Source organism: Haliotis asinina, chromosome 2 (assembly GCF_037392515.1).
Source record: "Haliotis asinina isolate JCU_RB_2024 chromosome 2, JCU_Hal_asi_v2, whole genome shotgun sequence".
NCBI classification, from domain to species: domain Eukaryota; kingdom Metazoa; phylum Mollusca; class Gastropoda; order Lepetellida; family Haliotidae; genus Haliotis; species Haliotis asinina.
This window is the reverse complement of record NC_090281.1, coordinates 60,060,587-60,172,488: the sequence shown is the minus strand read 5'-3', so window position 1 is coordinate 60,172,488 and position 111,902 is coordinate 60,060,587. Positions and strand designations below refer to the sequence as shown.

Sequence of the window (111,902 nt, the reverse complement as noted above, 5' to 3'; positions counted from 1 at the left end):
TGAAGGACTATGACCCAGTGAAGATTCCAGGTACCTCTTCAGAAAGTGATCTCAGTGTTACTGCTCTTGTAAGCATAAGGTAAAGGGTTTCAATCTGAAGCTGTGTGGAACAGAGCAGAATTGATCTCCAGAACTTGTGCTGGACCTTGATGATGATGCCCAGTGCCTTTTCCTACTATGTTCCTTCACATATGTTCACCTTGTTTTAGTGTCTTCTCAGACAGGAAACATGGACATCATCACATGAAAATATTTTTTATTCAAACGTTCTGTTGCACAGCAAATTCATTGGCGGCATTGTGTGAATAATCAAGTTGGCAGTTACATAAATCAAGTGGCCTCTGCCCACTACAGTCATGGAGACCTGAAGGTGAGTCTTGAACCCCTGTGTCAGGATCACTTAAACATAGACAAAGATGCACAAAGACATTCAGACACATCTAGAGAAACAGACATTCAGACACACATATAGACAGAAACAGACATTCAAACACATGCTAGCAGACAGACATTCAGACACACATACAGACAGAAACAAGAAGAGACAGAGACATTCAGACACATGCAAGCAGAAACAGACATCGAGACAGATATATAGACAGAAATATGTGCAAGCAGAAACAGACATTCAGACACATACATAGACAGAAACATACACTGAGATACATGATAGCAGAAACAGAGACATTCAGATGCATATATAGACAGAAACAGACATTTTCAGCTACATGCAAGCAGGAGTAGAGATATTCTGACAGAAAACAGACGTTCAGACCAGTGTTTGAAATAATTTTTCAGTATCACTCGCAAAAAAGGCTGGGAAGTTTCAAAAGCTACTAGTTACAGACGGACAGAAACAGATATTCAAACACATACTGGGACATTTAGCCATATCTACAGGCAGAAACACAATGAAAGAGGACGAGGATGATTCAGGTTTTTTAAACAACCTGAAGTTCAGTTCTTTCATACTTATGCAACATCTTATGAGCAATAGCTCTTTCTAGAATTTGTCAAGTGGATTATTAAATAAATATTATATTTACAATGATCATTATTAAAATCATCAGCAAAGAAAATTGCATCAGGGCTAGACATAGATGTTAACCTTTTCAGCCCCCGACTAGTGAATATCAAGTCAGACTAGTTGTTTTTCTCAAAAAAACATTTCCGTAACAGCTACTCCAAAATGATCTGTGGACTAATCGAGTATTACAAGTATGTCTACCTCTGTTACATTGAACATCAGATAAAATAAGTTGTACAAAATACAAACAACAATATCATAATTTTTCAAAAATAAATTATTGACATAAATAACTTTCATAAAAATTAGCAAATGTACTTTATGTAGTTTTCATTCAAAAACTAATTTCATGTGATATCTCCACATTTTCATACAGAAACTAATTTTCATCTGATATCTCCGCATTTCAGGTGTTACATGGAGTGCATGCTTAACATCCTCAAGACATAGCATGCACAAGATTGAAACTAGTGGGTAGGGAAACTGATAACATTACACGGAAGTAAAACACTGTATGAGTCTATTGTTAGTCTTCTGTGTCATGTGTAATCACTGAACATGCATTTTGGGATTGTAACAGTCAGCACACAGGGGTTGGATGAATTTCCACTGAACATCCTGAATGTCATTCATTTGGCACTGTACAGGCTGTACGAAACAAAATAACTGTATGGCAGTCAACAGTGTTACACAGGTTACAATATTTAGATAGAAATCAACACAGACACTGCATTTTTTGTTACTTGTTATACTTCACATATACTACCAGTCAAAAGTTTAGACTCGCCTGTGTAAAATGTAGCCACTTACTTCAGTCGACTGTTCCAAACTAGATTTTGCAACATATTCCATTCTGTATAAAATATCGTTACACATGAACTGATGTATTGTAACACAAACTTGTAACAATGAAAGGATTACAGTCACAAGTTCAGTAAATGATGAAAATCATTGAAAATTGGTAAATTCTTACACCAAAACACATGTATTTTAGCAATTTGATACGTGATCCTCTTGCAATTCATCTGCATAAAATTTGTAGTTGGTTGCTCAAGCTAGTGGAGAAATCATTTCCGATGTAAACATATGTAAGTGAGGCTATACTTTGGGTGGGTAGTATAACTGACTGCACAATGAATGACCATATGTGAATCAGCTGCCATACATGAAGATGAATGTAACATACATTGACAGAAAGCTATTTTTTCAATACGGATAAGTATTTATGAGTTATGAATTTGTTATGATCAATTTGTTACATATGAATGTATGATACAAAATGAATTGCTCTTGAGTTTCTACATATTGTGGGGCAGTAAGGGTAGTTTAGTGGTTAAAGCATTCACTCTTCATGCCTGAGACCCAGGTTTGATTCGCCACTTGGGTACAGTGTGTGAAGTCCATTTCCAGTGTCCCTCACTGTGACATTGCTAGAATATAGCTATCAGCAATGAAAAAACAAACTCACTATGTAGGGTGTTTATGTCAATAGTGCATATATCTTCATGGAAATTTCAATTTTGACTTGAGTTGACTGTAAAAAATGTTAGCTTTTCAAATCCAAAAACTCTTTCATAAGTTGTGGTAGAGGAAGACATTTGATTGCATCTGGAATTGTTTCACATGACACTGCAGCTAGTTGTCTACGGACTGCACAACGACACAGATGTTGTAGAGTAGGCGTGGCACTATTCTGTGCTAAAGCTGTCAGTTTCGGGTGCAGGTAGTAAGTGAGATCATTGTCATTATCTCCCAACACTCCAGAGGAGACTTGCAGATGAATGTGATGGACAGATCGTTGAAACAGTTCCAATATTTTGTGGCATCTCTCGCCATCGGCCATCAGATTGTCAGAGTAATGGTACTTATCCAACCAGGAAGAAGATCGAATCGATGTGAAACTGTTAAGGCATGTGACAATATACTGAATTGGATTGACTGATAATGAATCGCAGTCTGGATCCATAGCAACTGTTGGATCCGCACCATATCTTAGTAACATCAAAACAAGCTCAGGCTCTTTTCTCATGGTTGCAGCCATTAAGGGCGACAAGGTTTGATCTTCTCCCATGGGTTGGGTTAGGAAAGATCTTGTTTTGTTGTGCGACGTGTTCCTTTCCCGTATATCCTTCTCGAGATTAACACTGTTTTGAACATAATATGTCAATGCTGGAATGACAATGTCACTGAAGTTGCTAGAAGTTGCTCTCGGGTACAATGTGAACGAGTGGATATTCAATGACCCACTTCTTGGGAATCCCATGGTCACGTGACTTTCGTTGATGATGCTAAAAATAGCATGAAGATTTCCTTCGCACAGAAAAATTTCTCGAATAAGCTCACTCACAACCTTTTGAGATCTCAAGTCTAGTTCATAGCAAAGTCTTAATGCAATGTACAAGGAGTTGTGGGTATAGTTAGTGCAAGTTACTCCGTTGGCTCGAACGAGCTCTGTTTTGTGAGACTTGATCAAGCTGTTTACGAAGGCCGACAGGGCAAGCTTTGACTTGACCGTGAAAGTCTCATGATTGTCAGATTTTCGATTCTTTTTGATCGATTTAGTCCATTTCATGAAATTGTTAATTGTAAGATCAAACGGTTGGGTCTTTTTACCTATTCTGTGCTCCATTGTGTGCTTCAGTTGTGTCAGTCTTTCAGCTGCGGTCACGTCGTCTGTTTTCCTCCTTCACAGTCTGACATCAACACAGGAACTGGGAAGTTGGAAACCCATTTAGCGAAGTTATTTCACTAAAATCCTGCCCTGTCACAAATGAAACGCTTTTGTTTCCAAGCAGCGGCATGGCCGATCTCTATAAAGGCTTGCGTTTACGATCGATCCAGACTTCCATATTGGTTTTGCCTCTGTGTTCAGTGCACAGCAGACAACCGGTTATAACACGTACGCGAGTTATCGTTCTTTAATGTGGTGATTGTCATGCCGCTTCGAACATTTTCACGTTACAACTGCACTGTACGTTCGTGTTCATTTCAGCGGCACGAGCAACAACGAGTCTCTAAAATTAACATATTTTACTGAAACAAGCTCATAGTCAAAAGATTTAAATAAAATGAAAAGGAGACTGACTTCATTTTCAGAAGCAGTGGAAATTAAGACTTGCCACATTTTCTAGACTTGCGTGGGTTTTCATAGCTATATTTGCTTCAGGGTCTGTATAATTGACTATTTAGCGACACACATCACAATTAAAACTGCATGTGAAAAGCCTGTAAATTTTCCTCTCGACCAAGCAAACCGGTGATTGATACCATGAAGACGTCCCACGCCGTCGGGGTATCATGACATAACCAAACAGACTGATCCGGGGTATTGTTTATGACTATGAATATTGCTTGTTGGGGACGTGTCTTTGCCCTGAGTGCATGCAACACATTAAATAAAGACTTTAGTTCTACACTGTAACCCGGAAATACTTGTGTCTATTATGTAGATGAAAGCACAAGGAACACCTCAGCGCATAACGAATGGGTGTGTCACAGTTACATCGACTTTTCAACAATGGACTGTCAGTGGATATTATCAGCCGAATGTAGTTCAGATTAGCAGGGGCAATTTCAATGTTTTTGTCTTATATAATCAAAGGCAAACAAAGAAAACGCATCACAAAACATTTTAAAACAAGCTGGAAGTTGCGCCTGGGTTTAGAATCTATAAGTTAATATGGCGCACACGCTAGACAAGCTCTGGTTTGGTTGGTAGCGAGAGCTGTCGTTCATACCTTCAGTCACTGTTTTTAACAGCTCAGACTAATTATTTAAAGGCATCGTCATTTTGCGGCGTAAACAAACAGCAAGAAACAAAAAAGTTCAACAGATGCTCTAGAAGCTCTCCTAAAATGTCCCACACCATCAAGTTCTGCACAGGGGAACTCTCGCCGTGGAGAGTGTGAACGGGTGAGTGCGTTTAGTACTCAGCAATACTCCAGTATATGGGGTCTTTAAATACTTGACAATGTAAGTAATCGAGTCTGGACCAGACAATCCAATGATCAACAGCATGAGCAGCGACCTGCGCCGTGGAGAGTGAAGTTCGGGGATATGGGTTGAATCCGAGTGCGCAATGCTTTCTCTCAAAACGCGCGTTGTAGGGGGTGCTGCACGAGTACAGGAACACTCGGACACATAGTATAGCGGATACACCAGCTGGTTACAAGCACAACAGGTGTTGAATTGTAATGTGCATATCTGCTACACAACATTGGTAATTGACATTTCTTTGCCCTGGAAGATCGTTCATCGATATATCTGCAAGAAAATGTGACTGTAATTGTACTTGTAAAGCGTTATCGCCGATTAAAAACCGTTGATACACTTGGTGTCAATCTCGAGGGCGCGTTGTATTATAAATCTCAACTCCCTGGGGTGCATACAACTCATGCAGCCATTAGGCGCACCGAGTTATTGCGACTTTCCCATCCTAACGAGGAGCCTGTTCCCAGCTGGGTGGAATGGGACTCATGGTGACAGTACTTTGTCCTTTATTTACTCCACGTTGCTGTACCCGCAACACGTTGTTTGCACGCATTCTAGTGGCCACCATCTGCTCAAATACCAACTGCATGGGTTTCTTTTAAGAGTACAGTTCAATGTACCATCCACGAGGGGTTGTAACAAAACTGAAAGAGACTGCACTCAAAAATGACACCAAGGTTTTTTCACACCAAGTCACAGGTGGACTCGATCTCGACACCTCGATCTCGCTAGATCACTACCCTAGTGCCTTAGACAGCTCGTCTACCATGCCCCAATATTGTCACATATATCTCCTGTCCATGTAAACAGAGTTACAGTACGGATCACTGACGGTCATGAAACACCGATGAAGAATCACACTCTTACCAACTCTTGCCGACTTGTCCATGGTCGAGTGCCCACATACAGGTGCTTTGTGTGTAGTGATGTTATAGTTGTTATATACCATATTGTTGATGATATTGTACAACATTGATATTCAACCACCATGGTTGAGTTACTGTGGCTGCATGGTAATAAAGGAGCAACATCTTGTTTTACCGCCTGACTTAACAAGTCGTATGTTTGATATACTTACGGAATGTATAGCCAGACCGGGGGGATCTTACCAGCAGCTATGACAATGTAATAGTATAGTCCTTTCAACAATGGGTTTCAAGACGGACAGATAACTGAGTCAACTGAAGAAGTTGGATAATGATGATAGCTGGCAAGAGATAACAAAACACACATGATGAGCAATGGGCACGTGTGTTGAAGCTGATATAAATTGAAGGTTCAATTTCCGAAGCTGCCTGAATGAGTTTAGTGTCATACCGCACTCAGTATTCCAGCTATATGGCGGTACTCTGTAAACAACCGAGTATGGGCCAGACAATCCAGTAATCAACAGCAATGAACATCAATCAACGAAATTGGGATACGATGACGTGTGTCAACCAAGTGTGCGAACCTGACCACCCAATCCCGTTAGTCGCCTCTCATGACAAGCATGGGTTGATGAAGATCAGTTTTAACTCGGATCTTCACGGGTTCTGCGGGATCTGCATGTGACACGTCACAATTTAATTCTGGACTCACAAAAGTCCAGAAACTGTCCGCATTGCTGCCACTTTCAGACAGGGACTGGACAAAATTAAACAAGTGGTTGTTATGAATATATGCTAAGGACGCAAAAATGAAAGAAAAACATTTCGAAAACTCAGAATTTAAACTTGCTTTCCCATGGACAGGCCCATGATCCATGTTTTACAACGTCTTGGAGGTTGTAAATGAATGAAAATACGTTTATAAGAATCATGATGCAAAATTTAAATCTTTTGAATAAATTCAGCTTATTTAGATCTTTGTATGAAATATCATGGCTGTGGGCGAAAATATTAACTTTTACTCAAACCACGGTTATAAATGTCAGTCCGAAATTGGGCGGAACAGTTTGACCCACTTGCAAGCTAACTTAATTTCAATTTTATTGTGCTTTGCTTTGCAAAACAACATACGTCAATGTCTGTGTAAGGAACATGACATTTGACAAAATTCGTTCTACGAAAACACAATGCGAAATGATTCAGTTTATCTTTATTATCAAAGTTCGTTGAAAAATACAATTAAAAAATCACTGATGAAAACAGTTTGAGTGTGACTTTATTAATATTTATTGTCACGTCAGCTTTACAGTTAAACATCGATAAGGAATCGATTGACAAATAGAATCTCACCCTCGTGTCTACTGATATCAAATAAATCAACATGAGTTGATAAAGTAACAAATATCCGATGCTTGCCGAGGACATTTTTACCGTTATCAACGAGTGTTGATAAAATTGATATCAGTAGACACGAGGGTGAGATTCTATTTATCATCGAAAACTGTTTTATGCAGTCACGTGATGCGTTGGCACCACATACGTCTTTCCCCGAGGAACACACCGTATGCCCAGGAACAGAATGACACGCTGACGAGACACCAGTTAACATTACGCGAGAAAGAGCATAATGGACACAATGCAATACACCACACCTAGTTGAGTGGACCTATACTTGCACAAATACATGTAACTGACCACCCGAAGTCTTGGAAACTGTACTGAAAGTGTTTTGCCTAAGTGCTTGTTCTTTGTGCGATAACTAGGGAGCAGCTGCACTAGCAACAGTCTTTAATCTTTCACGTGTAAACTCATTCTCTGCATATCATCACTATTTCCAGACAGTAATGTAGATTGTCTCGTTATCTGGGCCATGTATCGTTTTTCACCTGCACGCCCACCTTAGCCTAGATAAACTTGCGGGGCTGATGGAATTACTGCATTTGGTTAGTGTCATGTATATGAGACCTGTCCAATGTGTGAACGTTCAGCTACAGTTATCGTTGTTGGATCTTTGTTTTTATATTCACTTGAAATCTACATATCAGAGCCATCTCAGAGGCCCTCTCTTGCCCACATTAGATGGACATCCTGTGTTTTTAACGGGCACATGCCAGTAAATGGATCGCAGACTGCACACGCAGATGATGGACCGTCTTAGTGATTACAAAATGTTGATCTTTATTAACTATATAGATGCTATCTATGCTTGACAAGTACATTTTCTCGTAATTTCATGCTATTTTTTTAAATGTGCGAGATGTTATTACTGTATCACAGTTGAATGAGCTTGAAATAAATTAAATTATGTTTCAGTATACTTCCATGTATTTTAACCATATATTTGCAATAAAAAATGCCACCAAATGGAAATATTTTCGTCCACAGGCGAGATTCCACATTGCTTTCATTTCTTTGTCATAATACATACTTTCATTCATTTACAGCCTCAAAACAATAAAAACACTATGTATTTCGCCCATGGGCGAATTTGTTTTAAAAGTCGCCCTAAATTAGCAGAATTAAGTCAAAATGAGTCGAATGTTGCGTCATGACACTCATAAATATACCTTCATTCCTTTACAACTTCCAAAACATGGTAAAGCGTGTATTTTGAGTAAAAGAAATATCCTTGCCTATGGGTCAAAATTCACCCATGGGCTAGCAAGTTTAAATTTTGAGTTTTCAAAATGTTTTTCATTTTTCCATCCTTGGTGCATATTCATAACAACTGCATGTGTAATTCTGTCAAATCCATTGTCAGAGAGTTGCCACAGTGCGGAGAATTTCCGGACTTTAGTGAGTCCAGAATTACATTTCAACGTGTCCTGTGCGTGTACAATAACTGAATACCGTCCAATCAGCGAGTAATTTTTGCCAGATATTCTCCTCGCCGCCACCTCACCAACTATGAATCTTAGCCAAAAGTTTGGTTCGTCAATAAACATGGTCTTTACGCCAACACCCCTGGTGTGCCTACCCCAATCTTTGCTGTCTTTGTGATCGGCAACATCATAGGTATCCAGGCTAAAACCCGGTCTGGACAGAACCTGTTTTAACGATAACCTCGATAATCACCTATCTGTAATTGTATGGAATTCCCTTTTGATAACAGTGAGTGAGTGACTGAGTGAGTGAATTTGTTTGTTTTACGACGCGCTCAGCCATCTTCCATCTATATGGCGGCGGTCTATCCGGTGATCAACAGCATGTACAACGATCTGCGCAACTGGGAACCGATGACATGTGTCAACCAAGTCAGCGACACTGACCACCCGATCCCTGCAATCGCCTCTTACATTACGACAAGCATAGTCGCTTTGCATGGCAAGCACGGACTGCTGAATTCCTATTCCACCCTGGACCTTCACGGGTCGATAACTGAGGCTGAGTTGAATCTGCGCAATGCAATTAAAGAAATGAGACAATTATGTAAATGTCTATTTATAGGCCTGCCACTTCACATTGTCAACCAGCACCCTTGAATTTGCCAAACATTCGACAACACCTCAATATCAGCTAAGTGTTATTTGCAAGCAGGACTCTTCACTGTTGAGATATAAAGACGAATTGTGAAAAAACAATATACTACTTGCATGTTTTCTTGCACGACCCTGCAGATTGGTGTGTGTGTAGTTTGTGTGTGGCTGTCTCAGTGATGGAGAGTGTCCTCTTGAAATCAATAACAAAGGCTGATACATGAAAGCTGATTACATCCTCGCGACAGATCTATATCAACTGTGTTTAACTGGATGCTACTTTCAGGTGTGTTCATACTTGATTAGAAGTTGTAATATGACGTGCATGACGTCACCATGAGCGTGCACCATGCCGCCAGGCATGAGACTGAGGGGAGGTCGTTGGGTACTTCTGCGCCCCTCCATGCAGCTAACACAGATCACGTTGTGACCCGAATCAGTTTATTGGTTTGTTTGTTTAACGCCTCACTCAGCAACATCCCAGCTATATCATGGCTGTCGACCTGATAAGACAATAAAGTGACTGACATAATGAGTATCAGTCTACGTGATTTGGATATAATGACATGCATTAAAAAGATCAGCGACCCTAACAGCCCGATTCGATTAGTCGAATTAGGCATGGGAACTTCTCACCCCGACTGGGTGAGAAACTTAACCAAAAAGGAACATGGTGGCTTCACAATAAAGACATAGAGATTGATTGGCACATCATACACATCTGCCCCGATGGTTTGCTTGATGGTGTTCACGGTGGTGCTTTCCATGGTGTTCCCGATGGTGCTTCCCATGGTGCTCCCAATGGTGTTTCAAATGGTGGTCCCGATGTTGTCACCGATGCTGTTTCCAGTACTGGTCCCGATGGTTTTCTTGATGATGTTCCCGGTGGTGTCTCCCATGGTGCTCCCGATGGTGTTTCAAATGGTGGTCCCGATGTTGTTCCCGGTGGTGCTTCACATGGTGCTCCCGATGGTGTTTCAAATGGTGGTCCCGATGTTGTTCCCGGTGACGTCTCCCATGGTGCTCCCGATGGTGTTTCAAATGGTGGTCCCGATCCTGTTCCCGATGGTGCTTCCCATGGTGTTCCCGATGGTGTTTCAAATGGTGGTCCCGATGATGTTCCCGGTGGTGTCTCCCATGGTGCTCCCGATGGTGTTTCAAATGGTGGTCCCGATCCTGTTCCCGATGGTGCTTCCCATGGTGTTCCCGATGGTGTTTCAAATGGTGGTCCCGTTCCTGTTCCCGATGGTGCTTCCCATGGTGTTCCCGATGGTGTTTCAAATGGTGGTCCCGATGCTGTTCCCGGTGGTGCTTCCCATGGTGCTCCCGATGGTGTTTCAAATGGTGGTCCCGTTCCTGTTCCCGATGGTGCTTCCCATGGTGTTCCCGATGGTGTTTCAAATGGTGGTCCCGATGATGTTCCCGGTGGTGTCTCCCATGGTGTTCCCGATGGTGTTTCAAATGGTGGTCCCGATGTTGTTCCCGGTGGTGCTTCACATGGTGCTCCCGATGGTGTTTCAAATGGTGGTCCCGATCCTGTTCCCGATGGTGCTTCCCATGGTGTTCCCGATGGTGTTTCAAATGGTGGTCCCGTTCCTGTTCCCGATGGTGCTTCCCATGGTGTTCCCGATGGTGTTTCAAATGGTGGTCCCGATGCTGTTCCCGATGGTGCTTCCCATGGTGTTCCCGATGGTGTTTCAAATGGTGGTCCCGTTCCTGTTCCCGATGGTGCTTCCCATGGTGTTCCCAATGGTGTTTCAAATGGTGGTCCCGATGTTGTTCCCGATGGTGCTTCCCATGGTGTTCCCGATGGTGTTTCCAAATGGTGGTCCCGATGCTGTTCCCGATGGTGCTTCCCATGGTGTTCCCGATGGTGTTTCAAATGGTGGTCCCGATGATGTTCCCGGTGGTGTCTCCCATGGTGTTCCCGATGGTGTTTCAAATGGTGGTCCCGATGCTGTTCCCGATGGTGCTTCCCATGGTGTTCCCGATGGTGTTTCAAATGGTGGTCCCGATGCTGTTCCCGATGGTGCTTCCCATGGTGTTCCCGATGGTGTTTCAAATGGTGGTCCCGATGTTGTTCCCGATGGTGCTTCCCATGGTGTTCCCGATGGTGTTTCCAAATGGTGGTCCCGATGCTGTTCCCGATGGTGCTTCCCATGGTGTTCCCGATGGTGTTTCAAATGGTGGTCCCGATGATGTTCCCGGTGGTGTCTCCCATGGTGTTCCCGATGGTGTTTCAAATGGTGGTCCCGATGCTGTTCCCGATGGTGCTTCCCATGGTGTTCCCGATGGTGTTTCAAATGGTGGTCCCGATGCTGTTCCCGATGGTGCTTCCCATGGTGTTCCCGATGGTGTTTCAAATGGTGGTCCCGATGCTGTTCCCGATGGTGCTTCCCATGGTGTTCCCGATGGTGTTTCAAATGGTGGTCCCGATGCTGTTCCCGATGGTGCTTCCCATGGTGTTCCCGATGGTGTTTCCAAATGGTGGTCCCGATGTTGTTCCCGATGGTGCTTCCCATGGTGTTCCCGATGGTGTTTCAAATGGTGGTCCCGATGCTGTTCCCGATGGTGCTTCCCATGGTGTTCCCGATGGTGTTTCCAAATGGTGGTCCCGATGCTGTTCCCGATGGTGCTTCCCATGGTGCTCCCGATGGTGTTTCAAATGGTGGTCCCGTTCCTGTTCCCGATGGTGCTTCCCATGGTGCTCCCGATGGTGTTTCAAATGGTGGTCCCGATGCTGTTCCCGATGGTGCTTCCGATATTATTTTCAGTTGTGTTTCCAGTGGTGCTTCCAATAGTGCCCCTGATGGTGCTCCGATGCTACCCCCACTGGTGCTTCCGTACTTATGCCTACTGCTGACAATTTTGTATTATAAATTTAAAATTACTGTCTTTTCTTAATCAGAAATAATGGTTGCTTCGAATTTTTCGACGTTTATGACTTGAAGTGGCGAGAAAATACTCGACATTTATTTGAAACCGGGAAACAATGAAAGCAATGAGAAAATAAGCAAAGAAACCAAAACAATTCTCTGAGAAAAGTTCATTTATGCTACAAAAGTGGCGACATAAGGCTTTCGTACTGTCGGATTGATGTTCAAGTCTGTTTGCCTGGTTCTGGAGCAGAGACGTTCGGTTAACATTCCTTATGTGACGCACTAGCTAAATGTGTTCCATGCTTGGGTAATGTGATAAGGATAATACCCATCCACATAGGATCAGTGCCAAAGCAGTCATCGTGCGTTCCTCGGCTTCAAAACAATGTATCTGACTGAAACAGAAGACTGACATGATTCAACAGGTCACCAACACTTCAGCAACCATATTTCCATTTAGACTTTTTCAGTTGCTCAGGAAATTACGATGAGCCAAACGCATATCGGCGACGCCTTACCACCAGCGTCACGACATCCTCCTGCCACTGTTAAGTCATCCCTGCAACTCACAGAACCCTGGCTGACCAGGCGGTTCCGTCTTGCCAATATTCCTGCAAACAAGTCATTTCCTGTTGCCAACGTTGCCGTCATTAGCGTCGTCGTGGATGCAGTTATATGACATCCCAATGTTTTTTGTTAGGTAAGACTGAAGTGGATGTCCTACAATGCGTCGTTTCGTAATACTCACTCACTCTACCCCGTGGATAGTGGATGAGTCACCCTTTTGGCTGAAGGAGACAGCTGCCCTCGCCACTCATCTACCCAACGGTAATGCAAGGAGAAAGTTGCCCCAGTCGTACAGTTATCCTAGCCAAGGGGCATGAAATCACTCATGCGTCCAAGCGCAGGCTGATGTTGACCCTTAAAGGGGGTGTCTGATTACATGTGGCTGATACGTTGTGGTAATGGGTAATACTTCCTACATTCAATTTCACGCTGGACTGGGTTTTCAAACAGCATAGCATCAAATGCGGTTTGTTCAGATGTAGAACGTCATCTTGTTCCAAGATCTTCTGGTGGCATACCAAACCTACACAATTAGGCCCCAGGGTGGAACCTTCAGTCTGTGGGGGCGTCAATAGCAATTACACAATCTTTCAACAGTTATTAAAAGAACTTGTGTTTAAAAGAAACTCGACACCTGTGTCTCCGAGAAACAAGTGCATGTGATGACCTTGATCTAGATCTATCATATGACAATGGAATTGGGACCTTCAACCTTTTGCACTTTTACATATATTCCATCCACACGTGGTATTCAACACCAATAACGTATTGCTTTTCACACAGTGTATATATTGCGGATGACTTATTGTATTATGTTGCTGACATACCGTATGTATGTATGTAGTTCAGCAGACATATCAAATATTACATTTCTCACATCAAACAATTTGTTCAACCTACATGGTATAGGTACCCCATGCATCATGCGTATAAGTGGTTGCCACCCATTAGACATGATTCATCTGGCCATTACACGTGGTATAACCCATTAGCATTCATACATACTGCCCCTTGGATTATGAACACACTGTATACCATTCTCTCTGAACATATAAGTTTGAAAATGCAAACAACATTCCGTCTTAACGATACTGGCATTGACGAGATACAGCAATTTTCCTGATATATGACTGTGGTTTGTAAATATTGAATTGCAGACCAGACAAAGACGATCTTTTCTGTGAGAAGATCAGGAAGATTGAGTAGCATGTACTTTATGGTGTGCCCGCACAGTCACTGGTGAGTGTTCTCGTGACTTACATAGTCTCATTATATAGTCTATCAGTTATGATTTCAGGTTGTATAATTAGGTATGAATAAGATGCAGTAAGAATGTTTAACACTAGCATACGTTAATCATCCACCGTACAGGCAGATGAAGAAAAAAGGTTGGTGTTTCAATGACGTAACGTGGTCACATTGTCGTTCACGTTCAAGGTCACCTGTTGCCCACAGGTCCGGCAGTTCATGACACCGTGATTAACTAACTAACACCCAGACCTCCCTGACACAGTTTCCATATTTCTTCATTTAATTAAACCCAGATAAGATCATTTTACAATTTTGCAAAAAGGCAAGCAAGGTCATTCAAATCTCCATTTTCCTTTTCTCCATACTGTAGCTAAATTTAACACACATTATGTTGCTATGCGCTGATACGGGGCTAATGTCTGCAGTCATTCAACGCCAAACGAGCATAATTGATAACAGATTCCCCTGAAACACCCCTATGTGCAAGAGTATGCTTATGATGTAGGAGAAGCAGAGGAGACAAAATTCTTCCTACATCTCCGGTTTACTTGTCGTTCGGCCATATTTCAAGACTGGGAAATAATGCGTCGGTACCCCCTGTCCGGATGGAATGATAACCAGATAACGACATGACAGTTAGAGAAGCTCGGTAAACATCCAATTATCCCCAGAAACTGATCCCCGTTACCGCCGTGTCAGTTCACCTTGTGAAGATGCCGGGGTTAAGGGGGAGACAATGGAGTTAGTTCCTTCACTGTCAGGCACCGTCTGCATCCATGTTTCTTCACGCGTGCAGGTGGAACATTATACCTGTCGAGATGAGGTGAGGATAATGGTTACCCACCATGGGATCTAGATCCAAGCTGGTCCTTTCAGGTCTATTTTTGTTTGAAAACATAATCACAAGTGACAAAACTTTTTCTAAACTCTCCTTATTCTGCTGTTATGAATTTCAAGTCCGCCAGTTTGAAGATCTGATGACGATACGGAAGAGACCGTTTTTAAAGCAACTTTGAACAGCATCTCTAACCCTGACAGTGTTTCGGTTACTTAGCTGCGTGTCAACATGGAGGCCCCAGGTGAGGCTAGTCACAAAGAATCACGCTCGTGCCAGATCTGTGATCAGAACCCATGTACCATTATAAAAAACCCGGACTGACACATGATTGTTGCTAAAACGGTTGGACAAGCCCTCAGTACTATCTAAATATGATGCTTTTTCAACCCATCGGGTTTATACAAAAAACAAAATGGCTTGCCACGCGCCTGATTCTGGCACGCAAGAAACCGCAAACCCAGGGTGGGGCAATGATGCGGAAGATACGGACTTAGTCACGTATAGTGAGTACATATCCTTTAGGCGGATCTGCAACCTAGCTGAACAGATTGTATAGTATGCTTGATGCACAGCAAAATGGCGGTCACACACACACTTACAAACTTGATGATTTCGACCGGTATGCAGTCCGTCAATTTGTACAAAGTTTATATGGCGTAAACAAACAACTACCCACTCTGGATACGATGTATGATATGGCAAAGTGCCAGTTGAACTACAAGGGATCTAAGGAAAGTTTTCGAAAAAATCTCAAAGACATGGGGTTTAGGTGGCGAAAAACGCAGTCAAACCGTAAACCGTTAATGGAACGTAAAGACATTGTTTCCAAGCGTTTGCAATTCTTGCGTGCAATAAAGAAATACAGAGAAGAAAATCGAACACTCATCTTTATCGATGAAACATGGTTGCATGTACACCACATTGTCCCAAAGTGTTGGCAACTTGAGGGTGAAGTCGTAATAAATGGGGTTCAACATCCGTCTGGCACCGGACCTCGGCTTATTGTGGTTCATGCAGGGGGTGAAAACGGTTTTGTTCCAAATACTTTGCTTGTTTTTTATTCCAAATTCAAATCAGCAGACTATCATGACGAGATGAACTTTGATAATTTTTCCAAATAGCTCCAGGAAAAGTTGATCCCAAACCTTCCACTGCACTCTGTCATCGTTACGGATAATGCACCATATCATAGCAAGCAAGTGGACAAATGTCCGACAACCGCCAACAGAAAAGATGACATAAAAGCGTGGCTACAAAGGCACAATATCTCATTTGATGAGAAAATGCTTAAAGCCGAACTATTGTTTCTTGCAAAATTCAACAAATCGGGCCCTGTCTACAGAGAGTAGACACGATGTTGAAGCAACATGGTCATGATGTACTACGTCTCCCTCCATACCACGCAGAACTAAACCCGATTGAGTTAATTTGGGCAAATGTGAAAAATTATGTCGCTTCACAAAACTTGCAGTTCACAAAAAGTTCCTTAAGAGTTACCATAAATGAAAGGATGTCTGCAGTCGGTGCAAAAGAATGGTCGGAATGTTGTAAACATGTTAAAACAATTGAAGATGGTTACTGGCAACGCGAAATCGCAGTAGAAAGGGAAATTTACAGACTAGTGATTGACTTAGGACTTGTAAGTGATTCAGACACAGAGACTGATTCAGAGAGTGATAATTAAAGCATAAATCAGTAAGTCCGCCTAATTTTCCAGCATTGTTGTGTCTTGTATAATAATTGACACATACTATATCAGGTTTTTACTGTTCCCATACTTTGTCATAAACAAGAGTAATCTTTGGTGAGTTGTCTGTATTTTATATTTTTTTAGTCACTGATAAATCTACTGAGTCTGGTACTGAGTAATCCCCAAACCGACAAATTTGTGTACAAAGATATTTCTCACTGACTTATCAATGTCAAAAGGTATTTTCAGTTTTCTGTACACAATTTTGGTGACCATAATAAAAATATGACAGAAATTTGGAAATATTGTTTGAATACTAACCACCTCTCTGGAACCAGTTATATAAATTTCCAAGACATGTAGTCCCGGTCGATCACCAGCGGAATTATGGACGAAAATCAGCCCATACAGAGAAATAGGAACAAAATTATGGGATAAAAATATTTCCCCCTTGCTACTCTGATTTAGCTACCACCATTCAGTAACAGAAAACTTTTAACATAATAAATAGTTAAATGAAACACGATTAACTATATGTAGTTATTATCTGTTTAATATTTAGCAGACGAAAAGTCAACTTTACCAATTAAAACAACACCGCATATTCCTTCGAATTATAAGACTGCAATTTCAGGCATAAGATACTGATATTCCACGCTAACCTTTAGTTAAGACGAAGACAAATAGATGATTGGGGCATTGACAAGCATTTTAGATATTCAACAATTTTGTTAAAAAAAAACAAACAGGAAAATGTCATTTGCTTCGTGAAATGGATCGGTGATCCTAAATATATTTGCTCAGTATATTGTGTTGATTCAATTCGTTGGGATTGTACCTGTTCCCAAATCGAGTGTGCTATAACAATTCATGCGTGAAACGCATGGGGAAAATGAACTTCTCGATATTTATCAGACAACCTGTCTCCCTCTTGTTTCAAGTGGATCGTTCTGTGGGGCGTTCCCAAGTATGCCAATTGGGGTCATTTGTCAGGTCGTGGAGCATCTTATATAGTATTCCCAGAAATTATTGAGAATCATGTTGCGTCATGTAACTCATTACGTTTATTAACCTCTGGCGTTTTACTTACATAAACATGTTAAAACATCATCCTTTTACAGTCTCAGTCTTGTTTTAGTACTTTGTTAGACCTCCTCGCTCAGCAATGCATGCCTGAATACGCCTAGGCACACTACCCATCAAAGTTTGTAGGTAATCGTGTGACAGGGTATCCCAATATTGGACCACCTCGGTCTTCATATCTTCAATATTTCTCAGTCCCTTTTGGTTTATTCTGTCCTTCATGACTCCCCACACATTCTCAATTGGGTTTAGGTCTGGGCTGTAACTGGGCCAGTCTAAAACTTGAACATTTTCGCCCGACAACCACTGTTTTGTGTAGCGCGCAGTGTGTTTTGGGTCATTATCATGCTGGAAAATCCAATCATCTTCATACAATGTTTGTGCTGTCGGAAGAAGGTGACCATTTAGAATGTCAACGTATCTTTCTTTTGTCAAGTTTCCCGTGAAAACACACAATGGCGTCACTCCGCGAGCCGATATGCCACCCCACATGTGAAACTTCGGGATATGTTTTGGTTGCTGGTAGATAGGTTTGACAGTATTTTTGGTCCAAATTTTCACACAATTAGGGAAAAGCCAAACAGAACTTTCATCCGAAAAGAAAACATTATCCCAGTCTTGATTTTCTTGAGCCCGACACCAGTTTAAATGTTTTTCCTTTTGTGCATCTTTCATCAACGGCGAGGGAATGCCACGTTTTTTCACCCAATTAAGTCTCTGTAATTCCTGCCTAACTGTTTCATTGCATACCTGAGGACTTCCTCTGCTAATCATTTCATTTCTGATGTTCTCAACACTTTTCAGTTTGCCCCTACTCACAATCTGCCCAAGTCTTCGGCGATCCACAACACTGAATATCCTAGGCCGACCTGCCCCTGCTTTGTGCTCTATCCCGGTTCCTGTTTGAGTATTCTTCAAAGTTCTGTATACTGTAGACAGAGGAATACCATGTCTACAAGCTAGCACTTTAGCATCAGCCTCACCCCTTTCGAAATCATCTAGAATGAGCTTTCTTTTCTCTCTTGCTGTAAATTCTGCCATGTCATCACAGGAAGCCGTCTGCTCAAACAACGGGGATAACTCTTGACGTAATGAGCTGCCTTCTAAGCCTTCAAGAGTTGTCTCCCTTATTTAGTATGCTTAGTGCATGGTGAAAGCCCTTTTTCCAATCTTAGCATCATTAGAAAAAAACAAAGATTTTCTCAATAATTTCTGGGAACACTGTATATGAGTTTACCAGTAGGCACGCACTCACACTCGGTCAGTAAGGCGTAATATTTACATTGAGATACTGGCACTGCTACATCGCCGACATTGTCCAAACTTAATACCCAGAGACGTTCCGAATAATATATTTGAGATGAATCATTAGAATTATTACATGGGTCTTAAATAATTCTGACTTCTGGATTCAGGGGGAAAAAAACATGCCCTTGTCACCACAGTGCACCCCGACGCCATAAAATATACAATCTCGATCCACGGCATTAATTGAGTGAGTGAGTGGGTTTGGTTTTACGCCGCTTTTAGCCAGTGTTACGGCAATATCATGACGGATGGACACCAGTAACAGGCAGCTACATTGTACCCATGCGGGAAATCGAACAGCGACTTCACCAAGACAAGCAAGTTACGTTTTAGCCTCTATTCAAACCTCAACCGAAAACATTAGTAAAGGGGTTGTATTATAACAGCCAGTTTTTTTCTCGGTTTCACTTTCTTGGGGACACATGTATTCCATGCCTTGTCGAATAAAATATTAAGCTATGTTTGGGGGTTTTGTGGAGTTTGGCCTTGTCATTTTCTGCATTGAGAAGTACTGTGTAGGTCTGTGCTGATTTGTATTGATTTAGTCCAGTTTGAAAAAGTTTGCAGTTTCGTTTTCGAAGTCCCAATGACTATATGGTTAATTCTAGTGATGTTTTAAAGTAGACTTCCACTTCCACTGAGCTGTGGTGTGGTGTTAGTTATGTTAAGGTTTTAGGGCAACATTGGCCAATCCAATATAAGCTGTTTATTTGCGCACATCCGCCGATTGGGTGAGGTCAAAGAATTATCTCCCGTTCTAACTTTTATTATTTTTTCCGCGTGTTATCTTAAAATTGCTGTCTCTCGTGAAAGGATATGTGATTTGCGATCATAGTAGACTTTGAAGTCAAAATTGCGTTGGAGCTCGCAAAATTCTGTCCATGTGATCGAAAACGTAACTTTGAACAACACTATATTGTGAACGAGGCTCGGCACCGGAAGTTGAGAGCGATTGCATGTTTCCAAAACAAAGTTGTTGGACTGGGAAATTCGAAGAGAGCGTGAATAGCTGTGAATAACAGGTTTTGTGGGATCATGTATAAACATCCATAGTCATGTGCAAACCAAACAACATATATCTTACAAGTGAACGGAAGAGCTTAAATTTGTATTAATCCACCCGTAATATAGCGAATCACGTTCTTATTGTTTCTGCCCCTGAAGATATTTAAAGATACAGTCGCGTATGTTTTACCGCTCTTTGAACCTTTTTTCCAGTAGACTGCTGCTCTTACGCTAACTTGTATGCTTCTCAAAGGTCAGTCTCATTATCTGAAGCATTCATGCATGCCTTGATTCTGTCGTCGTCGATCAATTTCACAGTAACACAACGCATCAACAAACAATAAACACTTTGAGAACCTGGGAAAAAAGTTATGAATGGACTAGGGCTGGGAAGGTCCATATTTTCTACCCGGGTAACCCACCCCCAAGTACCCTACCCGGATACCTGTTATGTTAAGTACTGTAATCAAATGTGTAAGCAATGGCAATATAGTCTTCAGCTCTGAAGCTGCAATATCTTGTCATATCTTAACCTTGTGTTATGTTCCAAACAGGTGACTGCAGGTACTGTATCCTTTTGGCTGATGCCTTGATAACATTCTGATTAGGCTAATAAGCTCAGCTAACCAAAGTCCAAGAATTATGTGTAATTTAAAAATGATACTGAGAAGCCACATTCAGTAATACAGTATTACTGTTTGACTCAGACTTCATGTTTAAGGATACTTTGAAACGCATCCATAGAAAATGAAGATATGCCTTTCTGCTGAATGCTAAAATATTTTAACTAAATAGATTAAATTAGGAGCTAAATATGCTCATAATCATGACTGATAGTCCACTTACTTGAACAGAAAATACGCTTTCCCCATAATCTTCAAGATGCTCTTATCTTGGAGCCATTGTGTGAGCAGATGGTTGCTGAAAGTATGTTTGTATGACAGTTTATCCCATCGTCTGCACCTAAACCTGTCCTTGACACACAACATATTATCTGCTATACTTGTTGTCACTGACTACAGGATGAGGAAATGTTTGATATGAGTTTTGATATGACACGAATTAAGGGTTAGTGTTGTGAGGTTTGCCTTTTATAGTAATTCAGGAATGATTTTAGACCTGATCAGACCCTCAGATATTCCCAATTCATTTGTAAATATATATAAATATTATGACTGTTGCGATTCGCTTGCCTATTCAGTGAATAAAGCCCCTCATGAATTCACTTTGTTGTTCCTGGTCACCAGAACCGAATATTAACTAATATGTAAGATTTTGTTAAGGGAGTGTGTTTTTCTTGTACCCATTATGTCCTTTTTCAAAGTGGGATATGCATGAATGGAATATGCAGCATGACATGTCATGCTAGTTTTTAAAAGGCAGCACATGGTAATGTCAACCATAGCTATTACATACCAACTATGAGTGTCATGAGATCATTGGTTATTACTGTAACAAATTAACACTGTCAACATAGGCATTTCATACTGTGCATCAATCTGTTAACTATAATGTTGTATTTATGAATAATTCTTTGTTTTCACTACCCAATATTCATAGTGCATAGCATATTCGCTACAAAGTGCGTTCCTAATAGCCCCGATAAATGTGTACTTTTATGGTTTTCAGTTTAACATAAAAATCCATAATGAATCAATAGCTTCGCACAAAGTCAAACTAAATTGTTCTAATATTCTGAGTACAAACAATATCAGAATATGGTGATGGTTGGACACAGTAATTCTAATAACTGTACTGATGCATGACATCAGTTGAAATAAACAAACTGTTATTCATCCAGATTCCATGTCAGATTCTCTCATAAAAATGTGACACTGATAAATGGCTGAATTACTTCTGGTTGACCAATCAGTGACCATGTTCTGACATGGACGTCATCCACTGAGATACCTGAGCATGGTTGACATGTAACAGTGTGGGGTTTTCCTCTTTTGCCTGATGCTTTTAGATGAAAATTCACTGATGAGCAATAATTCCTTTAACAATAAGGGGGGTGGCAATGGGGTAGCCTAATGGTTAAAGCATTGGCTTGTCATGCTGAAGATCAGGGTTTGATTCCCCACATTGGTACAATGTGTGAAGCCTATTTCTGGTGTCTCCCACCGTGATGTTGCTGGAATTTTGCTAAAAGCGGCATAACACTTTAAACATTTTTGGCATATTTTTTCTTCATAATAAAATTCATCAGTACACAGTTCGTACATTTTCAGAAAATTAGAAAATGGTGTATGAATTTTTTCCTTAATAATTATGCATAAATATGGTCTTCAACATGGCAAGAAAGGTGTCAGCATGAAGATGAACTTATCTTGATGATGGTTGTGCATGTTGCTGAGAACATCACTGATGGTGCTGGTGGTTGCAGGACAACCTGTCTTACTACATTTCCAATGAACTCAGTCCTTTTTTGTGCTCCTAACCCTAAAGTAGTGGACAGTTACTTTTAATCTGTTATCATCACATCAGCTGTCCAGCAAAGTGGTGTATCACCAACAGTGTCTATACTGGGGATGAACAATAATGGATTAGTCGCAGCTATGTAACTAATTTCAAACAATTGATCAACAATTAGTAATTAGCCTTGGATGATTCCATGTTTCAATTGTAACTGTTCAGCATATATCATACATGGCATCAGTCTCTAAATGGGTCTTCCAGAATTAATTATTTAAAGGTTGTTCTCATATTGCTGGAATATATAGCCTTAAACAAGATTGCCATTGAGAGTATACAAACCATATTTATCTTGGTGATACTGTGCATGTATTAGAATCAAAAGATAGGTGTATTTGAATGAAATTAAGTTTACACAGATCATCATAGTACTACATGTTTATTGTAATCATAGGTGTTGTTGGTCAAGTTCTCAAGGTCATCACAATTCATGAAGCAGAGTTGTGTCCCTTGTGGTTACCTGTATCCTCCAATGATGACTAACACATCCCTGACTGAGCCTAGGACTTTTGGCATCACATTCAAGTTGTAAAGGCCATGTTCTGTAACCAAGGTTACTGTGAACTTTTCTCGCACATATAGATCTAAATGTTGCTGACACTCTCATGCCCTATATCTTTTCTTTGTATTTGTACAGATGAGACCATCAACATACAGACTGAATGCTTGGTGATACCGAACAACAAAGGACCAAGTGATTTCTGAAAACACTGAAGACTGAAAGCAATGGAAAACAGATCTAACATAGATGACAATGCAGCAGTTGTTGATGAATTTGCTGGAGCTGCAATCACAGGGGATGGGCTTTCAATAACAGGGTAAGTTACAATTCTATATCTGGAAACCTCCTGTCTGTTATTAAAAATTATATACATTTGGCTGTCCTTACTTTCTCAAACACAAATGAACTGAGTGGGTAGAAGCTTCTATCAATATTCCAATCATATTTTCTTTCACTGACAGATTAATTGGTTTGTTATCACTCTTGACAATTGTGACCTATTTGGATAAATTGGTTTCTTGTCTTAGAAGTGGTATTTGCTGTTTTACCAATGATGTGTGTCACATGACAGGGATGAACCGAGTAGCACACAAGCTGACACAGCAACACAAACACAGCTCATTGTTCAGTAATAATGTGTCTCTACTTTGTCGAACTGAGTCTTTCTGTGAGACTGAAACACATGATTCTGGCACATTCTGTCTAAATGACAAACTGATGGGGTAATTATCACAACCAGATTCCAGCTCATGTATATGATAACCACGGATGTCCAGCATGGGCATTGTGAATGATAGCAAGTTCTCGTAGTGGAGATCCAGGCTCCTGGACAATATCATATCATCAGCAGTATTCAAAATTAACTTTTTTAGCAAGTAGCAAGTACTTGCTACCTGGTTTAAAAATAGGTAGCAAAATCCCTTACCTAGTAGCAGCATTCTTTCATATTGCTGGTAATCCCTCCCATGCACCCATTTTCAGATACATGCATGCCAGATATCCATCATAAGTTCAAACAGAAAACTGGGCTGTTTTATCCTTACTGAAATCACGACAAACAGAACAGCATTTTTTCTTCACAAAGGAATCATTTTCATCACCCTTAAGATCTAAGTATTTGCCATTTTTCTTAAAATAAGATTTCTGACTGTGTACTGTACCGACAGGCAACCCCCGCAAGATACTCAGAATAAATAAAACTGTAGCTTTTGCATGAGTAAAATACATCATATAATTAGTTGATAGCATGTTAAGTACTTCTGCATACACATATTTATCAAGTTATGCAAAAGTAATACCTTTACTTACACTTCGAGAGATGACGAATGTCCAGTATCATACATCGGAAGTATAATGTAATATTTATACACATGCATGAGTTATGTGTGTTTTGCAGTTTGTTAGTGACCAATGAAAGTTCCAGTGATCATTTGTTTTGGAAATTAAAATACCAGTATTGGTAAGTTTGTGAGTGCAAATGCACAACTGGACATCCATCCTTGGAAAATGACATCTAACTGATGAATGTCAGTGGTTTCACTAAAAATACCAGGTAGCAAATTGTTGCAGTGTGTTTTTTTTCATGTAGTAAACTAGGATTTAGAACAGCAAATTGCTACCTCAAAGCGTTAATTTCAAACCCTGCATCAGTGGTACACAATGTGATCTGGTGCTCATGATGGACCGATGGATTACCGCTTAAGCTTTATTTCTACACTGTATTGATGGTCGGGTCTATGATCTGTGTAAAACAGGAATGTGACCTTTGACTGCAGTCATTTTTCATAGTGTCTTTTGGGGAGAGCCATCGTCCAAATATGTGGAAAAGCCGTGTGATAGTTATTTGAAATTATTTATTTGTGGCCAGTCTGCATTCCTGTTCCTTATCACTACCGCAGTGTATGTATATTGTATTGTCAGCCACCCTGTTCCACTTTGTCACTTTCATTAATTGCGTTATATGACATTTTTAGCTTTAATTGGTCATCCCCTTTGACTGTGTCTGTCAGCACATCAACTGTACAAGGAAGTGCTGTTGTTTCTCTATCTGTCCATTGTGGAGTTTTCACCTGTCCAATTGGTAGTCAACAACTTTACACATGTATATGTTCAAATCAATAATGTTAAGCATTCTTGTATTCATACTGTTTCTTACTAGTCTTAGGGATGACTGCGAGCAGGATCATGCTGCTCGTAGGAAAGACCCTATGGTTGACCTAGACGTTTGATTGCTCACCTCATTCATGTATACTTGTTTGTCGTGTCTTGTGTAGGCAACTAAAGAAGTTTGAATTCAACTGTGCCTTCTGCTGTAATCTTATTCATCAGTCAATATCGTTAGGTTGGTGTTTCCTCAAAATGTGAAAATATGACATACGGAAATGAGTGAGATATTCCAGTATGTCCAAACTTAGTATACCGGTAAATGATGACTGCCATTTGAAGACGTTAGGCACACCCTAATCTGTCATGTATACTGCTTGATTGTTGTTTTAAATGTTAGGACCATTAAGGTGTACATCAAGGTTGTCGGGCCTGTTACAGATATGGTGTTGTAATGTTTCATCACTTATCTCTGCCATCATCATCACTGATCTCTATCATCATCATCATCATCATCATCATCATCATCATCAACATCATCATCATCATCATTGTCACTTATCTCTGTTGTCATCATAACTTATCTCTGTTGTTGTCATCACTAACATCTGTTGTTGTCATCGCTTACCTCAGGTGCTACACTAAAAATAATCCAGAGGTGCTCACAGCTTGCATTTACAAAGAAACGTTTGAACTTTAAATGAATTCATGGGACACGTGTTGGACGAGTGATGTTGGAATGAAGCTCTATAACTAAAAGGCTTTCATTAGAGAGATTTTCCCAAGTAAACAAAGCTTTAAATAAGTCTTTGTAATTGCTCATCACCTTTTGTGGCAACCCTGACCTCTTTCCTAGGCTCTTCTGTCTTTGTCTAAAAAATCCATAAACACTATCCTCCAGTGGGTTCTGTTGGAATGGTGTGATAACTGATAAGCCAGAGGCACCATCTGAAGCTGTGTAATCATAGGTCTTCCATCATGCATGAGCAGTTGTCTCTTACATTTTTTTAACTAAATACTGGAGAACAATTTAATGTGAGTATATTGGTAGTTATACACTACTTTTAGCTGTTTTCCAGCAATATCACAGTTTGTGACATGAGCATACATTGTACCCATGTTGGGAATCAAACCACCTTGTCTACAGTGTGACAACGCTTTACCCGCAAGGTTACCTTATTGTGATAAGAGGTGACTTACTAGTATGTGATCAGGTGATCCAGCTCACTGACTTGGTTGACAATGTCATCATATCCCAATTGCATATATCGGTGCTCGTGCTCTTGATGACAAGATGCTGAAGGTGGTTTTCCATAAGGACATGTAATTACTCTTGCTATAGCATTGTCATCTAGCTAATGCTGAGGGGAATATTTCACAAGGACATGTCATTAGTCTTGTACAGTCTGGTCATCTACCTAATGCTGAGGGGAATATTTCACAAGGACATGTCATTAGTCTTGTCCAGTCTGGTCATCTACCTAATGCTGAGGGGAATATTTCACAAGGAGTCATGTCATTAGTCTTGTACAGTCTGGTCATCTACCTAATGCTGAAGGGAGTATTTCACAAGGATATGTCATTAGTCTTGTACAGTCTGGTCATCTACCTAATGCTGAAGGGAGTATTTCACAAGGACATGTCATTAGTCTTGTACAGTCTGGTCATCTGCCTAACGCTAGGGGTAGTTTTCAAGGGGTGATTTGTATCAGAAACTGACAATCCTGGACGAGCATACTTGTGTTAATTATGAAAGAGTGGCTTTCCATTGGCACCCTACTAAAGCTCACATTCAGTAAAACAAGCAGTGAATGCTTTGGATCCAAATACGGAGATGGCTGATCAAGGCGCATGTGGGTGAGTTTCAATTTCCCATTTGAGAGTGTCAGTTTCCTTAGTTCTGGACATTGTATCTCTACAAGCTAGCTTTGTTGAATGTGTATTTTGTTTCCACCAAGATTCCTGTGTATGAACTGGTAGTAGCCAGACTTGTGTTTTACTACTCTTCTAATCCCCAGGTGTTTGGTTTCCCCATGCAAGTAAGTAATGCTATTGTGTTATCATGGCTGCTTCACTGAGGTGAAGTTCTCAGGTGCAGCTCTGTACAGAGGGACTAATCCAGGCTTTCACGATAGTTCACGTTTGTTTCACTAACCAAAAGGTGTTCAGACATCTCAGAGATGTGATATAACTGGTATATCACCTGTCTTGACAAGGGGAATTTTGTTGATATTCCAAAATGTACACCTTGGTACCTGACCTGTGGTGATACTTGACATTACTGTCACTCCAAGTGAAGTTAGTCTTAGTATTATTTGTTAACCTCCTACTGAGTCCATCAGGCCAAACAGTAAGAGGTCACGTCAGGTAACCTTTGAGATTGACCAAACAGAACACAGCTTGCACATACCTTTTGAACTTTTATCTTGAGAAGGTTTGTAATCGAAAGATTCTGAATGCTTATTTTCCACATTATCGCTACCGAGTGATGCACATGGAGAACACCACAACAGTGAGTAGGCGGTGGTTGACAATAGCGTATTGGCAATATTCAAGGATGACAGCTTGTGGAAATATTAGCTGATGGAAGCCATGTTAACAGAAACCGACAGTGTATATGCTGCAGGTCAAATATCTGTGTTTTATGCATATTTTCGTTTGTCGATAGATCAGTGTCAGTAATTGGGGAAATTTGTAAGTCCCGCCGAATCCTTAATAGTAGTTGTGTTGTGATTGGTTAAATCCATTTGGCCATCTCGCATTTCACTGGACAGTCACCGATGGTTATCTGACGTGAATTTCTACAAGGGTTTGTTAGACAGAGTGTAGGAGTGTAACAAATAATACTGGGAAGCTGTTTGAAAGAGTTGTATACAAACATATTTGCAATTACAAATTACGTGGGTTCTGGAGAGGCCACTCTACTGTACAACAACTTGTTGAAATTTACAACCAAATCTGTACATCGCTTGATAACAAAGAACACTATTGTATGGTCTTTTGCGATGTATCTAAGGCCTTTGATAGAGTTTGGCACAGAGGGCTTATGCTTAAATTAGAGAGATATGGAGTATGTGGAAAGTTATTTGATTGGTTTGACAGTTATGTAAGTGATAACAGTCAATCAGTTTTTGTTGATAACTTGTTATCTAAGTCTTTTGTTTTAAAAGCATGAGTTCCACAGGGATCAGTTTTAGGTCGCTTTCTTTTCATTGTGTATGTAAATGAGATAGCAGATAAACTACATTGTATAACACGACTTTTTCGATGACAACACGTCACTGGGAGCTTTGTCAAAAGAAAAGCAGTTAATGGAAAGAATAATGAATGAAAATTTAGAAATATTATGTAATCAAGCAAAGGACAGGTTAATTTCTTTTAATCTGGACTGAACGGAAGCTATGCTATTTACGATGAAAGATGGCCAAACAGACATTAATTTGAAATTTGACAATTGTCATGTAAAAACTGTTGACTATCATAAACATTTGGGACTAAGCTTTTCATGTAATGGGGGTTGGCACCATCATATTTAAACTTATGAAAGTATTGTTTGAAAGACTTCTAAAATGATTGGAGTATTTTGAAAGTTCAAGTTTCTCCTGAACAGAACAACATTGTCAAACATTTATACTGTATTCATAAGACCACTTTTCAAGAATGCATATGAAGTATGGAACGGGTGTTCTATGGAAGAATCTCACCTGTGAAGGTCCCGGGATAGAATAGGTCTTCAGCAACCCATGCATGCCATAAAAGGTGACTATACTTGTTGTAAGAGGCAACTAAAGGGATTGGGTGGCCATCTCGGTGACTTGATTGACACATGTCATCGGTTCCCAATTGCGCAGATCGATGTTCATGTTGTTGATCACTGGATTGTCTGGTCCAGACTTGATTATTTACAGACCGCCGCCATATAGCTGGAATATTGCTGAGTGCGGCATAAAACTAAACTCACTCACTAACTCTCTCACTCTATTGAAGAATCTAATAGAGTAGAAAGGTTACAACTTGAAGCAGCTTGTATAGTTACTAGCCTGTCAAGATATGCTTCTTCTAGATCATTATACTCTAAATCAGGATGGGAATTACTATCTGAGAGAAAAATGTGTGAAAGAAAGTATCGTTATTTTATAAGATGCGTACAGGTCATACTTCAAGTTTTCTTGATGATTTACTCCCTCCTGTAGTAGGTAGTCGAGCCAACTATGAATTAAGAAGTGGTTACACTCAACCCTGTACAAGACTTCGATATTTGACTTTATCCTTTCTTCCATCTATAATTAAGATGTGGAATAACATCCCCTTAGCTATCAGAAATTATAACTCTGTTGTGTCTTTTAAAACTGCAGTTCATGTGAGACAAAAATGTACGCCCATGTACTTCTCATATGGGAAAAGGACGCTAAATTTTTTTCATACAAGATTACGATATATGACAAGTACACTTAATTATGATTTATTCAGAATTAATGTTAGAAATGATGCACTTTGTCAGTGTGGCCATAATTGTGAAAATACTTTTCATTATTTTCTTGAATGTACATTATATATAATTCAAGAGAACAAATGTTAACTTCTTTAGAAAATATTGTGAATGATAGAATGCATTGATATTTATCTCATCCTGAATGGCAATGCAGTTCACTCGCTTTGTGCAAATCAGAATGTTTTTAAATCTGGACACACCTACATCCATAACAATATTAACACTAAACGATTGAAATAACTCTGTACATATCTTTACCGTTTGTCTGTCTCGGGCTTATTTAAGTTGGATAACTTGTGCCCAGTCCGTTTCTTAATTTACTTAGACTGCATTGCTCTGTTCCACCATTGACAGACAAAACAAGATTTAGTGACCCCAGCCAGTTGCTTGTACAATCATTTCTTCCAGTTGACACAGGGCAGTAAATACTATCAGTGGAAGCACAATCACTACAACAGAAGAGACCTTGAACTTGTGAGGTTTCCAGTGACGTGCAAGGTCATGGTCACAGAAACAGTTTGAAGAATGAGTCAGTTTACCAAGTTTACTTGATTCATAGTCGATGTTATATTTCCATTTTTCCGCCTTGTCACCTTCTGCAACTACATGTTCTATATCTGACAGGTGTTTTAAACAGTCCAGCACAATACATCCAATAGTTTTGCACGCACCACACACACTTAGTGCCACACACATACACTGGTGGTCATTCTTGATGTCTCCCTGAAGATCAGTAAATCTCTGTGGACCAGTATTTCTGACCTTGTATTGATTTGTTTTATCATAGCCTACACATCATAGCATGCACAACACCCATAGAATGCCTTGAACCCAGATCTTTCTAGCTCCTACTGACCATGTGAGGAGACATGACAGGGAGACCTATTCTTCAGTATCATTGGCGATTAACCAGGTCAGCTGACCTTGGCCAGCCGAAGGAGGAGGCCTCCTTTAAACGTCATTGACAGACATAGTTTGCCTCATGAATGTATGTTTGACAAAACTTTAACATCTTCTGTCTTACCCCTTTCAAATACGAGGGGATGTCAATAAGTTTTGAGCCTTGAGCATTATTCATACCCAAGTGTCACAGCCTATGGTACGACACTGAACCTTGGGGTGTAGCTGATGTGATATATAAGTTTTGGTATCCTACTCTCAGTTATTGAACAGCTCACATTGACAGAAAGAGACCCCCCTCACGGCAGTGAAAATGAATAAAATTGAGTAGAGAGGAATTAAGTTTTTAGTTCTTGAAGGAAACTCGTCGAAGAACATTGAAGAAAGGCTTTCAGAAGTTTATGGGAAGTCTTCCCTTCATCTGCTACCATCAAACAATGGGTCAATGAATTTAAGCATGGTAGAGAGAATCTTGAAGATGACCCCCTGTCCAGGTCACCCAACACCAAGCACTAGTCAGGAAAACATTGACAGAGTGCATAGACTTGTGCTGGAGACCACAGGCATTTCACACGGATCCATCGAGACAATTCTTCAAGAACATCTTGTCATGTCTAAGGTGTGCGCAAGATGGGTGCCAAGAATGCTTACAGATGAAATGAAGCAAACAAGGGTCACCATAAGCAACCAGATACAACAAGAATCCAGAAGATTTTCACTTTAGGCTAGTAACCTGTGTTGAAACCTGGATCCACCACTATGATCCTGAGAGCAAACAAGAATCCATGGAATGGAAACACGTCACTTCTCCCGGGACCAAAAAGTTCAAAGCCTCCAGATCAGTGCAGAAGGTAATGGCGACAGTCTTCTGGGATAGCAAAGGCATCATCCACATAGATTACTTACCAAAACTTATTGACATCCCCTCGTACATTATTACATTGGCATTGAAGTTTATGGATGAGAACTTCTTATTAATGGCATCAAGCAATGTTTTTGATGTAGATTCAAATGTCATTATCAAGCTACAGTGACATCAACCAAATGATGAGAAGTACTTGTACATATTTTTTGACAAACAGAAGATTTATAAATTGTGTTGTGAACATAGAGAATTTTCTGGATTTCATCTTCTTTTTGTTCTTTGAATACGTTTGAATGCTTGTTCTGGCCCCATCATCAAGTAAAACAGAAACTGTTAACACTGCCTGTTGTGTAAGTAGGTTCCATGTATCTCTTTGGTGCTTTATAGATGATGTTGTGAGTAAGGGTAGTTTCATCCTTGGAATCTCCACAGTACACGTTTCAATATGTCTCCACTATGCCCTGGATGCATCTACGGGTATAGCCTTTGCTGGCTTTTTATCCAGTCAGGTGTCTATGCTTGGAAGTTGAGCAAACCAGTCACAACTCACTTTCCATCGTAAATTATCTAACCGATTAAACTTAGCAACACAAACCATGCAGAGGCTGCTCTGAAAGAGATAGAAGGAGTTCTTGCATATGTTTAAGTTTCGGACCTGTCAGTTTGTCTGTATGATTTGCCCCAAATCTGAGTTGTACTGCAACAAACCTTCACAGATGCAACCGCTATCTTTGTTGACTCTGGCAAGCCAATGGTTGTAATGGCGACCAGTAGCTACTGTGAGAATGTGCAGTCAGCAAATGGTGGTAATAAAGTCCACAGATGCATCCACGGTATAGTGGAGATTTATTGAAACTTATACTCTGGAGATATCAAGGATTGGGTAGTTTGTGACATGGTGAGACAACCTGGCCAGCCTGACAGGGGTTTCAGTCCAGTATTCAATAATGTGTCTGGAGAGAAAGTAATTATTAAATTCCTTCACAGAAAACAATTTACATAGAATTAGATTGACACACATGTTCTTGATGAAAGAGTCGTATGTTGGCCTGAGTGAGATGTGTTGACCTGAGATTCTCTATCCACCTTTTCTTATGGAAAGGTCTGTCCTACTGGGATATGCGGCTTTTTCAGACTAGATGTCCTGCTCAAAGTACACAATGTGATAATTTTTTACGCTGGATAACCCAAGCTGCCTGTTAGTCACTAGGCGGTTAAATGTCTCCCAACTTATTTCACCAGGTGCCCCTTTTCTGCTAGGTGAACAGAGACTATGCTATGCTATGCACAGGACCACATGCCATCACCACATAACACAGTCAACATGAAGGTGGACAGGGATCTGCACAGAGCTGTTTCATAACACACAGTCAGCAGGAAGGCATCTTCACAGAACTGTTCTTAATGGGACAGGGATCTTTGTGGAGCTGTTACATTCCATGAGGCCACACCATTCATGGTGAATATTACAGGTTTGACTGACCTTAGCTTAGGGTTACATGCAGAAAAAAATGAAGAAGTCTGAAAACACACTTGTTTCCCTCACTGCTTTTAGTGATCAAAGGGTATAATACACAAAAAGCTGTAAATTTGGACGTTACACTTAAGAGACCTAACATCTGTGATAGTCAACAGTGTTGCAGTTAAGAGTAAAGACTATCTGATGGAGAGGCAGTGGGGTAGCCTGGTGGTTAAAAAAACACCCACGCACGCACCCACTCGCTCACTCTGATGGTCTGTCCCACATTTGACCAACCTTGTATGTATTCAATTACTTATGCTTTATGCGTATTTCTATAGTTTCTTAAAATTGTTAATTGGGCCTTTAAAAGGGCTGCATGATAATCTGTGTGAGCCTTGAACTAAACTGAAGTAAGAATAAAACTATAAAAACTGCAAGCAAAGCAACTACAAATAATGTGCTGTGTCCTCCCTTTAGTTTCCCAATAAAAAACTGACTTTATACCTGAATAAACTAGACCTGCTTTGTTGCACAAATGTTTTTATATATGGACATATACAACATTTGCCAAGCTAATTTGTCCGTAAATGTGTGCAGATGCTGAAATCTTTTGGCATTACCTCTCTATGGATTATATTTCCTAGTTCCTATGCAGTCTTTCACTCCATACGTAGGTGCAAAAAGTGTCTGCTTTTTAATTTTTTGAGGCGTACCACTTTTTAGTTCATTTCATTGTGTGTGTGTGTTTTAACAAGGTGTTATCCTAATAAGTACTGTTTAAAACATAATGCGTTTTAATAACATAGATCATACATATGGTGTCACATGGATGGAAAATGTATAAACTCTCACATACCCGTTTGTTACATAACCTACAAGCTGCAGGTTATGGTGCCTGTGGGGCGGCCACCTCCTTACTGTACAGCCCACTACCCGTGGTTCACATATGTCGTGATAGACACCCTTCAGTGATGCTGCTCACATTCTACATACATTCAATTGTTCTACCCCAGCCCAAGGCCACCCCAGCAGCCAGTGTGCGTCGTATAATCTCACTTACACCTGTAATGGAAATGGTGAGGTATTTGAATAACAAAGGCTGCGTTTCCAAGCTGTGAGTGACAGTGCTTGCCATCAGCTGATAGGCTAACTGTGTACAGCTACCCTGCCATTGAGGGAACACTGTAGTCGGCTGGCTCACTGGAACCACCTGTACACACAGCTACATCACTTTGTTACATTGGAGCTTAGCATCATCAAACTGCAGTCATGCCAAAGTAAGTCACCATAATTTTGTACCATTATGTTAGTATTGTATCTAGTATAAGTATTTGTACATTTGTGTAAATTAAAAATGTAAAAGTAATTAATTAGATATTTAACTTTTGAACATGTGTGACAGGTGTTTGAAACAACAAAAATACATTCATATGTTATTGTGATGATAGTTTTACTCCACTTGAATATACCAGAGGTAAGCCTAAATGTTTGTATTGAGTTTGATCAGGTGAATTGAGTGAGTTTAGTTTTACGCCGCACTCAGCAATATTCCAGCTGTTTGGCGGTGATCAGGTGAAGTTTAGCAGATGGAATGAAAATGTGTCTCTCCTAAAGTGTGTTAATTAGTTCAAGTGGGGACTGGGGACACCATCATGGTCATCTGTGTACACATGGTCCTCAGCTGCTGTAACTGATAACCGATTTACCTCCACTGGCACAGTCCAACAGCAGCAGCTGCAGTCCACTAACCACTGACTATCCCATCAATCACATTTAGGAACCGACTTTAGCTCAGGCTACCATATTTTCACATACCCCTCCAGGGAAGGCAGTATTTTTTAGTATTCTTTTGCTCCAGTTATTACTTATTGTACAAAATGACATCTTGACCCTTCAAGCAACATCAGTGAACAGCCAGCTGGAAAATGCGGTTAATGAAAAATGGATATTTTGAGAAAAATACCGGTATGCATGATGATTCACCTTAAAATTAATATACTTTCATAAAATTCATTATTATGATATGAACTAAAAGAAATAACAGCAGCTGTTCACGGATTATGATTTATTAGTGTTTGTTGTAATTCCAGCATTCTGATTTGCTGAATTGTCATATTGATGTGTTACATTCATGAATGCAAAAAAACTTATGCCACTTCAACTGAAACAGATTTATTTGCACCACGTATCCTTGTGTAGTGGGTTCTCAGATGTCTGCAAAACATTTATTGTTTTCTGGCTCATATGACAATTACAAAACATTTTACTTAGTTATATATGGTAGCCTGAAAATATACAGTGAGTCTGTGATGCCACACCTCTCATATTGTCATAATAGTGCACCCCTGCAATCCCCCATCTCTTTCTCTCTCTTTTTCCCTCTCTCTCACTTTCTCTTTCTCTTTCACTCTCTTACTCTTTCTCTCACTGTCCTCTTTCATTCTCTCACTCTTTCTCTCTCTCACTTTCTTCTTCTCCCTCTTTCCCTTCTCTCTCTCTCCCCTTTGAACTTACATGTATGAATCTGGCAGTTACTTACCAAGTCATTCGAAACAGCCGCCATCTCCCTGATATACCACATATGTTTTAGTTCATAAAAGTCTTTTATCTCTAGTCATGATCAACTGGTCCTAAGATCATTACTTGCACTGTCACTTTTCTAGTCACTGATCTGTGCCACAGTATGTACTCCTATTCCAGGAATGCAGATGAATTATCATCATTTTTGTCAGCCTTGTTTGAACTGTTTCATTTTAAGTTCATTTTGAATTTATGTTTTTCAGTTCATTGAGGTATGAACAAAAAACAATCCACAGGCTTTTGTATGTACTAATCATTGAAAATCCACAGCTAATCCTTCAATGAATGATTTTGTGAACCAACAAAAGAGCATGCTAGCACCTTAACCATACCTATGTACATTCAGAGCTAGACAGGTTAAAGTTGTGGCTTGTCACAATAAATAACTACAAACTTTATTGCTTTCATGCACTTTGGAATATTTAACTACTATCACTGAAGGGACAACGAAATGGTGATATTGAACAAGCAAACCCCTTATCCACTGGACTAACTCACCACCTTGTTAAATGCTGTCTCAGGATTTTATTACAGTTCAAGTCAAGTGCCACCCTTCCGAGGTAGTTGTAAATGCATGCACACAGAAACACATGCACACAAGCACTCACGTCTAAGCCATGTCTACGTACGTGCAACATGCACATGATAATCTCATCACTGTGGAAGTGCATTAATCTTGAACATGAATCCCCTCAGACCTCACCTACATGAATGTAGGGGCGTAAAGTCAGTGCTAATGGGTACACATGTACCCAAATCTCAGCACTGAAGGACTTTGTTACACAAACCCTTGGGCTGTCAACTTTCGCAATCATAAATTGTATGTTATAGATCACTGATAGTTCTAAGACTGGCTGCTGGTTTGTACTTATTAGCTTTCCACATGTCACAGACAGGGCACTTGAAGAGGAAACATCAAACAGTTGTTGACGTAAATGCATTATGGAAATATGACTGGAAAAATACAACAGCTGTTTTGACATTGTAAATGTCTAAGTCACCTCTTCATACTTCCTGATCCAAGTCACCTGACATGATCATCCTGGACTCTGCTCCCTCACTAACTTGTTGCTGCCATGCTTGTATCAACCAGGGTTAACAGATGGCAAGGGAGATTACTCTAAACACATTTTTATGACTAGACTATGATATGATTTGTGTACAATGTTGCACAGAAAATATTGTTTGTTACGAGCATTCTCAGTGAACAAGTATGGTTGGTGTTTGTATTTTATGTTCCCAGAAGAGTAGTATTTGTGGACATAAAGTTTGCTTTTCCTGATATGTTGCCATTTCTGAAGGGTAACCGTGCACTCAGAAACACCCCCAGAACATGTTAGGTTTTCCTGAGGTTTACAATGATTCCCAAGCTGAATGGTTTACCTGTTTTCATGTTCTGTAGTCAGAGACATGTATTAAGCCTCTCAGTTAAACTCAAGACCCAAAGGTAACCAAATGACCACACAGTTTACTGTTTAGAGCTACCTGGACCCTTAGACATGTATACTCCTATGTGCTTGCGAGTTTGATTCCCAGTTATGTCTGATTGTGTTTTGAGGTTGCTGGCACCCTACCCATTTTGATTGGTTTCACCTAGGTGCTTGGTGAGCTTCCTCCCATAGACTTAATTGATTAAACTTAAAGAAGCTTCAAGTCTGTCAAACTGGCGGTGTTCCCATCTGCAGGGTGATTATGTTCTGTTGAAATAGGAGTCACAGACAGTGGAATTTTTTGTGACCGTCAGTTATTTTTCCAGCATGGTTGGATATAACCAGTAATTTGTTTACTGACCCAAGGCATCCGAAATCAATGATATTGCTAACAGGAACATAAAGAATGACTCACTCACTCAGTCACTCACATGACAGTGGTTTGTAAATAATCAAACCTTGAACAGACAATCAATCCACTAATCAACAGCATGAGTATTAATCTGTGCAATTGGGAACAAATGACATGCATCAACCAAGTCAGCGAGTCTGACCACCAGATCCCATTAGTCACCTTTTAGGACTAGCATTCACTACTGAAGATTAACCTGGATCTTCAGTTGAGAGTTGGTCAATAATTTACAATTATTACTTTAATTTAGAAATTACAATCAAGAGACAAATTAGAGTGTGTAGTGAGATCTTTTGGAATGTTAACTGTGTGGATTAAACAGTTTCCATGACAGTGAGGTTTCAATGTACACCTCAGTAGTCTGGAGTTTGTCTTGCTGTTGTTGACAGGTGCTCTCTGAAATAACAAACAAATAGTTGTACATCGGTAACCGTCTCTGTATGTCATTATCTCGCAGCCAGGGATATAGCAAAGAAAGAACTTGCTGACCTAATCCTTGGAAGTGTATGATTATATGGGTGTTTTTAAGTAACTTTTGTCTGAATCTGTCAAGGATGGATTACCAGGTCACACTAACATGAGTCAGTCATACACACTACGTCATCACTTTATCATATACAGAATAACTGCAGGCTCTAACAGGTCTCAACCTGATATGCAAAGATTGTCATGAAAGCCAACTAATAGAGAATCACAATGGAGCAGTAACGTAGCTTACCATGCGTTGATGTGTCCATGTTTAATTTGTTTATCTCCCAGAATGAGTAGTTTCCACAGGATGTGAATTAGCCACGATATTGATGATTGCAGCATAAAACAATATGCATTGTCCTATTGAATATTCCAGCAGTATGACTGGGGAACACCATAAATGGGTTTTACACATTGCACCCATGTTGGGAACCAGTTAACCAGAGCATGATGAGCAAACACTTGAACTACTAGGCTACACCACCACCCCTGCAGTGCTCAAGGGTTCCACAGGGGGGCACCTGGTACAGTTATTGAATCAAAGGATGCACAATGTCAGTGATTTTCAACATTCTGATTATCATGTGGTTTTAGGTCTTGGTTGTCATTTTTCATGTTTGGGACACTGCTGTTCACAATTACTCCTAAGCACTTTATAATAGACCAGGATAAAGTTCCCAACAAGTTCATTTCTTGACAGGTTTCTCTGAAGTATCAATAAATCACCTGTTTATGATGCTTTGGGCTGATGGAGGAGTCAGGCTCTGTCCAGAAATGGCTGCCTCCTGATCCTACCCGGGGAGTCAGAGCTGTGGTACCTGTGTCAGTCAACCAGGGTGGAGCCCACAATGTAGTCCTATGGTTGGATGGTTTGTTTATGTTGTTTGTTAAACAATGCTATGTGTTGACCTCTCATTGACAACTGGTAATTGAAGGATGTACTGCATGTGAAGGGGTCATAGGGGTCACTGGCCAGGGTATGATGGAACTGGTAGGGTGGGGTATATACTGATGAGCATAGGGTGTAGGGTAAATACCAGGTTTCTGGTTGAAATGCTAGAGTGGGATGAAAGTAGGGGTTGAAGGCATGGTGACTGGTAGAGGGTAGAGATGAACAAAGAGGGGTGTAGTTGGGTAGGGTGGCAGGTAGTATGGTTGGACTGGTTGAGGCTTATCTGACATGTTGGTATGAGAGATCAATCAGGTCAGTCAGTACTGGAAATATAGCTTGCAGCCAAGCAGCAGCCAAATTCACATGAGGTGCTGCAGGTATGAAACAGGGGCCTCCAGGCTGCAACCTGAGGTGGTGATGCAGTCATGCGTGCTGCGCTGCTGGTTGCTGGTTCATGGGTAACAGTATCATGCAGTGTTTTGTAAGTTATGTCATGCTATGGCAACCAAGTCCATAGACGACATATGATGATATTATGCACTGAGCCAGCTGTGTAAACAGAACACATGTGATCATGACTGTCAGAGGTGAGAGGGGATGTGAAAGGCTGAAAGAAGTGAGAAGGGATGTGATAGGCTGATGGAGGTGAGAAGGGATGTAGTAGACTAATAGATATGAGAAGGGATGTGGTAGACTGATATAGGTGAGAAGCTATGTGGTAGGCTGATAGGGGTGTGATAGGATGTGTAAAGGATGATAGAGGTGAGAAGTGATGTATAATACAGGCTGATAGAGGTGAGAAGGGATGTAATAGGCTGATAGAAGTGAGAAGGGATGTGATAGGCTGATGGAGGTGAGAAGGGATGTAGTAGACTGATAGATATGAGAAGGGATGTGGTAGACTGATCAAGGTGAGAAGGGATGTGGTAGGCTGATAGAGGTGAGAAGAGATGTGGTAGGCTGATAGGGGTGTGATAGGATTTGTAAAGGATGATAGAGGTGAGAAGTGGTGTATAATAAAGACTGATAGAGGTGAGAAGGGATGTAATAGGCTGATAGAAGTGAGAAGGGATGTGATAGGCTGATGGAGGTGAGAAGGGATGTAGTAGACTGATAGACATGAGAAGGGATGTGGTAGACTGATCAAGGTGAGAAGGGATGTGGTAGGCTGATAGAGGTGAGAAGGGATGTGGTAGGCTGATAGGGTGTGATAGGATTTGTAAAGGATGATAGAGGTGAGAAGTGGTGTATAATAAAGGCTGATAGAGGTGAGATAGGATGTGATAGGCTGATAGAGGTGAGAAGGGATGTAATAGGCTGAAAGAAGTGAGAAGGGATGTGATAGGCTGATGGAGGTGAGAAGGGATGTAGTAGACTGATAGATATGAGAAGGGATGTGGTAGGCTGATATAGGTGAGAAGGGATGTGGTAGACTGATAGAAGTGAGAAGGGATATGGTAGACTGATAGAGGTGAGAAGGGATGTGGTAGACTGATAGATATGAGAAGGGATGTGGTAGACTGATGGAGGTGAGAAGGGATGGGGTAGGCTGATGTAGGTGAGAAGGGATGTGATAGGCTGATAGAAGTGAGAAGGGATGTGGTAGACTGATAGAGGTGAGAAGGGATGTGGTAGGCTGATAGAGGTGAGAAGGGATGTGATAGGCTGATAGAAGTGAGAAGGGATGTGATAGGCTGATGGAGGTGAGAAGGGATGTGGTAGACTGATAGAGGTGAGAAGCTATGTGGCAGGCTGTTGGGGGTGAGATAGGATGTGTAAAGGATGATAGAGGTGAGAAGTGATGTGTAGAGGCTGATAGAGGTGAGATAGGATGTGAAAATAATGATACAGGTGAGAAGGGATGTGTCAAAGCTGATATAGGTGAGAAGGGACATGTTAGATTGGTAGAAGTGAGAAGGGATGTGTAAAGAATGATAGAGAGGGTAAGGGATGTGTAAAGGATGATAGAGGTGGGAAAAGATGTGCAAAGGATGATAAAAGCATTATTATTGTCCTTCATGTTTCTATCCACTTTAACTGTCACAGTTGATCCGCTGGTCTGTGATAGTCGCGGAGTCACTGGTCTGTGAGAGTCATAGATTCTCTGCATGTCAAACTGAACTCCAGTACGTGTTCAAGTCACTCATGTTTTTTTCCGGAATGTAAGTGAAGTAATGTGCTGTCCCTGGAAGAGGAGCTTGTGTCAAAGCCTCCTGAGAAGTCCTGTGAATAGAGAGATGCACTGACAGGTAATTCAAATCGCTTGAGTAGCTACAGCTTGTCATTGGAGAAACACTATGTGGATGCTTTCACTCACACAATAATAGTGTAACATATAAAAAAAAAAGAAAGAATGTAAGAAAAATTTCGAAAATTAGGTGCAGTTTATGTTTTGTGGTTGAGAAAGTTTGAGATGGCTTAATGTGAAACCTTGTGTGATTTCTTCTTCAGTGATTGTGCTGTAGAACATTGATTGGTGAACAAGTGCCGCATTGGTAGCAATTGTATTAGGATGTCTATGAGGTGAGTTAGTCTCCACACAATCTAGGCCTGCTGGTGATGCTGGCATGGGACATGGACAACAGCAGTATATATAGGAAATAATACATGTACCATGAGTCTTCAATCACAGCAGTAATAAACCTGCTGTAGGATTTCTATAGGGTGAGCTGAATGGTGAACCAGACCTAATGCTTGGGACATGGTTAATAGTTTGTGTTTAAGAGATAATACATGTACTGTGGGTCTACTATCACCGTAGTGATAGACCAGCTATAGGATGTCTATAGGATGAGTTGAATGTGAACCAGACACTGGGGATATGGTGAATAGCTTGTATATAGGAGATGATACATGAACCACGGTTTTACATAGCTCCTCAAAACTGAGAGTCAAGGGGACTCATGGCATATTTTGGGGGGAATCCATTTCCAAATTTGGGAGTCCATCAAACTCAGATATACATGAAATCAGTGATCATGGATGCTTCCCATTTGATAATGATTTAGTTATAACATAGTTACTTTCAGTGTTATTAGAACAATGACTGGAAACAGACTATATTCAGATGACACCACATCACCTTTTGGTACAGCATGTTTATTGCCCGTTTTATTCAGATTGATTAAATATGAATGATGTTGAACTACAATGTAATAAGACAAGAGCAACTGGCAATACTTTAACCCATTCAACACTGTAGGCTAGAAAACTTGTCAAGACGTCATGAGTCCTCTGATACCGTAGGCCTGACCTGACAGTAGTTGCATCAAAATGATATGTAATTTTTATAACCTAACTGACATATGATTCTTGTATCAAATCTGTCACTTTTCACAATGTCTGGAAACACTTATTAAATTTCAAATGACTATATTAACAGGATTAGAATTATAAACCATTTTTCGCAATGTTATTGAAAAAATAATTCTCAGACATGTGCTTAGACAACGGGTCCACATCAAAGTTGTTAAGGAGCAAAGTAACGATGTTTCGAGAAAACAGTTAAACAAAGTGAATAAACTGAAAAATAAAATCAACACCAGTACTCATAAAAGTTGTCAAATGTCCATAATAACCTACTATTTCCATCTTTTTTGAGCGATCGTGTAATGTAATTTGACATCTTGGCTTTCATCCCCCCTTTACAGAAGCGATGCTTAATACTTCTATATGACATGTGACATGCATAACCAAGCATGCTATGTTCACTAAGTTCCATAATATGTGTACAGTAGGTTATGGTTTCTATAACACTTTCAGAATAGTGAGATTTTACCCTAAACTTTCCTCTGAAAGTAACGTTTTCATTTATGAACATGATATCCATTGCTGCAACATGATTGCCTGCCATAGGTCACATGCACCATTTTGACCAAAATAGCAGACTGCGTGAAATAAGCGTTGTCAGAAATCAATTCTTATCCAATAAAATTACTTCTTACAACAGCAAAAATACTCTTGGCATGGATACAATAATATTGTTGATGTTTAGAGCGAACGAACGATACCCGCCATCAAACAAATTGCGTCTCATGTTATTCATAGAAAGCCTCAAAAACTGAGGTATTTCCCTCTGTTTCACCACATTAGCGAGCGGAAAGCCACTGATATTTGGAAATAGAAAACCATATATCATTTTTGAGAAATCTTTCATAAAATAGTTTTCAAATATTGCGTCCATAATGACGCACTGAATTTTAGTTTCGGGTCCTTCGTCAACTTTCTGCGTCCAGTACACATTAATCCTGCATCCTGTGAAACCCTGTATGTACCATGGGTCTACTATGACAGCAGTTCTAGATCAGCTGTAGGAAGTCTGTAGGGTGAGTTATCTGGTAAACCAGACTTAACACTTGAGAAATGGTCAATAGTAGATGATACAGGTACTGTGAGTCTGTGATCTGACCGAGGTATCAAATATGTGCTGAATAGGTGCCAGGGCTGCTGAGCAAGTGTCAAGGTTGCTGAATATGTGCCAGGGTTGCTGAATGTGTGCCAGGGTTGCTGAACAAGTGTCAAGGTTGCTGAATATGTGCCAGGGTTGCTGAATATGTGCCAGGTTTGCAGAATATATGACAGGGTTGCTGAACAAGTGTCATGGTTGCTGAACATGTGCCAGGGTTGCTGTACAGGTGTCAGGGTTGCTTGATAAGTACCAAGGTTATTGGATGTGGGTCACGGTTGCCGAATATATGTTATAGTTGCAGAATAAGTGTCATGGTTGCCGCATATATGCTATGATTGCTGTCAGTATGTGCTAGGGTTGCTGAATAATATTAATGGTTGCTGAAGAAATGTCATGGTTGCTGAATGTGTGTCATACTTGAGTAAGTGTCATTGTTGCTGAATATGTTTTAGGGTTGCTGAATAAGTGCCAGGATTGCTGACTGTGTTAAACTATGTTGAACAAGTGTTGGGGTTACTGATTATGTGCAAGGGTTGCTCAAAAAAGTGTCAGGGTTGGTGAATATGTGCAAAGGGTTGCTGGACAAGTGTCAGGGTTGTTGAATATGTGCCAGGTTTGCTGAACAAGTGGCAAGGTTGCTGAACAAGAATCAGGGTTGGTGAATGTGTGCCAGGGTTGCTGAATATGTGGCAAGGTTGCTGAACAAGAATCAGGGTTGGTGAATATGTGCCATATTGTGATGTTGAATAGCTATACCTTGTCAATGTTGTTGATATTTATACCTTGTGTCAGTGTTGGATAGTTGTACCTTGTGTCAGTGTTTCTACATGTGTTGAATTAGAATCCATGCTGTGAGGATTTCACTCCTGCTAATTTCTGTTTGAAACTTCCTGCTGTCTTGCTCAGTTTCAAGATGTCAGACACCTCCCTGTACTCATATGATTTTAAGGGCTCTTCCATGACTATTGTCCTGTCAGAACAAAAGCTGCATAAGATGAAGAAGGACTGTGTGCATATGTTTTTCTTTTTCTATTGGCTGAGGCTTTAACATAGATCTTAACAGAAACATTAAATTATAGAATATTGAGAAAAACTCAAACCTTCAATATTCTATACTTCAATTTCATGAAAAATGTTGGTAAACTTTCAATGACGAAAAGACTGAAGCTATTACCCTTTTAGTGTACAATGACTCAGATATCATTTCACCCATATGGTGAATTGAACCTAGGTCTTCAGTGTGATGTACAAACCCTGTAACCACTAAAGGGTCTGTCTTGGATGTGCTGACAGTTCTAACATGTCTGTTAACACCTTGCTTTCACACTAGAAAGAGTCTCACATCATGAACTAAGTTTTCAATCCACAGTCAATCAGGAACACGTTCCAAGTTGTGCTAACATCTAATCAAATTGTTTTCGTCATTTCAAAGTAAACATGACCATTTGCCTCAATGTTTGATTTCCAAAATAATTCCAAAGTTCTTAGTATTGACTTAGAATCATCACTTGCGTGTGAAGTGATGCATCTAAATAACATTCTGGATGGTGATCAGTTGGTATTATATCCAGTAACACATACAGTTATATTGTAATGTTTCAAGTAATTAAGTGCACTGTCAATGCTTTTCTGAACATAGGTCCTTGGGTAGAATAGGCCTTCAGCAACCCATGCTTGCCATAAAAGGTGACTATGCTTGTCGTAAGAGGCAACTAACGGGAACGGGTGGTCAGGCTCGCTGACATGGTGACACATGTCATCGGTTCCCAATTGCGCAGATCGATGCTCATGTTGTTGATCACTGTCTGGTCCAGACTCGATTATTTACAGACCGCTGCCATATAGCTGGAATATTGCTGAGTGCAGCGTAAAACTAAACTCACTCACTATTCTGAACATGAGTGTTTCATCAAAAGGTAAACTAAATATTCATCAGATTAACAACTACAGTTAAATCTACCTGGATAGCTGACTCCGTATTGAAGACACTGTATGTTTATCTGGTTTAGACCATTTCACAGTTGACCATGAACATTTTTGTATGCTATCTCAGTTGAAAGTGCCAATTCTATGCGATGCCCTGGAAGATGTTAAAAGTGTTTGAGAATAGGGAATTATGTTTTTGGGGTTTTGTCTTCAATCATATGTCAGATGTACCTAAATATATTAAGATGAACTGTTTGGTATGTTAAATACAGAGTTATAATATAGTGATCATCATCTGTCTGTTATCATATCATCACTTGTCTGGATCAATTCTCTAAAATAAATAGCTATGCCATCACTAAACCTCCACAAAGTTCAGGCAGTAACTGCCTCCTGTTCCTGTTCACAAACTTTTAGGATTGTTAGTTTTCCACTGTTTCCTCAGCAACAAGTACAACTCTTACTCCATTCCTATTGATGTCCTTATCTAGGCCATATCTCCGGAATGACTTTGTAGTTTGTTCATGAAACTCAGCATACACCGATTAGGCTGTCTGTAGATGGTTTTGTTATGACAAGGTTTTATTTTATTCATAACAACAAGTTGAATATTTTTATTCAGTTTTAAAATGGTAGAGAAAGGAATACTTTTCTATTAAAGTTCTGTGGTGGTTCTATCAGTGGTTGTAGTTTGCATTTGAAACCTCTACCTGAATAATCAGAATGTATTAAACGCAGTAGGTGCAAACTGGTATGATTATCAGGTTGTATGTTGCAGCTCAGGTAGAGCAAATCATGACTTGTAAGACACAACGTCTCGTGTTTGCTGTTCAGAGAGTGAGGGAGTGAGTTTAGTTTTACGCATCACTCAGCAATATTTCCAGCTATTTTGGTAGTGGTCTGTAAATAAGTGTCTGGACAGACACTTCAGTTATCAACAGCATGAGCTTCAATCTTCACATTTGGGAACAGATGACCTGGTCAACCCAAGTCTGACCACCTGATCCAGTTAGTTGCCTCTTGCAACAAACATAGTTACCTTTTGTGCAAGCATGGGTTGCTGAAGACCTATTCTACTACCTTGGATCTTCACAGGTCTTTTGCTGTTCAGCTGGTAAAGAAAATAATGAAGAATGCTTGGAGCAGTGACTGAGAACTGTACAGACTTTTATGAAATAGATGAAATGTTATGAGACACAGAAGTACTCAAACATGTACAATTTTATACAGAGCAGCTAGTGCAACCTGTTTTTGTCTGGTGCAAGAAGGTTACGTACATTGCCAAAGGTTGTACTCAGTGCAAAGTTTTATTTCCTTAAATGGAGCCTGGATGTATGTGACTACAGCCCAGTGACTGACAGAAACGATAGACTGTTGCCTTCATCTTTATTCTCTACTCTCTAGTATGGACTCATTAGTTGGGTTAGCCATAAAGACCGGACATCGTGACTCTGTGTGCCACAAATACCTCCTCACCTCTTGGTCGTTGTATAGGTTCAGGTGTAAGACAATAGTCATAACCTCTGTATATGATACACAGGTGTTAGACAGTGACAATGACTTCTAATCACGGCACTGACAATCAGAGTGACACAACATCCTGGTTATCCCAGGCTAATGGTGTTGGTGGTGTTGACATGTATGTGACTGTGACATAATTAACCAGATCAGTTTAACAGCAAAAGAGGAGTATTTCCTGCATTCCAACAACATTGTAAATCTGTGAAAGAGGTAAATATAGACTACAAAACCTTTCATATAATCGTAGCAAACAGTCCATGGTACAATTATGACTGCATTATTGACATGTATTTATGAATCACTATCAAGCAATGATGGTGGAGTGAGCAAGCTTTACACAGCACTTAGCCATATTCCAAATATATAGTGGCGAACTGTAAATAATCAAGTCTGGACCAGACAGTCTTGTGATTGTAGAAGTGAGTGATTGTAGAAGGTGTTCATGGCATGATGAATACCTCTCCAGCTTGTTGCAGCTGTCACAAACACATGTCAAGGCTAGTCAATTGATGACGTGTAAAATATGTGGCCATGTGACTTGATGCAGGAATAGTGGAAATACCTAACACAAGTCAACCATAAAAGTTTGAAAGTTTCAGTAATTCTTTGAATGTTGTTCTCTACGACCAACAAGCTTAGAGCAAGAGTGACATAGGAAGCCACAGACTGTCTGTTCCATAAGAGTAACACTGACTCATTCATTGATAGGGTCATGTTTTGTATAACAGTTTTTTTAACTTTTGAATTCTCAAGGTAAGATGTGATACTGAATCTGGCTTCACATAATGTACCAATTTAGCCAGGCTGAGGATGTTAGAACAGCTGTTAACGTTGTATCTGATTCCCTATGTCAATCCAGGAACCAGGCGAGGATGTCAGTGGAAGTACCTACTTTGATGACCTTATGTATTGATTTAAGTGTCAGACCCCTCTTATGAGTGTTACATGATAGGAAAGTCTTGACGTATGTTGGTCAACTTTCATAGAAAGCTCACCATTTTGTCTGATATTCATCAGTTATCATTCCAAGTGAATATACTATTTCTTAGACTGTAAAATTATGATTTAGTCCATAACATAGTAGCCAGTATAATGCATGACGATCATAGAGTGCATTTTCAAGAAATGTTTGGCAGGTTAACAATTGATAGACTTTGTTGGTAACAGGAGAGTGGAACTTTCACAGTTTGGGTAATTAGGGTAATGAGACTGTAGATGTGAATGGCTCGTTATCTCTGTGGGTTGAGTTACGGAGTGTTACCATATCATAGTACATAGTCTTAGCAAGCACCAACCAGGAACTAACTCACAGTGATATTCCACAAGTAAGTACACATTGTTAAACAATGCTGAACTCTAGAGTGACTTTCAGTCATTTTCAAATTTCAGTCAGTGGCTATGTGATGAGCATGACAGAGATTTGTTGACTTCCCTGTAATTTCATGGAATAATTAAATTGTACGTTCCTTCGTATAGAAGTATATTTTGGGGTGATCACATGGATAACATGAACGTCATTATGTCTGGGGTGGATGTCGATGGGTGGTGAATGTATTCACTTATCAGGCTGAAGACCGGGGTTCAGTACCCCACATGGATGCAATGTGTGAAGCCCATTTATGGTGTCCCCCATCGTGATATTGCTGGGATATTGCTAAAAGTAGCATAAAACCATTCTCACTCACTCAATCAGTCATTCACTCTCAGCCTCCCTAATTATGTTGTATGTTCAGACTAGTTGTTGTTTGAAAATCATATTCTAGCCTAGGAAATCCAGCTAAGGCTCATTATGGAAGATTGAGTACAGTACCTGATAATTAGCATCATTGCAGTTTTGATATTACCACTGGGGTTGTATTTTATGCTTCCATTGTAATTGTACCACCAGTGATTTTATGAAACCTACTCTATTTTGTACTGCCATGACCTTTGTAGTCCACTTTACTTCATTAGCTGTGTTACATTTCTTTGTTATTTATGTCATTTCACACTGAATTCTTTAGTGTACAGGCAGGGGCGTAGCTGCCATCATGAAAAACAGCCTGGGCTTACTGTGACATGACTTTACAAATGAAAGTTGAGCAATGCCTCAATACTATCTAAATACATGTATAAAGCTTTGCAACCTATCGGGCTTGCACGAAAACATGGCTCGCTACGCACTTGGTAGGTTTAAAAATGTAGTTATTGTTTCAGTCAGGTGTTCCAAAGTATCAGGACATTGGGTCCTGTCAGTTACAGATGTCTGTCTGACCCACTGAAAATTCACAGGACCCATAAAATAAAAACTGAACACACATTTCAGATTTAACATTTCTTGTAATTGACATTAAAATTATTAACAAAGGTGAAATTTAAATGAACAGTGAACAAGTGTGACACTGATGAGCCAATGTGACTGAAACTGAAAAAACAAGTGTAAGGTTATTACAATGCATTACAGTAAAATCATTGCTACAAGTAGAAATGTGAACATTGTTCTGTATGAGTTATTTTGCAAAAGCTTTCAGGAAAATGGAGAATACATTACCATTCAAAGCTGATTTTATTGATTCACCATCTATTTTCTGACCACCAAACCTCACAGCATCTCTCTTGTAATACCCGGAAATCATCCCTGGGTGATCAGTGCAATGTTATCAGTCTGTCCTTGTAATCCCATGGCGACCAGCTTCCTTCTGTTCTTAACATCCAGATGAAGCAGATGTTTGTAAGGTCTCATCACTCTGTATGACAGTCTCCATTCCTCTCCTTATACCCACCCATGAAATCCCTTCAAATGCATGTATCACCAGAGCATGGCAAGCTATCTGAAACCATGTACATAGACTGATCTGGCATGACCAGCTATGTAGCATGACAGTCTGTGTGAAAACCTGTATATTGACAACTTTCTTTCATTCATAACCAGTGTTCATGTATATTAATGTTTCATGTGGATGAATGTGTCACAGCCACTGAAAAGTACTGTATTTGGCCAATGTTCAAGCATGACAAGTCATGTAAAACCGTGTATAGAACCATAATTCTAGCATGACATGACATGCAATGTAAATGCAATGCCCGGTATATCAAGTCTTGATGCGTGACAGTTAATGTGAAATCCAGTATAACAAGCGTTTGTAACATGACAATTTGTGTGAAAACCTGGATATTGACAACTTTGTTTCCTTTATAACCATTGTACATGTATATTAAATATTCATGTTGAGGAATGTGTCACAGGCCCAAGTATATGTATGGGTGTATATTCCACTAAAAAGTGCCATATAAGGCGACCAAGTTAGAGGCGACTAACGGGATCGGGTGGTCAGGCTTACTGACTTGGTTGACACATGTCATCGGTTCCCAATTGGGCAGATCGATGTTCATGTTATTGGCCACTGGATTGTCTGGTCCAGACTTGATTATTTACAGATTGCCGCCATATAGCTGGAATATTGCTGCATGTGGCGTAAAACTAAACTCTCACACACTCACTCACTCACTCACTCACTCACTCACTCACTCACTCCACTAAAAATGTGCTTCTTTTGTTTTCTTTTCAGGCAGTTTTTGGTATGGTATTTTTGATTTGTCATCTGTATTCCACATGATAGTAGACAACCTTCCCACACTCACTGAATCACTCACTGTTTTAGACGGGCCGGCAACATGGACGTGACCTCTGACAGTCTCGAAAGTGGGATGGTGCAGCTACAAGCAGCCAGCTTCCACAACTACGACAGCAATGGTGAGTTCGTGAACCCCTCATTTGTAGTGGAGACCAGCAACGGCCCTCCTCCTCCATACAATGGCAACCCTGTGACAGACCAGACCAATGGCAGTGTACAGTGTCTGCCCAACCCTGATGGCAGCACCAAGGTTCGAATGAGGATGGCCTCGGGAGGTTCATCAAATAGCAACATCAACAAAAAAGCATCTGTCGCAAGTCAACGCAGCTCAGTGAGCAACTACGAAGACTCCTTCACAGGTAGGAAAAAACACCTTTCCTTTATCAGACAAATCGGTTTTTCATGAACAGAAAAGCCCCCCAGTTAAAATCCCAAGCCAAAATATGGAACAAATAGCTGCCCCCATATGAAGTTCAGGTGGTTTAAATATTTCATTGGTTTGTGTCAACTGGTTCAGTGGTTTATGACAACTAGCTCTGTGATTTGTGTCAACTAGTTCTGTTGTTCATGTCAACAGGCTCAGTGGTTTGTGTCAGCTAGTTTAGGGGGTATCAACTAGTTCATTGGTTTGTGTCAGCTAGCTCAATGTTTTGTGTCAACCAGTGCTTTGTGTCGTATAGGAGAAAACACTTCTCGATTTTGGTAGACAATGTAACACCGGATGGGGAGGGAAATCCCGAGGGATGGAGCCCCGAGGGATTTCCTCTCCCCGATGGTTTTACATTGTCTACCAAAACTGAGGAGAAGTGTTTTCTCTAACCTACACACCATCAGTGATGGGTAATTACAATGTAGATGATTATTTAATGAAGCTACATAACAATACCTGAAGCACACGTAAAATCAATTTAATGACAGTAACTATAGATAATTTAACCCCACAACCTTTGTCAGCCCAGTGGCCGTGCAGTAAAGCTTCTGCCTATGAATGTGAGATTTACGGTTCTAATCCCCCTTGCGTTGGGAAAACATGAAAACAACATGAGTTCAATCTTGACCGATAGTTTTCAGTTGATTTCAAACACTCATGTATAATTTGAATGTTGATGTTCATATAAATTTAGGACAAGTAAAACCTCGGAAGCGGTCTTTCTAGCAAAAAGTAAAACCTGTCCCTCCAAAACAAAAACCTCAAATGCTGATATTCTGAGAAAACAAGAGATGAGCTAATATATAGTAAGAAGCACACTTTAGGTTTATATAACTGGTTCAGGGTTTGTGTCAACTAGTTTAGTGGTTTGTGTCAGCTACTTCAGGGGCTGATAAATAGTTCAGTGTTTTGTGTCAGCTAGTTCAGTTGTATGTGTTAATTAGCTCAGTGGTTTATGTCACCTAGATCTGTGGTTTGTGTCAGCTGGTTCAATGGTTTGTGTCAGCTAGTTCAGTTGTTTGTGTCAGTTAGCTCAGATGTGCATGTCAGCTATCTCAGTGGTTTGTGTCAACTAGTTTCAGCTGGTTCATTCTTTTGTATCCACTAGTTCAGCGGGTGTCACTTAGCTCAGATACGTGTATCAGGTAGTTCAGGGGAATGTCAGCCAGTGTTTCGTTAATGTGATCATAAGTATGAAACCTATTTGTCATGGTCAACATGATTATGCAGTGAGAGTTGCATTCCTTACAGTTTTCAGGATCCAGTGATATTCCCACATTTCCTGATTATGATCTTTGGGGTTAGCAGTTTGTTCTTCTGTGCTTCATTCCGTAGTCTACACATGAAGGCCCAGGTAAGATCTGGTCTTCAGTATCCCATGCTTGTTGTGAGAGGCAATTAAAGGAATCAGGTGGTCAGGATCAATGTCTTGGTTGACACATTTCATGTGTTCCCAATTGTGTAGATTGATGCTCATGCCGTTGATCTCAGGATTGGATGGTCCAGACTCACTTGTTTACAGATTGTTGCCACATAGCTGGAATATTGCAGAGTGTGCTTTAAAACTAAACTCACTCATTCTGTATTCCACTCAAGGATAATAATTGATCTGCATTCTGCAATGTTCTACTTGTGCAATTTTCATGACAACGATCCTTAGTTACAACGTTAAGTGATGATACAATCATGTGCTCTTCATAAACACTATTTTGAGCTGAAGTGCTGATATTTGTACAGATGTCCATGCCAGACTTGAGGTACTGACGTTTTTCCAGTCTGTTGACCTTGAGTGTTTGGCAACTGGTCCATTAGACAAATCCTTGTCAACATCACTATGAAGGACCAATACTTCCTGCGTTAGAGATGTCAAGCTGATGAGTGAAAAAGAGTAAATCTCACAAACTTTAAATTGTTTCATGTTTGGAAGCAGAAGAAAGTTCTAGAAATATAGATATATATTAGTGTGAAAACAGTTGTAATTGTCAGTGGACAGCCTGTGTGATGTTTGGCTCTAGCGGCAGCCCCAACATTAATCAGGGTCAATATTGAGAAGTCTGAGGTGGTCAGACTGCTGACACAGTCAATCAGGGATAGTATTGGGGAAGGTGAGGTGGTGAGAGTGATGAGAAAATTATAATTAGGGCCAGTATTGAGAAAGGTGTGAGTGCCGAGACAGTTGATCAGGACCAGTATTGAGAAAGGTGAAGTAGTGAGACATTTGATTAGGGCCAGTATAGAGGAGGGTGAGGTAGTTAATCAGAGCCACTATTGAGAAAGGTGAGAGTGGTGAGACAGTTAATCAGGGCCAGTATGGAGGATGGTGAGGTGGTGAAATAGTTAATCAGAGTTTTGAGTATTGAGAAAGGTGAGAGTGGTGAGACAGTTAATCAGGACCAGTATTGAGAAAGGTGGGAGTAGTGAGACAGTTAATCAGGACCAGTATTGAGAAAGGTGAAGTAGTGAGACATTTGATTAGGGCCAGTATAGAGGAGGGTGAGGTGGTGAGGTAGTTAATCAGAGCCACTATTGAGAAAGGTGAGAGTGGTGAGACAGTTAATCAGGGCCAGTATGGAGGATGGTGAGGTGGTGAAATAGTTAATCAGAGTTTTGAGTATTGAGAAAGGTGAGAGTGGTGAGACAGTTAATCAGGACCAGTATTGAGAAAGGTGGGAGTAGTGAGACAGTTAATCAGGACCAGTATTGAGAAAGGTGAGGTGGTGAGTGTGGCGAGACAGTTGATCAGGGCCAGTATGGAGGATGGTGAGGTGGTGAAATAGTTAATCAAAGTTTTGAGTATTGAGAAAGGTGAGAGTGGTGAGACAGTTAATCAGGACCAGCATTGGGGAAGGTGCGGAAGATTTCTGAGTCTAATTCTTATATGTATGACCAAGTTTATTTTTTTGACCATTTTGGCTCTTTGCATGATTTTCAGTATATTATAATGTTTAGTTGATTTTTGGTGATAAGAGTGGTTGGACCTGTAGCTTAAGCTATTGGATTTATGTTTCTTGAGGCGATGCCAATCTGGCAAATCCTGGACACCTGGAAGCTTGTGCCTCACACATCAGCACAGACAGCAAAACCCAGTTCTCATTGCTTCCAGCAGACAGAGATCCCAGCATATGTTCACAGACATTACCAATCACTAGTGAACATTTGCAGTAAGTGTACACATTAGCAAAAGGAGATGACTCCAGTGTTGTTTCTGTGTTTGTAATGGTCTGCTAGATATAGAGTGAACTGAGGGAAGAGTTGGAACTTTGATGAGTGTAATCAGTTTGTAAATAGGTTTCCACTGATTATCTGCATTATCACGGAACGGAGCTCAGCCGGCAATGTGTCTGTGAGGTGATGATATCCTTCTTGTGAAAAATTTGTTTTTCCTTTTGAAATACATGAAATTTAGAAACAATATAACTGTAGTATGTTATCATATTCTTCACATCTGTGTGATACGTGAGCACAATGCGTTACTTCACTATATGACTCTTCACATCTAATATTTACTTCAGTGTTTCTTAGGGATGGTGAGTAGTCTAATGGTTAAAGTATCAGCTTTACACTGAAGACCTGGGTTCAGTTCCTCTATGTATACATTTCTAGTGTCCCCATATGTGATATAACAGGAAAATTGCTCACAGCAGCCAGAAACCTCACTCACACACTTGTTACTTCTCAGTGTGGCATTTGACCATGTGGTACTGCACATTATTACCGTTAAAAGAGATGTCACATTCTGATTGGTCAATAACCAAAGCATACAAAACTTGAGCCCACCTCACACATAAATGTTGTTTTCTGATTGGCTAACTTCTCTGGGCTCTTTTATTATTTTCAATGTACCCCTTAGCGAGGTACATAGCAGTGTACCCGGCTGCCAATGGCAACTCATTCAGTACTTTGTGGTACATTATACTCGAACATTGAAGCACACATAATGCACAGAAATTACTGATATTTTGCAAATGAAGATTGACAGAAGGGAGATAACTCTGAATTTGCTTTTCTTGCATCGTCTGCAAGATCTAGCGATGGCTCCGAATAGATATGCCTCACATTCCAATTAATAAAGATGCAAGATTTGAATCATATGATTTACACATGTTGGCTGAAGTGTATGATCCTGTACCCTGAGTTATTTCTCTTTATGACTTCAGGAAAAATGATGGCAAAATGTTTTGTGTCTCATTCTACCTAAGATTGAATGTTGTAAAGTAGTAAGGAACATTAGGGTAATAAATTCTTGACACTGTTTTTTGCAAGGGTGTACCGGATTGTTTTGTGCCAGGTAATTGTCACTACATAACACTTTTCCTTTTGTTACTCTGCAATGTAATTTCTCCATGTGATTTTTCTGATGTAACAGAAATACCGGTTGGTAATAGCATGTCCAAACAATAGTCTCATAGGCCTGATTTAGCATGGTTAAGTCACATGGCTCAAGAAGCCTGTGAAAATGTGCCATTCATATTCTTTGTGTGAAGAGGACAGAATACTGATGAAAGCAACAGCTAAGTGTATTCACTCACCCTTCTTAGATTTGCCATTGATTGATGATTTAAAGTATCTGCCTTTGTGTTTCTGAGCAATGCACTTTGTTACTTCTGCAGGAAAATAGACACAGTAGTAGTTCAGTCATAAGGTTTGAATAGTTCGAAGTCTTTCTCTGATAATTGCGAATGTTTGGCCGTGATGTACAGGCTGCACAGAAATGCTTCTGTCATTTCCAGACAGTGATACTATCAGCCTATCTAGTGTTGTTGTAATGGAGATTTACCTGAGATGCTCCTTCCACCTGCCATCATCCACCCATACCTTCCTGGCTGCTAATTGCCGCCACTGGTTGATAGGTGTTGACGCGTTGGACCTAATAGGCTGTGTAATGGATCACTGTTTGCAAGACAGTTTTGTTACAGGTTCTGAGATCCTCTCACCTCAGTGTACCTGTACACTGGAATGTAAGCCACTCAGAGAGTATGCATCACCATATACCAGATTACAAGATCACAACAGGCTGCTGTCTCTGCCTTCTGATCCCCAAGTTCTGTTATCTTGTCATAAGTGCTGGATGTTGCAGTTACAAGGGAAGGACTTGTAGTACTGACAATACTTACTTCAACAAAACACTAGCATATCTCGCATCTCAAACTGCCTATCCCAGATTTAATAAACCAATTTAATGTCTAACTTTAGTGTAAAACTACGTTACCAAACAGAAGTTACAGGGTAAGGTCATTTCCACATCTACTGATCTGAGGGACGTGTCAAGTTTCCAAATCTGCAGGTGTTAGGAGGGTGTTCTGTTTCAACAACTGTCAATGTTAGGAGGTTGTTATGTTTCCACATCTACTGGGGTTACTTGGGTGTTAAGTTTCCACACCTGCTGATGTTAAGAAGGTGTCATGTTTCCACATCTACCAATGTTTGGGAGGATGTTCTGATCTTAAGAGGGTGTTATGCTTCTACTTCTGATTACTTGGGTGTTAAGTTTCCACACTTGCTGATGGTAAGAAGGTGTGATGTTTCCACATCTGCCAATGTTTGGGAGGATGTTCTGATGTTAAGAGGGTGTTATGCTTCTACTTCTGATTTTAAGAAGGTGGTATGTGTCCACTTCTGATGTTAAGGTGTTATGTTTCTACTTCTGATGTTAAGAAGGTGTTATGTTTCCACATCTGCCAATGTTTGGGAGGATGTTCTGATGTTAAGAGGGTGTTATGCTTCTACTTCTGATTTTAAGAAGGTGGTATGTGTCCACTTCTGATGTTAAGGTGTTATGTTTCTACTTCTGATGTTAAGAAGGTGTTATGTTTCCACATCTGCCAATGTTTGGGAGGATGTTCTGATGTTAAGAGGGTGTTATGCTTCTACTTCTGATTTTAAGAAGGTGGTATGTGTCCACTTCTGATGTTAAGGTGTTATGTTTCTACTTCTGATGTTAAGAAGTTGTCATGTTTCCACATCTGCCAATGTTTGGGAGGATGTTCTGATGTTAAGAGGGTGTTATGCTTCTACTTCTGATTACTTGGGTGTTAAGTTTCCACACTTGCTGATGGTAAGAAGGTGTGATGTTTCCACATCTGCCAATGTTTGGGAGGATGTTCTGATGTTAAGAGGGTGTTATGCTTCTACTTCTGATTTTAAGAAGGTGGTATGTGTCCACTTCTGATGTTAAGGTGTTATGTTTCTACTTCTGATGTTAAGAAGGTGTTATGTTTCCACATCTGCTGATGTAAAGGTGTTCTGTTTCCACATCTGCTGATGTTAAGAAGGTGTGATGTTTCCACATCTGATATTAGGAAGGTGTTCTGTTCCCATTTCTGATGTTAAGAAGGTGTTATTGCTGACATGTTGTTAAGGTGGTGTTATGTTTCTACATCTGCTGTTGTTAAGAACTTATTCTGTTTCCACTTCTGATGTTAAGAAGGTGTTATGTTTCCACATCATCTGATGTTAGGAGGATGTTGTTTCCACATCTGTTTCCACATCAAAAGGAGAATTCTGTTACTTTGACTGTGAATTTATCTATCAATAAATGTTAATACTTTCAACAGAGTAACCCTTGAAGATCTCAATTGGAATTGGCCTTCAGTTACCTATGCTTGTTGAGAGAGGCGACTAACAGAATCGAATGGTCAGGTTCGCTTACTTGATTGACACATGTCATTGTAACACACGTTGCGTAGAATGATGGTCATGATGTTGATCATTGGATTGTCTGGCCCAGACTCTATTATTTCCACACCAGTGCTGTATAGCTGGAATATTGCTGAGTGTGGCAACAACAACAAACCAGTGTTAAACAACAAACCAATCAACTTTAAATAATGTATATACACATTTTCGTCAATTAAGTTAGTATACTTGAGACAGAAATATTGGTTTTGATTGAATAAGTGTTCAGCAGGTGAGTGACATCTGCTTGCTCTACAGTATCAGGTGATGTGGGTTCATACAACAGTGTTCTAATAGATGAAGCCAATCACAACATGTGATCTCAATGTTTGTTTGGTGCCAGGTAATTGTATGACGTGTGAGAAGTTGGTTAGCATCCGTGTGCAGCATCTCTGACGTCCCACGCTGCAGGTGTGATGCTGGAATCTCAGTCTCCATCAAGATAACAGTGACAGAGATTACTTCAACACACAAACCCTGTGGCAGATCATTGACAGGCTGCTTGCTGCTTTTGTTTCTAAATAATGTGTGTGACGTTATAAAGTTTCCTCACTGGGATGGGCTTTAAAGGGAGGTGGTTGTGTGTTATTAACTTGTGTGGAGGAATTCCTCATTACATGCTGGGGTTCGTCAGAAAATGACTTTCTGCACGATGGGCTTGGGAAAAACAGGTGCGTTTCTTATGTTGCTTAGCAATGATATGCCTGAATTAAACTACTTATTGTAATATTTTGTTTATTACAGGATGAATGTCTTAAAATAATAGTTAGTTTTTCACAGGTGCTGTTATTTTGCAAGGTGTGGAGAACATGTTTTATTTATGATACGGCAACCTGTTAGTCATGGCCAGTTAAGAAATTTTTCAAATTGTGAATATTCTACTTTAATTTGTTCTGGAAGATAGCAGCTAAATGTTGGAACTAGTCTTGCTTTATGTTTTTTCTTAGTTATAAGTTGAGTGGAAAGTAGTCTTCTGGAATAGAGTAGTATCATTTGTATAGCAGCCTGACCATGTACAGGACCTGCCAACTCTTCGGTCAGCCAGGTGAATATGGCGGATACTCTATTAATCAACATAAACCATCAGTGACCTAAGTGGTATCAGGATAATCCTTGTTTCTGCATGTTTGTTTCTGTTTTGAGTAATTGTTGTTTTTTCACTGATTATCATAGCGTAGACTCTGACATTCTGTTCTGTTTCAGACGAGTCTGGTCTCAGCCTCATCTACTCCCGACATGAGGTAAGTGCCTCATTTACCATCCTATCTGATGATGGAACTTGCATTTGTTGGATTTGGTAGCTTTGAAACAGTTAGATATAAGTAGGTTATTTTTATTCATATATACGTGTGAGACAGTATCTTTGAAGGAACATGAAGTATGTAGGTACAGAGGCTGCATATTGATTCCAGTAGCATTGTTGGAAGTGATGAAATACTGTAATGCATTTAGTAGTGTATGGTCTTTGTGAAGGTATTACACCCACTATCCAAAGTACTTCATTACTAATAACGTATTAAATACATTTTTATACAAATGTTCTTTTACAACCTATATGACTAAATTGGTTTTCTAAAAATTTGTAAACCATAAAATGGAAATGGTGTAACATGAACTTAGCACTGTTAAGTTTCTAAGTTGTTTGGGGTAAATGTTTTTTAGTTGTTGTTTAGTTACTTATTGTTGCTTTACATTTACTAATGAAACGTTAATGAGTCTGTTGTTTTAAGACCGCTGTGTAATACATTGAAACAGAGCCGTTTACAGACCATTCTTATTATAAAGAAAAATCATGGACAGTAAAATTTTCTTTTTAGTTAAAAACACTTATTTTACTTATATGCACTATTTCAAACACATCTCACCATAAATGTTTGCTAAGTTGAAAATAAAAGACCTTCAGCTCAGACTTGTGCTGTTGACTGTTGATCACCTGTTCCTCTGTTCCGTAAATTCTCAAGCCCCCAAATGGGTACAGTGTGTGAATCCCATGTCTGGTGTCTCCTGCTCATATGTTGCAGGGATATTGCTGAAAGTGTCATAAAACCTAAGTCACTCACTCACTGTATGCTAAATGTGACATCCATGCATTATACTGTACCATTCCTATTGATGCTATGTGCAGAGAGTGCCATTCAAGGACTTTACCAATGAAGTGCGGGCCACAATGGATGTGCAGAAGTTCCTCAACAACACAGTACTGTTGTTGGACGTCCATCACTCCAACCTGGACGAAATCGTGGACGACATCCTGAAAAAAATGCTGGGCACAGATTCCCCCACCAGCTCCGACCAGGCCAAGTCCTCTCTCTTCACGACTGACTGTGGTAGGTGTTGTTTCAAGTCCTCTCTCTTCATGACTGACTGCAATAGGTGTTGTTTCAAGTCATCCGGCATTCACAAATGGTGTTTCAAAGTAACAGGATACTGGGTCCTGTACGTTTCAGATGTCTGGCCCACTGAAAATTCACAAGAATAATAGAATAAAAGTAACCAGACATTTCAAATTTAACATTTCTTGTAATTGGTTTTGAAATTGTTAACAACCGTAAACTTTATAAACAGCAAACAAGTGTCATGTGTCACATATGACAGCTTCCGTTAAAATCACTGTGAATTATGCATGTAGTCAGACATTGAGACCAGCGGGTTGTAGACTGACATCATATGTGCAACAAATTTGCCAGATTTGTGCAGATGCTATTCATGATCATTGAGGCTTGTAAGGTTGGACCATGCATCTGGTGCTTGTCATCAAACCTCAAACAATCTTTGGGGTATGGCAACATGCCATCATCCAAAGTCATGGTCAATATGCAGTTGAAAAGCTGTGTCAGAAACACAAGGTGTAGTAGTACATATAATTCCTGTGTCCAGTGGGAATGTTTTAGACTAAAATGTCATGGACTGATATAATGACAGAAGTGTATTTAGGGATGTTTGTGTATTGGGCAGTGCACCAGTTGAGTCGGACGATTCAGAGCTCGGTGAAGATTGACGACGGAGGAGGTTTTGACTATGATCAGAACTGGGTCTGTGCCATGTGAGTATTGACACATTGACACCATTAGGGAATCGTTCCACAACTGATTCTAGCGCTACAACAGTTAAAAGTCAGTTAGTTTGGAAGTTGTGATTGTGCTAGTGCAGAGATTAGCTCTGTGGAATGAGCCCAAATCTCTATCAGTTGGACGAGATGATTTTATGTCTCATCAGATTGAGTACAAAACTGACTCCAGGTTGAAGCACTCATAATATCTCTAACATGTTCTGCCAGGTGGATGTTTATGTAGTTCTGTAACTTTCTCAGTGCCTATGTGTCTCACAGTTTCTCCCTGTTACAGCATCTACTTAAAGTCATTTTCTGTTTTACTACCCCAGTCTCCTATGTGTTTCTCACTGTTTTTCTCTGTTATGCATCTGCTTGAAATCACTGCTTGTTTCATAACCCCTAATCTCACTGTTTGCATTTCCCTGTATCATAGTGTGTATCATTCGCTGTATCATGTGTCTCAGTTTTATCTTTCAGTGCTTGTGTTGCAAGACTGCTTTGCTTATGTTTAGAATGTGGCAAGTAGGAAGGTAATAAGACATTGCATCCACTCTTCTGACCACATATAATCTCCCTATCTCCACTCCAGGTGCAGCATCCCCTCCATCAACAAAGGCTATGTGGGCATCGCCCGCCTTGCCACACCCGCCAACTTTGGCATGACGTGCCAGGAGGTGTACTTTGTCATTGTTATCCTCACCCCAACGAAGGAGGTAGGCAGAACCACAGAACCACTGTCACTAGACCAGCATGATAAGCAACTTGTTTCACATTGTAGTGTCCAGTACCAGAGAGGAAACATTGCAGGAACCAGCTGTCATTGTTAAGATTACACAATGTAGTACTTTTATTGGGTTGAGTCCCATGTCGGATTTGAACCCCCACCCTCAGATTGTGGGTACATCAACCCATGGGCCCCAAGGGACCAGTGAACAATGTATTTATTCTTACTGCACACCTCGTTAGTTTTGAACTGTTTTAAGGATGGGTATTGGATCGTACACTTAAGTGAACCTGTGTGAATCAAAAGCTTCAAATCTTGCATCTTGCTGTTTTTCCCGTAGGTATCGTCTTAGTAAAGTCGCCGCAGTGTAATTTCTCTTCTTAGTATTCACAAGGACTAAATTTGAACATTTTGTCAAACTTTATTTATTGGAATGCAAGGCTGATCTTTTTGTAGCCATCCCTAGATTTTGCAGATGACAGAAGAAAAAAAACAGATTTAGATTTATCTCCCTTCCATCAACATGCATTAGCAAACATTGGTAATTTCGGTACATCATACATCAATGTTATTTGAGATAAAGTACAACAACAAAGTACTGAATGAGTTGCCATTGGCAACGGGGTTGCAGTGCACCTTGCTTGTTAAGCAGGGTACATTGACAATAATAGAAGATCCCTCAGCCAGTCAGAAAGCGACATATATGTGTGAGATAAGATAAACCCTGTCTTTCTTAGGTTGTAATTTGTGATATATATCCCAATACCTGGTGCCATAAAGGTGATGATATATGACAAAGCATCACACTTTACAGGGCATGTTTACCTATGAAGAGTGCCCACTGGTGGCAGAACATTGGATGAACAAGATTTCTTCCTATTATCTCGGTGTTATAAGACTATGTTGTTGGTTTCAGAAAGGCACAAAGAATGAGTTGGAGACTGGAAGGACATTTGCAACAATGTTCTCTGACATAGATTTTCGCCTGGAGCTGATGGGGGCGCCGGATGAGGAGCACTTCAAGGGCATCCTGCAGAAAGAGACTCACAAGTTGTCAGAGAAGCAGAAGCAGTCAGAGACAAAGATGGCCGTGTTTGATGGCGAAGAGGAGAAGGTACTGTTTCAGAACAACATAATGCACCATTGCTTGAACATTACAGTGACATTGACAGAAATGTTGCTGTGTTCAGTGCTGTGAAAATATCACTCTGTCAGAACTACTTACTACTTCATGGCTCACCAAAGTTATCTTTATAGTATCTCGTAACATAACACAATAAATAAATTTCTGTGTAAGGACCGTTCATAATTTGTTACTAGGGGAGGTGATGATGATTTATATGGAGTTGCATGTACAATGTGAATGCCCCCCCACCCCCCGCCCCCCGCCCCCTCTAAAATTAATGTTCAAAGTCAGTGCCTGCCTGTCATGTACAAAGTCAATGAAACACCCTCCAGAACATGTGTACAAAATCAATGTCCCACCCCACCTCCCCTCTCTCTCTTTCTCTCTCTCGCGCGCGAGCGCTCATGCACACACACAACACACCATAAATTATGAACAGTCCCTAAAAATATACATTTGGTCAACTTGTGACAGACTGTCCCCCACCTGAGTTTTGTTGAGTCGATGCCTCAGTCCGTTCAAGTTTATCTCTGTTCAAAACACTTGGGTTACCAGTTTGCAGCATTCAGATTTCGTTTTCTTGGGTTATCATATTTGTTTGTGGTTTTTATGTATTTGTGCACCAGCACCAAGTTTATTGTAGAAATGAAAGGATCATTTGATGGATATTATTATAAGTACTGATCTAACTCACACAATGAGAATTAAAAAATAGCAATTGTTACAAATTGATATCTTTGTTATCGAATGACAACTCTTTAAAACATCATGTTTTCCACACACGTTGAAGACATGAAATATTCTATTTATTATATACTTTTAGTTTTCAAAAATTAAATGTAAACTATATTAATCCATAGACATTTGATAAACAAAATCCAAATTCTCCAGATTGTAAACAAAACACTATTAACTACTAGTATTTCATTAGGTGTGCAGATATGACATAGTTAAGGATCTGGTAATATTACCAGATTAAAAATTAAAATCGAGAAAACATAATTTGACTTGACACATGAAATATCCCCTATCAGGAGCTCTCATGATGCCATTAAATTTTCAACTATGTCCTTGATTATTTCCAGCCCAAGATGCGATGTGGGTTCCTCCGTGGCATAAGGGATGACTTGAAGAGACGTCTTCCACATTATTTCTCCGACTACAAGGATGGTATGTTCAAACTTGGAAGGTCCATTTGAATTGGTAGGATACACAATGTATTTACCTCAGTTCCAGGCACTGACTGACCAGCTAGAAACAGCCCAAAGCGCTGATTTGCCAGGCCAACACTTAGAAATGTCACATCAGGTCCATTACTTACAAACAAGGTGCTGGAGGATGGATATTGGACATCATAAAAAGAGTGTATATGTTTCAACTGTTGAATAAAGACAATCGGTATTGCAGGTGTTGCAGACAAAAAAAGCATTCTGAAGACATTGTCGACTACACTGTTCCTGTACTTTGCCTGCATCCTGCCCTGTATTGCCTTCGGTGTGCTCAACTCGGACAACACTCATGAGATCCTGAGTAAGATGCACTGCAACATTTATTGTCATTTTTACTGTCCAAGGTCAAGGTGACTGGAGGTTTACTTTGAAATATTTAAATTCCATGAAATTTTAAGTGATTTCATGTTTTTACCCGATGTTGAAGGTCAAGGTTGCACAATTTGAAGTACACAGCCCTCAACGTTTTGAGCATTTTTTATTTGAATTTAATGGAATTTTTTATATCACCGCATTTCAAATCCTTATGGTCAAGGGAGTAAATTTTCAAAGCTCTCTTATCACTAAGACAGTCGTAAGTTATGTTAATGTATGACAGTACAATCTTGGCACTAAGAGAGCTTTGAAAGTCAAGGCCAAGGTCATTAAACCAGAAATGCTCTTTTGTTATTAATTAGCTTGTTATTAATTCCTAAGCTTTGAGGCTACAATTTCAAGTTCTTCAATATCTTAGACATGTATTATATTCAAAAGAGGTGACTGCACACAAGACAATACAACTTTGTAATCATAAAAGAATAGCATATTATATTGTTTAATCTATTAGTTACATTATCATAACGGGTCGGGTTTTGAGATGGGTACCCATGTCTAAATTTTTACCCATCTATACTGGGTATCCGGGTTACCTGGCTCAGCCCTAGTTGTATAATCCCATGGGAACTGAAAGTGATGTTGACTACGCACCCATCCAGGGTTCTGGTAACATTGATGTGGCACAGTCAGTCTGCATCAGTGTGTAAACTAAGGCAAGTAAAACTGTTCCTTATCATTATTGTTATTGTGATTATGATGTAAGACTGTTTTGTGTTTCAGCGGTGGAGAAGGTGCTGTACTCCCAGATGTTTGGGGGGATACTGTTTGCTGTGTTTGGGGGGACTCCCCAAATTGTGCTGCTGACCACTGCTCCTCTGGCCCTCTACACTAAAAGTATGTTTCTTTGTATACAGTATCTGTAGTTAGTGCTGTAATACAAACAAGCAGGGTCTCTCATTCAAGTTTTTCACCTTTCAGTTGAAGGTTTATGGAATATGTAAAGATCTGGGTTAGAATTGGTCTTCAGCAACCCACTGCTTGTCATATGAGGCGACTAACAGGGTCAGGTGATGAGGCTTGCTGACTTTGTTGACACATGTCATCAAATCACATTTGTGTAGATCAGGGCTTTTGATGTTGATCACTGGATTGTCTGGTCCAGACTCAATAATTTACAGACCCCCACCATATAGCTGGAATATTGCTGAGTGCGGCATTAAACAAGCAAAAATTAGTCTCTGAACACACCGTCATTGAAGTACTTTGATCAAGGTAGGTAATCTAGATTTACCTTAAGCTATGGACCCTGATTTGATTTGTCTCGTTCAGTGCTAACTTTAAGATGTGATCAAATGGTATCATTAGTTATTTACTGTCTTCTTCTCCAGTCATCTACAGCATCTGCGAGGACTTCTCCCTGCCATTCCAGGCCATGTTCTGCTGTGTGGGACTCTGGAACGCTTTCTTCCTTGTCATCTTCTCCGTGTTTGATCTGAGTATCCTCATGCAGTTCTCCACAAGGTAATCTCAGCACGCCAAACCCAGTAGAAATGTCACTCATGACTTGACTCCACACTTCACACTAGAGCTGTCACACCAGAAACTTTACTCAAGGGACTTAAAACTAGTCTTCACATCCAAGACTTCACACTGGATATAAAACAGTTTTTCTCTATTGATTTGACACTGCCTTCCTATTACACTTCCAGGCTAGATGTCAACTGGGAGCAGTGTGGAAAATAGCCATTAGCCCTCTACCACACATCCAGTCAGACCCATAAATTACCCCTGTCACTGGCTCAGTTGCCAGCAAATTTTTATGGGGTCAGTTTGTAAATACATCACTTTTTCCAACTCGTTAAGGAATGATACACTTTCAGATCATGCAAAGTTATGGCCTGATAAGATGTTCATCACATTAGCAATCTTAATTATAAAACTCTTATCAAAGAATTACTAATTGTGAGGTAAACTTAAACACATGCAAAAGCAAATTTTACAAAGCATAACTTGGTGGTCCCTGTTGATTCATTTAGTGTCACTACCATGTGAATGAGAGACACAGGCAAAGTTAGAATGGTCAGTATCTTTGGCAAGAATGCTCTCAACATGTTCTTCATGCAGTTAGCACAGGGGATTGTGAAAAGTAAACATGAGCAACAGCAAATTTAACAAAAACAACTTGGTCACTGAAAGCATTTTTTAGAACAATCATTTTAGCGTTAGTTAAAAGGGTAGGCTGATCTATGAAAGTTACGGCTTGATTGATCATGAACTAATACATACAGCTACTAATACAGCTACCACAACAACAGTATTTCAAAATATCAACCGCAGTCAGAGACACAGTAAAATATATACCCATGAAAAATGGATTGGCCCACAGGACCAGCGATAAAATAAAGTTGTAAGCCCGCCATGTAACTAGCAAGCACTGGGCAGACACTATTTCATACACTGCATAGCTAGCATGACTTGCTATTAAAATTTGGAAACTATTTCACACACAGAGTATGAGTATTGAATTATTATCAGCACAACAATCAGAACAAGGCCTAGGTTGAAAGGTGCCCCCAATAACCCTTGGGGATCTAGGTTAGAATTTGTCCCAACTAAACTCAGCAAATCCAGCCCTATTTGTTTTCGTCCAACACAAAGAATGTGTTATAAAAGTCTTGAAAACTGAAAGAAAATTCTACAACATTTACCAACAATTTAGTTTCCAACACTCCTCCTATGAACCTTGGGATGCAGATATCTCATAGTAATATCATTTCTAAAGGAGATTTGTAAATCTTAGTGCAGCATTATAAGAACAAACATCAAAAGTACAGGTTACCTGATTTAATGTGATTTTGATGGCAGGGGTGTACTTAGTAATTCAGTAGCGGATTTTGTGTAGCGGACAAGGAATGTGTATACTGGAGGATTTGTTTCAGGTCATCTGAGGAGATATTTGCCCTATTCATCTCAATCGCCTTCTCCGTGGATGCCTTCAAGAACTGTGCTAGCAGTAAGCATTATGTCTAAACATTCTCCAAGTTCATCAGTAGCCATATTTTGTATCTTTTTAAAATAACATATAGAGTAAGACTGCCTGTTGCATGCATTGTTTTCTCTCCAATATGCATGTGTTAAGAAAGTCCAAATTTTGTTCCATATTTTCAGATTTTGAGCAGTACTACTCTGTTCCTGCATGTTTCGCCAGCAGCAGCAGCAGCAACAACTCTGACAACTCTGCTCTTGTCAATATTACCACTGCCACCACAGTCGTCAACAACACTGTCACCACCACTGCCACATCCGTAACAACCACCATTGCAAGCAACATGACCACCACACTGGGTGATCTGACCCAGAATGCAGCAGAGGAAGTGTGTCGGAGAGACATCAGCATGTTGTATCTTGTGTTGCTATTCGGAACTGTCTGGATTGGTGTCACACTCTTCAACTTTAAAAACACGTACGTGCAATGATCAAGATATGATTTTTATATACTAGGTTGGTTCCTTATTTCCCAGCCACTCAGTCCATCATTAGAGGTAAACATGCTTATCAACATGTATTGTTACTCATGGTATCAGTTACTGTATTGTATGGTCCAGACTTGATCATTTGCAGGTCACTGTAATTAAGTTGTAGACTGCAGCATTAGACAAACTTAAACTGTCTAGGTCATCAGGCGTGTGTCCTTTGAGTTACATGTGTGTCATGTTTTCCTCCAGCCCCTACCTGACGTCAGGTAAACGAGAGCTTCTGGCCGACTACTCTTTACCTGTCGCTGTCATCATCATGGCGTTCTTCGGCGCTTACGTCTTCAGGGATGTCAACAGTGAGTACCAGCATCATGCAGGGTTAACACAAGACAATGCCACACACCAATGGAAATTTTCAGCAAACAGCAAACACATTTCAATGTCAGCCACCAGTTGTTAGGTAAAACCTATGCTTCTACATGCCTTGGACAGGAATGTGTGACTTCTGATAGCACTACAACCAACAACTGAAATTTTCATCACCTGTTCAGCTATAGTTTTTTAATGACAATACGGATATGTCCAGTGAAGGATGATACTCACCCAGACACAGCTACTGCCAATCAGACCTCACACATGACTCTACGTGCTCATCACTGCATCACTCATCAGTTCTGGTTGCTATGGACATCGCATGATGTAGATGATATAGAGGGACTATTATATCATAATACAATTATATCATAACTATTATCTGATTTCAGTGGGTGTCAGTTTTAACTCTGAGAGTGAGTCTGGAATTTTCAAGCTGGTGGCACTGGATGAACTTTCAGTTGGCGCCATCTTCGGTGCAATGGGTCTTGGCTTTTGTCTCTCCCTCCTCTTCTTCATGGACCAGAATATATCTGCTGCCCTGGTCAATGCACCACAAAATAAGTGAGTAAACAGCAGCTCCTCTTCAACACACTGCAGAACATACAAGTAAACATACCAGCCCCATCATCACCACACTACAGGCCAGGGACTTGTTTCACGGAGCAGCCTTTACTAAGAACTAAGGTTAACCTTTACTCCCCTTCTATAACATTGCACTAAGGTTACCTTAGTGACTTGTGAAAGGGGGCACAGGCAAGTGCACCTCCTCAACACACCAAAATTAACACAGGTCCAGCCCCTTCATCACCTTAAACCACTAGGGAAAGACACCTGTCCATTGTTCTTGCAAGTGTTTTATTAGCATAAGTGATTATCTGACCTAAGGCAATTATTCCAATTTAAAAACAATAAAATTGTACTTATTTTGATAATCTTCATCATGCTTTATACTTTACACACATATTAAATAAGTGTGCCCTTGTGGTGTAAGCTGTATAATCACCCCCACTATGGTAGTTATTGAAATAACTACATTTTTAGGGTGATTGACTTAGACATACCACAGACCTAACAGGTAAACATTCCTAGTACACTTCAACTCACCACTTACATACTATACAAAACCAGACCTACCTAGTAAACCTTCCAAAACTCAACATTCCACAGATAATGTACACAGTGAAGTTAGTGAAGATTGTTGTCTATGTTTCTGACTTGCCAGTAGTATCGTATATCTGCACTTGATGTCTACAGAATGAAGAAAGGCACAGCGTATCACTGGGACCTGCTGGTGATTGCTGCTGTGAACGCGGCCCTGTCCCTGGTGTGTTTCCCGTGGGTGCATGCCGCCCTGCCCCACAGCCCCCTGCATGTGCTGGCTCTGGCTGATGTGGAGGAAAGAGTGGAACAAGGCCACATCTCACGAATGTAAGTCTGTCTGTTAACATCAGGTTTCATCAATGTACAACTGTATCAAGGGCACATCATTTATATAAAACTCCATTAATGTCACACCATCTTCTCACCATTTCTGATGGGACATTTCAGGGACATTATATCACATCTCTGTTAGCTCTACAAAGGTTGACCCGTGAAGATCCAGGGTAGAATAGGTCTTCAGCCTCCCATTCTTGCCACAAAAGGCGGCTGTGCTTGTCGTAAGAGGCAACTAATGGGATTGGGTGGTCATACTGACTGACTTGGTTGACACATTTCATCTGTTCCCAATTGATGCTCACGCTGTTGATCAGTGGATTTTCTGGCCCAAGCTCGATTATTTACCGACTTTTGCCATATCATAAGCTGGAATATTGCTGAGTGCGGCATAACTATTAAGACTAAACTCACTTACTCTACAAAGGTTCTGCATGGAATGAACCATCCTGATTAATCACTAGTGGTAGCTGTTGATATTAGAAAATGTATGAAGTACATCATTTACTTAACCTAAGTCAATCCAGTTTTGTTCATGCTATGCGATACTGAGATCTTCTAAGGAGCTGGGATCTAAATTGTGATGTTTCAGTATTGTGAGGGTTCGAGAAACTCGACTCACCGCCATCTTTTCCCACATCCTGATCGGCCTAAGTCTGCTGTTTATGCCAGTGTTGGCATACATCCCAACTCCTGTCCTGTACGGCCTCTTCCTGTATGTGGCCGTCACTGCTCTCTATGGCAACCAGATGTTTGAGAGAGTCATGCTCTTCTTTACAGAGCAGGTTAGTCCAGATTTCAAGAGACTAGTGGTATACAGGGATTTCTGTTGCCAATTACTCGGCAGTTTTGTATGTGACATCAGCCTGTAAATAATCAATACCATACACTGTGATTGATGTCAACATTGATCCATGTTAATTTTGGTTAAACTGACACACAATCCACCAGTCACCATACCTGACCATCCAATCCATCTGCCCCTAAGCATCAGTTGTTAGGGTCTATAATCTGGGCTCCAGATACCTTAGATACAGGTCACTTTAGCGGCCGCTTCAAAACACCATGTAGATGTTGAAGGAAGATTTCCCTGACTGGCAGAATTTAGGCTTTATCAAACCTAAGGCAAAAGTGTTTGTTTTTCAAAAGAAGCATGAAAAGAAGCATCAATGATCTTAAAAATCTCTGACTGGTTTAAATTAGATGTAGATTTACATAGATTAACAAGAGGGAATGTTTGATAATTATGTAAATTGTTTTCTTAAAATTGCAACAAATCATGCATCGAATTATCAATCGATGGCAATTAGTGAATCAGCGATAGCAAATTAATTGATGCATTGATAGAGTTTGTGACTATTGATGAATTAGGAATTGACTTTCATTGCAAAATAACATAAGTACCAGATATGTTCACACTGATTTAGAGTTATCTGCCCTTTCATTAAGTTCAGGTTTTTACTGTTTTCTTAATGCGAGTTTCAAGTTGCTTTTCAATTATTACAAGAGACTGAAACTACTTTGGCTTGTTTATATTTCATTGAAACTATTCAATCTTTTGGGAAATGTATTCAAATGAGGCAATTAAATATGGAAAAACCTATTGCAATAGTTGGTTGCAATTAGGGATATTTCAATAAACTGTCACTATCACAATAGTTGTTTTCTCCTCAATAGTAATCCCTAATGTTTACAGTTTATACTGTTAAGCAGATTGTCCTTGACCATTTCTTTTAATCCATGTCATACTTTCTAGATCTTACCTCAAGCTGATCTCTGGCCACTTTCATTTTTCATCATCTATTTAATGTTTTAAGATTTGGGAAGAAAGTCTTCAGCATAGAAATACTTTGACATCCTGGCAACAGGTATATCATGCACATTTCTTCCTGTATTGGGCTGGCTAGGCACATGAGGTACATGTTGACTTCTTGTACTTCACAGGCTGCCTACCCGCCCTATCACTACATCCGGCGGGTACCCCAGCGCAAGATGCACATCTTCACCCTCACACAGTTGTTCCAGCTAGCTGTCCTGTGTGGCTTTGGTTTCTCCGATTATCCATACCTCAAGATGTTCTTTCCTGTCCTCATCTTCTTCCTTATACCCATCAGGTAATATATAGCCATACTCCCTACCCCAAGATGGCCTTATACCCACCAGGTAATATATAGCTATACTCCCCACCCCAAGATGGCCTTATACCCATCAGGTGATATGTAGCTGTGCTTCCCTGCCCCAAGATGTCCTATTACCCATCAGGTAATATATAGCTATACTACCTATCCCAAGATATCCTTATGCCCTTCAGGTAATATATAGCTATACTACCTACCTGAAGATGTCCTCATGCCCATCAGGTAATATATAGCTATACTCCCTACTCCAAGATGGCCTTATACCCATCAGGTAACATATAGCACACTTCTTACCTGAAGATGTCCTTATTCCTACTAGGTAATACATAGCTCTACTCCCTGCCTCAAGATGTCCTTATGCCCTTTAGGTAATACATAGCTATACTCCCTATCTCAAATGTCCTTACACTCACTAGGTAATACATAGCTCTACTCCTTACCTCAAGATGTCATTAAATTAATTCAGTACTTTTGCTAGCACACAATAGGTGACAACTGGAGTCATGAACTTGCTTCACAATTCTCTTTTGCGAGTGTGTATTTATTTTCTGTTTGCATTTTTTCTTTTCAGACACAAGATTATACCCAAGCTGATTGATGCCAAGTACTTAAATGCTATGGATGGCCACTAGTAATATGATCTGGCTATGCAGATTCAAAGTGTGTGATCAAAGACTTGGGTGCGATGTGATCAAAGATACAGGTGATGTGATGAAAGACATGGGGGTGATGTAATCAAAGATACAGATGTGATGTGATCAGACACAAGGGTGTGATGTGATCAGAGATACACACATTTGATGACAGAACGTTGATGACGGAACTGGACTTGTAATTAGGAGAGTTTGAAGAACTCCACATTGACTGGTATTAACTTGGTGCCTTTCATTAATGTCCTATCAAATGGACCACCTACTGCTCATGTATACATCTGTTCAAGGCTTCAAACAGAGACTGGGTAAAATGGAAAACTGTTATTGTGGTAAACACAACCAAACTCTACAACTAGATCACTACTGGTACTTGTGCTGAGAAGTTTAATAGATTGCAGTTTTGATAGTAAACATCTATAATTGTGTTGGTAGGCAACATCAGTGATAGGCTCATTCAGTCTGTGATTTCTGTTCTGTGTTTCACAGTCAACACATGGAATGTTTTGTAGTGTATTGTTGACCAGTTTCCAGTGTGATTCATATATTGTTATGTTTTTTAAACTAAAATAGTTTTAAGCTAGGCATGCCATTGGACTGCAGTAATATTGAGTGCTAGCTGAACTGTAGTGCTGGTGTTTAATGCTCAAGTTTGTCCTTGCGATCATGTTTTGTATCAATATAGACCTGATTTTACTCAATGTAGTCACAGATTTTATCAGTTGGTTGTTACTGAGCCAGATATTTTGTACATTCAGAATATGTAACATATATGATGAAGCATATTTTTTGTAACCCTAAAATCTTAAAACATATCTTTAAAATGCTCTAAGTTTTTAATGTTATCTTTTATAATCAGATATGATGTATTGTGGTTCGTATAACGTGATGTATGTGATGTATATACATGATGTACATAGTCTACTTGTTGTTTGTACTGTTTCATGCAGAACTGGTTCAATGCCATGTTGTAAGTGTGATACACATTCATTCTATCAGATTTCACACCCTTGTTGACTACTTTCCTGTTGAGATAGTGTTTGATTTTAACTGGTTATGCAACAATGTGTTTTTAATGGGCTGTTTTTGTATGTGTTTTATTACTGTGTACTTGTGTGGTCTGATGGTGTGTGGATTTGTTGTGCAAGCCAGAAGAATACTCAGTTTCAGGCTGCATGCATCCTTCTGCAGGGTTTCATGCATCTGTCAGCAGGTTTCTGTGCATCCATCAGATGGGACTCCATGCATCCTTCTGCATTGCTGCCATATATCCGTTAGCAGGGATTCAATGCATCATTTTGCAGGGGTTTTATGCATCCCTCTGTAAGGTTTCATGCATCCTTCAGCAGGGCCCATGCATTCTTCTAGAAAGTTCCATACATCTTTCTGCAGGGTTCCGTCCCTCTTTCTGCAGGGGTTCCATGCATCCTTCTGCAGGGTTCCACAGAAAGATATGGTGGCTAGTCAACATGATCCATCTGCCCAAAGCAATCTTAGTTCTACAACAGTTGAGTCTATGTATGTGAGTTTTTGAGTTAAGCTCACCTTAGTCCTCAAATGACTTTGGGCACATTTACTAAGGTTGATTTAGGCAAGTAGAATAAGATCTTCAAGTTCCCTGTAAGCACCAAAGACATTGTAGTTGTAACTGAGATTGCTCTGTGCAGGTGGGCCCAGTACTGAGACCTACTAAAATCAGCTCACAAAGAAAATTTCTTTGACACGGTTGATCAATGTACATAGCAGTTGACACGTGTTTCCAGTATCTCCAGTACATTTGTTTTGCCTTAATTGTTGACTCTTCATCCTGATCTGTCTTCTAGTTGACTTGCATGGCAGTGCAGTAGAGACGTATGGTGTATTATACAAGACTGTCAGACAATAAAATACATGGAATTGACTCTGTCTCTGTGTAGTGTCAGTTTAAGGACTTATACAAGACTGTCACAGACAATAAAAGACTGGGTAAAAGAATTCACTCATCTCCGTGACGTCTGCTGCATGCATGCTGCACCTCTTGGAGGCCCATCCCATCAAATGATTCTCTGTCGAAACAGAGGCCAGCTTCTTACAAACACCATTAACAACCCTATCATTAGGGTACTTTGCTCTCTGAAACAATGGCAGATTTTTAATAGAAGTCCCAAGTGCAATGGTGAATCTCATGACGTAACAGACAAGATGGACAATGGTGAAGCTCATGACGTACCAGGCAAGATGGACAATGGTGAAGCTCATGACCTACCAGACAGACAAGACCACCAATTGTGAAACTCATGACGTATTAGACAGCTAGTGTGTGATAGACATCAGTACGGAACAGACAGTACGAGCAATAGGGAATCTCTTCACATACCACTCAGCTAGTGCGTTACAGACTTCAATCGGGCAAGTATCTTGCACGCAGCTCGGCAGTTTATAAAAAAATAGATGTAAATGGAAAATATGCATTACAAATACTTTGTTTGGTAGCAGTAACTGACAGTCGACTCGTTCAGTTTGGATGAACAGTATAATTGTGATAAAAATTAGCAAAATGTATACTCATACATATGCTAAATGATACAGTTCAGGTAGTAGCCTTAAAATATCCCTCGCTTATTGTTTTGCACGGTGTTTTCCCCTGACCTTATTGGAGTCAACGCGTTGTTATAAGAGGAAATACGGTACGTGGAATAACGACATCCACTTGCCCAGGGCACAACTGTATGTATATACCAAATTTTATAAATAGTATTTGGCCATTGGCCATTGGTCAGTTTTACGTGCTGGAGGGGTATTAGTATCCTCTCTACGTCAGAACAGAGGCCATGTTGCCTTCAGAATACGGTGATAGCATAGGGCACGGTTCAGGCATTACCTGTAAAGTTACATTTACAGAACAGTTTATGCAGAAATGAGAACTCCGGAAATTAATACCACCATCATCAGAATATACATTCAAACTGCTGTCCAGCAAACACAAGCATTATTGTTTTTATCTCAAGTTCCAATTGCTGTCTAGTATGCATACCACAGGGGCTTGTATCTTTCAAAAGTTATACGCTACGAATCATCGCAAACAGCTACCTCCGCAATTTCACGCCAAAATCATGGATCACCCAATGATCCGACTGTGACCATTTATAGCTCATTTTGTAGGGAAATCATCTGGCTTTCGATCCGTTGGCCTCGATGGGGCCTTAAAAATATTTTACGCGGTAACATGTAACTTTGATCGAGGAGGGGGTGGTTTCCTCGTTACATCCCTTTCCTTTTATATAGTACTAGGGTAGGGTCTATACATCTATATGTCTTTCGAACGCCGTTTCAAAGCGATACAAGCCCCTGTGATATTGATCACCAGAAGCGAATGATGCCTTTTGTAACTTCCGGCAGAATTAAACGCCGGTTCAACCGTTACAATGCAGTGACAGAAAGGGACACTGAAAACAATTGTGGGAAAGACTTGACACGCATAAAAGTACGAAATATTATCACTGTGCTGAATTTCACATGCACGCTTTTCAGTGACTAACTAGTCACGGAAACATACGTATAAAATGTCTAGTTTGTGGCCTAATCTGGTTGCTGGGATGTAAGTTAGATGCATATTTTTATATATAGCATTACCACTCCTTCAATTATCCATACGCATGACATTAAGGCTTCGTCTCCCAGCAAGATGCAAGTCTCCTAACCTGACCACCACATCCGTTTGGTCGATTTACCATGATGCAAGTCTCCCAGCCTGACCTCCATATCCGTTTGGTCGACTTACTGTGATGCTAGTCTTCCAGCCTCACCACCACATCCGTTTGCATCTCATCGAGTCGACAACGCGGATCTGGTAGCCAGACTGGTAGACTTGAATCACAGTGAGCTGACCAACCACGGTGTATCGCCCGATGTATTTGCCCTGGACGCCTTTCGGCTGTTGATAAAATCCCGACGCATGGCGTATAACAATACTCATTCCAGTCACCTGAAGCACTGCATTGAATAAATCTGAAATCATCAGTTGGAAAAGTCAGTTTCTATATAGTCTCACTGGTTTCAGACAAAACAGATCTTGTTTCAGAATTCAACTGGTGGGTCTATTTATATTTCACTTTTCTTGATTTAAATCCAAGAATAGACAGCGGGTCAACCGACGCAACACGCTGACAGTTGCGGTTTATGTCGCAACCGACAAAATTTCAGCCATATAGCAGACCAAATCTGCATACACGGGCATTTTAAGTACAAAGCTTCAATGATCTGAAGAGTTTTTAAAGCCTATTTGATCATTACATTATCACTGACATACACAAAATGACACAGCACCAACTTCAAAAAGCTATTTGCTTTGCAGAGTTACAATTTATGGTACAAGTCAATTTCCGTCAAGCAGTTGACGATGAGATGTTCACTCACGCGGGAAAATAGACCTTTCAGATTTCTCGTTTCATCGTGTGAATTCCTTGCAGGCACAAATATATCTGAACACATATAATTACATTGAAGCATGTAGGGGTGAAAGACGACCGTGATCACGGTGACCTTAAAGCGGATTGTGAAACCAGGCTATCTGAAATGGTTTATTGGTCCGGAGTGCTCAGTGTCCGCCACCTGATCACGAGCAACACACAAGACGAAAGCTGTAAGTCCGGTTGTATGAATTGTTGTTTCGTTTCTCTTTCCTTCTAATTCTCCATCAACCCTATTGTTAAACTGCCCATTCTTTTCGAGTTTATTTATATGCTGACATTGGTCCGCGTGGTGACTGCACACTGAAGTTTGTGAAAGCTGTGCAAGATGGATGGATGAACACCGCTGCGCAGACAGGACCACCATGACTGGTTGGCCGTTTAACACCGCACTCAGGAATATTCCAGCTATATGACGGCGGTCTATACATAATCGAGTCAGCGCCAGACAATCCAGTGATTAATAGCATGAGCATCAATCCAATGGGATGCGATTATACCAAGTAAGCGAGCCTGACCATTTGATCCCGTTACTAGCCTGTTACTACAAGCATGGGTTACTGAAGATCAGTTCTAATCAGGATCTTCACGGGTACCTCACCAGGAACTTAGGCAACTGGAAACTTCGAACGCAAGTCAAACAGGAAATATATGCCATTGTTTTACAATACAACAATAGTCCAAACTAACATGGTGTCACAATGATTTCACTGGCTGCATTAATCTCACACGTCCGTCAATTTCCTAAACAAAATGGGTTGTTCCTGTTTCCAGTTGTAACACCACAGTAACCCATGTGTCGGCCCATGAAGATCTCACCCGTGAAGGTCCCCGGATTGAATAGACCTTCAGCAACCCATGCTTGCCATAAAAGGCGACTATGCTTGTCGTAAGAGGCGACTAACGGGATTGGGTGGTCAGGCTCGGTGACTTGGTTGACACATGTCATCGGTTCCCAATTGGGCAGATCGATGTTCATGTTGTTGATCACTGGATTGTCTGGTCCAGACTCGATTATTTACAGACCGCCGCCATATAGCTGAAATATTGCTGAGTGCGGCGTAAAACTAAACTCACTCACTCGTTCCATGATGATCGGCTTCTACCACCTCTCGGCTTCTTGAAACTCACTTTCCTCGCAATGTTCATTAACCAATACATGTCGGATTAAACTAAAGTGGCGCTACCTCCAGTGTCAATAATGAATCTGAGGGGCGGCGGGGTAGCCTAGTGGTTAAAATGTAGGCTCATAACGCAGAAGGCCCGGGTTCGAATCCCCACATGGGTACAATGTGTGAAGTACTTTTTTAGTTTGCAGTCATGGAGCAGTCTTGTGTGGATGTTGACCTGACGTGCCTCTTTATGTAGGCCTTCCACAAGCTTATACAACCAGAGTGTTCTTTCTCCACTCCACGAGTTTATTCGCCGGTTCCATCCTACAACACAAATACCCACATTTTAAACGTTATTCTCCCATTTTTCACTCTATTAGTTATATATGCTAATTTCATAAATAAAATGTATACTTAAGTTTATTTATAATTACCTTCCACATGATTGTTGGTCCTGACCGACTGGTTGAACACGGACCAGCTTGTGACGGTGAAGGTGCTGCTGTTTATCCATTGACTGCTGAAATACCCACACACAGTCTTTAGAGCTGGAGTTGTTGCCTTCTACAGGCAAACACTGGCCTGATGTGACTTGGCGGAAAATACGCTAGAGCCATCAATTTCTTGATGAACTTGTGAATGCCTTAGTCGGTCTTGTAGGACTTCTGTAAAGAATGATCAGACAATAAAGCAACGTAATGTGACGTGATCGATAATGATACTATGTGAAGTACAAGGTATAAATATTTTCCTGCAGATCAAATTCTTGACATTTTCTCCAGATGGCCTTGGTGAAGTGAAATACACAGCCGTGTACTTTCACATTTGGCAACACTCTGTCTATGGCCAACCAGGTAGTTGACTCGAAGTCCATCGTCACAGCTCTCATGGCAGGAGGGTGTGGCAGGGATTCCAGGAGTCGTCGGAAAATCTTCACGTAATCCACCTTCCTCCTCCGGTACATAACAGCGAAGAAAAGCGGCATCATCTTCGTTTGCTGTCCAACTTTCAAGAAGGCATGCACTGACATTAGCAGGTAGAACGGGTCCATAACGACCTCGAAAGCCCCATCTACAAACCAATGCTGTGCAAGAGAAAGATGGGATAGTTGCCTTTGAGTAGCAAACAGAAAATGACGCTCTCCCTTCACAACTATGTCTCCACAAAAGAAGTCGTCAAGCAGAAAATCTTCAACGACCGGAAATTAAAATAAAGGTATAATTTATACATATAGCTATATATATATGTGTGTGTGTGTGTGTGTGTGTGTGTGTGTGTGTGTGTGTGTGTGTGTGTGTGTGTGTGTGTGTGTGTGCGTTATATCACTATTCCATAATAATACTTTAAAATACTTTACTTTAACATTAAAAATACCTACCTCAAAACCTAGATCCTTGGGATATTTAGGACGAATCTTCTCCCGACATATATTTGCAATCCTTGCCAAATGGTCCGGGTCTCTCCTGGAACTATGTTGTCGCCTACAACCTCGTCCGTCACCCTTTCAGCTATGGAGCGTCCAGACTCCTGAAGATTGCCCATGACAGCTTCCTTCACCTGAAGAAAAGTACAAGAACAATTACAATAAACACAGAGATGAACAATGAATCGATCAGTTATGGCTTAATTAGTACACATCTTATTCTGTAATCACTTGTTAAACAGTAATTAACGAACCAGTTAGAGGATAAGTGGTCATTACCTTCATCTTAACTTGTGCCTCTTGAATTGTACCAGGCTCTATGGGATTGGAGTGTGATGAAGAGCCATTAGTAAATGTGCCTTGGTCCTGAATTACAATTGCAAGGCACTTTATCTTCTTCCCACGTTGACTGCAACGCCAGTACACCTTCTGACCTCTTGAGGACTAAAATTAAAATACAATAAACTTGCTAAATATTACATAATATTATATGTTTACCTCATTACATTACACAATATACACAATATACAGTCTCATCTTTGTCTTCTTCCATGGAGAGTTCGATTGATTGCTCTGCAAAATCTGTGAGTTCGTCAGCATCACCACATTCCACATGCATATGAGAACTGTCCAGTTCAGCAACAGAACTTCCTACAGTGACCGAGAATCTTCCAACTTCGAGCTGAATTGCCGAGTTGGAGCATCTGCAGCATGTGAAGTAAAGTCAGACCCACTTCTTTGTCAGTAGTTCTTTGTCTTAACAACTGAAATGCCTAGGCATTATTACTGACAGTCTCATTTACTCGGAAACTGATACAACAATGTAAATCCATACAATTAGAATAAACTTTCTCTTGTCACGATAAAGAAATATTTCATATTTGCCACCAACACAACTCCAGTAACAGGTGCTTTAAGGGAGGTAACTCCCATTTTCTATCAAAATCAAGATGGCGCCGTACATATGAATGGGGTTTGTTTTGATCTTGAAATGAGTGTCGATACGGGACTTATGGTGTGGATTTCTTGAAATCCACCCATATCCGTTTGCGTCAATGAAACCAATCCAAGTAATGGCAACAGTATTGAGAGCTGAGATGCGATCCATCGATCAGGCAGAGCGAGTGACATTCGCCAGCTTGAATCATTGACAGGCGGAGACCCGACGTCGAGATTGAAATATGCTGGAGGTTGCTGTACTGTCGCTGCTGTTGGGGGTAGCGCTGACCCTAGTTGTACAATTTCTGTGGGTGAAGAGCAAGCTTGGCCAGCTGCCCTCCTTGCCCCCACCGGTCAAGGAACAGTTCCCTAAAGTTCAGATTCCCCAAGTAAGTGGCTTGTCGATCGTATACGGATATTCGATAAACACAGATATACATCAGCCGTTACTGATATTTTGCTGTTGACGAGGGATTGATTTTGGTCGTCAGAAATATGGTTATTGCTTTTATAGCTCAATACACCCTGCAGTTTGGAAGTGCACGTTTACTGTTATTTGAGTGTCATTTTGCTGCAGATCGACTATTTCAGTATGTAGGTGACAGATCCTAATGGCACTACTCACAAAAGACACTCTCCTTGTCGTGGTCAACAGATGTTGCCCTGCCAGATTCTGATCAATGCTTTCAAATACTCTCACATAGTGAAAAGCACTATAAACCAAAGTAAAATCTGATTCTGATTAATAATATCAATGGCAGTATAAATGACTCATCTCCAAGACACAATGATGAGTGTTATTGTTGATCTTTTTATTAGTTATTGATATGGATTTGTACTGTGTTTAGAGGTGTGATGATACAGAAAATTCACAATATGATACGTATTGAGATATCTTAGAGCGATACGATACAATTCGATGCACATCATGATATACTATCTTTAGTTATTTTCTTTTGAAACGTATATTTTGAGATCAAGTAACAGTGTTAAATTTGACAAGACTGTAACTTTCTAGTGAAAATTAACAATATTGAGGTCAGCAATACGTATCAATAGAAAGGATCGATATATTTATCGTCCAATAAAGTATGACGATTATCGATACTATGATATATCATCACACCTTTGTGTTACCATGGTTGTTTTTCTCTGAGAGGTGAATGTATGATTACTATGAAGCAGTGTGACTGCATTCATTGATACATCTGTGTACATGCTTAACTAGATTACCTAGTGGACACTAGGCCTCTTTGTATTGTAATATTTTATGTGTTTGAATGCTTGTCATGGGTTGGTTTTCTTTAGCTAGAAAACGTTGCGTGACATATGTTGTATTTGTGATTACACATTTTCAGTAAAGTACAGATTCCTGTATTTTGCCCTTTTTGTACCCAATCCTGGATTCGAACCCACACTCTTAGTCACTCACCATATTGACAACACAAAGTCAGAGATCTAGGTCATGTAGCAGGTGTGCCATTTTGTGGTCATATGTATATATTGTAACATATATTGGGGAATTTTCATTCCATGATTAATGAAGTTAGTAACGCTGTTCTTGATATGATGTGGCGTGATAACACTGTTGAGTGTTCACTGACAGAGCTAATATTCTGTTTCAGTCTTTTGGTAAGTAATCAATAAGAGACCCCTGACCAGAGTGACCTCCCTTTCCCTATCTTATCATATGGTAACAGTTGGACCAGCAGATGTACAGTTGACATCTGTCGAACCAGCATCTGTTATAGACTGCTACCCTCAGGCCGAAAGTCCAAGCTTAATGTGGGTTTAGACCAATCTCACTCACTAACATAGGACACTGTAACCAAGGCAACTGCTACTTTGAAGACAGATTTTGTCTCCATACCATACTATACTAACTACTTTGAAGATATTTGTCTTTATAGCATATTTTGTTATTCTTATCATTTTGATAATTCAAGTTAATGACTGTAGTTGTTCACAAAATGCGAGATTCAGGACCTGTGTTAGATGAAAGTCACCTTTTCATTGGTGAAACCGGTAGTAATCATAATTATCACACCAATTCGTTGATTGGTCAGTTGATGTTTCTGTTGAATGTCATCACTAATTTGTGTTAATACATGCTAAACTGGTTTGTTACCTCACTTGTCATTTGCTCAGATAACCTACCTATGTCTGCCTTGAATGAAGGGGCTGCAGACCACTAGTGAATTATAGAGAATCTGTACTGCAGGTGTGATGCTATACAGCAACTATCATGATACAAAATTTATGATATGTATGATCATACACACATTTATGTCATTTTGTGTGAAAACATTTTTACTAAATATTTATGATCAGTTTCTAAAGGTAGAGCTAGCTGTAGATGTATGCTCAGTGTTAACTGTTTTTGTAGCAAACATGACATGCTGATTACAATTCATTTTGCAACTGACAAAACACTGGGGGTGTTGTTTGACTTGTTACGTATGTATCAAGTGTGCCATCTTGCACAGATAAAGAAATAATTGTGCCTTGTGTATTGTTTCTTTGAAGTTGGTTGTCTTCATGCATTTATTTCACACCTTCATTGTCCTGATTTGGTCAACTGGAGGCTATGTAGCAGTAGTTCATAAACCCACCTCAGCTTGTGACCTAAGATATCTCATATTGCTGTGCAGTTCATGTACTTAACAGCAAATTGAAAAAACGTTCATTAATGTGACAACACATTCTCAGTGTACTAGTTATTACTCTATCACTATATGCGACAATACATAATTTAAAAAGCACATAAAACCTAAGGTCTAACTAACAAACAATCAGCATTTTGATTTATGATGATTGCAGGGATATGCTTCAGGGTCTGTTCATAATTAATTCCTTGGGGGATGATGATCATGATGATGATTTTTATGGAGAAGCATGTCAATGTGAATTCCCCCTCCTCACACCTAAATATATGCACAAAGTAAATGGACATCCCCTCCCCAATTTGACTCCATTTCTCATAATTTGTAATCATATGTTATTAATATTTTGATGTGTTTATTTTTATAACCCACCTTTCACGCATCCCCCTCCTAGGATATGTGTACAAACTTTATAACCCCCCTACCTCCCTAGAAAATAAAATCGTCATCATCCCCACTTGCCCTAAATAGTGAATGGTCCCTTAGTTAATCTTGTGTAAAAGAATTTGGAAGTTCTGTTTTATGCCACATGGAGAGTCTTCCAGTTACTCACAACGGATGATTTGGAACACCAAAAAGGGTGCAAGCGCAGTAGTTGAAACAGTGAAACAAATGCATTTGCAGTACGTCATGAGCATCAACTTAAACCAATCATACTTGTTCTCATGTTTCATGTAATGTGCATACCCTTTGTAATACAAACAAATGAAGTGATTTTAAACTATGATCATTCGTTAATCAATTTTTATCCTGTTAATCCTGAATAAGATTCTGAGATTTAAGTGTTCAATTGGCAAGGTCAAATTATGAAGATTCCCAATCTTAATTTCACTTTATTCAATTTACATTTTGTTTGAAATTCATCGGTATGTTTTCACTGCAAACAGACTATATTGAGAAATGAGTTCCCTGGAGGTCCATAGAGCATAATACTACCACCTTGCTCCACTTGCTATGGCAGAATTCATTGATAGTCCTCCCAACATCTCTCCTAGTGACAGCTGGGTACACATTTGTGGTCTGATGTGTGGAGTTGTGTGAACATGGTTAACCACTAACCAGCCATGGGTGACGTGCGATGCCATTTGATTTGTTTACTCCACATTTAGTGGCAATTAGAACACAACAGACTTCATCTGCCCCTGGATGTAATCATTCTAGTTGGCTACAGTTGAGAGGGCAGGTGTGTCATCGCCATCAGCTGACAGGCAGGTAGCAGCTCCTCACCTGGTTGGTGATCCGTGTCAAACATCATCATCTGTGTCCACATTTCATAAACAGTTTCCTGGATCATGTCTCATTTCTTTCTTTATTAGTGTGTCATAATTACAATGTATTGGCAATTAAACTCTGCTGCAATATATCCGAATTTAATGACTCGTTTCCAGTGTGTGAAATTAGGCCAGTCTGACGGCTACTTTTCTGACAGATGGTCTAAATTTATAGTCAGCCAGCCCAATGCTCTGGCAACAGTTTCAAATGTTCCATGCATCTTGGTAAATTCCCCATATCTTGGTGTCTAGTCTGGAAATGTCCTTGTTGATGTAGCAGTTTTCAGAAAAAAATATCGCAATACATACGATTTTAAAAACATATAGCAGTATTACAAGCAATACTGTCAGGGATGGCATTTTTTTGCGAATCCGAGGAAATCCGCAGGCTTAAATGCAAATCAATCGATCCAGGACCCTGTTGGGGGCCTGTAGGCTCCCAGATCCCCAGCTGATTTTCAGCTTAAATCAGTTTCACCTGTTGCCATCCCTGCCTGTGCAGTCATAGTATTTATGACTTTACAACTTCATATAAGACTTGTATTCTGCTGTAAATTTCATATGAGACTAGACACAGAAAAAGGCCTGTGTTTAATGCATCATTATTTAGATATTACCTTTTTACCTAACTTAAATTTAAATGCCTGAATAAATAAGACCTTAAGAGTCAATCTGTTTTTGACAAAAAGACCAACATTTCCATTTGCCTGAAAATAGCTTCAGAATATGTAGCTTAGATAAATGCTTGTGTTGATGACTAATGTGTGTATTTGTATGTTTACTGTTTGTAATATATTTGTATGCTGTATGTACATAGTTATATTTATGTTTGTATGTTACTTGCAGGTATTGCGTTGCTTTTATGTTACTTTTATTCTTGATGTAATTTATATGTTATTTGTATATTTTTAAGTTATTTGTATATATATGTACATTTATTCAGTAATTTGGCGTCATAGCCTAGAATAGAATTTTATTTGACAGAACACATATCACGTGGTGAGCAATACAGCAATATTTCTATTTCCATTGATACCTCAATGTAAACACATTTTTAAGAAAAATGGCGAGAGCTCGTAAGGTATCTTCATTATTTGTATTGAATGTATTACGCAAGAGTCTCATTGAATAGTGCTTTACATTGGATATGCTTGGGAGATATTTTGATCATGATACTTTTCACAAATAAACAGGACGTGAAACTCGACCTCCATAACGTTGAGATCACACTGTAAACAGAGTGATTTATATACCTGCTCATTTTTGTTTCTATGTATGTTGTTAATATTGAAATCATGAAGAGATATTCTAAATTTACATAAGGCTCTTAGCAAAGACCTATCAGAGAGACACATTAAATAATTTTCAGGCTTCAACAAGGATTTAGTGCTACTATAATTACTTAAATAGTGTGAAGATGATATAAAACTATGCCAATTTCGCAGATCAATTTCTTTGAACCGTTGTTTGAATATATTTGTAAACATGACAGAATCACCCACATCTTGTGATAACCAAACGTGTGAAAAGCCTGTGTAAAATAGTAAATTTCTGAGATTTGACACCAGTTTTGCTTTCCAGCATCATCTAGTTTTTTTAACATTATATAGCATTGGTATGGATATCTAGTACAATTCATATGAATTATTTTTATCCAGTATCTTATAACCCTTGTCTGTGTTAAAACATACATCGTGTGTTTCACCAAGTATAGCCTTATTGGATGCAAATTTGCCAACATGTAAGAAACGTTTTAAATAATGGGTGTGAACTTTTTCTATAACTTCGAAGTATCTTGTCCTCCATATTTCAGACCCATACAGTAAATATTTTGTGTGATAAATATACCATGATCACATTTATCATACATTTCAGTTACAAGCTCATTTATGAAAAAGGTGAAAAGTATAGGACTAAGAACACATCCTTGTCGAACACCTGCTGAAGTAATAAAGTTACTGGTTCTTTTTGAGTTTGATCTCACACAAAATTTAACTGATGAATACATATTCTTAAGTAAATGAAACATTTTCCCATCACAGCCCTTTTGTGCTATTTTCAATAATAACTTGTTTCTTGTTTCTAATAACTTGTAAGTAATTTGTATATTATTTGTATGATATTTGTTTATTTGTATGTTATTTTATTATATTTGTGTGGTTTTTTTATATTTGTATGTTGATTATATGTTAGTTGTCTGTTATTCAGAGCTTGAAAGAGAAATGCAGTCGAGAGGACCTTTCTCACCAGAAAGAGCCATGCCTCTGGTTCAACCTCATCACTCACTTCCTGTTCCAAGAACTCCGTGACACACAGGAAGTTCGGAGGTACTTTCATCTACCCTGCTGTGTAGCTATAGCAACACAGGAGGGCTTGTCCCCAACTCCCCAGTACTCCACATCTCATAAATAAGTGCTGTCGTAGCACAATTGCAAGACTATTTGTAACTTGGTTGATAGTTTCTGTATTAGACTGGTGGAAATGAATTGTCCATTGATAAACAATTGATAGAAAAATAAGGTGATGTCATCACACTTCAACATAGGAGAGACAGTTTGTCTCACACTTCAAATGTGTCACTCCCCACATGGGTACAATGTGGAAAGCCCATTTCCTGATGTACCCTGCCGTGATATTGCTGGAATATTGCTGGAATATTGCTAAAAGCAGTGTAAAACTAAACCCACCACCCATCAAATGTGTCACAGATGATAAGGGACATGTCAAAACTTTCCTGTCATTTAATTCTTTTGCTGAGTCATGAGTAGTTGACTTCTCTGTAGATCACTGTGCATCATTGGAGAAGATACTGACATGTTTGGCACACCTTAAGGTGCTCTGGCCTATTCATTCATGTCCACAAAGCAGCTGATTTCCCTGTGAAAGTGATGAATTATGATGCTATTTGGATCGTGCTGAGATGACCATCACCATGCCTGGTGTGTGTTGCACCAGCAGGTGGATCTGGAGACTGCATCTGGACAACCAAATTAGATCAGATTCGGATGTATTTTTCAGTTTACGTAATAGTTTTACTTGGAGTACAAATGGAGGTTTATTGAATGAAATAGCTGCCTCTGCAGGTGTGGTCACTATGGCAATTCAGTTTTGTTCAAGAATAGCAATATGAAAGTGTGAAAAATACCGACATACGTTCAAAGTTTTGTCACTCAGCAATCCTGCTGTAAACAGATACTGCCAATTTAGTCCCTAGTTTCATGAAATTCAGATGTAAGGTATAAGCATGATCACCCATTACTAAGTGTTTGCTCTTTCCATTGGTGTAAATACTTAAGTTACTGCTAATGCTCTTCAGACATCAACCATTAAAATATGTTGATTACAAATATGCCCAATCTACATGCAATGGCCTGGTATGGTCTAAGCATTTGAGTTGGAAGATTACATTATATACATACTAGTGCCAATACTAGTGGGTAATAACAAAGATTGGTGACACAACCTGTTACAATACTGGGAAATAACATAGATCATTGGCACAACCTGTTACAATTTTGGGGAATAACATAGATTAGTGACACAACCTGTTACAGTGGTGGGAAATAACATAGATCAGTGGCACAACCTGTTACAATTTGGGAAAATAGCATAGATCAGTGACACAACCTGTTACAATTTTGGGGAATAACATAGATTAGTGGCACAACCTGTTACAGTGCTGGGAAATAACATAGATCAGTGGCACAACATGTTACAATTTTTGGGAATAACATAGATTAGTGACACAACCTGTTACAATGCTGGGAAATAACATAGATCAGTGGCACAACCTGTTACAATTTTGGGGAATAACATAGATTAGTAACACAAACTGTTACAATTTTGGGAAATAACATAGACAAGTGACACAACCTGTTTAAAATGCTGGGGAATAAAAGAGAGTAGTGACACAACCTGTTAACACTGCTGGGAGAATAACATAGACTATTTACTCAACCTGTTCATTTTGCTGAGACATACCATATGCAAGTGACACACCTTGTTAACATTGCTGAGAAATAACATATACTGGTGGTACAACTTGTCAACAGTGCTCCAGAATATCATATACTGGTGGTACAACTTGTCAACAGCACTGTAGTTTATTCTATACCAGTGACAGAACTTGAAAGATATTCCAGACGGCCAGATACACAACTCATGAAAGTCGTATGTGTCAGAATACATGTGTATGGGCAGCACAAACCTGAGAATCATCTAAAGTAGCTATTGAGTTATCTCCCTTGTCAGGTGGCTGATGAAGAAGATGAACCTGGAGTTCGCTGAACTGCTGCAGACAATGTCAGGGAAGTTCGTCGACCAGATCACTGTGAGTGGTTCTTAGATCTTGCACACACACACACCAGTCACCACTGGACAAGAACCGTAACCAGTAGACACTGCACTGATGTAGAGATTCTGATATATTGTGTTGCCCAGTGTCATGTAACTCATTGTTGCCATGGCTACCCAACAAAGCTATCATATGATTGTCTTTGTTGTTATGTCTTGTTGACTGTGCATGTATTATAGCTTCACATGACTCCCTGTCTCTCATGTAACAGTATCATGTGACACCTGTCTCTCATTTGCAGTGTCACATGACCCCCTGTCCCTCATGTAAGGGTGTCATCTGACCCCTGTCTCTCATTTGCAGTGTCACATGACTCCCTGTCTCTCATGTAACAGTGTCATGTGACCCCTGTCTCTCATTTGCAGTGTCACATGACTCCCTGTCTCTCATGTAACAATGTCATGTGACCCCTGTCTGTCATTTGCAGTGTCACATGACTCCCTGTCTCTCGTGTAAAGGTGTCATCTGACCTCTGTCTCTCTTTTGCAGTGTCACATGACTCCCTGCCTTACAGCCTATCGTTTATCAGTATCGCTTGACCCCTATCTATATGCTGATGTCACATGACCCCCGTCTCTAATATACTGATTTCACATGACCCCTTCTCTCTACTGTAGCACTATTACATGACACCCTGTCTCTCATGTAACTGTATCACATGACCCTGTGTGTTAGACAACACCTCACAATCCTTTACTACATGTATAACAGTGTCATATGACTCCATGCTGTTTATGTGACAATGCGACATGAATACTTCAGGTGCAGAATTTCAGTCTGGGCAACAACTTTCCAGTCGTCAACAACGTCAGTGTCCGGAATGTCTCCATCCAACCAGTAGACACTGCACTGATGTAGAGATTCTGATATATTGTGTTGCCCAGTGTCATGTAACTCATTGTTGCCATGGCTACCCAACAAAGCTATCATATGATTGTCTTTGTTGTTATGTCTTGTTGACTGTGCATGTATTATAGCTTCACATGACTCCCTGTCTCTCATGTAACAGTGTCATGTGACCCCTGTCTCTCATTTGCAGTGTCACATGACCCCCTGTCCCTCATGTAAGGGTGTCATCTGACCCCTGTCTCTCATTTGCATTTGCTGTTTATGTGACAATGCGACATGAATACTTCAGGTGCAGAATTTCAGTCTGGGCAACAACTTTCCAGTCGTCAACAACGTCAGTGTCCGGAATGTCTCCATCACCGATGATGGGACCGAGGTACGTCTTTTACTTAGGTCATGCTCTCATGTTTGACTGATCGCTCTAACAGTAATCCAGCTTTATGCCAGCAGACGTGTGTATTGATCCTAATGGGTTTCCTCATGGGTTTCTGTGAGAGATGACTGGTGTAAAGGTGGATTGTACATGTTTATATATTGGCTGTGATATCAACAACATCCTTTAGCTTGTGAGTAAGTGGGAAGATTCAAAGTTTACAGATGGGTGGTTACAGATTGTAATGAGCAGTTGTGTTTTCAAATTAGGTCTGGTATATGAATATATTGTTTGCCTGAACGGAGGACTGAATTGAACAATTGCAGGCAAAACGTAATACTTAAACCAAGGGAGACCACCCTGTGCATCATGCTACCTTAACACCATCAGCAGTCAACAGTAGCGGATGTCTGAGATGTTTAGGTGGTTTACTGTGACACGGTCTGAGTTACAGAGATGTGCATTTCAGGAACTGGACCTAGGTGTGGACATCGACTATGCAGGGGGCTTCCAGCTGGCAATAGACATTCTGCTGTTGTTCAATAAGTCAGCCTATCTGTCAGTGGTCGTGAAGAAACTGAAGGGGCCAGCTCGACTCCAGTTGACCAGGAAACCCTACACACACTGGTCCTTCTCCTTCTGTGAGGTACGTGGGCAGAGTTCAGGGTTCAGGTGCTACACCTGTTACACATTTGTGGAAGTTAATATGTTTGGGGTGGAACTGAGATGTTAGAGTGGAGATCTTAGGGTTTGGACAAGTTTGTGTAGGGGTGTTAGAGGATGCGTGTTTTAGGGAGGGTGAATGTTTTGAGAGGTTAGGGTGGAGGTCCAGAGATGTCAGAAATGTAAGGAGGAGGGAGGAGGGAGCAGATGTTGGGGGAGGAGGGTGTTGGAGATGGTTTGGGGTGCAGATGTTGGAGGGACAACGGTGTTGTAGATGTAAGGAGGAGGGAGCAGATGTTGAGGAAGAGGGTGTTGGAGATGGTTGGGGGTGCAGATGTTGGAGGGACAATGGTGTTGGAGATGTAAGCTTGGGAAATGGTAGTTGGAGGGAGGAGGGTTGCAGGTGTTAGAGGGAGTGTGTTGGAGATGTTAGCAGAGGGAGATGAATGCATTTTTTGGGTGGTTTGTGAAAAGTGATAATTTTAAGTAGATGTTGGGTAGAATGAACACATCCGTTATCACAGGTGTTAAATCAGGTATTCATGTTTTTTGATGTTCTTGTTCTCAGGATCCTGAGGTGGAGTTTGAGGTGGAGTCTCAGTTTGAGGGGAAAGGACTGCCCCAAATAACAAACTTCATAATAAATCAAGTAAGACATATTTTGCCTAGTTTGTGGACATAATGACTTATCAGGTTTATTTGTGTTGCATGTAGTGATGTAAATTGGGCTATTTATACTATGCTTTGTTGATGAGACATAGTTTACTGTATTCTGACATGTTTTTGTATGAAATCTTGAATTGTCCAGATACATGTTGACATTGCTGATCCTCAATATATTGTTGAGATTATTGCTGACCTGTTAGTTACCTGTAATGTTGATGACCTCCCAAAGAAAAAGTGGCACTGCTGACCTGATAACATAGCTGTGACACTGCTGACCTGATAACATAGCTGTGACACTGCTGACCTGATTATATAGCTGTAACATTGCTGACTTGATAACATAGCTGTGACATTGCTGACCAGATAGCATAGCTGTGACACTGCAGACCTGGTAATATATCTGTGACACTGATAATATCATTCCGCACAGTGTCAGGTCCTAGATGTAAAGTGAGGAAGGTGAGAATGAACTGCATTACATTTTCTCTTAGAGGAACAAATAACTAAGTTATTGATTTTATCTTCCATCCAGATAAGACGCAGTATTAGAAAGAAGCACACCCTCCCAAATTTCAAGATGCGCTTCAAACCCTTTTTTCTCCAACCCTCACTAACCCGTCCTCTACGCGAGTTCCGTGTGAATGGGCAGAACATCAGCGTTGGCCGACTCCGAGTTAACGTGATAGAATGCTCAAGACTACTTAAAACACCGAAAGATGCCAAACTGTACTGTACAATATCTGTTGGTAAGTGTGACGTGTGAAGAATGCGTGTCACTTGCACCTGTTGTAAATTGGCTTAATGCATGCTATTTATAGCCTTTCTTTACATGGTTACATGACCATCATAGAGAGCCTTATTCTGATATAGTAATATGGTAATATTAGTATCTCTGAACCAGACTTGATTATTTACAGATTGCTGCCATATAGCTAGCATATTGCTGAGTGTGGCGTGAAACGGTCGCTCACTCGCTCGCTCACTCACTCACTCACTCACTCACTCACTCACTCACTCACTCACTCGCATTCTCTTAATGTGTACTAGATGAACTAGAGTGGAAGGAGCTTGTGAACCGACATCAGCGGGTCTGGGTGTCCCATGATGTGGAGGTTGTCAAGGGCACTGCTACGTCCATCGGCATGACATTCAGAGAGGTAGGTGACAATGCAGGTAACATTTTACCAAAATTTGTCATTCCAGTTTGTCTCAGTTCTCTTTGATAAACCGGCTCGTGAAGATCTGGGATAGAAAAGGTCTTCAGCAGCCCATGTTTGCCACAAATGGCTACTATGCTTGTCGTAAGAGGCGACTAATGGGATCAGGCGGTCAGTCTCACTGACTTGGTTGACACATGTCATTGGTTCCCAGTTGACCAATGTCATACAGCTGGAATATTGCTGAGTGCAGCGTAAAACTAAACTCACTCACTCCTTGATCACAGGCAAACTGTAGCGCAAGTGGGGTTGCGCAGCGTAGAAAATATGACCAGTCTTCTTATATGCGAGCGAAGCGAGCAAAGGTTGGCAACACACTTTCCTCCCTTCGGTTCAAAAGTATTTTTGGTGTCAAAATAAAATGTCGCCACCATCAAAGGTACACTCTAAATTCCTCACTAGGTTGTGCTCTCCGATTTCCAACGCCATATTTAACAATTACTCACGTGAAATATGTTTTATTCAACATTTTAAGCGCCACTCGTGGTATTCAGTTCGTTCTTCGCCTCCATTACCCCTGCCAGCTTCCGGCTCAACGGAGTGAAGGAACAAGAATAAGCAGAAATTATAAAGATATACCATATTGCCTAATTTTATCATGATTCTGTTGGAATGTATTTGTCTTAAGTGTCGGCGTTGTTGTTAGATCTTTTGTAACATTTATTCTACAACAAACACACTTCTGGCGTAGTGGGCGTATGAAGCATGGGAGGTAACTCTTAATGTATTCCATACGGAATAATAACTTGTTCCTTCACTGCTTTGAACCGGAAGCTGGCAGGGGTAATGGAGGCGAAGAACGGTCTGATGTACCACGAGTGGAGCTTAAAATGTTGAATAAAACATATTTCACGTGAGTAATTATTAAATATGGCGTTGGAAATCGGAGAGCACAACCTAGTGAGGAATTTAGAGTGTACCTTTGATGGTGGTGATATTTTATTTTGACACCAAAAATACTTTTTGAACCGAAGCGAGGAAAGTGTGTTGCCAACCTTTGCTCGCTTCGCTCGCATATAAGAAGACTGGTCATTTTCTCTACGCTGCGCAACCACATTTGGGCTACAGTTTGCCTGTGCTCCTTGATAAACCAAACATTTCATTCTTTTTGTTTTGTATTTTGTCTTGGTTTGCCTAGAGTAAGGGTGGTGGGATATCCCAGTCGTTAAAGTGCTTCACTCATCACACCGAAGCATAGGTTTGATTTCCATTATGAATACAATGTGTGATGGCCCAGTATCCCACCATGCTGCTGCAGGCTGGCATATGACCATACGTTGTGAGTGATTTTGTGTCTTGGACACTGCAAACAACTTAAGTCAGGAACTGAAATATGACATGATTCATGATGGAGATTTACATGTGCTGCAGGAGAATCTGCTGGCCAGGTTTGATCTGGTTGTCATGGTGGACAGTGTTGCACCAGAGAGTCCAGCAGCCATGGCAGACATCAAGAAGGTGAGGCCTGTCTCCATTATCACTAACAGACAAGTAACATGCCATTATTTACTTGCCCGAAATGAAAACTGACTCGTCAAAGGCTTCAGACGATGGGATTTTTGAATGACTGAGTAAATAGCAGTTATACCCGCATGTAGATACAGGTGTTATATGTAGATCAGTCTAAGTAAACTTAGTCTCAGTGTATTTCGTTACACTCCACCACTGAGTCTAACAACACCTAGTAGAAGGTCGCATCAGGTATCCTTTGAGTGACCAATGACCGTCCAATCAAACACAAGACGGTTATATAGATTTAACCAATCAGACAACGGCTACTATTTAGGGATCAGATGTACTTTCAAAATATTCAGGTCACAGATCTCTCCATAAACAAAATTCTGCATATAACACAGTTATTTGACCTGCAGTATATACGTTTTGGGGTTTCTGGTAACATGGTTACCATTAGCTAATATTTCCGCACGATAACATCCTTGAATATTGCCAAAACACTATTTTCAGCAACTGTTTACTCACCATTGTCAGTTTTGTAGGTACACTGTGTGCACCACCTTGAAGCGAGCGTATGCTAAATAGCATTCAGAATCGTTCAGGTACGAACCTTTTCGAAATATAAAGTTCAAAAGGTAGGTGCCAATGTGCACTTTTGTGATTTGGTAAGCTGTGTTCTGATTGGTCAATCTCCAAGGTTATGTGACGCGACCTTCCATAAGGTTTTGTTAGACTCAATAGTGGAGTGTAGGCTCAGTAGTGGAGTGTAACGAAAAGTACTGAGGATAAGTTTAATAAGACTGATATGTAGATCTCATGTGTTTTATCTGTTCATTAATTGTTACTCTGATACAGAGGAGACATATTGTGACATGGGTGTTATGTTGTGTAGAATGATGTGCTTGTTGCCGTGGGAACAACAAAGATTACATCCTGCAAGCAGGCTGCGAAGCTAATGAGGAATGCTGGAGAAAGGTAGTGTGGCTTAACAGATCAGTTTTAAATGTAAATTGTCTTGAGATGTGCAGATAGGTTCCCTTATGTCACAGCATCAGCAGCATGTATATCCCTTTCCTCTGGCCAAACCCTGAATGTCAATACCCTATTTGTCCAATGTACTGTTAGCCACGAGCAGCTTCAGCACAGTGTGTGATATAGCCACTGGTAGCCCATGGCTAGTAAACATCTAGTCTGGCAAGTAAATCTTTAGTCACTGGCCTGACTGGCTAAATATGTTCATCATATCATAATGAGGAAGCACATGTCTACTTTCAAATTTCAGACCGGTGAATTATATTTTGTTGGCTAGCAACTTTCAGGCATAGGTAGACTGACAGGCTAGCAAATTCTGAAAATTATTTTGCGTACTGCCTCAGCAGGTTGAACATGGAGGACTGATGGCCTATTTTTAGAAAAGTGACTAGAATGAGCAGAGTTACTTCCCTTAGTGCTGTCATGTTTTATCATGGATTTGAATAACAGTTTTCCCTGACTATATTATAGTTTTACAGGCCTTATACCCATATTTATAAGCTTTGTCAAAGTGGTCAACACTTTGACTTCCCACATGAAGTTGACATGCTGTTCCAAAAGTCTCCTCCAGTCAGTGTTACTAACTTGAATTATACCTTACCTCAAATAACTGACATGAAATTATGAAATTTAAACCTTAGGTAGGTCATAAGATATACAGAGTGTATGCACAAAAATGTTTTGAGACAGTTTGGGATAAAGGTAAATTGGGAAAACAGGGTTCCGAAAGTTGACAAACTATAGTTCCTTAGGCAAGTTGTGATGGTTGTGAGAGCCATGCCAATTTACACTTATCAGAGGGGTACACAAAGTTCCTAGTCTAGACTACCAGTTGTCTGACTTCAACTTTTGTGGAAGCCAAAGTGGCTGAGTGGCTGATGTTGTGTGCTGGCAACTGGTTGCGTGACTCTGAAGGTGTTGACTTGAATCCCAGATGGATTCGACCCAGCAAAAGTACTAGAATCTGTACTATACTGAGAAAGTGTAATCCCAAACATATGATGTATGTTACCTCTGCCTCAGGTTTACGATACGTCTTGAAAGGCCACAACTGAAGATGTCACAAGAAGTCAAGTTTTTCGAGGAAACCTTACCTTACAAGGTAGGTGTTTACATTGCCATGTCTTTCACATTTGTGGATTTACAATTTACATGCGCACTGTTTCTCCATCTCATGAACTCATAAGGCCATTTGCTGTTACCTGCTATTTTTAGCCAGTATGTCAATCAGCCCCTTTCACAGAGATGCAGAGTGTGCTTGGGCCAATGAGCAACTAGATTACATCGTCACTATTTCTCACTCAGCGTGTCATAGCCTTACGTTCCTCAGCAGCAGTAGACTTCCGACTAGGGTTTGGTTAACTCCCATCTCAACCATGCTTGGCTATGTGTAGTTACTTGTAATGGAGCTGAAATGTGGTTAGAATTCACTGAATCAAAGAAAATGTGTTAATTCCTTGATCATGAAGAACACATTGAATTAGGATAAGTAGAAACTCCTGGCCTGATCCATTGGGACACCACTTACGTAAAGGTGTAAAACTTTATACAAAGAATGTACTCTACTAAATATGGCAGCATGTTGTCCTGTACTCAGGTGAGCTCAGATCACAGATTAGTTGAGTGCGAGGAGTCCTAGAATGGCTGACTGTGTTTGACAGCTTGACTCCTGACAGTTTCTTTGACTTCAGGCCTGCTCCACAACAAAGCACATGTGATACATGTGGGTTTGTTAAAAATTGCCTCTGTTCACCCAGCAGAAAATGGGTGCCTGGTGCAATAAATATCAACTTCTAGCAGGAAGGTTGGGTTATCTGGGATAGTAATGATCAGATTGTAGCATTTCGAACATGCAACTCTGAGGTGCAGAGTTCAGCACAATACAAATGCCCTTATTATTATTACTTACTATAACGTATGTTTTCCTTCTCAGTGAAGAGACTGGTTATAGTTGCTTTTGTAAGATGACTTGAGTAACTAACATAATCAGGTGGTCAGGCTGACTGACATAGTTGCATATCATGGTATCCTAATTGTGTAGAACGATTCCTGTGATATAAATCTCTGGATTGTCAAATAATATTTAGATTCTACCTTGTACACATGTACTTGGAACATTCCTGACAATGGCGTTAAACAACCATCAAAATCAAATTGTACATGCTGTGACACATAGCCAATATTTCAGCTGCTATGTAGTGTATATGAATAGAGGAATATACAGTGTTTGCCAATGGTATTTCAAGATGTCTGTCTGATCTACTGAAAATTCACAGGACCCATAGAATAAAAATTAAATCACATTTCAGAATTAACATTTCTTATAATTAGGATTCAAATTATGAACAAACGTAAAATTTATTAACAGCAAGTGTCACATGTCACATATAACAGCTTCAAATGTCAAAGTCATTGTGAAATATACTGTTAGAGACTGGGGCAGCATTTGTAGACTACCACCTGACCATCAGCAAATCTGTCAGATTGCCAGAGGGTCATGCCATTCGTGAACACTGAATATAGCTGTGTGACAAAGATGTTTTCATCTCGTCAGGACACAGAGGCAGATGGTATAGAAGATATGCAGACCAATGAAGACAGCGAAGACTTTGTGCACATCAGTTTCAAAACAACACAAGACTCTGACTCAAGCTCTGTGAAATCTCTGAAGCTGGACAGAGGGTCGAGTCTGTCTGTACCTGCACAAAGTGACCTCCGACAGCGTGCCAAGACCTCCGTGTCTCAACACTCTGCAGAGAGTAGTCCTGTTCGACTCAGCCAGCGCAAGCCAGATCCACGACTTCAGTCAGGGGAGGGCACTCTAGGGGCCAGACTTGATGGTTCTCCACGACGGGAGAGAGCAGAGAGTGATCCAGGGTTTGCACCCAAGGTTAGTCAGTGCAGAAGTGATTTAAATGCGAGGTTTCAGGGTTTCATTATACTGTGTATTACCATAGATAAACCGATCTTAAAGATAATCTGACCCCCAAATTTGAGCCATAAGATGAGCATCAAAATGGTATGTTTCATACATAAGATGACCCCTGCAATTGGGTCGCAATTGGGTCCTAATTGCATTCCACAAGTCAGCTGTGCAGTTGCCAGTAATTTTTGGTATTATTTTTCACGGAAATCGCAATCATGTTGCATCTACTCATGTCTTTTCTTTTTTTTTTCACCACATGTTGGGTGTGGGTGTGGATGGGTGCGTGTGCAACCCATGCCATAAAAGGCGACTATGCTTGTTGTAAGAGGCGACTAACAGGATCAGGTGGTCAGGCTTGCTGACTTGGTTGACACATGTCATCGCTTCCCAATTGCACAGGTCGATACTCGTGTTGTTGATCACTGGATTATCTGGTCCAGACACAATTATTTACAGACCGCCATATAGCTGCGGCGTAAAACTAAACTCATACACTCACTCACTCCTCTTACCATGTTCTTGAGGGTGTGCTTTTCACTCCAACCACAATACCATCAAATTCACATTATTCTCAACAATTATTATTTACCCCAAACATATGTTTCAAAAGGTGGCCTGTGTCACTCAGTCGCCATTATATGTTGAAATCAGTGGACAGACCAGTTGCCAAATGTTCTGCAATGTTTCCAATTGCACTATATTCAGAGAGGTATTTAAACAGGCTTATTGCCTGTTTACCGATCCATTCATTAAATAATGAAAAAAATATTGTTTAATGTATGTTCTGGAAATAAAGCAGACCAACATTGTATTATTATCTTCTTCAGACCATAGCTGATGATGTTGACAGTGTAAACAGTGGTGATGTTGACAGCGATAGCGATGATGATCTTTACAACGTACAGAAGATTCCAGAGGTGCCTGCATGCAAGGTGAGCTCCAACATGATTTGTAAAATTAGTATATATGGCCTTGCTACATATCGTGAAGTCTCAGACATGATAGATATCACATGATCAGCTACTTCTACAGTATTAAAAAATAGTGTGTGCTTTATGATGGATTCATTTGGTCACCCTCCAGTTGTTTTGAGAATTTTTCCGTACAATTAGAAATGAAAATGACCCAGACTACAATACAGGTCTGTCTCCTGTCTGATGACTAAAACAGAAAATGTGTTAAATATACGCTTGATCATGCCTTGGCCTATCTCCCAGAATCCCAAGTGGAACAAGGAAGTGACCTTTGACCTTGGTGAACAACAACGCTACCTGAATGTTTGTGTGCGATGCAAGATCCCAGAGAAGGTGGACAAGAGTGACCGGGTCATTAAGGCCACAAGGGACCTGTTGCTCGGACACGTGAGTAGGGGAATGGTTCTCTGAAGCAAGTCAGGTATCCTGATGTGTTTTGAGGAATACTGGCAGGGACAGATACAGCTTTTTTAGAAAGGCAGGGTACACACTTTTGAGAAAGGAGGCTGCATGCTTCATTTTCACCCATTTTCATGAGTTTGAGTGGTGAATTTAATAAACTTTCAGGACAAAAGGTGGGATATGCATGTGCACACACACACTCTCTCACACACACACACACACACACACACACACACACACACACACACACACACACACACACACACTCTACACACACACACACACACACACACACACACTCTACACACACACACTCTACACACACACAACAGAAAGGGAGAGACATTTCAGTTAACAGTTTTCATCAGATTCCTCAACCTTTGTCTGGTTTGGATGTGAAGACTTGTAGACACAGCATGATATAACTACTAAAGTCTGATATAATGTGTTGCATGTACTGGAGAGTCTGATACAGGTGTGAAGTATAGAGGACAGTGTGATTCAGGTGTGTTGTATATACAGTAGAGCGTGATACAGGTGTGAAGAATATAGAGGACAGTGTGATTCAGGTGTGTTGTATATACAGTAGAGCGTGAATCAGGAGTGTTGTATATACGATAGAGTCTGATACAGGTGTGTTGTATATACAGGAGAGTGTGACACAGGTGTGTTGTATATACATAAGAGTGTGATTCAGGTATGTTGTATATACAGGAGAGTCTGATACAGGTGTGTTGTATATACAGGAGAGTGTGATTCAGACGTGTTGTATATACAGGAGAGTCTGATACAGGTGTGTTGTATATACAGGAGAGTCTGATACAGGTGTGTTGTATATACAGGAGAGTGTGATTTAGGTGTGTTGTATATACAGGAGAGTGTGATTCAGATGTGTTGTATATACAGGAGAGTCTGATACAGGTGTGTTGTATATACAGGAGAGGGTCATTCAGATGTGTTGTATATACAGGAGAGTGTGATTCAAGAGTGTTGTATATACGGTAGAGTCTGATACAGGTGTGTTGTATATACAGGAGAGCGTGACACAGGTGTGTTGTATATACAGGAGCGTGTGATTCAGGTGTGTTGTATATACAGGAGAGCGTGAATCAGGAGTGTTGTATATACGGTAGAGTCTGATTCAGGTGTGTTGTATATATGATAGAGTCTGATACAGGTGTGTTGTATATACAGGAGAGTCTGATACAGGTGTGTTGTATATACAGGAGTGTCTTTTACAGGTGTGTTGTATATACAGGAAACTCTGATACAGATATGTTTTTGTCTACAGGTGAGTCTGCCGCTGTCTGACATCACGCTGTACTGTCTGATGACGATGCAGGGAGACACGCAACAGACTGTGTACTTGTTGCCGGGGGAGATGAAAGCAGGAGCCAGGTAATCACTTGCCAGGGTTGACATCTTCATCCATAAGTAGTAGTTACAGAGGTGGGCGAGGAAGGTGAAAGTTTTCAAAAATATGTCCTAATGTTAAAATATAGTAAGAATGATATATATGTTATGAACATGATAAATTGGATCCGCATCAAAGCTGTCTCTCCTGATTCATCCAGGACCACATGGAATCAAGTCTCAAATTCAAGCCAACATCAGAAGGTTAGGCATCCATAACCTTAGCATAATGATGCACAATAGAATGATTTCTTGTCAAATTTACTCTTGTGTCTGTTCTTCAGCCGCCCCAAGTCAGAGAACTGGGCAAACCACCCAGGGTTCGAGCCGGACTTGTGTTATGGTGACATCAAGCTGGGGTTCCACTTCACCCCCCTCAAGTTGTCGGATCTGGACCGGTGCCGGATCCCTAAGGAATCGGTGGACCCTAGTGTTGTCGAGTGTCTGAGTGCCAAGGAGGCCATTGTAGATGATGTTGTCAGAGATGTCCCACAGACCACCAAGCTGTGAGTTCATGATGAAAACAATTCGCTCTGTTCAGTAGCTGCCTGCATCTTTATCTACCTTCACTCTCTTATGCAGTAAGGTGGTCCATCAGTGGGTCCATTAGATGGTCCATTAGGTGGTGTACTAGGTGGTCCATTAGATGGTCCATATGATGGCCCATTGGGCAGTCCTTTAGATAGTCCATTAGGTGGTCAAGGGATAGTCCTTAAGACCGTCCATTAGGTGGTCCAATGGATGGTCCATAAGGTGGCTCATTAGGTGGTCCATCGATTGGTCCTTTAGATGGCCCATTAGGTGGTGTACTAGGTGGTCCATTAGATGGTCCATATGATGGCCCATTGGGCAGTCCTTTAGATGGTCCATTAGGTGGTGTACTAGGTGGTCCATTAGATGGTCCACTAGGTGGTTCATTAGGTGGTCCTTGATGCCATGGTTTGTAGCCTAATGATTATTATCATCAGTCAGTAGTTTATACATGGTACTGTGGAAGTGGTGGAGTAGCCCAGAGGTTACAAATATGGGGTTCAATTCCTCCCGTGTGTTCAAAGTGTGAAGCCCTTGTCCCCTGCCATGGTATTGCTGGAATATTGCAAAAACCAACTCACTCACACTAGACACCTAGGACATGCTTCACTTCAACAACATGCTGTGATAGATCTGAGCTGCTGCTCAGTTTGTGTTCTGCTGATTCACAGCTCATAACTCCTTGCATTTTTGATTCCAGCATGAACTGGCAAACTGATATTGTTCTTCATACTATCACTGTATTGTCTGATTCAGACTTGATTATTTGCGGGCTCAATCATGCAGCCGGATTATTTCTAAATAACATTACATCAAACTAAGCAAAAGTCTCACCAATCTACCATCTTGGATACAAATTATTGAAGCATCATTCCCATGTGATCAAGGAACAATGGATGTTTTCACCTTAAATTCTCATCGACTGTCTCACATGACATTGCTTGAAGAGAAAACTTGATTTTTGTTTTCCAACATTTTAACCCTGACCTTCGTTTCACAGTCCATCTGAAGGTCTTCACAACTTGACCTTGACACAGTTTCAGTCTGCCACATACTGCAACTTCTGTGGGAAGAAGGTTTGTTTACATCATTGCCTCTCTATGAAAAGATAGAAGAAACCCTTAAGATTAATGCATATGATTTATAGTGTGACATGTTTCAAAAATAAAACAGTGCTTTTCAGTTTGTATCAGTTGTTTTAATGAAGAATAGACATTGCTATATTTGTAGCTTGTGTTTGTGGTGTAATGCATAGCATTGTCTTGAATTTGTTAAAGAGAAATCTCTGTTATGGGGGACAAGGAATATTTCGCCTGCTGGCTTTACACCTTGTTACAATCTCTCACATCTCTGTTGGACACAGATCTGGATGAAGACGGCTTACCAGTGTCGGACCTGCTCTATGATTTGCCACAAGAAATGTGTCGACAAGTGCCAGAATGAGACACTTTGCACAAAGTAAGTCCATTTGAACTTGACCTTAGTCTAGGTGCATAAGTCTTTTATTTCAGATGCAGGATATTTATTTGATATCTGTGATTAACTAGAGGTACCCTTCCTGTCATGTTACTACTCGCGCAATGATGTGGTGCAAACATCTCTCATGATAGTCATGTGTCAGGGAAGTTGTTGAAATGACTTGCTGAGTGTGTATCATCTGTTATTCATAGTTTCCAAATTCATTTGTTATATGTCTGTGCAATATGTTGTGCAGGTTTTGTCTGTAATGAGTTTTAATATACTTGTCTTAGTCCTGAGAATGTGCTGCTGTCTGAACCCAAGGATCGTTTGTGGGAACCCTTAGTGTGTGGTTGTTTCTCTGAATGTTTTGTTTGTAACACTTTGTCCGAGCCCAGCTGTTTGTCTGAATCCTGAATCTTCGTATGAATGATGAGTGTGTTGTGTTTCACTGAATGTAGAGTTTGTAAGTGTTTGTCTGTACCCTCTGTATCTGTTTGTCTGTACTCTCTGTGTCTGTTAGTGTGAACCAGCTATCCTCTTGCACCTTGTCTGTCCCTTGAAACTCCTTGGCTAACCCTGAAAATGTGTCTGTTTGTCTGAACGATGAACCTACGACTGTTTGTCTGAACCTCATGTTTGTGTTTTAGGGAGGGTGCCAAGAAACGAAGCCAACCCACGGAGGATTGGAAGACACCTGTGACAGTGCGGAAGAAAGTGCCTACTGAAGAGAGTCGAACAGGACGCCTCCTGAGCAAGTTCCGCACCAAGGACACGTCCAACCTGGCGCCTAAGTTAGAACCACAATGTAAGTCTTTATCTTGACCTTGTCTCATAATAAAATATTAAATGCTTTGGTGATAAGCAACAGTGAAGAATGGATAAGAAAGCTGCAATAAATCGGTGATGCTACTGGCTGCAAGAGTTGTATGCTCGCCGAGGAGTTGAGATTGAAAATAGGATGTGCAGTAAAGATTGACGTTCAGTGATTGACCAGCACCTTGGGCATGTACTAGTTGCATGGAAATTCTGTGGTAGATAATGTAATGAGAAGATGAGTCAGTCTGCTCCTGTCAGTAGTGGGTCACATTAGTAGCACATGTGTCTACAGTGTACATTGGTGCAGGTATCACACCATCTCATTGAGGTCATCTCAACAGCAGGTCGGGGATGTCTGAGGAAAAGGGAAATAGTCACCAAAACACTGATGGAACGTTAGAAAGATGTTTCTAGTGTCTATTTATTTTGTCCAATCACAAACCATGTGTGTACATGTGTTCAACTGATGTGTGCATCATCAATCTGCCACGCACCAGATTCAAACATTTCTATAGCTTACCACCTCTCATCTTCAGCTTGGTATGACATTTTGAATCCTAACTGCTCATTGGAGCTGCTTTTCTGACCTCTCCAGACGATTGCTGTGGTGGCAATGAAATCCTTTGATAGAAGAACCATTTACATATATTACACCAGCCACATTTTGTTGGTCACTTTGTTGAATACTTTCACAATTGTCTCTGGTTCAGATAAAAAAATTTCATTTAACAGGGTAAAGGTTTGCATTTTTTAAAAATCATTGTCAGTATAACATTTGTCTTTGATTATCTTTGCTTGGTCCCAGAAAGACAACAACCATTACATTAGAATATTTTAGCCTGAATGTTAAATGTTTTGTGTTTCAGCCAAGAGCCCAAGTGCAAGTCCTGTGTTAAGTCGGAAGATGACTGATCAAGCCACGTCACCCAATCCCTCCCCACGGCCCTCCCCACGGCCCTCACCTCGACCCTCTCCCCGTCCCTCTCCCCGCCCCAGCCCCACCCCACCTAGAAGGTTTCCGTTCTTCAAACAGGACCCAGACTCTACAGTGGTAAGCAGTTGTCTCATGTGCCGATGTTGTATGTGTCAAGTTTGTGAGACCCTCAACTGGCTTGCCCAAAGAATAACAAAGTTGGTCTTACTGTGAATTACTATTAACCAGACATCTCATGTTGGTCCATCTTGTCGTTCCCGGCCCCCCAGAACAAATTATGTGTCAAGCATACTGTCACATACCATAATATGTGTTCCCATGCTTATGAGTGACTGAGTTTAGTTTTACATCACACTCATGCCAGCTATAGGTCTGTAAATTATTGAGTCTGAACCAGACAATTCATTGATGAAGGGCATGGGCATCGATCAGTGCATGACATGTATATGTCAACTAAGTCAGCAAGACTGACCATTCCGATTTCAGCAAGATACATCTGATGCACAGTCTGGCCACAGTAGACACTAATGTGCTTCTGGGATTGCACTGTACCTCCTAATCTTCATGGAATTAAAATTTCTGGGTTTCCATTCTGCAGAGTCCTGTTCTGATTCCAGGATGCACGTTATGCAGCCGACAGTTCCTCAGAGTCGGATGAGGAGAAGAAAAGTGTGCTGAAGATGATACATGACCAGCAGACCAAGATCAAGGGCAACAACCTCGACGAGACGGTGGTCACGGCTGCCAAACAGATGGGTCGCGAACTGTTCGTGGAACTTGAGGTGGAGGAACGGAAGCAGAAGCTGGATCAGATGGTAACTGGGACATCACACGTTTCTCACTGCTGTCAATGTCAGGGGTGCAGTGGGCAAGCTGGCTGAAGTGCCAGGCTAGTGGTCCAGCGAGGTTGAGGTGTCGGGAACGAGCCCACCTGTGACCATATGTGAAAACCTTGGAGTCAACTCTATGTACAGACTCTTTCCGTGTTGTCACAACCCCTAGTGTACAGTACAAGAACCCACTAATCTGTTGACCAGACGGTGGCCACATGAATACATGCATACACCTAGATGGTTAACTTGGACAAAGTACTGTGACTATGTGTCCCAGTCCAACCCAGCTGTGAATTGGGTACCTCGTTAGGAGGAGAGAGCCACAGTAAACTCGGTGCATCTAGTGGCAGCAAAAGTTGTATACTCCCCAGGGAGTTGAGATTGATAATACGATATGATGCTGAGACGGACAGCCAATGATTGAGGGAAACAAATACCAGCGCCTTGAGCAGGCAAATAGTTGCATGGATGTGTACGATATATATATATCCAATAATACTAAATAATAATAAATTGTCTCATTATGAAATATGCGAGATCAATTAATATACTTAGCATATAATAGTGAGATATTTAGTTACAGAGGTTGAAAATTGTGGCATTGAAAGTAGATGCTGGGGCTTTGATTGGGTTGTTGAGAATGGCTGATGATGTGATGTTGTAACTTCCTGTGTACCCTAGGAATGTTTAGTGTTCCAGTGATGGAGTAACACTCTTTTCTCAAACCAACGAAGGCTGTTCACTCTTCTGTTACTTAGGTATCCAAGCTGCAGCAGGAGATAGACCATGAAACAGACAACAAAAGCACATTGTGCCGAGCAGCAAAAGAGACCACAGACCACATCCAGGTGAGAACAAATGCATCAATCAGTCGTGGTAATCTTGTCTCTGATCTTCTAACCAGGTCCCTTTCATTGGTCGACACTTGTTATCGTCCGCCATTTGTTTCAAGATCGTTTAGTTGAGGGTCAAAATGGGCTTTCAGTCAACTTGAAGAAATAAGAATAAAGAACTAGTAGGTGTCATGAGTGGCGATCGGTAGGCCAATCACCCATGACTGTGTTGATGAAGTTTTAATCAATTGCATGAAATGGTAGCATTGTAACCTTGCCCTAGATCTTCTTTTATGGTAACCTTGCCCCAGATCTTCTTTTATGGTAACCTTGCCCCAGATCTTCTTTTATGGTAACCTTGCCCCAGATCTTCTTTTATGGTAACCTTGTGACCATGATTAACTTGCCCTGGTCTGTAACTGTGGAAACCCTGTGTGATATTTTTTTAAAATTTAAAGTTTTGATTTTAAAGAGTTAATCAGAATTTGCTTCATTCCATTCCTTACACGGATCAAATCATACCAGGCCTCTGACCACAATTTCTTTGCTGTCTAGAGTGACATGCCAATCCATCATAATTAATATCAGCTGTAGACTGTTCTCCTATTGCATGCTGACCAACCTGCCACTTGTCACATAACCAGTGAGCCATCAACCAGGATTGACCATGCTAATTTTGATGTATCCTGTGTCAGCAATGGTCACCGAAAGCTTCGCGCTAAAACACACTAGACAACCTTGCACTTGGGGGCAAATAATAGAAGGCTGGAGTTAATACCATGTGCAGATTGTGGACCCAAAGAATTTTGTTGTTTGTTGTGGCAATAGCGTACAATATCTGACCTTTCATATAAGCTATCACAAGTCACCCTAAAAAAAATAGCGCAGACAGAGCAGCCCATTTACATTCCCCTATTTTTCTTATGGGCTATGGTAAAACTTATGGGGTTACCTGTGGTCTGAAGCCTTTTCAAAACTGTTAAAGTTCAAGAAGGTTACTGAAAAGGATGAATAGTAGCGAATTGTCAAAGAGTGTTAACATCTTCCTCTTCCTGTCACACTTGCTAACTTGTTTCTGATTTTAGCGCCGATTCCTAGAGAATCAAGTCAGCAAATCTGACGAGAAGATTGAGGCCATGATGATGCTGCTGCTGCATTACTGTGCTGGTCTACAGCACTGTCTTGATGCTGAGGAGGAGGAGAGGCAGAAGGTGGGACAGCAAAGGGAGACCACTCTGCAGACAGGAGTAAGGGAAGTAACTCCAGGAGAAGACATATCAGGGGAGGTAACTAGTTTAAGTGAGGACCAAGGGGCAGGGGTTCTACCTACTGACCCATCAACCAACGGAGATGTGGAAGATTTGGATGATGACGAAGATGATGAAAATGATGAGGACGATGACGATGATGATGATGTTAATGATAATTTGGAAGAATTCAGTCAAATTAGGACACAGGGACCAGCTGAAGAAATTGTGTGAATAAATAGCAGAAGATTTTGTTTTGTTACCTGGATAAGGTCTTTTTGCAATAGCTGTCTAGCTGCCTTGGCAAGTATGTACATGAAATGTCCCAGGATAGACGAAAGTAGCTGTTTGTATCAGCATATGTAGAGCAGGTGCTTGTCTAGCTGAGTTGAAATCTGGCTACTTGTAAACCTACATCTGATAGAATATTTGGCTGTTCAGATTTCATATTTACAGGATAATCCTTTCTTTTCATGTTTCCGTTGAATGCAAGTTTATGTTTTCAGTGCTGGTGTAATGTGAGAATATTGTCAAACTGGTACTGTGTCACTGAGACAAGGGAGATAACTAGTGTGTGTACAATAGGTATGGATCCTGGGATGAGGATATTTTCTTACATTTGTAAATACTGTAGACAGGAACTGTATGGCATCACGAAACTTAACATCACATGTGCCAATATATAAATGGCAGACTTCACAACAGGCCACAAGGCATTTATCTTGTTTTGATGTATCAATACAGTTGTATGTCAGTGTCTTAGATGTATTCATGGATGTAGCTACATTCAAAACACTTGTAGTATCTATCTATTTATGAGGAGATATTTATTGATCATGTATGCTCTGCTAGACATGATCTTGGCTGTATTAAGTCGCATATAATTTAAAGAGTGGCAGTTTTATTGACTTGAAGTTGTGAGATAAACTTATGATCAAGATGGAATGAGAATGACACATTTCTTTCGCTGGAAAACAGAACTGCTGTGATGTTTTGTCAGACTTCACACTGTTGTCTTATATGTGTTGTAATAATAAGTGACCTAACCCGAGCATGGGTGGATCCCACATGACCTGTTAGTGGGCAGATCTACGTGTGTTAAGTCTCACGGTGTCTCCTGACCCTAACCCGAGCATGGGTGGATCCCACATGACCTGTTAGTGGGCAGATCTATGTGTGTTAAGTCTCACGCTGTCTCCTGACCCTAACGGGACTATGTGTCCGGTCCATCAAATTTGTTCCTCCATCTGGTAACTCGGGTCTCTGATGTGTGACTTACTTTACTGATAATATTGCTCTATATAGAAATATTCCTGTTTGACAGAGACTTTTGACAATGTCTAGACCAAAGCTCCTCACAGTGACAGCCAAGTTGAGGATTTCTTAGAAATATTTGATGGCCACTCTAATGGCAGAAGTGTGAGGGTGACCAGAAATGTTACTGACTTTGTCATTCCATGGAAGGTCATTGCGATATAGTCCCAATACCTACAGGCGTCAAAGTTATATCATGTTTGATTAATCTACTTAAGAACATTTTGGGTATATTTATATACCTATAACTAATATTGAGGTCCACTCTCAAAGTCATTTGAGATATATATCTCAACATATATAGCAGACCTACATTAAAGGTGCCCTACTTGTGCAAATCTTTAAAATTAGTGCTAGTTTAAGTGAGTTAGTTAGAGGTTGGATATAGATATTATGCGTCGGCCTCTCTGTCTTAGATCAAGGTCACAGCCAATGTTACATGTACTTATTACCTTATGTTTATGCATATGGAGATGCCGGAACCTTTATATAAATCTTCCTAAAATTGTGGTGTGCTGTGCATTACGTCCATCTACATGTCCACCATTACCATTTTATGACTAGAAGTTTAGAAAATGTGCTATATGTTTTGTCCTGGAAACATCACCTGTATTTAAACTGGATATCAACCTTATAAGTCATACAGCTAATCAATGAATAATCATTATACATGCCCTGTGAGAGATCGGTTCTCATGCAATATACATTGTACCCGGCATGCTGATAGTGAACAATGAATACTGATTTCTAATTACTTATTACAGATACCAGATGCCTTCATTACCTCTTTCTAATCTCCTCAATTTTGAGATCTTGCATCTGGATGGACATAGGGATGGTACATATTTAAGATACACTGTTATGTACAGATGACTCCTTGGACAATCTCCATTCATTGACATTACTTCTTTTAGTCTTGGTACATTAGCATTAAAACTCAGGTGAAAATGAAGTGTGCTTCTCAGTAGTGTGCACTTTCCTTAAAAGATGTATCCACCCCTGGCACATGCCCTCCCCATGTCCCAAACAGCTGTTGTATGCCACTTTGAACTCAGTACTAAAGGTCTTAATGTGCAATGACAACAACTGATCGTTTGTAGTGTAGTGGCGGTAACTGTAATCATGCCGTTAAGAGTATTGGCCGCCGGCGATGCTGTTATACACTTGTCCATACTAGTGAACCTTCAGTCAGTTGATGGACAGCCACTGTCGATGACTGTTCCATCCCTTGTCATTGTTGCATGTTGTTATTATCGCAATGGTTGTTGTTGACAACACTCTTACGCATAACAACAGCTATTATTATAATATTGAAGGATTAATCCGTGTGTATATGCTGTTGTGCTGTCATCTGAGATCACATATTCCCCATTGTCAGTGTGACCCCTGTACTGACAGATGTATGTTTCATTGACTGTCACTGCTGATCATCTGATTCATCTCAACATTCCAGGCTATTTGTAGTATCTTGATCATGTGCAAATTTTGTTTCTATGGTAACATGCAAGTTATGTGGTAAATATTATTGACTGGAACCATCATGAAGTAAACATACTCAAGGTTCCTCTATTCCTCTCAGACTGAACATGATGGCATTCCCAGTATTGCTAGGCAACACCCTGTTTTTCGCATGATGACAATTCCCCACATATAATGATTTCCGTTCATGTTATACACATTGTGTAACTGACTATTTGCTTTCAAATATTGTTCTTTAATCTCCACCATCATCCAAGGGATACAAAACAGACCAGATTTGGGGCATGTTCTATATTTCAGTTAAATCTGATGAGCTGTCATCAGTGCCAATTTTGGTCCAGTGATCTTTGTATGATCAACTGTTTTCCAGCTTATATTGACGATAATGTCCAACTGTATGAATGTACAGTAGATATACAAGCAATGCTCTAAGGGACATATGCTGTAGAGCAGTGTGTGTCTTATACTGGCTATCGTGTAATCAATAACGTATGTAGTCTGACCTATATCAGTCCAGTGATGTACATACTATTGTATTATTTATATATCTGTACATAGGGCAGGGTGCTTGATGCTACTACGAGGATGGGAATGGAGGGTTACTGCAATTTCTGAACATACCCCTGTATTATCAGTATGATATCAAAATTTTCATAAAGGACACATTGTTCCATCATGGATTTAAGTTCCTTAGAGTTAAGAGTTGAACGAATTTTACATGAAATCTGGAAAACATTTCAGACTGTATGTGTTTTTCATAATGTTTCAATTTTGAGTGAAGAATGTTATTGCAAACATGATTGTTGAGAAGGTGATTGTAGCCAACATGAGTGTTTGGAACTCTATTGTATTTGCTTGTACTTTCAAAATGTTTCTTTTCCATGAATCTATAGACAAGGTAATATATACAAATATTAAATTCTAACTCTTGGCTGTACCAACACTGAGGGAATTAAGTTAAGTATGGTATGGCACCTATGCCATACAGAATATTCTGTTGGCATGGTAACCTTGTTTACTTGGACACATCCAGACTTCACGTATTTTCTGTCACATATATTCTACATGCAACTGAAAGTTCTACCTCGCATGAGCAGATCATGTTGTCACTGATATGGAATATATATCATATAACTCCTCTCTCTTGTGGCCATATTGCTGGAATATTGCTGAGTGCAGCTTAGGACTAAATTCACTCACTCACTCTTGTATATGGCTTGTATCATCAGCACATTACTCACTATATCACCATAGTAGCACAGTTTGGATGTACTGACCTTCCATCCATGACGAGATGAGCATCCCGACATCTCTGTCTCAGATTTGTAGTTCAGCAAACAGGGAGGGATATAGTGTCTATATCTTCATACTCATAGAGGCTGGCATCCAGTAGCACCTGTATTGTCGCCCTCTGAACACAGGCAAAGGTGAGCGTATGTCATGAGTTGTGCCATCAGTGACATGAGGCATATATTGGCATGCAGACTATCTCTGATACAAACATTAATCTACACTGAGGAGTTGACCAAGCTGGGTATGCACTCACTTTCCCAGGTGAGCTCCAGGACCTCAGGGTTTAGACCCAAAGGGTAGATGGGAACATAGTGCAATCTTTAGCCTTATATCTCTTGAACTCAACCACAGGTGAGCTGATAAGTCCAAACATCACGTGTACTCTACCATAGTTGACCTGATAAGTCCATATATGATTATATCTCCTGCCCACTACCATACTTAACCCGATAAGTCCATATATCTCCTGCCCTCTACCATAGTTGACCTGATTATTAAGTCACAAGCTTTAAGGTTGTGATAACAGTAGTTAATCTGAATGATGTTGAACTGCCCATCATGGAGATCGACTATACTGGAGATAAACTGTCTGTGTGCTGATTTCCTTGACACTAATGACATCTTGACATACTGCTATTCATGATTTGAGCATGTTTCAATGAGATTTCTAAACAGCATTACCACAACATGGGTTTGATTTCAAGATGTCAGTAAATGTTTAATTGAGATTTCCTTATGGCATACCAAATAGTGTTTTAGTATCATGCTTTTAGCAATTTTTTCTATGAGATTTCTTTGTAGAATACCAAAATAGAGATTTGGAATCATGATTTGAACCAATGTTTGCATGAGATTTCTCTGTAGCATCACCAAAACAGATATTTAGTTTCATCGATCCTGCTCCTAAATATGGGTGCACCCTTTCTCAAGGATCATTAGACTGTTGATCAGTGTAAGACCAGTCCGAGCAATATATACTGTTTTGTTACTACATGTAATAGGACTGTATAAAAAGATAAGGGTGATAGAGCATTTTGTGCAAAAGAAGTGACTTTTAACAGCCTTGGACATTATTCTCCAATATGTTGACTATTATATACATTTCCGATCCTCATCGGTATAGAGGATGTGAGAGAGCATCTCAGTGTCCCAATTCATGACAGCATGTTAAAGCAAAGGGACCTATATATAGTTTACTATGGTATCAGGAAGAATGAAGAATCATGTATATTTGTGCTTCAGATACCATTCACAATCAGCTGTTTGAGACACAACTTATTGCCATGGTAACGATGACTATCTGCTAGTACCATGGAACTTA

General features: G+C 40.3%; 5 protein-coding genes across 8 annotated transcripts; 3 read left to right on the top strand and 2 right to left on the bottom strand.

The window, feature by feature from the left end:
- Nucleotides 1-10,193: 10,193 nt before the first annotated feature.
- LOC137271928 (uncharacterized) lies at nt 10,194-11,222 on the bottom strand. Its single transcript, XM_067804310.1, has one exon. It carries the CDS (start codon nt 11,220-11,222, stop codon nt 10,194-10,196), a length of 1,029 nt encoding a protein of 342 aa, XP_067660411.1.
- A 10-nt stretch (nt 11,223-11,232) lies between these two features.
- LOC137271927 (sine oculis-binding protein homolog) lies at nt 11,233-12,225 on the top strand. The gene has a single exon (XM_067804309.1). The coding sequence runs from the start codon at nt 11,233-11,235 to the stop codon at nt 12,223-12,225; it is 993 nt and encodes a 330-aa protein (XP_067660410.1).
- A 7,241-nt stretch (nt 12,226-19,466) lies between these two features.
- LOC137274042 (solute carrier family 4 member 11-like) lies at nt 19,467-73,563 on the top strand. 4 transcript variants are annotated; one of them, XM_067807006.1, is made up of 20 exons: nt 19,467-19,497; nt 23,096-23,276; nt 50,064-50,395; nt 58,345-58,382; nt 59,267-59,468; nt 60,097-60,184; nt 60,783-60,906; nt 61,834-62,031; nt 63,129-63,213; nt 63,451-63,573; nt 64,368-64,481; nt 64,976-65,108; nt 66,527-66,600; nt 66,756-67,050; nt 67,313-67,419; nt 67,828-67,999; nt 68,693-68,866; nt 69,465-69,657; nt 70,817-70,986; nt 71,582-73,563. In XM_067807006.1, the coding sequence occupies exons 2-20, from the start codon at nt 23,185-23,187 to the stop codon at nt 71,640-71,642; spliced, it is 2,775 nt and encodes a 924-aa protein (XP_067663107.1). In that variant the 5' UTR covers nt 19,467-19,497; nt 23,096-23,184; the 3' UTR covers nt 71,643-73,563. The 4 variants fall into 4 exon arrangements, with proteins under 4 accessions (XP_067663107.1, XP_067663106.1, XP_067663108.1 ...); XM_067807005.1 differs by lacking the exon at nt 19,467-19,497 and adding an exon at nt 19,889-20,000; XM_067807007.1 differs by lacking the exons at nt 19,467-19,497; nt 23,096-23,276 and adding an exon at nt 33,981-34,059.
- A 4,378-nt stretch (nt 73,564-77,941) lies between these two features.
- On the bottom strand, nt 77,942-79,146 carry LOC137271926 (uncharacterized). The gene is made up of 3 exons (XM_067804308.1): nt 79,142-79,146; nt 78,599-78,701; nt 77,942-78,304 (listed from the first exon to the last, which is right to left on the bottom strand). Exons 1-3 carry the CDS (start codon nt 79,144-79,146, stop codon nt 77,942-77,944), a joined length of 471 nt encoding a protein of 156 aa, XP_067660409.1.
- A 457-nt stretch (nt 79,147-79,603) lies between these two features.
- On the top strand, nt 79,604-106,753 carry LOC137272745 (PDZ domain-containing protein 8-like). The gene is made up of 23 exons (XM_067805129.1): nt 79,604-79,971; nt 85,725-85,843; nt 87,768-87,846; nt 89,009-89,095; nt 89,562-89,738; nt 90,324-90,404; nt 90,954-91,167; nt 91,469-91,578; nt 93,010-93,096; nt 93,986-94,068; nt 95,149-95,227; nt 96,680-97,015; nt 97,879-97,983; nt 98,269-98,412; nt 99,719-99,825; nt 100,125-100,346; nt 101,372-101,447; nt 101,735-101,829; nt 102,480-102,637; nt 103,515-103,699; nt 104,200-104,397; nt 105,174-105,263; nt 106,334-106,753. Exons 1-23 carry the CDS (start codon nt 79,825-79,827, stop codon nt 106,727-106,729), a joined length of 3,375 nt encoding a protein of 1,124 aa, XP_067661230.1. The 5' UTR covers nt 79,604-79,824; the 3' UTR covers nt 106,730-106,753.
- The last annotated feature ends 5,149 nt before the right edge of the window (nt 106,754-111,902 follow it).

Excerpts from the sequence above, each read along its gene's own strand:
- LOC137271928 (XM_067804310.1), bottom strand. The coding sequence starts at position 11,222 with ATGGGAAGCACCATCGGGAACAGCATCGGGACCACCATTTGGAAACAC.
- LOC137271927 (XM_067804309.1), top strand. The coding sequence starts at position 11,233 with ATGGTGTTTCAAATGGTGGTCCCGATGATGTTCCCGGTGGTGTCTCCC.
- LOC137274042 (XM_067807006.1), top strand. The coding sequence starts at position 23,185 with ATGGAAAACAGATCTAACATAGATGACAATGCAGCAGTTGTTGATGAA. Across the intron at positions 65,109-66,526 it reads CTCATGCAGTTCTCCACAAG|GTCATCTGAGGAGATATTTG; the intron begins GTAATCTCAGCA and ends GATTTGTTTCAG. Across the intron at positions 67,420-67,827 it reads CGTCTTCAGGGATGTCAACA|TGGGTGTCAGTTTTAACTCT; the intron begins GTGAGTACCAGC and ends ATCTGATTTCAG.
- LOC137271926 (XM_067804308.1), bottom strand. Across the intron at positions 78,305-78,598 it reads CCAAGGATCTAGGTTTTGAG|CATTGGTTTGTAGATGGGGC; the intron begins GTAGGTATTTTT and ends TCTCTTGCACAG.
- LOC137272745 (XM_067805129.1), top strand. The coding sequence starts at position 79,825 with ATGCTGGAGGTTGCTGTACTGTCGCTGCTGTTGGGGGTAGCGCTGACC. Across the intron at positions 89,096-89,561 it reads TCACCGATGATGGGACCGAG|GAACTGGACCTAGGTGTGGA; the intron begins GTACGTCTTTTA and ends TGTGCATTTCAG. Across the intron at positions 93,097-93,985 it reads CCATGGCAGACATCAAGAAG|AATGATGTGCTTGTTGCCGT; the intron begins GTGAGGCCTGTC and ends TATGTTGTGTAG.